At 40.2% G+C, this 114,242-nt stretch overlaps 5 protein-coding genes across 10 annotated transcripts; 3 read left to right on the top strand and 2 right to left on the bottom strand.

The window, feature by feature from the left end:
* Window positions 1–223: 223 nt before the first annotated feature.
* NMT2 (N-myristoyltransferase 2) lies at window positions 224–35,407 on the top strand. Its single transcript, XM_050328100.1, has 12 exons — window positions 224–375; window positions 9,045–9,180; window positions 14,559–14,703; window positions 18,688–18,806; window positions 18,903–18,994; window positions 19,101–19,217; window positions 19,879–20,049; window positions 21,189–21,297; window positions 24,742–24,912; window positions 27,394–27,561; window positions 30,826–30,963; window positions 31,164–35,407. The coding sequence occupies exons 1-12, from the start codon at window positions 266–268 to the stop codon at window positions 31,182–31,184; spliced, it is 1,497 nt and encodes a 498-aa protein (XP_050184057.1). The 5' UTR covers window positions 224–265; the 3' UTR covers window positions 31,185–35,407.
* Window positions 35,408–35,610: 203 nt separating this feature from the next.
* Window positions 35,611–38,272, bottom strand: RPP38 (ribonuclease P/MRP subunit p38). Of its 2 annotated transcripts, none has more exons than XM_050328121.1 (2): window positions 38,170–38,272; window positions 35,611–36,682 (listed from the first exon to the last, which is right to left on the bottom strand). In XM_050328121.1, the coding sequence occupies exon 2, from the start codon at window positions 36,653–36,655 to the stop codon at window positions 35,801–35,803; it is 855 nt and encodes a 284-aa protein (XP_050184078.1). In that variant the 5' UTR covers window positions 36,656–36,682; window positions 38,170–38,272; the 3' UTR covers window positions 35,611–35,800. The 2 variants fall into 2 exon arrangements, with proteins under 2 accessions (XP_050184078.1, XP_050184069.1); XM_050328112.1 differs by lacking the exon at window positions 38,170–38,272 and adding an exon at window positions 37,756–37,868.
* Window positions 38,273–39,679: 1,407 nt separating this feature from the next.
* On the top strand, window positions 39,680–45,829 carry ACBD7 (acyl-CoA binding domain containing 7). The gene is made up of 4 exons (XM_050328123.1): window positions 39,680–39,847; window positions 45,186–45,303; window positions 45,407–45,469; window positions 45,554–45,829. The coding sequence occupies exons 1-4, from the start codon at window positions 39,836–39,838 to the stop codon at window positions 45,625–45,627; spliced, it is 267 nt and encodes an 88-aa protein (XP_050184080.1). The 5' UTR covers window positions 39,680–39,835; the 3' UTR covers window positions 45,628–45,829.
* A 193-nt stretch (window positions 45,830–46,022) lies between these two features.
* OLAH (oleoyl-ACP hydrolase) lies at window positions 46,023–68,762 on the bottom strand. Its single transcript, XM_050334979.1, is given in 11 exon segments — window positions 46,023–46,307; window positions 46,536–46,621; window positions 47,530–47,705; window positions 48,699–48,798; window positions 49,391–49,529; window positions 51,154–51,292; window positions 57,924–58,034; window positions 58,037–58,085; window positions 58,205–58,300; window positions 59,758–59,873; window positions 67,896–68,762. Coding segments are annotated over 11 exon segments (2,013 nt in total). The 3' UTR covers window positions 46,023–46,173.
* On the top strand, window positions 67,987–92,284 carry CROT (carnitine O-octanoyltransferase). Of its 5 annotated transcripts, XR_007631992.1 has the most exons (18): window positions 67,987–68,081; window positions 68,952–69,075; window positions 73,833–73,957; window positions 74,866–75,047; window positions 75,228–75,352; window positions 77,888–77,996; window positions 79,962–80,055; window positions 80,159–80,284; window positions 80,719–80,820; window positions 81,411–81,494; window positions 81,597–81,704; window positions 81,934–82,064; window positions 83,336–83,459; window positions 85,466–85,544; window positions 86,332–86,425; window positions 86,601–86,720; window positions 88,098–88,299; window positions 89,209–89,331. XR_007631992.1 is itself a non-coding variant. In XM_050339032.1 (17 exons), exons 2-17 carry the CDS (start codon window positions 68,961–68,963, stop codon window positions 89,330–89,332), a joined length of 1,842 nt encoding a protein of 613 aa, XP_050194989.1. In that variant the 5' UTR covers window positions 67,987–68,081; window positions 68,952–68,960; the 3' UTR covers window positions 89,333–92,284. The 5 variants fall into 5 exon arrangements, 3 of the variants coding, with proteins under 3 accessions (XP_050194989.1, XP_050195110.1, XP_050195050.1); XM_050339032.1 differs by lacking the exon at window positions 88,098–88,299 and having other exon boundaries at window positions 89,209–92,284; XM_050339153.1 differs by lacking the exon at window positions 89,209–89,331 and having other exon boundaries at window positions 88,098–89,044.
* Window positions 92,285–114,242: the final 21,958 nt, after the last annotated feature.

Raw genomic sequence — 114,242 nt, 5'->3', positions numbered from 1 at the left:
GCAGCGAGGGACAGCCCGGCCCGGGTGTGCGGGGCAGGGCAGGGCAGGGCGGGGCAGGGCGCGGAGCTCCCCCTGCACGGCCCCGCCCCGGGCCCCGCGGGGCGGCGGGAGCGGCCGGGCAGCCCCGGCGGCCGCCGCCTCCTCCTCTGGCAGCGGCAGCGCGGGGAAGGACCGCAGCTAGAGGGAGCTGCTCCGGCCGCGTCTGCCCGTGCGCCCCGGTTCTTTCACAGGCTCCCCCGCCCCTCCCCTCCCTCCTTCCCCCGTGATGGCGGAGGACAGCGAGTCCGCGGCCAGCCAGCAGAGCCTGGAGCTGGATGACCAGGACACCTGCGGCATAGACGGCGACAATGAGGAGGAGACCGAGCACGCCAAGGGGTAGGGGCGCGCTGGGCAGACGGGCACGGCTCGGGGAGGCAGCGCCGTGTCCGCCGCCGCGGCAGCGGCCGGGCTGGCGGGGGCCGGGCCGGGCTCCCCCGGTGCTCGGAGTGGCCCCTCGGCGGGGCGGGGGCCGGGCGGTCCTGTCTGCCTGTGGCGGCCTGCACGGCCCGGCCTGGCCCGGCCCGGCCCGGCTGCTCCGCGGCGCCTGCGCTGGGCCAGCCGGGGCCGAGCGGCCCCTGCCCGGGCCGCCTCCCGCCGCAGCGAGCGGGCGTGGGACGGCCCCGCCGCCCGGCCCCGCGCCCCTCCGGCGGTGGGGGGAGAGGCGGGGCCGGGCCCCGGCCCCCGTGAGGAGGCGGCGGGGCTGGCGCTTTCCCGCCGGACCCGGCCTTGAAATCGTGCCGTGAAAGGGAGGGTGAATCCTGCCTCGTTGTCGGCGCTTTAGGGTTTGGGGGCGTTTCTGGGTATTTTTGGCCGCCAAGGAAACCCCCCTCCCCCGCCCCCCCATAGCGGGGGAGCTGCCCCCGTGCCCCTCGCTCGTTCCGGGTGGTTCCAGCCGAGCGGCTCCGCGCACATCCACAGCCACATCCACCCCCCGCTCCCCCCCGGCCGGGGACCTGTCCGGGCATCGCCTGTGTCAGCCCGCCCCGCAGACACTCCTCCTCGCCATCACCCATTGTCCGCAAGGAGATGGTACCTTCAGATCCACACGCTGTGGAGAGCAGAGCGCCTGTTTTACCGCGGCATTAGCCGGGGCAAACGCTGTTGTCTGGTTGTAGTTCCTTCTCCGCTAATCTTGCGTCTTAAATCTTCCCACGCTGTGGATCAGGCGGTGTCTCCAGTTGCCTGGGGAGCTGACAGGAGAGGCATCCGGCATAGATGCGGCCCCTGGCACCCGACCGCTGTTGGGCTGCCTGCAGTGTAGTCTGTCCGGGCACAGAGTGCCGAGGGTCTGCCTTGCTTTGCGGGCTTTTGGGGCTGGGAAATGGAAGGAATGTGTTTTAAGAGTCGACTTCTTTTAAATTTGCTTCTTTCGCTTTTTTGAGAGGTTAAGTAAACGTGATTGCAGAGAAAGTGCTTTGTTGTCGCAACTAGGAGTGGCTGGAGTAACCCAAAATAGAACTAGGTTAATCTATACACTGCTACACAAATATCTTCCTCGTGAATTTCTGATTGATCTGGTTGAGAGCCTTCCTGTAGGTGCTTGATGTTTGAGGATGTATGCTGTTTGTTGTCTTCTGCCCGTAGGATTTGCTTGGCAAATAAGCAGCACTGCATCTTAAATGTGGCAAGGGAAATTAAGAGACTTAGGGGAACTGACTTGTCAAAAAGGCAGGAAAGTGGAAAAGTCTGATGCTTGCAGTTCTGTCACTGAATTAATGGCATGCACACTGAAATAGTTGTGTCACAAATAATTACAGTCGTATCTGGGATATTAGAAAGGGACAAAATAGTGTTTAATTATGTTAGAGCTTTTGTTACAGTTGTTTGAGTAAATATGTCATCATTGGTGATTTGTGGGTATGTAGAAGTTAAGAGCAGAGAGTTATTATTTATTGCTCTTCATAAAAGCCAACCTGACGTCCTTGGTGGTATTGTTTGATAGCCCGGTGATGCCTGTCTGGAATTCATTCGGACCATATTCCTGCTTCAGTTTGCTGTCCTGTTTGTTTGTGTGCGTGCCCGGGCAGTAGCTGCCCTCTGCAGTGCTGCTGTGTGCTCGGGCTGCTGTGGCAGCCAGCGCAGTGTGTGAGGAGCAGCCGGGGAACAAAGAATTGCACTTCAGTGTGTTCCCAACTGCAGCTTGTGCTCTACTCCAACTTGGGTCTCGCTGAGCTCTGAGGGACGGCAGCTGTGGGCTGTGCGCCCTCCTCCCTGAAACTTGTTTGTGTTGTATATCCTAAATGGATTTTAGTGAGTATTTCAGAGAAAGCTGCGTTATTCATCTTTAAATAAGAAAGTGAATACTTCCAAGTAATATGAAGTTTAGTTAAATTAATGGTAGATCACTCCAGTAGAAAAAGCCTCTTAAATATTAGTATCTGCTGCATGAAGTGTAATATTGACTTCTGAATTACTTTATTTTCCTGTAATCTTTGAAAATCTTGTTTGCTACTCTTTGTCTGCAGGTTGAAATATTCAAATTCCAGCAAATGAGAGTAAAACTCTTCCAGTACAGCAAACCCAAAAATCTCCTCCTGATATGGGAGAATAACCAATGGTAATAGGAGCCTAATTATTCCCTGTTTTCTCCCTGTCATCGTATGGTAATTTTTGAGGTCACTTTAAGTTTGCTTTGAGCTTTTAGATTAGGTTTTCTATACCTCAGCATTTTATGAGCAGTCCTACTACTTGAGACTATGACTGTGTCAACTTGCTAAATTCTGAGTGGTCTCCATTGCAGTATTTAATCTCATGCTATTTTAACCCTCATTTTTTTAGAAGGAGGTAGAATATGTGTTGTGTGTCAGTCTCTAGTAGGATTGCATTGTAAATTAAGTCACTTTCAGGATGTTTCATTGACATTTGAAATGGTCCTTAGAATACTGACCAAAGGAAAACAGTTTGTATATATATATATGACTTTTTTTTTTTTTTAATTTGCAGGCTTCTTATGTGCTTGAACACTGAATGAGTTCAGAAAATACCATTTTATAGCTCTCAACTGTGCAAATGTCTTTGTCCTCTGATTCTGCTCCTGTTTTTTAAATGCAGGATTATGTATGTTGTGTGACTCATTGCTGTTTTCCTATTCTGTGTCTGCAGCTTGCTCCTGCTAGATGCATTATGCTGTATTTGTTCTGGTTTATAATAAAGTGTTGTTTACAAAATATCTTTGTTAGTGTATATGTAGAAAAAATGTATTTGTTGCACCTGAATCCACCCTGCTGAGCTCAGCCTTGTAAGGTCTCTCAGTTCATTCTAAATAGCTCCTTATGCTCAATGCCAGAAAGGCCTTGGGCACAGAACATTTAGTAAAGAGATGAGGAAAAGGTATGACCTTTAAAAAACTCCCCCCCCCAACCCTCACAAATTACTTAGTTTGAATGTTTTAGCAGTATACCCCGATGATTATTGTTAAAAAGATGCCAACTTTATAACCAGCACTACTTTTAGATTTAAAAAAGGAACAAATATTTTTAAGGTACTGGAAGCAGTGCTCAGTTTTAGCAGGAGTACAGCCTTACAGACTTGGAGAAGGAGGCAGAGGAAACATGCAGATCTTTAAGGAATATCTGTTGGGTTAGGTTTTAAGGTATTGCTACTAGATTCTCACGCTCAAAATCCTTTCCTTTTTAAGTATTGAAATGTATGCAAATGAAGTCTTCATCCAGAGAGATTAATAGTAATAGCAGTTTGTTAGTAAGTGGAATTTGAAGGATATAAGTCCTTCTGGTCAGGACCTTTCTATTCTCTTGAAGTGGTAGTAGTTTTATACACCAAGGGGAAAGTCTTTTGCACCTAAACCTCCATTTTCTTTATGAACCAAGGACAGCTCTAGTATAAATAATACTGCTTTGAAATTTTTTGGAGTCTTGCCCATATACATGAGATCTGGTTTTTATGATCAAGAAGATCTGTGTAACATCTTCAGAAATGTAGCTTTGCAACCTCACTTACTCACAGAGAACTACTGTGAAGGCAAGAACCCCACACAGGCCTTTGCAGTTTAAAAATAAACATCTGAAGTACATGTTTGGTTTTAAATCTGAGAAATTGCTAACTTAAAATTACCATTCCATGTAACTTAAAACAGATGTTGATATTACGAAAAGCTGTTTCTGCTAAAGCAGAATTTAGTGTTCAAAAAGGCAATTAAAATAACATTGACAATTATTCAGTGGAAAAGGTAATCTCAAATCAAAACCAAGGGAGCCAAATAAGTTTGACTGCCTAAGCAGGGTAATTGTCACACTCCTTCTGATTCTTCCAGCTCATCTTTTCATGGATTTGCTCTGAGCTTCATGAAGTTTCTCTCTGCCTTAGCCACACTTCTCCTCAAATGCAGCAAGTATCCCAATTTTTCTGTTTAAAAAAAACCAAAAAAACAAAACCAAAACACCACCACATGCAGGGAGAAGCAAAAGTCTTTTTCTCGTCTATGTAAAACACCAGATGTGTGTACATAAGTGGAAAGGTATGTGGGTGGGATCATGGGCTTACATTTGTAACTTGCAGACAAAATCATAAAACTGTAGGCCTTAGTGATGGTCTCAGAGTCCTATCCACAGCCTGTTTCTGGAGCAAGTTAAAGTCTTTTGGGGCAGAATGAGGTCTTTTGACTCTTCTTTTGCCTCAGCTCGGTTATGATTTGCATATCACTTTTGTGCTGGCCTCACTTTTTTCTTGTCCATCAGACTGACAACGTTGTCATTGTGGGTGCAGTTAAAAATATCTTGGATCGTCCCTGTGCTTAGGTACATCAGGACCTCAGCGTGTAGCCTTGCCCTCCTGTCAGTGAAGTTTTCCTGGTATAAGCTTGTCTCTGACACAGTCAAAAATCTTCCCCGAGTCTAATTTTGAGTGATTTCCTCAGTATAATGACCTGTGGTGTATGTGATGGGCTGATCCTGAGCTCCAAGTTGTGTCACTTTAACAGTCCCAGGGTAGTTTGGAAAAAGAGATTTCATGCTTAAAAGTCAGTTTTCTAGGAATGGGAAACTTTTTTCTCCCCCAGCTTCTAAGAGTGAGATACACTTCATGGTGTCATCATACAGGTTTATCTGACCAGACAAAGGAGAACTCAGATCTTAGTCAGCACACAAGAATGTTTAAGTCAGAGAAGAGCTTTCAATAGGAAGTTTTGATTTTAATCTTGTTACCTTTGCATAACCTTTGTGCTGTCATGTCCAGCATAATAAGTACAAGCTGAGCAACAAAAGTTCCTTCCTTGCCAGTCATTCTCACTCCCAGTTTTAGAGCCTCTCAGTTCTTTTCAAAGCAGATGATGAGAAGGACAGAAAATCCTGAGGTGTTTTTGTTTTGCTTCTGCCCTAATTTGGTTGGTATCTCTGCAACTTGTGTTGGACAAACCTGTTTACTGAGTAGAAGTTTCTACCTGCTGCCTGCTGCCAAATCTCTGGGTTGCAGGTGTGCCTAAATAGTAGGATGAGTAGAACTCTAAGTCCTCTTTTTATATTCTGTGCACTGTAACAGTAAATAAGGACTGACCCAAGCAGGAGACTTCATAAGACCATAAGACTACTCCGAATGGTCCCTGGATAACCTGTCAAAGATACTAGCATTTATTTTGCAAGAGACAGTGTGAAAGGATTAAACCTGAAGGTCATAAACCAAAGACCGGGATTTTGGAAGATTTGAAGAAACAAACAAAAAAAAAAGAGTAGTTTTGAATGCCTTGTGTATTTTACACATTGTATTTAGTACTGTCTTCCCTTTTCCCTAGCTATATGAAAAAGACCTTGAATTGGTCAAAGAACAAACTGAAATTATCCTGATAAAAGTACTGTTTGACTGGGGATGATATTAGTGGCAAAACTGATTTTTCCTCATAGCTGCCAACCTCTTTTTTAGTACAATTGTTTGTTATTTCACCAAACTAAATAAAACATTGACCCTCAGGTAATCCTAGTGAGCAAAATTCCCCTGTGGTGTAGGTGGCCCAGCTCCTCCTGAAAGACAAGAAGATAAGTGAGCTGCACTGGTGCAACTTGGGGCGCAGTGCCTGCTGAGAGAGTCTGTTCAACAACAGTGCTTGCTGAAACTCCTGGTAGCCTGATGTTCAACACAAAAGCCCTCGGGAGTCAGCTCAAGGACACAGTAGCGGCATTTGTTTGCTGTACGTGAGATGTTAGAGGGAAAGATAAAAGTTTGTGGATAGTTCCAGAAAGTAGAAAAATACATCATTAAATAATCTTGGCAAGGGTAAAATCACTTTCCCAGTATTTTTATCTCAGTTTTGCCACACAAAGTGGCAAAGTCCTAGGTCTTGTACACGTGTGGGTTTTTTACTGTTTTGTATTTATAAACTCTTGCTAGGCTTCTGGGTCTGGTCTTGTTTAAATTCTGTAGAAAGTGTCATCTTGATATAGAGGCCTTTAGTTAGATTCAGATTTTATTATTTTAAACTGAAAGCCAGTGGCGTGCCCAGGTGGCCAAGAAAACCAGTGGCATCCTGGCTTGTATCAGACATAGTGTGGCCAGCAGTGTAATAGAAGGGTTAACTTTGTTCATAAAATCTTATGTGTATGAGGGAATAAGGAATTTTTGTTATAATTCGACAAGATAAGTTTCATGGACATCCTGTTAATCAAGCAAGCGTCAGTAAAAATAATTGCAGACATCTTGCTAAACAAACAAGTATCAGTATCAGTAAAATTTACAACTGATAAGAAACTGCACCTTTCATCTCTGACAAATGCCAGATGACCACTTAACAATGAGCCACAAACTCAAGCCTCAACGCAGCCGCATTCAAAACTCGGGACTTGGAAATGTATAAAAAGGAACATTTACTACATTTTGTGTGTACCTCGGCAGGGCACTTGCCCTCCAGGCCACCCAGCGCTGTTTTGCTTTATTATCGCTTGTTTAATAAATTTATCAATGTTTAATTGGAATTGAGTTGTCTAAATTCTTATACTAACTTATAACAAGCAGGACTAGGACAGTGATTGTACTTCTGTACTGGGTTCAGTTTTGAGCCCTTCACTGGGCTCAAAACTGGTTCTGAAACGTGTAGAGAAGGGCAGTGAAGCTGTTGAAGGGTTTGGAGCACAAGTCCTGTGAGGATCAGCTGAGGGAGCTGGGGTTTTTTTAACCTGGAGAAGAGGAAGCTCGGGGTGCCTTATCACTCTGCAGTTACCTGAAAGCAGATTGTAGCCGGGTGGGGGTCGGTCTCTTCTCCCAGTAAAAAGTAACAAGAGAAAATGACCAGAGTTGCACCTGGGGAGGTTTAGATTTGATAGTAGAAAAAGTTTTTCACTGAAGGGGTTGTTCAGCATTGGAACAATGCTGCCCAGGAAGTCACTATCCCTGGGAGCATTTAAAAGACATGTAGATGTGGCACTGAGGAACTTGGTGTAGTGATAGGTAATGGTGAGTTAATGTTGGCAATGCTTGGTTAATGTTGGACTTGATCATGAAGGACTTTTCCAACCTAAGCAATTCTGTGTTTCTCTGAAATTGTTAACAGAATCATGTAGGTGATATGGCAGTATCTTCATTCTGCTACAAAAGATTATCCCCCTGTGTCACTTATGCAAGTCCATCTTTTTTTTTTTTTCTGCAGCCTTCTTATAAATACTGCAAACTCTTTTATCCTGTGTGTTTGGTCCGCTATACTGTTTTCCATTGAGTAACTCCTTGGTCCTGTCCCAGAGGCTGCTGCATTTACAACTCTCTCCTCTCTCTGCAGGAGCGTAACTTAACCCAGTGTAACTTTAAATGTTAAGGACTTCATGGGACTGATCTGTCACTACAGTCTCCTCTAATGTACAGTAATGCTCACACAAAAACGAGTGTTTGTGTAGTTGTATTGTTTGATTAATTGCAGGCTTTTGGCCTCTCTACTGGAGAGAGAGTGTTTTCTTGCCAGTTTCAGCTCCGACAAAGTATAGATCCTACAACTGGGCATCATAATCTTGAAAATGAGCGTGTTCCAGGGAATAACATGGCCCTTGCAAATGTGTGGATCTTAATAACTTCAGTTATTCTTTTATTCCTCTTTGATTGTCAGCCAGATATCTGGGGATTTTCCCTTTCCAGGAATTAAATGAACAGTTGTTTTTTTCTTTTCCAGTGAAAAACACCCATCCCCCCCAAATTCCAATACCTATCTTGAGTTCCATTATGTACATATGGTTTTGTTGAGAGATTAACCTCTTGAAGGGTATTTGGTGTTAACTGACTCACTGCCTCCTTATTTTCGTTCTGTCTGATAGTTGCCAACACATCCCACACTTTGCAAATTCTAATCTAATCTTGATTCTATATCTTGATTATTTGTCAAATTAGAATCCTCTTAAAGAAGAACTTGTATTATTAATAGGCGAAGTATGTCAGAATCTAAAAGTGCGATGTTTACTTTATTTTTTTAAATTGAAGTTTACTGCATTGTGCTTATTGTTTTAAATCACAAATGTTTGGTTACTTTTGTGTTGTTTTGTACTGAGATTTCAGCAAGACTTTCATTACTACTTATGTTAGGGACAAAATTTCCTGAAAACAGTGTGTTTTCATCTGGATTCATCTCAAATTTAAATGTGCCTGATGGTTGAGCATGAAAGGGGAAAAGTATTGGGCCACTAATAGTTACTGAATTTCCAAGGAAGTTACTTTCCTCAGTTCCCACACTTTCCTGTGTTCCTCCAAACTGTTGACTTCAGTTGTTTCACGTTTGTGCTGGGTAATAGCCTGGAGAAGAGCACTGGCAGATATATAGTGTCACAGTTTGACATCAGTATCTCAAAATGCCTGGTTGTGCTGGTGTCAAGAGTATAAAAAAAACTAGACAGCACTTGCACAAAGTTTTTCATCACTGCTTTCAGTTCCCCCACCCCCCTTCCTTTCTCCTACCTTTTCTTCACATTGCAACTGCTGTTAGATTTTTCATATTAAAATGCTGGGTTTTCCATATTTAACTATTTTAGAATTTAGGCTCAGTGGTACTGGTTTGTCTCACTGCACATTCTCTGAATTTCTGGCAGAAGTCCTGGAGGGGATTTGGGAGCAAAGAAGAAGAAAAAGAAGCAGAAGAGAAAAAAGGAGAAACCAAACTCTGGAGGCACCAAATCAGATTCTGCATCTGACTCCCAGGAGATTAAAATTCAACAGCCTTCGAAAGTGAGAGCCTGGTTCTGTTTTAATTTGTGCTTGCTTCCTAATTTTAATTTGAGCGTTGCTTGTTGTAAAAGCAGGTTGGTAGTTCTGCCTTAACACATCAGAATGGAGCAAATGGTTCCTGTCCTGAGCAGAGACAGAAGCAGGGAGAGACCTGGTGTTCGCAGACTATGAAGTGAGCTGGAGAGTCCTGTTGTCACCACCATGGTGGTGTGCTGTGAGAAAGGCAGAGGAGGAGATGTTTTGTCTTTCTTTTCCAGCAGTTAGAACTCAAGCTAGTGATACCTGGGAGTTTTGATGTTTTAATTTTTTTGTTTTTGTAGACCTTAGAAGTAGTTATGTAGTAAATGTAAATTTTAGAGTAGCAGCATATTATCCCTTTACCCTTAACACACCAACTCAAACCCCTGTTACCCATTCCCATATCAATTCCCTAAATTCCATAGCCTGTTTAGTCTCTTTTTCAAGGTAGAATTGTAGAAGAACACCCTAACCCTACGGAACAAGATATAACCGTAAACCCAACAACCTTCAGGCCTAGAATTCTGGAAGGCCTCCAAGGACATTACGTGCTCTGAGGAAGATGAAGATGAAGAAGAGGGGGTCCCAAAACGCCCCCAGACCCAATTTCCAAGAGGCGTGGTGGGGGCAGAACCTGGGTGGTGGCTGGACTGGATTGGGTGAAAATCATTATAAAAACTGTGGACATCTGTATTGCGGGAGCGCGCGCTGAGGTATTCCAGAAAGCCTGGGGGCTCATTAAAACTTTTGTATCCTTATCTTATCTCCTACCTAATTTGGCTTGGAGTCTTTTTTTCCCCACAGCCATTTAGGCAACACTAGTGACAGCCTCATTGCCTGCAATCCTAATCTGCAGTGGTAGTGCTTTTAAATTTTGTGTTTGATGAATTGCCTTTACTTTAGCCACCATCTAACCTGGCTTGGTGCAGTTTCTGTAACTTGTACAGCATAATGCTGTTCAGCAGCAGCCACAGCAGGAAGGTGGACCTGCTGTCCCAACCAGAGTCTCGTTTGGGCAATGAGCAGCGTGTCATTGTACATGAAATGCGGTTATCTCAAACATGGAGATACAGGCTGAAGAAATGTTTTGCCATCTGAAAGGCCTCTGCTGTAAATAAGAATGCAAAATTACCTGAGAGGATGCACAGTCCTTGTGGACTTGGTGGTAAAATAGCACTGTCTGTGTGCCTTTGTCTACTGTGTTCTGAATAAGCAGCGAATGACGTGATGTGGTGGCTTTTTAGCATACTGCTTTTATCTTGAGAGAAATCTGAGTCTGAGGGCTGAAGTTTGTAACACTGAGAAAGTTTGTGGACCATTGAGCATGTTGACATAGTTATATTTGCTTTATCAGGTTAATGTGTAGAATGTTACCCCGTTGTACCAATAGCAATCTTCATCCTGTAAGATTTATCAGTTACATTGGGGCTACCAGCTAATTTTAGGGGGAAGAAGTTGTGTTCTGGCTCATTAACATACTGAACATACTGAAAGATTCTTGTGTTTTCTCTTTAGATCTTCTCTGTGTCACCCTGATTACTTTGAATGGACACATTGGGCACATGGGACACTTTAAATATGTATAGATCTTAAGTACTTTCTGATCTCACTGCTTGTTTTGGACAATTATCCTGCTTTAAATTTTTTTGAAAGGATGTTAGACTGCTGATCTGGATCAGTGTGGAAAAGTATGATTTTTTTGCTCTGCTACTCAAGTAATATTTAGATTTTGTATTCCTTCTGCAGTGTGAAATATAGGGAAAAAGGCTTTTAGCATTTGCTTGCTCTTGGTTAAAAAGAGGTTTAGAAAATATTTCAGAGAAAAGTGACATTGTACACCTACCTCTAAGAGAATATATGCAGGATCATCATATAATACTCAGTGGGGCTCCTGAACTCATTGAAAATTAATTTGAAAAAAGATTTTGAGGTCATATGAGTTTGTAAATGGGTGTATCAGTTTGGAGATGAGGAAAACAGAACAGTCCTTGGCTTCTCCCTTTCTTATGTGTGATAGATACTAGACATTTTGAGCACTGGTCTGAGTGTAAGCACAGCAGTAAATGCTTGTTGTTAGCATTATATGTTTACAGTAACTTTGAGGACACTTCACTACCCATGTCATAAGATTTTGATCACTCCCTGTCACAAGTGCCAGTGATGTGGACTCTCCACACTGATATGAAGGAAGCTTGCCATATCTGCACTATTATCAATCATTATTTTAGTGGCCTACACAACATAGTCCCAGAATAACAGATTGGAAGGGACATCTGGAGGTCTTTCAACCAATCTCCTGCTTAGAGCAGATCCAACTAGATGAGGTTGCTCAGGCCTAGATCAGTCAGTTTAGTCTCCAAGGAGACTCCACAACCTTTATGGGAAACCTGTTCCAGTGTTTGACTGCAATTTTTGTTGAAAAAATAGTAATTCCTTATATCTAAATGAATTTTGTTGGTTTGCAACTTGTCTCCATTGTTTCTTGTCCTATCATTATGCTCCTCTGAAAAGATTTGGCTCAGCTTTGTTTACGTCCTTCCATTAGGCAGTAATAAGATTTCTCTTACTTCCTCAACCTTCTCTTCTTAAGGCTAAACGAACCAAGGTCTCTTGTCTTCTTGTGTGTCATGTGCCTCAGCACCCCATTAATCTTGGTGGCCCACCAATGAACTCTCTCCACTCTGTCAATGTTTTCCTTGTAATGGAGAACCCCAGAGTGTAAGGTGAGACCTCAGGGGTACCAATAAAGGGGAAAATTTGCTGGCCAGTCTTACAGGTACAACTCACTCTGCAGCTGTCCTTTGCTGGCTCATGTTCAGCCTTTTGCCCACCAGGACCTCCAAGTTCTTTTCTGCAAAGCTGCTCCCTAGCCAGTCCTCTGCCATTGCATGAGCTTTTTCTATCCCAGGTGGAGGACTTTGCATTTGCCTTTGTCAAAATTAATTAAGTTTCTGTTTCCAGCCTGTCAAAGTAACTTTGAATAGCCCTCTGTGGTCGAGCATATCAACCATTCTTGCCAACTAGGTATCATCTATGCACTTGCAGAGAAAGCACACTTTGTCATGTCATTAAATAGTATTGACCTCTGTGTCCTCAAAATCCTCCCCCTTACCTTCTTGAAAATGGGTGTTTCTCTTTTTCCATTTGTAGGAAACCTCCACCAATTCTATAACCTTTAACTCTTGATAGATCTTAGTGGCACTAACATCAGCCAGCTCCCTCAGCACCCTCAAGTGCATCTGGTCTGGTTTTGGGGACCTGTGCATGATCAGGTTGTGAAACGCTCCCTAACTTTCTCTCCTGCTGTGGTTAAAGCAAGTCTCACAGACTGTGCTACAGGGCTTGGGGACATCTAAGGCCTGACGTCACATCTTGCCACCAAAACTGAGGCAAAAATACCATTGTGTACCTCAGCCCTGTTTGCACAACAGTACTGTTTTGTGCTATGAGGAGATATTTGCCCTAAACTGAGATTACACAAAATAGCTCTTTGTTTTGCTAATTCATGTCAAGTTCCATGTAGGTTTATCTTGCTTTCCATTAAAGGAAAACGAAAAGGGTTGAAAGTAAACTCCTTAGCCAGGCTGATCCCTGAACGTTTTGAATGAAAATGGGATTCCTCCTGATATCCCTAACCATGTTGTATTTAGTACCAGAACATGAAATTCTTACTTTATTGTTATGCTAGTAAGATCTTTTTTAGAACCTAATATTTTAATTTTTTTTCTTTATTTTCTGTTTTCTTATGTAGAAAAAAATATTAGAGACAAACAAATAAATTACAGCGTGTCAGCATTTAGGTATGATTTCATAATGTATTGATAAGATTTCAGAATTTATCTAGTGGCACTAGAAGTATTGGTGTCAGGCCAGTGGATAAGAGACAAATTGATTTTTAATTGGGAAAAGTAACTTACGTCTCTGTAATCTGGATCTAGAAATGTGGTAGGCTTTTTGCACTGCAGCAGTGTTGCTCTAAACTGTGTAAAGATGTTAATTCACAAATACTCAGGTGACAGGTGTTTAAAGCATGCTTACAGGTAAAATTTTGCAATACTTAAACATTATGCATTTTCTTTCATTACTTTAAGTAATTTAAGATTTTATTATAAATAGTAAATGATGGACTGCTTGAGCTCCGGGCACAGAGTTTGACTGCTTTTGTGACAAAGGATACTAGAGGCAGATGTCCACCCAAATGAAGCTTTACTGTCATTATTACATTTAATTTATGGTGGTTTTTCAACACATGAATACTAGAAAGAAAGTGAAATATGGAAATAACGATCCGTTGCTACTCAGTAAAAAAAAAAAATCTGGCTTGAAATCTCTATGCAGAATTGCTTAGCATTTCCCAATGCACTTGAGACTATTCCTTCAAATGCATTATTGCATTGCAGTGTTGGGAAACTGAGCACAAGCATTCTGTTAGAATGCCTCAGAATAGGATTTACCACTTGGCAGATAACAAAACAAGACAAATAAATAGCTTTTAAAAGAGGGGAGAAAATCCCTTTAGATTTAAATGTCTGTTACCATTATTCTTCTGTACTTTCTTATGCAGGTAAAATTCTCATTCCAGTTGCAGTTAGTCAGAGTGATCAAAAATGAGGGTTTAACAGCTTAGTTTACAAACACTTAGTCTGAGGTTTATGCTTTTCAGATAACTTTTTTATTTTTCAACTTCTAAGTGGAAAGTTGGTTTATTTTATGTTTGTCTGCTTCTGTCAGTTAAAATGGGAGTGATTGGGAGTGTCGGCATAGTTGACATTAGTAGCAAGATGGTTAATTCCTACATATATGATGCAGAAAGGTATCTAATAATTGCAAGGTAATAAAGGCAGATGCAATATAACTAAGGTTAAAACGTGGCACTCCAGTGTACCTTCAGGCACAACAGAGCCATAGTGAATTTAAATGTTATTTTATATTGTATGTGTAAACTACAACTTCAAACAGCTCCATGTGTTCCAATGATATCTTTAGATTGTTATATATTTATGCTGACCTGCTTTTTGTTGGTTTATTGTATTTTACCAGAGGGAACAGGGAATATAAGAAGCTCTTACTATTGTGATACTGTATCCTGCCTTGAAGCTGCAGTATTTGTGTAAAAAATGCTGAAGTTTCATGGTTAAATGCAAGTGCTACTTAAAACTATTAACTGTTTTGTGAAGTTGCTTGCCTATTGCCCAGCATTTTTCCACCCTTCTGTCTGCAAAGGTTATACCTAAACTAAACATGATGAGAGGAATACATGAAAGAATACATAACAGTAAAAAAAAAAAGAAAAAGTTTGTACAACTGTTCAAAGTAAACATACTCAATAAGCTTCCTCTTCTTTTTGTCTATGTGTGCAGAATCCAGCCATTCCAATGCAGAAGCTTCAAGACATCCAGAGGGCAATGGAGCTGCTCTCTGCATGCCAAGGCCCAGCAAAGAACATTGATGAGGCTACCAAACGTAAATACCAGTTTTGGGATACGCAACCTGTACCTAAACTTAGTAAGTTTAACTGGATCTGGGCAAAAGATCTGTCTTATGACCTCTAAAGGAATGTGTGCCAGCCCTGTGGCATGTTCTCTAAAATGAGTATAAAGTTGGACTGTGTGTGGTAGAGATCCTTTATCTTTTGTGTAGTTTCTGTGGAATTCTTGATGTTTTCTAGGGAAGTGCTTGCCTTCCCTGCAGATAATATACAATAAGATACAGTGTAAATAAATCTCATTCTCATGTTCTCTATAAAAATGGGAAATGCTATTGAAATAGCATTTCTTTGTTTGTTTTAGGTCTGAAATCCTAAAGTAACAACTCTTTAAATGGTGACAAAGTGTAAACTTTGATATTTTTAAAAAATTTGTTTGTTTGTTTATATTCCCTTAAATTCTTTACAACAGATAGATTTGCTATCACAGAAATAATTAACTCTCCTGCTGTAGGTTACATTGGTTTCATATAGCTTTGAGTGGTACTTTTCTCATGTCAAACTCTTTCACTGCTGTGTGTTCATGCTCTCCTTCACAATGTACACTACCTCGAAGACATGCTTTCTCAGAGTCTGATACCAGGTGAAATGGTGAGGTGACCTCTCCTTGCCTTTAAATTTCTAATGAATTTGGCAAGTTACTTTTTATACTGATCTGATCCTGATAACACAGTTGGTATATCTTAGTCTTTGTTGAAGAAGATAGTTGCTGACTGTCTTGTTTTTTCTGCATTGCTTTCTGACCCTTCTTTTTCTGCTTTCATTATCTTCAAGTTAAGCAGTTGTAGCTTTCCAGTGCCCACAAAACTTGGGGGCCTCAGAAGTAAAACATTCTCAGCACAGTAGCTGTCCTTGTTTGTCCTGCAGGTTTCTCTCCATTGCACTGGAGACTAGAATAGAATATGCAGAAGTAAGGTAGAGTGTAAAGCATGGCAGCATGCTGCTCTCTCTCTCCACAGGGCAGAATTTCACGTTAATCCATGTCTATAGCTTAATCCGCAGTGATCTCATTTCTTCCCGACTTTGTTGCATAGAGAAGTCCAGAGCGAAGTCCCTGCATATTGCATTTTCCCCTGGATTGACCTGACTGGGTTGCCTTTGCTCCAATACAGACTATCCAGATACCTTTGTAAACTGATGGTAGTAATTGTCACCAGTAATCCTGCCTAAGTGGAGAAGACCTTAGCTGAAATAAGTCGATGTGTAAATCAAAAAATGCTCTGGACGTAGTGAAGCTTTTTCAGAGCTAGTTTCAGAGCTGCACAGTAGTTCCAAGAGTTCAGTTCAGGTTAATCAATACATCTTACAACACTTACATAGAGGTGAGAGTCTGCCAATTGCCAGCCTAAAAAGGCTAATACATTGGCTCAGAAAATTATTTGTTAGTGTTGTTCAGGAGAAATATGGTTTGTAAAATTTGGTTAGCAAGGTTTTGTCCAACAATGCCTATGAATTTCTTCTTAATCCCATGGATTATTTTTTTTATAGTTTCCTTTGTCTACTGAATGAACAGATGGGGAAGTCATTGCTATTTGATGTGCTCTATATGTTGGAAAAAATAATCTGTCAATTCAAGAAATAGTTGTTGTCCTGAAGGGCAAAGATGTCCAGGAAAGCTGGATGTACTTTAAGAAGGAAAACAACTTATTCCTGCATCATTGCAGGAATAGACTGTCCCCATGTGCCAAAAGATGAGCTGAAGGGGAGGAAGATGGGCCTGGCTGAATAGAGAACTTAAGCTGGAACTGAAGTTGTGAATCAGTAATTTGGACCACTTAAAAAATCATCATCAAAGATACCAGCAAAAAGCAGGTTTTAATATAAAATTTGTAGAAGTGCAATTTAACAGAGTTTGATGGCAACGTTCACTCTATGACTTACTACATAGATGAAGCATACATAGGAAAATGGAATTAGAAGCAATTTAGAACTATTTACATGGAAGCTGGAGATGCAGAAGGGTCAGGGTGCCAGGGATGTGGGTGCAAAAAGATAAGGGTGCAGAAGAGTTTAGCAGTACTCTAATCACTGACTAATTTAACATTTATGAAGTGATTCAATAGGATTTGGTACAATTATAACAGTGACTTAATTATAGATTCTACATAACAACATTCATACTATACTGAATTCACAGGCACTGCATGCAGGCACAGAGATGTAGACATGTTCATGTGTGCAAAGGTATCTGTTAAAAATTCCCCTGCAGTTCAGTGACATACTCACATCAAGTCCATTTCCATTCCTCAGCAGGAAGGGTTGAGCCTTGAGGAGTGGGGGTATCAGCCTAGTCCTTGACCTCAACAGTCTTTGGAGTATCACAGACTTGGGGGTTTGCAAGCTCCAAGAGACTTCCCACTCAGAGGGAGGTGCTGGTGCAGCCCACGGTGGTCCAGGACAGCTTACAGGGCCTCACTTAGGGACACTCTTCATGGGGTTGCAAGATAATTGGCTTTAGTCATCAGTAAGTTTCCATCCTGGCCATAACTCATGTTGTTAACTGCTTTTTGGGGATGGGGGGGAAAAGTCCAGTAACAGTGGTACCATTTCACTTCGGCCGCAGTTCAGGTAGATAGTGTTCCAAGGCTGTCAGGGGGTAACAGATTATCTGGGGATAAGTGATTATCCTTTGTTCCCCACCTTGTTCAGGCAATGGATGATCCTAATACAGTCAGTGTCGCTCCCACCTTTACTATGCAGGAGCTCCTGTTAAGGTCAAGGGATGCTTCACAGCCCAACTTTGGTAGTTTGGTCAAGGCTTATCAGGAACTCCTGAGATTTTAGAGCAGGTCCAAGGAGGGACAGGGCACACACACCACTAGAGGAATTCAGGAAAGAAAATTATGCTTTATGGCCTTTGGAGGAGAGGCAGACAACTTAGGAGGCCTGTAAGGATGCTCTGAGGGAGAAAATCAGAAGGTCCAAACATAATCTGGGTACTGCTATAAAAGACAGTGCTACAAGAAAGATATTGAGGTGCTGGAGTGTGTCCAGAGAAGGGCAACGAAGCTGTTGAAGGGTCTTGAGCACAAGTCTTATGAGGAGCAATTGAAGTTGTTTAGCCTGGAGAAAAGGAGGCTCAGAGGGAACCTTATTGCTCTCTACAAGTGCCTGAAAGAGGTTATAATGACGTGGGGGTCGGCCTCTTCTCCCAGGTAACAAGTGATAGAACAACAGGAGACAGCCTTGGGTTGTGCCAAGGAAGATTTAGATTGGATGTTAGGAAAAATGTCTTCACTGAAGGGGTTGTAGAGAATTGGAAAATGCTCCCCAGGGAAGTGGTAGAGTGACCATCCTGGAGATTTTGAAAAGATATGTAGATATGATGCTTAGGGACATGATTTAGTGGCAGGCTTGGCAGTGTAAGGTTAGTGGTTAGATTATGATCTTAAAGGTCTTTTCCAGCCTAAATGATTCTATGATGTAGCATGTGCTGCTCCGTAGAAGAGGAACAGAAGCTGTTGATAGCTGTACACTGAGGGACTGGAGCTGTAAAGTAAGGGAGGAGAAGAAAGCGTGCCTTCATGTAGGATTTTAGGAACACTTTTCACATATCACCAGTATCTCTTAAATGCCCTGGCTTTGCTGTGCCACTGCTCCTGAGTAATCCAGTTGAGATCAGGTCTGTTCAAGTCAGTAGTAAACAAGATCTGAGCTTGTTAGATGTGAGTACAACATGTTTCTCTTGATGAGACTGTGGATCTCGTGGCTGTGCGTGTGCTGATAAGTTGTCCTATGTTACAAAATAGTATCAGTGGAGTTAGAGTGGTTCTGTGCATATCTATAAATATTCTGACAAGACAGTCATCAGTCTGAATGTGATCTGTGAGGATGAGTAGTGTAAACTAAAAATACTAATTTTTTCACCGTTTTTTAAAAGCTTCATGTTCCTATCACATAATTATGAGAAAATACATGATGTGAATTAAATGCAGTTTAGAGAACTATCAGGAAAGCTAGCAGTATAACAGTTTTTTGGTTTTTTTCCCCTCCTCCATCAAAAGATGAAGTTATAACTTCACATGGTGCAATTGAACCAGATAAGGACAATGTCCGCCTAGAGCCATATTCTTTGCCACAAGGTTTTATGTGGGACACATTGGATCTTAGCAATGCTGAAGTTGTAAGTAAAACAATTTTTGTGTGTATCTAAAATAATTCAAGTTTATTCGCATTGATGCATGGATAAATCTTCGCATTTTTGTGTGTGTGTTTTCAGCTGAAGGAGTTATACACATTGTTAAATGAGAATTACGTAGAAGATGATGATAATATGTTTAGGTTTGATTATTCGCCCGAATTTCTTCTGTGGTGAGTAGCAAGTTCCACATTCTGTTCTGCCTGAAATGCAAAGAAAGGTGTTTTTATTACATCTTCTTAGGCAGTAATTTGTAATTATTTCTGTCATCAATTCTAGGGCGTTACGTCCTCCAGGCTGGTTACCCCAATGGCACTGTGGGGTTAGAGTGTCTTCAAACAAAAAACTGGTAGGATTCATAAGTGCCATCCCTGCAAGTATTCGTATATATGACAGGTAAAATGCACCATTAGCTTTGTGTTTGTAAAAGAATAACGCTATGAAACAAATCTTAAACTGATGTCCATTGCTATAGAAAAAAAGAGAGAAGGAGCCTCACTGATCATAAAGAGTCAGAAGAATCCTGTGTATATAGCAGAGACTTTTTTTTTTTACTCTTCTCATCACTTCCCCCTCCTCCCCCCTGGAAAAAAAAAAAGCTTGTGAGCTCATTGCATGAAGAGTACAAATAAATATTTAAGGAGTTTTTTTATCGATGAATGATACAGATAATGGCATACAATTTTCTGACCATACTGGAAAGTACTTAAAGGATAATCAGCTAGCTTGGACGGGTCTTCGTACATGACAAACATAAAGCATAATGGTACCACATAACATGTGCTTGGATGCCCTTCTGCACCCTAAAGTAAGGCAATGGGTTGAGTCTTGATAGAGCTTTGAAAAAGGACTGTAGCAAGCACCTTAGACAGAACTTGCATATTGCACAATTTGCCATTACAGTCACAGAGTAGTATTTGTTGCAGATGTACTTTGTCACAGGCCAATTTATTCTTACTTCAAATTCTTCTGTCGAAATGTGGAAAACTAATTATGCAAATGAAAACATGCACTGTGTAATTTTCTTTAATTTTTCCTCTATTTATTGTCCTTTTAGTGTGAAGAAAATGGTAGAAATCAATTTTCTGTGTGTCCATAAGAAACTGAGATCTAAACGGGTAGCACCTGTACTGATTCGGGAAATAACCAGAAGAGTAAACCTGGAAGGAATTTTTCAAGCTGTTTACACTGCTGGAGTGGTACTTCCCAAACCTGTGGCCACTTGCAGGTAACCTAGGTGATGCTCATAGTAACATTGGTTCCTACAGCAGTCATTTTAAAGAAAATTTAATGTAATTGCCTGAAACAATAAAAGCATAACATTCAGAGATGTTAAACGTTGTGACCTTGACTAACCTGAAGGCCTGAATGTTTCTCAGGGTGGGCTTTTTTATTTTTTTTTCCCCCTTCCCTCCCAGTGCCTTGGATAAAATAGCATCTCAGACTGAAATTTAATTTTGATTTTGTTTAGCATACCTTAAATAGACTGATCAATATCTCTGTTGACCTTCTGGTGGAAGCCATGCTAGCACTGACAACGTTGTATACCTGTGTTTTATCAAGTGGCCTGTTTCCCTGGTGGGACACTTCTCTGTTGACCTGGTTGCTTGCCAGAGATGGCAGAGCATTTCTGGGAATTGTATGATTTGCTTTTTTGAGATACTTTCATCTTTCCTGGAGAAAGAAGGACTTGATCAGGAGCATTTGATAAAGATGGGACATCTATCACATGGGAAGACTTACAACCAAGTATAATTTCATTTGCTTGGAGTGGATTATATTTCTGCTAGGAAAGGTTCAGTTCCTGCAGTTTTAGTCCAGCTGTCTAGCATTCTGGAGGACAGAGTAGTTTTTGATTTGAAATTGTTTTGTACCTACCAACAGCAAAGATCCTGTAAGTTTCTGTAGGGAAGGATGGGGAGAAAAAAAGCCATGCTGTGTTAGTAACAGAGTAACAGTAATCTGTTGCACAGTGATCTCCCAGGAGGGGAGATCTTCAACCAAAGGCTTAGACACGAGCAGAGAGTCCTGTCTGCACAAGAGAATAAATGTTACCCATGGAAGTATGGTGAGTTTTTCAGAGCTATGATAAGTACTAAAATGTTTAGCCCTGTGCTCACTCATTCTGTATCAAAAGTATTTGCCTAAATTCAAAATACTGTGATAGCAGGCCTGTTTAAAAGCTATTGCTTGGATATAGCTTTTCCTTAATTTTTTTGTTGCTTAAGCTTCTTACAGACATAGTAAAGGCTTGCTTAGAAACAAATTTGGAGAGGAGAAGGACCAATGCAATAAAGCAGGGAAATGGATGCAAGTAAAGCTGTCACTTAAGATAGTATTTAAACTCATGATTAATTTTATTTCCAGGTATTGGCATCGATCACTAAATCCCAGAAAATTGGTGGAGGTCAAATTTTCACATTTGAGTAGAAACATGACTCTACAAAGAACAATGAAGCTCTACAGACTTCCTGATGTAAGCAGTATGACTTCTAGAGAATCCCCACAGTTATTGTGAAGCCTAAAATAACCTTCCATCTGTCTCTGACAGCACAGGCTTTTCTGTGTAAAGGCAGTGTGTGCAGGACATTAAAAAAATAATCTCTGGTTGATGAAAAAGACATTAAGGGCTATACTAAACAGAAGAGGCTATTGCTGGAAATCTGGATCTCTGTATGGAGAAAACATAAATTTTGACCTAAAATCCTTAAACAAAGTCAAAAAAACCAGAAACCTTGACTTCATAAGCATGTGGGATTGAGCTGAAGATGCATAAGACTATTCTCGGTATGTTTAATCTGTTAAGAGATTACTGGTACAGAAAATCAACAGTTCATGTCTTAAAATTCTCAGAGAAGTCCATCAGCAACTTGGCTGAGTACAATCATATTCTTGATTCCACTCTAATTCACATCTTTTTCTGTTCAATCAGAGAATGTTGTTCTTTGCAATGAGGAGGCTCAGCAAAAGCCACCTCAGTATGTTGTGTACTTTTTGTTTGCCTGGTCTAGTAAATAACAGGTGTTCTAGCATAGTTAGGTTAGTTAAAAATATTTTTTCTCATGTTTGCAGCTAATAGTTAAGCTTGCAAAAAGCCTTAGGGTGAAATTTCCATGACAGGGCAAGTCAGTGTAAGTACTATGTATGATTAAAAAATCTCGTTGCTGTAATTAATAGCCTGTAGAAGCCAGTCTGAGCTTTATGGTGAAAACAATTTCTTTGCTTGTAAAAGCCACCTTTCAATTCCAAGGGATTGCAGAGTATACTTTCCTGTACCTTATCAATAGACCTTTTTTTATTTAAACAAATCTATCCTTTTGGTTAAAAATACGCTTTTTTTCCCCGCTCACAGCACTTTGTAATGATTTATCTGATTTTGGAGAATTGTGTCTGTTAGCTTGATGCTGCAGATTCTCCTACTGCTCAAATATTTGAGTAGTACACTAAGCACTCCTTGAAATAAAGCACGTGCCATGGCTTGATCTGAGCTCCTGCTGCTGTCGGAGAGGCTCGCTTCCTGCGCTGCCTGTGTGCCAACTGTGCTGCACACGCAGCTTCTCCCTTGCGTGCAGGGCAGCAGTTTTCAGAGCTTCAGAATTAATAACCAAATTAATTAGGTTTTAATCTTGGAAAGCTAAATATAGCTTCCATCAAATCTTGAAGACATTTTTACAACAGTCTGAAAGAAGTGCAGTGTACAATTTCAAATATAGGTTTTGGTGGCAACTCTAGTAATGTTTCTCATGGAAACAATTCAGGAAGCGAATAGTTTAAAGAATAAGGATCTTACTTACAGTACCAAAAGTGTAACTACAGAGAGTCATTAGAAACAGCATTTATACCCTGATCATCTTCCTTTAGCATAAAACCCAGCTTCAACAGAAAAGTGAATTATGGAAAACATTGTATCTCATTACTATAGCTAAGGCAAACATATACTGTGCACAGAAGTGCAAATAGAAAATGGGTGCTTTCAAAATCAGCTTTTAAAACTAAATTATGTAGGAGACCATATACCTCAGTTGTTTATTTTTAGAGTGGATTTGGGAACTTCTGCCATAGAAAATGAAGATTTAATCTTTGTGCTAATATTTTCTCTCTAAGTCTTGTGCTCTGGGTTTATTTGGATATTGTTTTTTTCCTTGAGAAAGTGTTTGAGTGCTGTTGGGAATCTTTTTCTGAGTTTTGGGCTGTTATCATAAACAGGACTGTCACACAAATTTGATAATTCAGGCCATGCTATCCTGTCCCTCAGCACCAAACACTGTTTCTTGTATTTTAACCTCTTTTCTTAGCGTCCTTGGAATATCATTGCCACTGGGAGCTCATCTCCCTTTAAGAGAATTAATCATTCCTAATCACTTGAACAGCCTGAATTAAAAAGGTTTTCAGATATAATAAGTACTGTAATTAATAAATACTACCCTCACTAAAGGCTGTGCACATACCTATAGAAATAAAAAGAAAGGAGTTTTCTGAAAGAGGTAAATTTTGTCTGTATTTAGAGCTAGGAGAGGAGCATGTTTGTACATCTTTTCCTGACTGATTGAGATCCTGACACTGAGAGTTGCATGAATGTGTGGCCAGTGCAGCTTGATATGTGAAGCAGAGAAACAAATTTTAGCCCCATTCTGTACACTTTCCTTCATTTCTGGGGTTGCAAATAATCATTTAGTGGTGGACATTCTGAGCATTGCTGGGGAAGAAGATGTTCCAGCCCAGCTGCTTTTCCTCCATCCTTCCTGTTTGTCAGGTGTACACCCTTATGGAATAAAGGCATTTTAAAATATAGGTGATGTGCTGTTGTGGAGTCAAACCATAGTCCCAGGCTGCTCAGAAAAGCAGGAAGACTAAAATGTAATACACAGTCCAGAGCTGTGGCAAAACATGCCTTGATTTCTCATCTTTCTGCTGACTCCCAGAGTGCATCAGTAATACCTCCCCGACAATAATGCCTTTTGGCCAAAGCCTAATCAGCTACACTAATTTCAGGTTTCCAGTAATCAAGTCTCTACCTGGCTGCTCTTGCAATTGAGTTTGCTATGATTAATGTGATACGTGCCCAAGTATGTAGCTTAGACAGATGAAGCAGGATAAATGAGCTCTGAAGAGAACAAGTGTTAGCCTCCCTAAAAGGAAATAGTCAGGAAAGCTAACAAGAAAATTTTAATCACCTTCGCTTGTTTAAATTAATTGCATAGTGCTAGAAGGCAATTTTTTTCTCTTCTGATGTTTAAAGTAAAAAAAAAAAAAAACAAAACCCTGTTTAAATACTGTAGGTTTTTAATTTCAGGCAGCTGTAAGTTATGAGAAGCTTTCTTGTTAACAGAATAGCAGTTGTGCCTGTATAGAAACTTGGGTTAGCAAGGGAGTTTGCAAATGCTGGGAATGGGTACACTAAGCAGTCCTTGGAATCTTTTTTGTTAAATGATTTCTAATTAGACTTTATCAGCTGATTTTGATGTATAGTTTGACTCTAATTTCCATAAATTTGAATTGCTTGTGTTCTTGTCCTCAGATTAACTTCTGATACACAAGTTACATTGTTTTGCTTCTGTGTCTGGGCCTTAGGTAGTTTAGAAGAAAGTAAGAAATAGACTGACCTAAAAAAAAAAATACAAACTGCACAAAGTCTAAGCTGTTGGCAGCAGAATGTCTTTCTCTGGAGAAATGAGGTTTGTTCAATAATGAAATATAAAGATTGAAGTGCCCCAGACTGTTTCAATAATTAGAAGAGAGGGAATTCTGATTGAAAGCCATTTGTAAAATAGCATGATGAATTAAGTGTCTGGGATGAAGTAGACTAATAATGAATGCATTATACCAAGTGTAGTGACTCTGCAAGCTACTTTCAGCCTTTGCTGTGTTTGCAGTTTTTCTTTCAACATCTTAACATGTATTTTTCTTTTGTTACAATAAGGCCACAAAGACTTCAGGTTTAAGACCAATGGAGCAAAAAGATACTAAAGCAGTACAAGAATTAATCAACACTTACTTGAAACAGTTTAATCTTGCTCCTGTGATGGATGAAGAAGAGGTAGCCCACTGGTTCCTGCCTCGGGATCATATTATTGACACTTATGTGGTGGAGGTAAAATATGCCCTAATGTACATGAATGTATATGTGAATGCCACTTTGGTAGTTCATATCAGCATCAAATTTTTGAAATGTGGGCTGTATGAAAAATGTGCATTACAGGTAGAATTTGATATCATGATTACAGGTTTTGTTCTTTGTATTGCATTCTGTTAACAAAAAAAAGTTAGGCTGTCATAAACTGCAGTGCTCTTATAATAGGATATCTTAAAGAATTCTGAAATATCACTGTCTTAGCAAGATTACAGCAAAGAACCTAGATACTTTAAGGTCAACTCTTCCACCTGCATTTCTTGATTCTCTTTCCACAGAGATATGATATGATAATAAGCAGTAATCTTCAAACCTCCTTTTCTAGAAATAAAGGAATAATGATGCAGTGACTGAGATAAGGATTTGGTTTGAATTGACTATCATTCTCTCAGGTGTAAACGTTTCTGTCATACACCAGTACAAAATTCTTTATTTTTAAACCCAATTTTAGATGCACCTATTAGGAAAATGATGGGTTTTGATGATCTGCTACAGTAAAATGTGTTTTTTTCAATAAAAGTATGTGTGTATATATACGTTTGAATTTCTGTGTGCATATATATATAGTATATATAGAGTATATATATAGTATATGTATACTATATATATACTCTATATATACTATATATACACATATTTTATATATATATATATATATACACCTACCACCTTCACCTTCCAAACAGTTGATCATAATGCTGCTCTCAAAATAAGCAGATGCAGGAAAATATTAGCATTTGGAACAGGTGCAATAAAGCTAGTGGAGGAAGATATGCTCTTCCCTTTGAGTCCATACAAAATCAGTTATAGACATCATATTTAGATAGTGTATTACTTTGTTTAAAGTGATAAGGTTATTTAAAAATGATCAGCAGTAACATCGTTAAACCGACCAGCTCCTAACAGAAGCTACAGGTTGTAAAGCTCAGTGTTCCTACACTGCAGCCTGAATTTGTGCAGGAGCCTCAGATGAATTAGGAAATTTAGTGCTGCTGGAGATGAGTGGTCCTGCTCATCCGATGTCATTGTCCAAACTTAGCTTTGTACTCACTTTGTAGCGGGTCTAGTGCTCACTGGACTTTTCCATGTTCTGATTTGTAGTCCCTCCTTCTTTTTCCACACCTTCTTCTCCCTGCCCTCCACCCTGCTTCCTGGGTTGGTTTTTGTCTTTGTTTGTGGCTTGAAACCTTCAGGAGAGTCCAGAAACACCAGGATCAGCATGAATGTGACACTGGCAGTGCCATTCTAACTGAACTTGCTTGTTTTAAACTGTCTCTTGAACTAGTTTTTCACTATAGAAAATGTAAGTTTGTTAGTGCTTAAAATCTTTTTAAGACCTGTGTGACCTGGAGATATTAGTGTCAGACTTTTAAATCATCTTCGTAATGTGCAGAGCTAAAACCTTAAAATACTCTGTATAATTTCTAAGTTAATATTTTCATCATCCTTACTGAATTTAGCGAATGACCTAATAACTTTTCTGTTACTTGCTAGATTATGTCTGCTACAGGATCCATACCTGCTCTAAGACAATAGCTTTTCTGCATGTGATAGGTTCAACTGTTTTACTTTTTACTGTAGCAGTACAGTTAATTTAAGGATCTATGTGAGGTCTTCAGCTGAGCACCAAATAGTGAGCACTAACCGTTCAAAAATAAAGCAAGCAAGCAATAACAAGCATTTGTGTGTCTCCTTTGCCTTATCTTCTTGGAAATACCAGGAGAGAATATCTGGGTAGTTTTTTGTGCTCAGCATGTTAGTCATAACCCATGTAATAATTATTTCCCATTTCCTGCTAATCTACACTCTTGAAGATAGTTAAATTTCCTTAGGTGTGAGAAATATTAAGAAGTTTTTTGTAGTATATTTTAAATTTCTGTATAAGCACCTTTTTTTTGATGACTCTTGGTTTTATTAAAATTTCAGTGTGATTTAGCACTGTTATCCAGATAGTTGGTTGTGCTTGGTGATTAAAAATCATAAGCTGATTTAAATTTGTTTTGTACACCAGTATATTTTTTCTCTATTTTTAGAAAGATGAGAAAATTATTCCTTAACATGAACATCATCAGATTTTTTTAAATATCCTTAATATTTTAAGAATATTTTGTTAAAAATCAGTTGGAAAAAGGCTTATATACTGGTTTTTTTTGGAAATGTGCTTTGTTAGCTTTGTCTGTAGCAGATTAAGCTTGAGTACCAACTAAACTGCTTTGACAACTGCTTGTCAAAATGTTAGTGGTATAATAGGCTACTAATTTAGAAAAATCTAAATGTTTGTTTCCTCAAGTCTTAGCCAAGATTAGCTGTTCTACCATAATACTTACAGTGCACAAACTTTGCTGGATTTATTACTTACCTTGTGTAGAACTGCCATGTTAGCCTGACCAATAGCTGAGCTGTTACTTCTTATTAATTAACCTGTTTGGGTTTTTCTTGTAGGGCTCAAATGGTGTTTTAACAGACTTCCTGAGTTTCTACACATTACCTTCAACAGTGATGCATCATCCTGTTCATAAAAGCCTCAAAGCTGCCTATTCCTTTTACAATATTCATACAGAGACTCCCCTGTTGGACTTAATGAATGATGCACTCATTATAGCCAAATTGGTAAGTTGTGGGTTGTGGGGGTTTTTTATGCTTCATTCACAAAAGTATTCTTAGGAGGTGTGGCAGGGTAAGTACTGGCAGCAATTTATCCATGCCGTTGCATTCAGTTTTACTGCCTGCAGCACAGACTGCAGTTGATGAGACATATACAATATGTATATCGAAGTACAAAGCACTGTGCTTGTTTTTCCTTTTACTTTGAGTGATGCTAGGGAGTGATAAGTGCATAAAGATCAAGCACTTGTAGTAGCTTGAACTGTATAAACACCCAGGAGTGCATTGATGACCATAGTCACCACTAAAACCATTTCCCTGGAGATGAGTTAATAACTTCTATCAAATACATTTTTTTGATATAAATTATTTTTTATTTCTAAAAAATGTAAAAGTTTATGTAATTTATGTAAGTTCATTTAATGTAAAATTTATGTAAGCTTTATCATTTTATTGTGTTACTAATTGCAACCTCTACAGGTTTGTAGGTGATGTCATGTTGTAGCTTTTAAGCATGGAATTACACTGACAGATGGTTTGATTGAATGGAAGGGAAAAGAGTATAAATGAAGTTCTTAAACAGAAGAATTTTAAGGGTTTAGTACTGTCTGATGAAAAACTAATGCTCAGCTCTTAGTCATCAGGGTTTCATGGGAGTGCAGGGTCAATACCAGTGGTCACATATTCTGTGGTACAGAGCTGTGCAGGTGTTGTTAAATAATGGGATTTACACACCTGTGGATTTCAAAAGTACCAGCTGAGCCTGTCTGCATCATTAGATGCCTAATAACATTTGTAGGTCTGGCACTTGAGTTTTACGTGGTGAGAGCTGAGGCAAGGAAAGAAAGCTGATAAATGCAGTCGTGTTCACAGCTTTTTGTTTACAAACATACTGAGTCTGGCTGGGATGGAGTTAACTTTCTTCCTAGCAGCCCATATGGTGCTGCACTTGGTGACTAAAGCAGGGCTGATAACACACCAGTATTTTGGCTGTTACTGAAGAGTGCTTGCTCAGCCTCAAGGCTTTCTCCCTTTCCCCCACCACGAGTAGGCTGGGGGTGGGCAAGAAGCTGGGACACAGCCAGGACAGCTGATGCTAGCTGACCAAAGAGGTACTGCATCTTGTATGATGTTCTGCTCCACAATAAAGGCTGAAGCCAGAGAGGAGGAAGGGGGGGGATACTCCCAGGGATAGCATTTATCTTCCCTAACAATCATGCATGCTGAGATCTTGCTTTCCAGAAAGGAGCTTGACATCTGCCTGCTGAGGGGAAGTAGTGAATGAGTTCTTCTTTTTGCTTTGCTTGTGCCTGCACTTTTGCTTTCTCTATCAAACTGTCATTATTTCGATTCGCAACGTGTCTTGCCTTCCTTCTGTTTTCTCCCCATCCTGTGGGAGAGGAGCAAGCCCCAGGCTGTGAGGGAGTTTGGCTCTTGGCTGGGGAAAACACACCATCGTCCCTTCTGCACTTTCACTCCAAATAATGGGGTTTGGAGGTACAAATCTAACTCAGCAAATTGCTTTCAGGGTTTGTGTGCCAGTTTAATGTTTATTTTTATCTTCATATCATACCATATAAAATTAGCTTAGAGCTAAGTCTAGTAAAATCTTGGCAGTTATAGGATAAAACACCGACCCTCAAAGTAAAACCCAGAATTTAGAGTTACTTGCTTAGGTTCCATGCATTCTGCATGGAGAAAGTGGGATTTTGCATCAGGATAATCCCTCCAAAACCCTATGTATTTTGTTGTGGAAGATGATACTCAGTGTCTAGATCTAGAACAGGAGAGAGCTTAGAAATAAGGAAGAAATTCACTTCTGAGTCTGCTTCAATAGTCTGTCTAGAGCTGTGGAGAAAGTACCTTTGAACAGGAGCCTTTTTGTACCTCTCATAAGATACCAACCTGAACCTAATCTGCAAATGTTTAAGATACTGAATTAAAACATCTGTAGAGTTCATAATTTATTTGAATTTTGAGTGTTTAATTGCAGAGCTTAATGTGTCTGTACCTAGGGTGCTTCTCTATTCTCCTCTGCTTCCCTTCCTGCCTTCTGAGATTTCTGTTACTATCTATTCCTAACTTGGAATATTTCAAAATCTACTTTCAATGCCAAGTGTCAAATCCTCGCCACCTTATTTGTCTTGTTTCTGTGTGGTTTTTCACAGCACATTTAACTTAGCAAAACTTCATCTGCACACAGAGTGATCTTTTTGCAAGGTAGTGGGAAACCTTACTAAACTTACTGTCCGTGCTTTGTGACTTTCTTTGAATAGTCCTGATGTAGAGCTTAAAATGCTCATTTCCTTCAATCCCCTTTTTTTCTGATATGGGATGCTCATTTAAAAGAGAAAAAACCCACCTGATTTTTATACTGAATGTTGCTTACCCCATCTTCTTGTATTTAAATAATTGAGCTGTATTGTTTTGTAACTTAATTTTGTCTTAAGAGTACATCGTGTCCTGCTGGTGCACTACCTTGGTGCTGTTAAGACTCCAAGATCTTAGGTCAGAATCCCATGTAGAATCCCTTAAATCCACACCCCCAAGCAAATTCAGGTGTCCATACATGCTGGTTGTCACTGTAATGGCTTAACTGACCTTGGGTTTATGTGGCTTGTTGAGAGCTCACAGTAAGTTAGGATTTGAGTATGTTTGTGTTGCTGCACAAAACTCTGAGACTGATTTGGCCACGTGGCTCTTCTCAGAGAAGAAATGGCTCTCTGAGTGGTGAATTTGGGAGGTTTATGAAGAGAAGAGTTGGTAAAGGGTACATGAATAGGGGAGGGACTATTGTGAAATATTTGAGTTCTAAAGACAGTGGCATTTCAGAAAAGGACTGAATCACAAAAATATGTTTATCGTTAACAGAATGATAAATTGATGAAAAACACTGTAAGCTGTATTTATGCAGCTTCAGCTGGAATAGGCCATGTGTGTCAAAACACTGTATGTGATTTTAAAAAATGTGTATCTGTAAGGATAAAATTACAGAAAATGCCTTAGGGACTCTTTAGACCTTAGACCCTGAAAGTGGCTATAAAATCTGTACCCTCTTGGAGATAATCTTCAAGAAAAGCTGTGCACTATACTTCGGTTTTTATTGGGAATATGTCTTTGTGTGTGTACCTAATTAAAAGACAAGATTTATTTAATTGTCTTTTTTTCCTTTTAATTAGCCTAGTCTCTTGGATATACTGTATGCCACTGTGTAAAGTGTCATTTGAATCTTAAAAAAATAAAATTTTAAAAATGTTTTGCTGTTACCAGAAAGGATTTGATGTGTTCAATGCACTAGACTTAATGGAAAACAAAACATTCCTGGAAAAACTCAAGTTTGGGATTGGAGATGGAAATTTGCAGTATTATTTGTACAACTGGAGGTGTCCAGGCATGGAATCTGAAAAGGTAAGGGAGAAAAAAAGTTTCTGAATTCTGTTAGGTGTAAATGTACATTAATCTACGCTGGCCAGAAATGGGCAGAAGTTTTAAAATAACTTTTTTAATTGGCCCTATTTATGATCCATAATTGAGGTGCAGAAAACTATTGATGTTTAGATTTATTGCCATACTTGAACTAAAATGCTATATTTTTCTTCTTCCTTTAGGTTGGTCTTGTATTACAATGAGGACACTCATGTTTCTAGAACTCTGAGGTCATCATTTTGAGTTAATTTGATCTTCATAACTCTTGGAATGGTATTGTTCAAGAGGAGTAAAAGCACAACGTCGGTGATACTGAAATAGTCCATTAAATCTGAACAGTGAAAACATCCACATGTGACCAAATTTATGCATTTTCAGATAGATCAGAAGGCCCATGAAACTCTTCTATTGTCCATGAAAAGAATAAAAAGCACATTCATTTAAGTTTCAAAGCTTAGCTTGCACCTTGATGAGAAGAAGGTATTTTTTTCCACTCTGTAGAAAAGACTGTTTTGTACAAACTGAACTTCAGTGGTGGATTAGGGTACAAAAATATTTGCTATTATGTGGATGAACTGCTGCATTTCTATTTATTAAGTGGTGGTGTATGTTTGTCAGTGTAACAGAATGAAGGATACAAATTCGAGTATCTTTGCTTATTTACTTCACGTGGATATCATCATTTGGGGGAAAATCAAGAAGTATGATAAGTTTGTAGCTCTACGAAAGTCCTGGATGTTTTTGTAACTGGAGCAGTATGACAATGTACTGGTTTAACTAGTGCATTTGTTTCTCCATAAGCAACGCTGCCAAATCAATAAAAATACAGATTTGTACTTTGATCTTCAATAGATCAGTGGATTGATTTAACAGTATCGCACTGTTCAGTGCAGGTGTTATCTATGTTGCCGGAATGATACTACATTACTGTACTTAATTTACAGTTGTGGCACAAAACCTTAGTTTTTCCTCAGTAGAATAACATCAGCCTGTGTGTAAAACTAAGAATTTTAGTAGTGCTATCAGGATGTTTATAGTTTGAATGTTTTCAACGCTTCTGCGAAATTGCACATATTCCTTTGTCTACTTTGATTTCCTATGAAGTCTGTAATTCTAATGAAAACTATCTTGTGTAAATATGTATTCATAAATTGTTCCTGGTAGTGTTTTTATCCTGAATTTGGAACAAGAAGTTTTGCTATATATGTGGCTGGTAAGCAGAAAATGCTCTGCCCTCAGTCCTTGGAAGTCTCTGTACTGCACTTCCTGAAATGTAGGAGGGCTGGTCTTTGTTGTTGGGTGGAGCTGTTTTAATTCCCTCATGAATGCTCAGCAACGGGAGTGGCTTCTGAAGCACTTTATATGCATTCCAGTGTAGCGTCATAGCTAGATATGATAGCAGTTCTTTCGGCTCATGGATGCTGCAGTAATGGGAGCACTGAGAAAATCTGCATTAAGAAACTGTTCTAGCTGAAAGTGCCAAATTGTGGTAGTGAAGCCTCTGTGCTGTGAGCATCTTTTGAATGTGACTTGAATATCTCATGAAATGCAAATGTCTCTTTCCTTTTAAACATGCCTGTAATTCTGACAGCAGATTTTGCTGAAAGTTTAATTCTGTACATGAAGATAAATTTGTCTGTTCTTCATAACTGCTAGCCCTACCCACTTCCTTGTAGCAATGGGGTTTTTCTTTCTTCCTGCTCCTTTTCCAATGTGTGAATGGTTTGTGTTTTGGTTTCTTGTTGAATTGTGGTGAGAGGATTCTGCCCTAGAAACAGTGATATTTTCCCTTATTGCATTATAGCTCTGTGATTAAAGCATCCGACCTCCTTCAAACAAAGGAAGGGACTGAATGTGGTTTGTCTGACCCCTGGGTGTGCACCAGCTTGGGACCTCATGAATTTAAAAAGACTTCAAAGGAGATCTAATGGTGCAGTTGGGCTTTACATCTCTGGCCACTCTGATATCTGTCTGCTAGTAGCAGCCATAACAGATGGTGCAGAGGAAGTTTGGACTCTCTGTGTGAGGCCTGAGGAGAATTAAGTGCCTGAAAATGGAACTGATGGTAGTGGTATCTGAGATAACAAGAAGAATTTAATCTCAACTCCATTGAAGACTTAAGTTTTTAACTCCCAAAAGGCATGAAGGTGCCCCCCTGGCAGGGCATTCTCATTGGAGCCCTCTGGGATGAGGAGGAGGTTCACCAAGGGGCTCAGTGTGGGCTGCTTCAGTTCTAAGGGCAGAGCCTTGTCAATCCTCGCTCAGGGCTGCCTAATGTGAGGTGGGACAGCAGGGCACAGCTCTGTCCTCATCTGTAAGGTACCTCCTTGCTAAGAAACAGTCACAGCCCAGCTCTCCCTAATCTGGATGGGTGGTGTTGAATGCCAGGTGGAAGATACACTCATGTTCTCTGCCTTCCTTCCCCTCAAAAAAATGCACGTGGAAGAGATGTTAGGCAGGTGTTTTCTTTTCTCCTCTCTCCTCTGGAATCAGAAAAGGCAAGTCCTCCCCAGTACTGTTGTTTGTAAAATTGAGGCCATGATGGGACCAATTATGTCCTGGCAGAAGATAGATTTGATCCTGGGTTTCCTGCGGGCTGGCTTTCTGCCCAAATCTACAGGTTAGGGCACATGAAGAGAGGAACGTGGCCACTTTTTTGCTCTGTTCTAGTAAAATAGTGCCATTTGCTTCTGAACCCAAGGGGTAAACTTCCATCTTGTTTTCTGGCTCACTTTCCATGTTAACTGAGGGGAAAGAGGGCAGAGTTACGCTCCTGTAGAAGTTGTCAGCACTATAGCTGAGAGAAAATTTGTCGGTCAGAGAGCATGAGGGAAGTGGGCAGCTGAGCCCAAGTGCTGGGGCAGTTCCTGGAGAGTTCTGTTCATGAACCTGTGTGTGTTACCTAACAGCTGTGCAATCCAGCGTGGTCTTTTCTGTCCCTGTTGAGTGCTCTTCACCTCGAGTGCTTTGCTGAAATATCACAGCATCAAGAGGACATGAATCTTGAAGGTGTCTCAGCCTACACCCACACAGTAAGACAGTTACTTGGGAGGTGAAAATTATCTCAACTCACTTTCACTTCCTAAGCAGGTCCTTAACAAAAGATGATTATCTGTGTGGGTGTCACTGTCAGCAGCTCAATGGGAGAGGTTCTTCTGTTGTTTCCAAACTTGAACCTGTGCATTAGGCTTGCTATGAAGATAAGACTCCTCAAAACCCAAGAGGTGTTTGTACAAAAATTGGCAAATGTAAGGCTCGCTGCACCACCTTTCCCACCTGCCTTTTTAAACATCTATAGTTTCTTTCCCAAAGTAACTTCCTATCTTCAGAGGGGACACAAATCCCTGAAGACAGAGAGAGGCCTAGGCAGGCAGTAAAGTGCTTGAAAGATGATTGCTATGCTTATGTTCTTTACCAAAGCTAATCCTTGTGCTCTGTGTAAATGCTAAGACTTTTATTTTATGGTTAGCCAGCCTGGGAATGAAATACACTAGTGCTAGCATGCCTTCAAAGTTTTATGCATCCAGAAAGCCAGAACAAAGGACATGTATGAAGGACTACAAAGCAAGGCAAATAAACCTTGCCTCTTCTTGCCACCCTCAGACAAGGACGAAAATTTTAGCATAATGTTTTGTTTAAACTTCAAGGAGCATCATGACTACAGAATCATTGCTGTTGCCTGCCTTTGTAGTTGGTATCCTGGACTTAAGTAATTTCTAAATAAATCCAAAAGACAGATGAGCTATCGGATGACACTGGAAGTTTGGATCAACAAATCTCTGAAAACTATGCGTAAATTCCACCTTTAAGGAACTACGAAGTAGCTCAGTTAAGGTATTTTATGCTTTCTTCTACAACTAAATTCCTAGGCTGTTGATTGTCTGAATTGCAGCAATATTCCCCTTCCTTACTATAATACAACTGTCTCATTAGGAAACTGTTCATAGTTCCCAGTAAAACTAAAGGAAACTCAAAAGTTACGTGGTATGTTTTCAGTCTTGTAGCAGTTATAGCTCTCATCTACTTTATATACAGCAGTATGTGGCTTATCTCAGTTTCCTGGGAAATAATTTTAGACTTCATTTAGAAGTCTAATTGAGTTTAGATTTGCATTTTCTTACAGGATGTGTGTTAATAATGGAAGGTTTGGGGTTTTTTTTTCATACTGCAGCAGTAGTAATTTGGTTGTGTTTTGTATTTGAAAATAAAGCTTTTCCTCCAGCATACCATACACCAGGTACCAGGTGAAACCCAAGTCTGCATACATTCATGACCAAAACAAGTTTATTGTTCAGCAGAAAAAACTATAATAGAGTTCAAAAGGGAAGTCTGCCTGTGCTGTTACAGCTGTTTACTTGAAACCAGCTTTAAAAGACTTATACTGGCATGGACCTTTGTTTAAATAAACTTTCACTTTTCGTACTGATTTGTTTGAGTAATTACACTTAAATCTGTTTTGCTTAAAGCATGTTCATCTGTGTAAAGATACAAAGTTCATTTAATGCTTGCATTAATTCCAGAGATGTATAAATTATCTCTTAAAATTACTTTGGCATGTTCATTACCAACTTGAACTCTCTGATCTCCAACTACAAATGAAATATCCCCAGGTAAAGACTGACACTTAAGTCTGAGCAATATTCTTTATTAAAGCAGAAAGTACCTCAACCAAATGCACCATAAAATTCTTTGTATTCAATTCAACACAAAATTACTTTGTATTCAAGAGCTTTACACTGTAAAGCCTAAAAATATTATTCAGTTAGAACTGTACTCCATTCTGCATGTAAAAAATCAGTTTAATAGAACCAAACTACAATCAGTTAGGTTGAAAAAGCTTTTTCTTTTTGCGAGGTGGTTTCTTTATCTTATTGGGATTTGGGACAAGTTTCTTGATTTTCAAAGGCTGCAAAATTACATTTGAAAGATCAGGCTGATTGCTTTCTGTACGCTTCCGCTTCTGGCTTGCGAGCTCATCCCCCCGTGCTTCTGCAAGCTCATCGGGTTCCTCATTTTCTGAAGAATCTGTATCTGCATAAGCCACAGATTCTTCAGCTCTGCACTGAAACCACGGCACTTCCAGTGCTGGTATCTTTGGAATTATTGCTTCTATTGTTTCAGTAAATTTATCGGACTGCTTTTTGAAGCCTAGTGCTAAAATGGATGTTAAGCCAAGAAGTGGCGCGACTGTTTCACTGAGCCGGGGCACTTGGCCTGCTGGTGTGGCTCGACTTGCGCTCAGCTCAATGAGATGCGATGTGATCATGGCAGGCTTTGCAGACTTGCACACCAGCAGGAGAAGCAGTTCATTTTTTTCCAGTGCTTTTGTAACTTCATTAACTCCAATAGCGAGCTGTCTTCTGATGCCTATGTCAGTCCACCCTGTTTTTTGTTGATGGCTTTCTGTTTCCTCCTCTTTAGGGATTTCATTAGTGCCAGTATCGCACTTTCTTTCCATTTGTTTTTTTGTAAGGGAACGTTTTTTCTTTCTTGGACTCTCAATCTTTTTAAGTCCAATATGTTTAATCCTTTCTTCTAAGGTCTGTAGTATGAAATGCATATCTTTTCCATCTATGGTTTTCCACTGAAAAACAAAGGGGTTATCTAGACATGTTTTTACGGTGATTTTCTTTGCTTTACGAAGTGTTGCTGTCCCTTGCTGAATTACAGACATCCTGAGGTTCTTCTGTGTTTTGTCACCCTAGGGAAGAAGGAGATAGACATTAGTTTAAATACTGTACTGTTTGCTGTGGACATCATTACCACAAGCCTCTTTTGGGAATGCAGAAATGACAAATATCCTATGTCAAAGTGATGTTGGCACCTGTCACCCTCCTCACAGTAGCTCAGTGCTAATCCTCCACACATCTTCCACAAGACAAGTGCTGTGTCTTTTTTTTGTTTATAAATAATAAAAAAACTAGACTGGACAGCAAGGCAACAGCAGTGACAAGACCCTTCAGAAGATGAAGAAAAGCAGATGGAGGTATTACAGATGTAAAAAACAAATAAAAAAAAACCCAATCAAACAACCCCACCCCCAGAGTCACGGGTTGAAGGACCACTCTGTTTTTGCTGTTGCAAAGCTGCATTGTCCCTCATAGCATGGGAAAAAAAAAAGGCTGAATCACAAAATGAAAAAAGCTCTAAGTTACTAAATTTACTTAAGACTTTTAGAAATTTGTCTTTTCAGTCTTTACTCCATGCCTTTGTGGTTTTCTGCATTTGGAAGGCATGACAGAGATCTGCCTCAGACTCTTATCTATGCTGTGAACCCTATGAAATGCCCTGGGCCACTCCAGCAATGGCCCATCCAGCCCTGCTGTGTCTCCAGCAGCAGGAACTGGAGAAACTGTTAGGAAAGGACAGGCTGCCATTCTCCCCAGCTCCCCAACACACAGAATGGTTGCATCTGGGATGTAATATCCTATTAGTCCTTTATGGACCTACCATTCATGCAGTTATCCGTTTTGCTCATCATCATAGTGGCAACAACGAAAAAGTGGAAACAACTAAAGAATGGAAACGACCACTATAAAGCTAAAATGTGACCGAGTTAGAAATGGAAGCCTATGACAGCTTAAAAAAAAATAGCTCTAGGTTATATCTTTTAAAAGCTTTTAATTGGGGATGCTCTGATGATCTTTTACAGGGGGCATCAAGCAAAGTCAGCAACGGACTCGTGTATGAGAAAGGAGCACAACAAGAAGGATTTCCCAGTTGAAAGGTTAGTTTTCTTTCCAAAATGGGTACTGCTGAGGAAAACAAGCGTACAGGGATAAGGAAAAAACCAGAAACACCGGGCTCCTCCACCTCGCGCCGCTGCCACGACCCCCTCGCTTCCTGCGGAAGGGAGAGCGGGAGCAGCGCCGCCCACGTTCACCGCCCGGAACCCTCTGCATCCCCTTCCGCTGCGCTCCGCGGGCGCCTCCTGCTCCTGACACGGACAAACGCGGGGCAGAGCACGGCTCGTCTGGACGCGCTGCAGCCGCCGGCGGATCCCTGGAGCGGCGGCTCCAGCCGCCCCCTCGGCCCCGCCGCCGGGACCGAGCACCCGCTCCCCGGGCCGCCGCCCGCCGGGCCGGGCCGGGCCGGGCCCCGCGCAAACGCCGCGGCTGCTGCAGCGGGGCGGTCTCCGCTGCCCGCCCGCGGGGCCCGGCCCGCACTGCCCCGCACAGCCCGCCCTACCTCGGCTGCGCCTCCCGGGCCCCGCTCCGCGCACACACCGACACCGCCGCTGCCGCCGCCGCTCGGCCCCGCTCCGCCCGTGTCTCCGCCCCACGCCGGCTCCTCCCGCCCCGCGGCCTCGTCGTGCTGAGAGGAGCAGCGCGGCAGCCGCAGGGACGGACGGGGGCGCTCGGGTGGCCGAGAAATGCCCCGCGGGCGGCGGGTGCAGGGCAGAGGTGCCGGGTCTCGGTCCCGGCTGGGGCGGCTCGGCGGGCAGTGCGGCGGGCAGTGCGAGCGGGCAGGCTCCCCGGGAGGCGGCCCCGTGCCCGGGCTGCGGTCGGTGCCACACGGGGAAACCGCGCTGCGCTGGTGAAGGCAGCGCTCCAACACTGGTGCCGGGAGCCTGCCCCCGGCGGGTCTCAGCCCAGCTTTAGCACTGCCGCTCCCGCGTTTTGAACGATCCCGAAAATGGGCGCGTAGGCGATGGCAAATCTGCTTTGTGTTATGTCAGCAAGCGGCGTCGTGGCCAAGTCACAGGATGCTTCATAGGGACTTCATAGCAACCTCGCTGCTGTGCAGTAATGCGGCATACTGTGCGCGTACATTGCATTCTGTAATTAAGATGACAGGTAAGGACTGGTTACGTTCAGTGTTCCCCACAGCCTGCCCCGAGCCATTAACTAATCTCGACAAACACATTCAGTTTTTACATTCACCTCAGTGCACGGTGTGGTTACACGCAGCCTCTTGGGCCTGAAAGAGCAGCGCTTCCCCAGCAGGAATAAGGGCTTCGGTGCTTCAGAGTGGTTTTCAAATTTATTTAAAGTCTTATATTTACTGAAATCTACGTGTCTTTTTTTTTTTTCTTGTTAAATCCTGGCTTAATTTAACGTGGACTTAATCTGAGGGGAAACACTCTTTTTCACGGTTTTATGGAAGTTAGTGGGTTAAAAAAATGCAGAAGCACATAGTATTGTAATCAAACTATGCTCAGGGAATGAAGAACATAAATGTAGAGAGGCACAAATATAAATAATTTATTAATGGATAGAATAGCTAACCAGGGATGGAATATTTTTTTCCTTCAATGATTACAGTTGTAGGCTAGTTTATCAATTTAATATTCTTTTTTTCTGTATTTAGTAGAATAAATTAAAACCCAACGTTCACGAGGTATTTTGTGTGTGTAGCTGCTTGTGTGAGGTATCTATTCCCGGGATACCCTGCACGTTTTCCAGAGCTGCAGCTGGACAATGCGAGATCCCAGGTTGGGCTGGGCGTGGGCAGGGGCTCGAGCAGAGGGACCAGCAGCAATAATTGGACTGGTTGCCGTTCAAGTCACGCAAACAAGTGCCTTGGGAATCCTGCTGCCTCGCTGCTCTCCGAGCCTGGTGGCCTGATCCCCAGTGGTACGGAAACGAGCTCAGGCTTTCCGAGGAAACAACTGTGGGCTTAATGCTCGCTGCCCCCACCGCCCCTTGCCCGGGGTTCGCCGCCGCTCCGCCGTGCCGGCAGGGCCGGGAGGCTCAGCGGGAGCCAGCCCGTGTCGTGCCTCAGCCCAGAGCTGAGGTCACTGGGACCATCCCAGCGCCAGCGCGCCCGCCCCGCGGGAGCCTCAGGCAGAGGCGCCGCGTCCCCGCCGCGCAAGGAACGAGGCCGCTCCCCGGGCATCCATCCTCGCAGCATCATGACTCTGCAGGTAAGCACTTCTGCGTCTGGTGAGACAGAGAGGAGAGGAGAGGAGAGGGAAGGGATGCGCTGTCCATCCGTGCAATGCCGTGTTGGAGACTGCGGTATTTCTTCAGCATAAGGATTAGTACTGCAAAATAGAGGTTACCCTGCAGCAAGGGAAATATGCCTAAACCCTTGGAGGTTAAATAACGCATTACTTTCCTACAAGTGAAGGGTGAGAAACATGCTGGTTATTTTGTGTTATTCATAGGTCATATAATTTTTTTGAGCATTACCTGTTTAGAGCATGTGTGAATTATTTTTTCTTGGTATGTCCATTTGAGTTTGCCAGGACTGAGATAGGTGTTGAAAGGCAGGTAGATACTTATAATTTTAGGATCTAGCTAGTTACATAGAACTCTAAAGAGGAGGGAAACTTCTAACACTGAAGCAGAGGTATATGTGCATTTGGGAAGAATGAATAACTTTTAAGTGAGTCATGTGTATTTTTTTAGGTTGTGTGCATCTTTGGAGTGGTACATTTTGATGGGCTTGTGTCTTTGTAGGAAAGCTGGTACTTCCTACCTTCTGGCTAGAGAGAGCTTCCTTCCACCTTCTCTCTGACTATGGCTTTAAATAGTTCTTGGGGAAATTATCTTCATTGCTGGCATTTAGCCTCCTACATTTTCAAGAAACTATGAATACTTCCCTTGTCTTGCCCATGCCGTGATGGATTAGGCTGGGGTTTTTTGTTAGGCTTTCCTATTATCCCTTTCACTTCAGGATTTGCAAGCCCTTTTATCCCGGTCTCATTATAATGTCTCTCTCAGCTTGGTTAGTTTGCAGAGGGTGAACAACACAGTGCTCTGACCTAGATGCAGGGAGTGCGTTGCCAATAGCTCAGCAGTTTTCTTCTGAGCTGCAATTATGTTGAATAGCACAGAGGTTTCATTGTGGTGTGTTACAGCTAAGAAGAAGAAAACTATTTCTTCAGTGGGTCAGAATTGCCAAATCCCTAACATAACAACACCTTTGTTTAATTAATAATCACCGGAATTGTAGTTTGTTTTTATTCTGCCTTGAGTTCATTTCAGAAAATTAATTTATTAGCCTTATGATTCAGCAATGAACCATAAATCACGATTAGAAAGAGGTGAGTGCAGTATGGTATGCTGTTCCATTGTGGTATACAGTTACACTTTCACATAAAAATCAGTGGTTGAAATACTGCAGTATCTTTACACGTTCTGTATTAGACATAGAGGTTTTCTATCTACGTAGGTTTGGTTTGGACAGCTATCATCCCTATCGATAAAAATTTATTGAATCAAGCTATACGGGAGTGAGGACAACTGAATAATGTTTTCATTAGGGAGGCTTAAAATATTTATGTTTTGCAAACTGGTCAAATATTCAGCTGTAAATGAAGAATGCTTTTTCCTTTGCAAAAAGGGAGTATGTGATAATAGTCTGATTTGTGCATTTATCCCTAGTACGTGTGTGTATGTTTGTCTGTAGATATTTTTATGCTTTTAATTTGAGGAGTGAAAGGAAATTTTATTGGTGCATGATTAAAAGGAAATTATATTTTTATAGGCTGCTCATAAGCATGTTGTGTAAGCAGGCAAATCCTAAGCAACAGTCTGTGCACAACGATTGGCTAGAGGGGGATGAAAAACAAAACATTTAGTATTTATGTTTCATTTCTGCACGTTTCTTGCTCTGCAAGATAAGCGTTTGCATATTTTTAACAGTATCTTGTGATACGTGCCTATAGATGCATATAGAATAAAACTATATGTAGATAAGGTTATTAACTTGATGGATTCCTTAATTTTTTTTTTCTTTTGTCTTGTACAACCTAACAGTACTTCTGGTTCATTCTTACTCTGAAGTTGTGGTTCAACCCCAGCCAGTAAATAAGTACCATGCAGCCACTTTCTCCCCTTTCCCCCACAGTGGGATGGGGAGGAGAACTGGGGCGGGGGGGTTGGGGAATAGAAACTCATGGATTGACATAAGACTAGTTTAGTAATTAAAGCTAATTTAAATATAATATATAAATTTGTTAATAGTAATAAAAAAAAGAGCATGCACAATAAAACCCAAGAGAAACAAGTAATGCTCAACACAACTGCTCACCACCCGCTGATCAATGCCAAGCCCATCCCTGAGCTGCAATCAGCCCCTCCTGGCCAATCCCCCCAGTTTATATACTGGGCATGATGTTCAGTGGTGTGGAATATCTCTCTGGGCAGTTTGGGTCAGTTGTCCTGACTGTGCTCCCCCCCAGCTTCTTGTGCCCCTCCTCACTGTCAGAGCAGGAGGCACTGAAAGTCCTTGGCTCAGTGTGAGCACTGCTCAGCAACAACTGAAACATCAGTGTGTTATCAGCACTATTCTTATACTGAATCCAAAACACAGCACTGTACCAGCTACTAGGAGGAAAATGAACTCTATCCCAGCCAAAACCAGGACAGAAGTTTGGATCAGAAAACAATTCAAGATACATGGAAGATTTCTGCTGACTTGTGTGTCAATGCTGCCAGAGGCTCACATGCAGTAGTGACTTATTTAAACTTTAAATGATGTGTCGCAACCCAATTATGTTTTATTGCTGATACCACTTCTTAATTTACCGTTAAAGAGCATGAATGCTGCTTTTGTTTGCATGGATAATATTAAGAGACGTCAGGGATAGGTATAGTTAAGAATGTCACATTACTGGTGTTTGGTTTAAGAATGAAATACTCATTATAATTAAATTTTACCAATTAAAAAAAATCTTAAGTGTGGTGAGTCATCACATTTATTTTTATACTGTTGTTAGTGCATAGGAGGACGTATTTTTGTGTAATTAGACTACAGTCTTGCTACATGAGTACAGAACTCCTCTATATCCTAATGCTGCAGTGTCTGAAACACTGTGCAGCAGCGTGGCATGAGTGGAGTGACTCGGGGTAGGCTGGGATGTAAATTGAGAGCATGTGAGTTCCTCTGCAGTATGTGCCTATGTCCTTGCTTCTGCCCTGAGATAAACACAAAGTGGAACAGGCTTATTTCCATGGAGGGATAAGCCACCGGTCTGTCAAGGAACATAGTGAAATAAAAAGTCATGTGAGCAATCTCACAGGTACTGAGTTCAGGCTCCTGTTCTGCTTATAGAGATGTGCCCTCCCTGCTCCCAGGCTGAAGGCACCCACTCTGTACCTAAGGCACAGGGCAGGACACTTTTGCCCTGAACTCCAGATTCTCTCTCTGTGTTGTTGTGACTTGCTGGCCTCAAACATGTGGGTTCACCTTTCTGATTTTTGCTTCTGAAAGGAAGGAGTATAATTTACTTGCTTTCTATGGCCCTTGGCAATTTTTGGGTAAAAATTCAAAGTGAGCTTAACATCTGAACTTGCTGAAGTATTTCAGGTAGTTGTAGGAATTCCAGGTACAGTTACTCAGCAGAAGGAGAACAAGAGACAATACAGCATAAGACGATAAATAAAGATTGCAAGGCTTTCATGAAAGCAAATATTAATATTGCAAAAGAAAAATGCTTAGAAGGGATGCTGCAAGGTCATTTCAACATTATTAATTCAGCTTTTATATGTAGTCTAGGGCACACAATTTTTGTTTATCTAAATTATATATAATATGTACAAAACATATAAACATATCCTGACCCTTTTGGATTTTTATTCCAAAAAAAATCCTGTATTTGTCTTGCAGTGCTGTCCAAGTTCTTACAAGAAATCAGCCACAAAAAGTTGGACTTAAAGCTTCATGTTTTTCAATGATTCTGTGGTATAGTTGCATTCTAGTAATATTGAGAATTATTTTTATTAAAACAGAAACAAACTGCATAACTAGTTACATGGTTTCAGCCTGTAAAGTTTTACATTTAAGAATATAACTTGGAAGTAATTTGATTTAGAATAGCATCCTGTATAAAATGACCAAGTTTCAGAGTCTTAAACAGACAAATTGCATTTGGAATCTTGCTAATTCTCAGAAGGATCATTACATTCAAAATAGAACGAACAGCAGGATTTCTTAAAACAGTGTTTGTCAGTTCTAACACACCAGGTGTTCTCTGTATTCCTGCCTCCACTACTGGTCATTTGGTTCTGGGAGTCCTTGCTGGGAATATCCCAGAAACTCCTGCTTGTCAGTTACGCAAACACTGTGGTTCTCACTGAGTTGGAAGATTATTTGATAAAAAGCATCCTCATTGCCACAGGATTTTTGTCCTTTCCTTCCGTTGCATTTTTAAGGGTGCTACAAACTGACAGAGCTAGAGATGTGTATTATCATCATGACCCTTCCCATGTAATGTTCTGAGAATTTATAGCTGCAGTTTAAAGAAGATTCATTTTTAATTGCTGTTTTGCAGGGAGCATTCCCTTGCTAGAACACCCTTTTAATCGTACGTTATAATTTTTCAAAAACATCCCTTTTAAATGTACCTCTCTGCCCACTGCTCCTTGTTATAACTCTGGTGTTACAGATGTGCAGATCTTGCAGGATATAGTGTGCTTCTGCAAATGCAGATCCAACTTAAAAGCTAAACTAATTATTGAAACCAGCATATACCATATAAAAGTACCAATACCTTTTTGCATTGGAGTAGTGCCGTGACCTCATGGGTCAGTGGTCACTGTAGGAAATCTTTCTCTCTGTGAAATGTCCTGAGCATGGGACAGAACTCCGAAGTCTGGCCCTGAGACCTCCTATATGGCCTCAGGGTGATGTGAATGTGTGATGCATGATGACGAAAGGAGTACTCTTGTGCTCCACTGTGTTTCAGAGTTGGGTGTGGAAGGTGGTCCTGGCAGTAGCGCTGCTCATCCCCGTCAGATGTCTCTGTGCCAGCTGTTCATCACCTACTGTGCTGTCAGGAGAGCAGTGGAAATGAAGGGTGAAGTGAACAGTGCCCCTCAGAGGGTTTTCAAGCTCCACCACTCGAATCAACACTATGCAAGGAGAGATTACTGCTGGGGTGTAAAGTTCAGTGAACACCTTCATACCCACAGTGTGGCTGTGAAAGACATACGCACTACGTAAATTGTGGAGGCTGCCTGCATGAGTGTATCTGTAGCTATTCTGGCACTAGACAGTCTGTAATGGTTCCACGTGTTTAGATGTAAAACTGTTCATTTATCTTAGCAGTACTGACCCTATCAGCTATGTAAGCCTAGTTCCTTTTCTAACGGCGTACAGTTTTATTAAGCTGCTTTCATGGGCAAACACCTAGACTTACCACTAAACCCAAGGGAGTGATTGAGAGTATGTGATGATGCTACTGTATGTCCTGTGCCTCATGTTTTAAGCACACCCCTTGAGAAGAAAACCAACACTTTCTGTTCTTTCATCAGGCTGACTTTGACGGTGCAGCAGAAGATGTAAAAAAATTAAAAACAAGACCAACTGATGAAGAACTGAAGGAACTCTATGGATTGTACAAACAGGCTACCGTTGGAGATATTAATATTGGTATTCCTATATATGCTTCACAGTTACTCCCATATCTTGATGAAATCAAGCTAATGTTATGTAAATCTGCATGATAACCAAACATATGCATTTATTTTGGCAGAATGTCCAGGAATGCTAGATTTGAAAGGCAAAGCCAAATGGGAGGCATGGAACCTGAAAAAAGGTGTTACACCAATTAAATTTACATCATGTAGTCATGTTTATACCACAAATGAGGAAAGATAATGACTCCTGCTTTCCTTTACAGGTTTATCAAAGGAGGATGCCATGAATGCCTATATCTCTAAAGCAAAAGCAATGGTAGAAAAATATGGGATCTAGAATATTCAAAGTAATTCCCACTAATAATTAACTCTTCGGTAGCTAATGAACTAACTCTGTTGAGAACACTGCAATACTAACTCCTTACTGTGTAGTCTGACCAATATCTTTTAAACATAAACTGACTGTAAAGGGTATTTACATACATACTCTATTTTTAGATTGTATCTTATTCTAAATAAATTTGAACCTAATAAATTAAGCTTTCTCTAAGAACTGTGGATTTTTGTGGGTATTATATTTAGCATTTTTACAGGAGCAAGCAAACAAGCTCTAGAAGTAAAATAACAGCTGTCATTTTTTGCAAATGAGGTTATGGAATGAAGAGTTTGTGCACGTGCAAGATGAGAAGAGGGAAAAGATGAAACCTTTTTTTTTTAAGACAAAGCCAATGTATATTTTCAGAAAAACCCCTTTTAAAGAATTACAAAGGACAAATAGAACAACCCTTAGGCATAACTGCATGCAATGTACAGAAATAATGACTTATTATGAAGTGCTGTGGACTAATATTACACCTTGTGCTATTAAAATTGAGGGAAATACTCATAGACCAGCATTTTCTATGCATCTTGTTATGTGTTTTGTCAAGAAAATTTCATTAGAGGGTTCCAGCAGATAAAAGTGACCTCCAGGAAGCTCATAAAAGGATGTATCTCCACTTGTTAATTCTTGCCAACCTGAAAAAGATATGTCAGAAAAATGTCGACTATTGTGATAATTTTACATAACTATTTCAAAATTATTATTTAACAATTATTTTACATCCCATATCAACATTGAGACTGCTGTGTTGATTTGTTTTGTTTAAGAAGGAGATAAAAGACTCAAGAAAACTTCATTAACTAACTGATGAATTCAACAGGAAAATGTGTAAGTATAAGAGGAAAACCATTTAAGAAAAGTACCTTGTAAATCATATGGTTTATCATCACCCCCATTAAAGCAGGTAATATCACAAGAGAAGGGGATATCCATTTCTGGCTTCTCAAAACTGTGAACATAAAAAGTAGTCCTAAGACATTCAATAAGATACCCATAGTTGGAATTTGCTTTCACATACAAAATAGCTTTTTCGTTCTCCTCCAAAATCTAACAAAGTTCAGGAATTAGATTATGCAGAGCATCAGAAAAAATAGCACATCTGGAAGGTTCTTAGCTCCTTGCCCTACTGCAATTAGGTCTAAAATTGTAAAAAAAGAATGACCCGATAGTTAGGGGAGAAAAAGCTTCAGCCTGCAATAGAAATTCTCACCTCCCATAAACAATTATGTTACCTGCTTATATTCAAGTTCTAACGTTTCAGGGCTTTTCAGTGTCAGGTTCCTAAGACCAAAATGGGTCCCACATCCAACAGTATCGTTGTCTTTGCCAAGGTAAGAAACCTTAACCACTCAGCCACGTTGGCTGTCGTGTAGCACCCAGTGGGGACAGCAGTTAGGACAGAAGAAGCCTGGTTGCTCTCAAGGTGCCCAGAACACAGGGACTCTGCTTCTGGTTAGATTAGGGGATCTTGGATCAGGAGGCTGAATGCAGTGATCCTGAAGCATGATCAGCTGAGATTAGTAGCCTCAGAAAACAATAAAAGATGACAGAATATTCCCTTTTAGTGGCTGCTAACTTTGGATCCTCAGTAGAACTGTAATTCTACCATGACACGTTCACTACTGCAGCAACAGTTAGTTCACTATTGCAGTGGTTGATACTGGAAGCAATGTTTTCATCTAGGGCTTAAATACTAGAGAACAAGTAGAAAAACACACAAAGGAGAGAACTGTTTACTGTTTCATAATCTTTTTACAACAGAAATGAGAAAAAAATATGTAGAAAGAAAAACCCTGACATGATCACACACAAGTAAAAATGTAAAATACAAATATAATACAAAATTGTAAAACTTACGAAAATGTCTGAAGCACTTTAAAGTCTCCTTTAAAAGTAAGCAGCAGATGTTTCCTAATGTCCTCATTATGCAGAAGCTCAGAAGGAGTTCCTCCTACCGTTTGTAGATACTCAATAACTTCTTCATCTTTGGCATCAGATACAGAAATGGTTTTGATTGGAAGAATTGCTTCAGACTGTCAGTACCAGACAAAACAAATCAGGTGTTGCATATAATATACTTTAAATGATCTTTTAATTAAAAATCATTTTAGTAAAAAGTACAATAATTCTTCATCTCCAAAATACAATAGCTGATTAACATCCACAGAGAACACTTCTTGGAAAGGGTTAGTAAATTTACAAATTATGACTGAGCCAAATATCTTCCAGGTCTGAAACTTCCAAAGACAAATAACCATCAATTCAATTTTGTTCAAGTTTGACTCTTACTATTGAAATGCACTTAATAAAATAATCTGTTTAAGAGAAAGAAAAGCCTAGCAGTGAACATAAACCTGACTAATGTAGGACCGAAGAGACCAACTGATTATGGAAATTTGCGGGAATAACAATTGCTTCCATGAATCACCAGCTCATACTAAGGATTGCTAAGAAGCCCCCAAAACAGAAGAATGGAAACAGCAAATGCTGACTGAGGACAGGAGGACTGGGAAAAAGTCACTTCACTGCTGTTTTCCTGAGAAAGATTAGCAGAGCCAGCAGAACCTGAGAAGAAACTGATTAAAAATCCAACAACGAGCAAGGAGGGAAAGAAATTAAATGGACAAATGTACAGAGGATTGATGCAAGTGGTTTACGAAAGACTAGGTTAAGACAGTTATTTCACATGTTACAGAGAAGGGAGAGCCACTTAGTATTTTGGTTTGATTACTTTTTAAGCCAAAGGCCATATTAAATAACACAATATTCAAAAAAGGTAGCATTAGCTTAAGGACACTGTTCTCCTAAGGCTAAGGTTAGCTAGCAGCAGTGAATATTGTGTAGTGCAAAGTTCTGCATCCACCTCAGAAACAATTTCCTCTAAAAAAAACTTTTCTCCATAGATTCTGAAGCAATGCTCATCTTGTATTAAAAGTAATTTGCAGGTCACACTGTCAAATGTTATTTTTACTCTTGATAGCTGATGTACTGTTTTGTTTCATATTGTTAATGATTCTGCAACTTACATTTGGGGCATGTGCCCCTGATACAAAAAGATGGACTGGCTCTAGTCCATACTTTTCTTTCAAATGTAGTGCAACTGCAAAACTCAGGTAAGATCCAAAACTGCAGTGGAAAGAGAAATTAAAGCAAAGTAAGCAAAAACATACATAAAACCTGGAAAATGTAAACATAGTTTGAATTTCAGTGCTAACTGCATATCTTGAACAATTACTGAAGCCATATATGACATATAAATTATAATGAAATTCATTAATTGACATGAAGTGTATTCCTACACGGTCTAGTTTTACAAATCAAACTTTTTCTTAGTCTTTCTTTTAGTAGTTTACTTAATTTGCAATAAGAACATTTATTTTGAATACTTTGGACTAAACATTCTTCAAAATCTGTGTTTCACGAATGGTTCACCCCCCTGCATTCATATAGATCAAGAACAGACACAAATATGAAAAATAAATGCCATAATAAATTATAATTTATCAGAAACACATGTTCAGATGTTGTACCTGAAGCAATAAATAAATAACCAGAGTCTTTGAGAGCAACAGCATGTTTTAAGATGACTTGACAAAAGATCTTTGCAGAAGCATATTTTCCTAAAATTTTTGCAAATAAAACCAAGAAACTGTCTACTCAACGAGTTCAGAGACAGAAGCTCCTTCACCAGGGCATCTACAAATGTATATATTTTTACCTGTGACCAAAGAATGCAAATGGTTTCTCTTGCAATTCTTTTACCAAAACACTTGTAACCTCGTTAACCATGCTTGTCATGTCTTTAGCAAAAGGCTCATTAAGGCGAGTTTCTCTTCCAGGATACCTTACGCAGAACACTGCAAGAGGTGGAGGAAGCGAGAGAAAAGGATTCTAGTTATTTCAAATAGATACAGTAAAATAATTTTAATTTTTTTAATTATTATGCAGAATATACAGGTTATTTAAATTAATCCTTCTTACAGTTGATACTATGTTTTTGCTATTGCTGCAAATGTGTTTTAATCCTATGAGAGATTAGGTTTCCATCCCTTCCTTTACTCACAAATTGATCCGATTTACTCTCCAGTTGATCTGATTGATAAGTGCCTTGGCCAGAATCCACAAGGTCTTGATTTCAGCTGAGGTTTGAAAGCAACTTTATTACTTTATTACTATTAAGGTTAATAACAACCACAAAATCATTAATTTCAATAATAGTAAGTTAAGGAGTGTGTAAAATACATCCTTCCAAGGGCAGCATTAGAAAGTTAGACTGTATTAGCATTGTACATAGTAATTATATTGTAATATTGTAATTAATGTACATAGTAACAGAACATTACACATAGTAAAATGTGTAATCATAGTATACACTGATAGACATTTATGTTTATTTATATTTATACGGAAGGACATTTTACATACTTTTATTATATTCCTTTCAAAATTGGGGATTTTCCTCTCACTGTTTAGTGAAAGTTAGGAATGAATAGATCAGAAAAAAATGTTGATTTTCCAAACTCTCCTTGACATAATGCATACTGCTGAACTCATGTGGAAGTAATGGGTCAGACACAAAGTATTTTAGAACAGAATAAACCACTACCTAATACGATACTAGCAGCGCAGAAATGTTTGCATCTTCTGTACTTTCTTTCTGCAGAAACCATCTGTGAGAAACCATGCTACACCCCGATGTTACTCATCTGTGTCTGCAGTTGCTCCTAGGCTATTTTCTTAGTAACTTTGTTGGAAGTAGTTCCAGTGGGAAGAACCCTCTTTTCTTTCTTTCTTTCTTTTTTTTTTCTGTTTCAAGGAAAATTTAATGTGGCTCATGCAACTGCTTACCAGAAAGCATATGAGCATTTAGAGGACTGGTACAACTGCAATGGCAATGCTTGTAAATATGAAATTATTTTTTTCTCTGTGGAAGGTCTGTAAAATGGCCTTGGTCCCTCTTCAAATCGTTTAAGCAATGGATCTTTTTTACTGCTGATATAGCTTGGGAGCAATGAGAAATACTTTATAGCGTAACTTAAAGTCATTTCACTATTACAAATTCATAGTTTGAACTTCAGTTTTGATACAAGAAGTGCAAACAATGGATAACAGATACTCTGTGCAGCCTCTCAACATTAAAAATGGTTCTCATATCTTCACCGTTACCCTGGCATGTGTATTATGTTTGTGAATCATAACAATAGGTTCTGAAGCAGTCAACTATACTATAGTCTTGTGAAACTTAGCTCTGAGGATGTAACCTTTAAACCTAGCCAAATATAACTTGATGCAAAGTGGTACAAAAAATGCACCCTGATGGAAATGCGAGTTCCTAATGAATGCTAGTTCCATCCTTTCTGGAGAAGACCCATTGGACAAAGATTGCAGTGATCTCAAGAATATTATTTTCCATTCAAAAAATTGGTCTACTGTGTATTTCAGACTTTCTTAACTTGTACTTTAACTACAAAAATTACAAACCTTCAATTGAGTTGCTTAATAGTTTGCCCCACTGAGCAAGTGGAGAAGTACCACCTCCAGCCCATGGAAAACAAATCAGTCTACAGAGAGCATTTGGCCTTTTGTGCACACAAACAATCAGCTTCTCCATTCCTAAAAAAACCAAAACCAACAAGGAAATAGCATTTTGTTCTAGAACAGGACTCTTCAGGTATAGGAAAACTAGATTGAATTAAGTGTACATTTAAACAACGGCCTACAATATTTTCCATCATCAGAACTGCTTGTGTTACAACAACAATTTGTTAGATATGAGGTAATCTTCCTGCAACAGTGTAAACCAGTTCTGCTTTTACAAATGATGATGGAATAATATTAGGCAATACCCTCAGTTAATTTTTTCTCAGTCACCAACCACAACAAATATTACAAACAGCAAAATAGAGTGCTACAGGATTTCAGGATGACCATTTAAAAAACTAGGCTTTTAGAATATACACAAAAATATAAGGTCTATCTAAAGAAATAGAAAATATAAGCACCACCTAGTTCAATGTTCTCTCTACCACAGTGGTAAAATAGATCTCTAGGGAACAGCAGGATTTCTTTATATACAGGAATCATCTATGAATGTTTCCTGGGTTCTGGTGTTGGACCAAGGGTTGGACTTGATGGTCTCGGATGTCTTTTCCAACACGGTTGATTTTATGATTCTATTAATTACTCTTTCATGTATTTTTCCTGTTTCCCCTTAAATTCCTGTGACCAGTTGGCATCTACAATGTCCTCTTGCAATGAGTTGCACAGCTCTACTATAAAGAATGATGCATAAAGAATTATGTCCTTTTTTGTTTTTAATCTGACTCCTAAAAATTCATTTGATGGACACAGGGTAGAATAGTAAAGAGAGTGAATAGTGCATCCCTCAGGGTTTGCCACTGAGCATTTTTAAGGTTTTCTGTCATTCTGTCTCTGCCCTCCGTCACCTGAATGAAAAGGCCTGGCTTGCTTAGGTATTCCTCATATGGCACTAATGACCATCATCACTGCCCATCTCTGGACTACTAATTTTGTTATTTTCTTTTAAGATGGTGGAGTGAACAGAGGCACATTCAGCTTTATCACAGCAGCTTTAGTATTTTCATTTAGTGACTCATAGAAGTAACAGCTGAAGCAAGATTTATAAGTACTCCCTCCTTCTTCCCAAGAAGGGAAAATAGCATTGAAGATGCCAAGTTCATTGTCTCTTAACGTCATATACTACCTTTACTGTCTGAAGAAAAAAAGCAATTCTCAACCATTTCTATACTTCTTTCCCAATTTTCATGTTCTTTCGAAAGAACCTGGGAACAGCATGTGCAACAGAAATACTTGGTGAAGATAAATTCATTAGAAATATATTGATAAATAATTTTTATGAAATGCAACCATTAGGATAAACTCCCATTTCTTGTTAAAAAGATTGAAAAGAAATACTAATTAGGGGATAACAAGCAGCAAAATTCCATTTCTGAAATGCTGCAAATCATTAAGGGTGTTATTTCTTGCCTTGAAGGCAGCTTAGTCACCATAAAATACATATGTGCCTACATGCAGTCTTTTTTCTCTGTACAAAAAGTTTGAGAAATGTAACCAGACCAGAATAAGGAGCAATTCAGACCTTAAAACTACATAATACAAGCAAGGCAGAAGAAAACTGATGCAAATGTTGCTGTGGCAGTTGCTTGATTTTCACGTGTTTAAACTGAGAAGTTTGTCAACATTTGTTAAGAATCTCTTCAAAGAAACAATAGGAAGAACAAGCAAAAGAAAACGAAAAGTGTATCAAAAATCATGGGACAGACAATTTGAGCTTAAAAGTAGCTGAAGGATAGTGGAACCAGTGCTGCAGAAGACATAATCCCTCTGAAGGATTAATTTAGCTTCAGTTAGTTCCATTTACACAGTCGCATCTTCCACAGAAAGGCACAAAGCCTCAAACATTTTTGAAGCCAGTGTTTTAACTTAATGGTCAAATAGCAAGAGAAAAATCTCTTAAACTATTCCAAAGGCAATATAAAAATTTCAAGCATGATAAAGAAGCACATTTAGTCAAAGTCCTTAGATTATTAAAAGATACATCACCAGTCACTGAGAACCTTTCCCACTTTATAGTTATACAGATTTATCCCATCACCATCCAGCTTATTTTAGACACAAATACCTGAACAGTTGGGAAGACCACCAGTGCCAGGAAATGACAGCCCGAGGGTGGATCCACTTCTCTGCGCTGCACAGCAAGAAGCTGCGCACCCACCTGCTTTTAAGTCTTTTCTGGACTCAAGGGGAGGAGCCCACACCCAAAAAAGGGCAGGACACAGCATCCCAGAAGGCAGATAGAAGCATCATGTGTTAGATGTGACACACAGAATTTGGCAGAAATATAAGGAAGGCACACCTCATTAATCCCCATGATTTAGAACGCACAGGTTGGCATGCCCATGACAGAACAGAAGCTGTAGCAGTTTCAATACACGGGGGCCCACAACCTCGCTGACAAAAAAGCCCACATAAAAAGAGAAGCCAGCCTTTTTCAAGAACTATATCCAGAAGGACAGCACTCACACCTTGGCTGCAGAGTTTTATAGTGTTCTGAAAATGCTGATGTAGGAGGCCATCACATGATTTGATTAAAACACTGCACTTGTTATTAGGCCAGTTGCAATTTCTGCAAGTTGAAAGACAGCATTTCCTGAACTATGCACTGTGGTTACATATGCTATGGTTACATACTCATTTCATGTGAGCTACCATGTTATGCTCCTGGTGACCAGATGCTGTCAGTATCCTAAAAACATCAGTGTATTTGTAACTGCATTTGTAATACTAGGAAGACTGGCTTTCCCCCACCCCCACCCCATTTTTCTTTTTAGTGTTACTCTACCAAGAGTATCAGTGACAATAATAATAAAAATATTCACAAACAGTGATAAAAACTAAATAACCTGAGTGCCAAAATGAGTTTTGATGCTTAACTTGGACATGTAGGCAGAACTACTTTGTGCTTTTCACACTATTCTTAATTCTTATACATTTCTCTTCATCATATCTAGGAAACTGAAAAATCTACAGTGTTAAGAGAAAAGCCTACCTTTTGACCAGCCAGTCATTGAGCACTGCTCCTTTCCCAAACGAGGTCTTCAGTCTTCTACTCATTTCTAATTTCTGCTTTCCTGGGGAACCTTAAATCAACCCTTGTGGCTGCAGGCTCTGCAGTGAGGGTTGGTCCCATGCCCTGCAGCTGCCACTTCCAGAAGCCAAAAGTACAAACTCACAGTACTTTTATGTTGTAATTCAAAGGTTTTATAGTATATTCTGTGTTGCAAGGGACCCACATGGATCAAGTCCAGCTCTTCAAGTGAATGGCCCATATGGGCATCAAACCCACATCCTTGATGTCAATAGCACCATGCTCTAACCAACTGAGCTGTGGAGTACAATGAGGCGCACCTGTGCTTTGAAGGTAGACGATTTAAAGCATCTTATATTGGCTAGTCCTGACTTGTGCTGCTGTGCCCAATACTGCTTCTCCATATGATATATCTGCTAGTAGAGGTATTTGATTATGAAGTACAATTTGTAATAAAGTACCTAATACGCTTTGTTTATTCCTACCTCAAATTATGCCAACAAAATAATCTGACACCCAACGTTAATGTTACAAAAGCCAGCATCAGGCCCAATAATAATATTCCTAAAAGTAATAAATACTACTGGAAACAATTATTTCCTAACTAAAGCTGAAAATAAAAGAGGTTAAGAATAAGATTTTGGAAGTATAACATTAATCAAATAGCAGTCTATTTCCTTAAAAATAATGAAATGACAATTACTTGGTTTTGTTTGCCTTCTAATTTTTTCTTTGAGTCAAATGACTAGAAAATTTGTTGGTTTTCATATAAAACATGAAAATTTTTAGAAATTAAGTAGTTCCAGGAGATGCCACTTTTATCCAAAATTATACTTGGTCTTTCCAGGGCTAAAGGTAAAAGAGGGTTTCACAGAACTGATTTGTCAACTTAGCACTAGTATACAGAGTAGAGTAGACTAGACTGTTTCAGTTGCAATGGTCACCTCATCCAACTGCCTGACCAATTCAGGGCTGACCAAGTTAAGGCATGTTAATAGGGATTGTCCAAATGCCTCTTAAACACTGACAGGCTGGGGGCATCAACCATCCCTTTAGGAAGCCTGTACAATCTAAATCTCCCCTGGCACAGCTTTGAACCATTCCCAAATGTCCTGTCACTGGATACCAGAGACCAGAGCTCAGCACCTCCCTCTCCTCTTCCGCTCCTCAGAAAGCTGTAGAGAGCAGTGAGGCCCCTCAGCCTCCTTTTCTCCAAACTAGACAAGCCCAAAGTCCTCAGCCGCTCCTCAGAGTACATTCCTTCCAGCACTCTCACCAGCTTTGTTGCCTTCCTCTGGTAACAAAGGCAACATCCTTGGATGCATTCAAGGACTTTCACAACCTGCTTAAACTGTGGGGACCAGAACTGCACGTAGAACTCCAGCTGAGGTCACACCATTGCTGAACATAGTGGGATAACCACTCTTTTGGCCAGATGGTGATGTTGTGTGTGATGCACAAACCCCAGGATGCAGTTTGCCTTCTTGGTTGCCTGGGCACACTGCTGACTCCCTGACTCCCCTACACTGAGCCTGCTGGCAGCCAGCACCCCCAGATTGCTTTCTGCAGGGCTGATCTTCAACCACTACTTTCTTAATTTATGCTTGTGCCCGGCATTACTCCATGCTAGGTGCAGAATCCGTCAAAGTGACTTGTTAAATTTCATCCTGGTAACCATAGCTCAGTGCTCCAATCTCTATCCAGATTCCTCTACAAGGCCTCTTTTACCTCTAGGGAGTCAACAGCAGATTCCAGTTTGGTATCATCAGCAAACTTGCTAGTGGTACATTCCGCTCCTGCATCCTGATTGTTGATAAATATATTGAAGAGAACTGGAACTAGAACTGAACTCCGCGGGACAGGCCTGGTGATCGCCCGCAGCGATCGCCTGCAGCCATTCAGTACAACCCTTTGAGCTCTGCCTTTCAGCTGGTTCCTCAGCCAATGCACCGTGAACTCCCACCAAAAGCCTTACTATAATCCAGAAAAGATACATCCATGGCCTTCCCTTAATCCACTTAGGTGGGCGATCTGCCTGTTGATTGCATTATTCTTTAAATGCCTTTCAGTAGTACGCAGTATAATGTTCTCCATAATTCTTTTAAGAACTGATGTTAGACTAACAGGTCTGTAGTTCCCCAGGCCTTCTCTCAGGCCCTTTTTATGGAAATAACATCAGCTGGGTTCTAGTCAAACTTCCCAGCCTCTCAAGACTTTTGGCAGACCAAGAGGGGTCCTGCTATAACATCCACTAGCTCCTTCAGTACTCCAGGATGAATCTTTTCAGACCCTATGGAATTCATGTTTAGAAAGTCATGGTTAGTAAGCTGATACATCTGGTCCCCTACAATTTTAGTGTTCATAAATGGAAAGTCTCTGATTCCACACTCGTGGAACTCATGCTTCTCTAACTCAGGCAGTCCAAGGTCTATCAGTATTATTAAATACCAAGGGAAAAAGGCATTGAATGCCTCTGCTTTTTCTTCATCCCTATTAATCAGATGACAATCTTCACCAAGAATTGTTTTCTTTAGACCTCCTATTGTAATCAATGTACTTGAAAAAGCCTTTCTTGTTATCTGAACTGGCCATTTTCAATTCTAAATGAGCTTTGGCCTTTTGTGTCTTCTCCTTGCTTACACAAACCACAATCCTATACTGTTCCTGCAAAGCCTGACCCCACTTCCAGAGATCACACAATTTCTTATTCCTTTTGAGGCCCATGAGTAGTTCCCTGTTCAGACAAGGTGGTCTTCTGCCCCACTTGCTTTACATGACTCAGTGCAATGTTGTTCTTAAAGACTGACCAGTACTTGTGGACTCCTAAGCCATGAACACAAGATTTCCAGGGTATTCCCATGGACTGTTTCTGCTAGCATTGCCACCCTCAGATGATGCCATACCAACCTTCAGCTTCCCTGCTTTAATCTCGTTATTTCCTTCCCCCCATCAATTCTTCTTTAAAGCTCTCTTGATCCATCTCCCCAGTTTATGCCCAGAGACACATCTCCACCTCAGGACAGGTGGATCCCACCAGGCCCCAGCATAGCTTGCCTCTTGAATGTTCCTCCATGGTTTAAAAACCCAGTTATGGTGAATGCCGTAGTCCGGGAGTCAGGTATTGATATTCTGGGCTCACCTGTTTCTTCCAAAGTCTCTTTCCATTACTGGGAGGACTGAGGAAAACATTACCTGTGCTCTGGAATTTTTTAGCATTCTTTCCAGGGCTCTTTTTATCGTCATACTGTTTGTACCCATGTGAAAGAACATGAGTGAATAGTAGCATGAAGGTTGTATTAGGCTGTTCAGTCTTGTGGTGATATCCCTAATTTGGGCCCCAGGGAAGCAGCAAACTTCTCTGAAAAGAGGGTCTGGTCTGCAAATGAGTGCTTCCAGTCACCAGTGCCCATAACTCACCATTGTTTCTTCTTGGTGCATGTCTTAATGCAAGTTTTATTGCAAGAGGTTGATCTCTCTGACCTTGACAAGATTTTGTACAAGGGTCTTGTACCTGTTCTGTCAGGGTATCTTAGAGGGTAAGGAGGGGTTTCTTTTACCACTCTGTCCTGTAACATTGTTCCACCCCTCCTTCCTTCTGGTGCAAAGCAGATCCAGGACCTGCCTCCCTAGTGGCCATGCTGAGCTGCTTTCCACATGTCACAGATGGCAGACTATGGTTCCACTGATTAATCTCCCTCTCAAACTACTGAATGCTCCTCAGAAGTTTCTCATCCTTAAAGCTTTCTTAGTTGCTGTTTTATGGCAATTTTCAGTCTCTTTTGGACTACAATAGAAACATAAATGGATGTAATGGTAAGTCAGGAAAGTATGACTTTCAGAAATCATAAAGAAATAGTGCAAGAGTAGATTTTTATCCTGTTGTTATTAATACCAAAAACTCACCAATGTAATTCTTGTTTAAGGACAGAAACGTTGCTTGGTTAGTTGCAATTCACCAATAGTCATTTAATATGACTCATTTTGAGCACATATAGATCCCTGAAGTAAAATAACAAAGAAGCATGTGTTTCTCAGTTGCACACCTAGGATTTAAAGAACCATGTTGTGTATGTTGCTTAATAAAGATTGACATTTATTACTGACAGTTGTGAAATACATTGGATTATATGTACTGTGAGCAGTGTAATTTGTTTTCTCCTCAGTCCTTATTTATTGTCTTTGATTATTTATTATTTTAACAAATCTGCACAGTTTTAGCACCTTTACTGCAACTATACTTCATTTCCTAGTCAATCAACTTCAAAGGATAAAAGTAAGGATGCACTTAGATCTTTCTCTTAAAAATGATCATTAGCTGCGTATATGAAGAGACGTGAAATTAAGCAGATCTCACGCCATCCAAAGGAAAGCAGGAGTAACCCTCATCTCTATAGAAGTCGTGGGACAGAGACAGTCAAATGAATCCCAACTTATTATTACTCTTAAGTATGACCTCAGAGGATTATACACAAGAAATAAAACAGAAGCCATGCAGATTAAACATGGAGGGAACAGTGGATTTTGCAGAAGGGAAGACTTAATTCAGAGATGTATTAGCAGGATCTCCTGGAGAGATTTGAAAAGATGAGTGACACCAGAGTATTGAAGAGATCTCACTTGGAATTCTGCCTATAGTATTGTTAAGATTCTTCAAGAAAGGTGAATTCAAACCAGATCTGATGCAAGGCAAGGCTAGAAAAGAGAACCTATGAAAGAGGATACATTACCTTTTACAAATACACTGGAAGATGATGGTGAGGGAAGTGAGGACATTCCAAGAAATGGTTAAGGTTGTTCATGTTCTAGCCATGGATAGAAATAAGATTTTTAACCACTGTACCCATCAGATTGTCCAACAGCTCCAGAAAAGCTGCCTGCTTTAAGCTGGACATTCAGGTTATTAAAGTGGTTCTAGAACGTGTATTTGTCATGGCTTGGTGAATACTTCCAGCGCCATGCACCTATTAGCTTGATGCAGGAATGAGTCTGTATGTCTGTGAAGATAAGCCAGCCAGTTGCAATGCTGCAAAATAGTCTCGTTAACAGAGAACTTTTTAATTTAACAAATAGAGGCCTTTGTATTATTGTATGTAATGCAAAGAACATGCACTGAGGTCAGTCTGCTAAGGTGTGCTGAGCAAGCAAGAAAATAAAATTCAAAAGTAGTCAGAGAAAACAGGAAGCCTGGAGGGACTAGAATACAGTAGAAAAGCTGACTTCCCAGTCTTACAAAGAGAAATAAAGTGTGAAAGTTAAATAAAAACAGTCAGTTTATATACAGGCCTGGCCACAGGAAATAAAAGAAAACAAAGTGGAAATCTCTGTTGCTGTCTCAGTAGAAGACAAACATGTGCTGACCTATCTGAAGCATCATAGTAATTGATAAAAGTGCTTCAATGGTACAACCAAAGAAATCGCTTCTTAGAAAGAACAAAACTCCACCAAGACCATTTTACCCCTGTTCCTGCCCTGTGGTCGGCTGGAGATGCAGAAATGTACAATGGCAAGATCCCAGCTTCCTGGGATCCTCTTCCAGAGGAGAACTGCCTAGTCTTTCTCCTTGCAGCAAACTCTATAACCACAGAAATGGTGTCTGGGTTCAAAAAACCAGATTTTATAAGAATTAAAATGCTAACAATGAACCTTCAAATAAATCTGTGCAGGAAACATACTCTCAGCTGCCTCAGCCCCCATGGCAGTCTTTAAACTTCTACCTAAGGGTGCTCAGATGCTCCCTGTCTGGGCACTCTACAAAAGTCACCATTAATGTAAAGTGCGACAGTCTTAGCAATGCAAACTGCTGTTCAATCACAACTTCCCACAGTAGCAGGGTCAGGCATACAAAATGATAAACCCAAAAAAACTCCATATACTATTGGCTCAGATACATCACACAGCTTAGAAACTAAATTTTAGTCTCTAATTTTGGAGACTCATTTAGAGCTTTAGGACAAAGCTCACTCTACAGAGATTCTTTCAGTCAGAAAAGACACCTAAAATACTCAAGGCAGGGATGCAAATTTCAGTACCTACTACTGTAGAACAAGAGCACATGACATGGTCAGTTGTACAAACACTCCCCCCTTCTCTCTCTGTCTTTCTGTAAAGCAGAGTCACATAAGCTGCCAACACTCAGTCAGCCAGTGAGACTGAACAGCAGTGCTAATTTGATGAGAATTTGTGTGCCATTCAGCGTTTGACCCACTCTATCTGCCACATAAATTAAGTGAAAAAAGTGGGTTTATCCCATTTACTTCCATCACCATGCACAAAACTATGTCCTGGAAAAAAAAGGGGAAGGATGACCATAAGCAACTGAACAGTGCATCATATCTTCAGATGCTCTAAACCAGACAAGGCTTGTTTTTCTTTCCTTCACAGTTGCTGGTGTTGTCCCTGTCAGCAACTCTTGATGCTAAACTGACAAGAATCTGGAGAACTAATACTTTGCAGAACTGCTACTCTGGAGAAACAGCAGCTTCAACAGGAAATCCCTCCATCTCCCACCATTGCTTCTGGTGGGAGACAAAATCAAAAGGGAGGGAGGGAAAGTGAAAGGACATAGCAGGTTACGAAAGAGAGAGTTCTGCTTTCCCAAAAGTAATAGTAAGCAAAGTAGCATCAGGACTTACAAGAATAAAACACGAAACCTAGTAGGGTACAGAGAGACCCTGCTTAGAGAGAGAGGCATAAATGCCATAGGTAATGGGAATCTGCTCCTTTCATATCCTGTACATAGAAGATACACATAGCACAGAGAACACTGGCACTACACTTTTACCACAGCAATCCAGATCTTGCAGCAGGATGATCACATGCACACTCTACTTCCACTCTAAAAGAAATAAGGACATGATTAAAATAGGCATGGTGTTTATAGATATCAAGGTTTAACCTCATAATGCAGTAGTACAGAATGTTTTCAGTGGACTTGTCCATTTCAAGTTGATTACCCAGTGACAAGCAGTAGCTGCAAAGCTCCACAGGGCTATGCCTGCTCTTTAAACACAAATATTTTCATGAGAGGATAGTGAAATTCTCATGCCTGCTCACTACCAACTCTCTCAATCTGAAAGTTCTGCATTCATTACTGGCTTTCCAGCATCCTACGGGTGATGTTGTCCCATCAGTTGGAACTAAATTCCTGTGTCCAGACCTATTGGGTCCCCATCAGAAGAGGAAATTCAGTAGCAAGGACTCCAGGAAAACCATTCCAAGTGTTTTTTTTCCTCACACAAGCAGAAATGTGCTAATAAGGAATGGAAACAAATAAAAGAATCCCTCAAAAATCAGTAATGGGGCCAGGTTTCTTAGTCATAGCATGACCTACAGTAGTATTTGATGGCAATAGGAATAAAACCATATTCAAAATCGATTATTGCCTTTGCTCCAAAGAAAGCTGTTGTAGGGAAGGCAAGTATGGGGTGCAGAGAAACTGTGCAGTTTAGACAGTAACCTAAAGGAAAAACATAACTTAGATGTAGATTTGTTATCAGTTTTGTCTGATCTTGCTGATAATGAAAGAGACAATCTTTCCCTTCCCAGCATCTCGGAGTGTAGCATTCTACACTCATGTTTTTATCAGCACTAGCTACTACATATCTCTGTAGTAAGAGCACATTGTTTAAAATAATGAAATATGAAAAAAAAATGAAATAAAATAAATGAAATAAAAGATTAAAATAAAAGGTGAAAACTAATACTTATCCTGTAGTTTAGTTTTCACCAACATCAGTCAGCTGACCCTATACAGTACATCCTCCCGCTAAAAAGGAAAGGAGCCTTTTTGCAAGCTTGGACCTGCTTAATCCAGTTGGACAGGTGCATGCTGATATTACATATACAGCCCCAAGGTTTGGATGTAAAAGACACTACTGTGCCAACCTAATGGAGTAATTTGTCCTTAAGAATTATTTTAAAACTCTTCCTGAAACAAAGAACCTGCAGAGTCTGTCTTACTGGCTTAAAGATACATTCATCTGATCTAATTTTCATTCAGGAAAAAAAAAAAAAAAAGCTGTACAGAAGAATTACTAAATGAATAAATAATCTTCTTTGGAGGATATTCATCAGAATCTGGATTTATTTGAAATAACATATCTGGTTAAGAAAATGTCTTTTTTTATTTCTCTTGTTTTTTACAAGGCAGTAGTTTTTTTAAAAAAGGATTATTTCTAAATTGTCTTTATATTTTCCTCTACTTCCACCTATTGGCCTTAAACCTAAGATCTACCTTAGACCCTATTACAATAAAGAGAGGATATATAAGACTTCTTCTACATAAACAAGCTTTTATTTTATTAACTATAAATTTTAAGTTAGAATTGTGATCTGATGAATTAATGGCTGACAAATCTGCTTTAGAGTGTTCACAGTCAAAAAGAATGTTTCTTTCTAGAACTATTGGCAAAGAAGTGGTTCAGTGTGAGAAAAAAAACAAAAAAACCCTGTATTTTAAGAAAGTATTTCCTGGTTTATATTCTCTTTACATTTAGAATTATGAAAATAAAATTCTAGTTCTATAAAGAGCTGTATAAAAGATTAAGAACTATTAGTTAAATCTAGTTCTATAAAGAGCTGTATAAAAGGTTAAGAACTATCAGTTAAATCACAGAGTAATTTAGGTTGAAAGGGACCTCTAAAAACCATATAGTCCAAGTCCTGTCTTGTTAGGTGTTGAGTATCTCCAAGGATGGAGACTCCATAAGCTCCCTAGGTAACCATCTTCCACTGATTCAGTCACACTTACACTGAGGATATGTTTCTTTCTATCTAATTCCTTGATGTGCCTTGTATCTGCAAGTCTTTTTTCTTTTTGCTGAGTATATCCAAGAAGTGTCTGGATCTGTCCATCCTCTGCATATCCTTTCATTAGGTAGGTGAAGACATCCTCATTTAGCACTCCCTTCTTAAGACAAAACCCTTTATCTCAGACTCCTTGAGCACCACAAACCCCAGTCATGATTGCAGGGGACCCTGCCACACTCACTTCAGTATCTCAACATCCTTCTAATACAGCAGAATTAAACACGGACACAGATTGTGGTATACCAAAGAAATTTCTGATTATTTTTCAAACATGGTTTGGAGACATAGGCTTTCAGGGCACGATGAGCTTTTACATGAGCTTTATGCATTGCCATGGCATCACCTTACAGTAGGTGGACAAGTACTAATTGAGAAGTACATTTGAAAACACAAGTGACAACAAAACTACTTTTGGACTGACCAGATACTAAGACAAATGGACCAACAGCCCCATCCTGCAGGGAACATAAAGCCAAAGGTAAAGAAACATGAAGTGCCTGCAGCAGAGAGTTGTTTTGATATTTCCCCAAGGAAAATATATTGTACAGCACACAGTCTAGAAATCTGTAGAATGAGTCTTTGAGAACGGCAGGAGTGTGGTATTTGCCAGTGGGACAGCCCGGGACCAGAGAAGTTTCTTGGGTATCTCAGCACTTGTAAATTCTACATCCTAGACCCATCCCATTTGGGCATACATGAGTTAACTGCTTGTCTGCAGATTCTGGAAGCCAGGCAGAAAGCAGCCCTATCCCCAGAAGGCAAGTAGAACCAAGTCTACTTACAGAATTTAGATTTTAGGTATTCTGTTCACCTCCCACCAATAACTGTAGAAGTGGAATAGTGAGCTGAGAGTCTAATGATCCACTTCACTGGTAGGTACAGAGTCTGCAGTCAAAGCCACTGGATTGCTTACAGCTAGGCAGGCATCTGAGAAGCCTTAACAAGTCAGGGCATCAACGACTTGGTATCTGCAATCCTGCAATAACAGAGCTGGCAGACTGTAGGACAGTTAGGCAATGTAATTCTCTACTGATTTTATCTTCACAAGAGGAATGAAGTTTGTGCAGCTGATGGATACCAGTATGTCTCAGTGTCCTAAACATTGTTGTTGAAATTTCTGTTTCTGTTGAAATTTTTTTCAACAAGTAGAAATGTTTTATTTCTGCAGCTTTATCAGTACCTTACACATTACTATATCATATCTGTTTGGTCACTGTCGTGGTTTGATATAGTAATGTGTAAGGTAACATCTAAAAGCTGCAGCAGAAAATAAAAAAAAAGTCATTACCAAATGAAATTCTGTCCTCCAGAAAGCTGTACTAATCTCTTTACTCAGTCTTGAAAAAAATGTGGAAAATTATTACAGAGAAAATTACTTGTGGGAGACTGCAGCTGATATGCTCACAGCATCAATAATAAAAAACTGTTGAAATAAATGATTAAAATGAAACACAACATGCATTCCCCATTTTGCTAACTGGACCTTCCAGGATGTTGAAACTGCAAACATACAGACTACGTGGATGCTTCAAAAGTGAGTGTGACAATATAATCTCCCCTCCTTTCCTACTGTCTCTGCTGTCAGTCTGGTTCTGCTGCGACACAATTGCATACCCTTTGCTCAGATTTTTTAGGAAATCATTAAATTGAGAGAAAGCTCCATAAAGAAGTCCACAGAGTTGAGCCATTAAATGTAAGAGAGATAAAATTTGAGATAAAGGATGCTGAGATAGGGCCAGGTAAGAAGCTCAAGAGGAAGAACATCCATGTGGAAAGATGGTTAATATCTCAAGGGAAAAAATTAGGTGGAAGACAGGCTGGATGAGGGGATTGAATGTGCCCTCAGTAATTTCACAGTTGGGTGGGACTGTCAGTCTGCTGGAGGGTAGGGTCTGGACAGCCTGGATCAATGGGATGAGACCAATGGTGCAAAGTTCAATAAGGGAAAGTGCTAATTCACACCCTTGGGTCACAACAACCCCATGCACTGCTACAGCCTTTGGGAAGAGTGGCTGGAAAGCTGCCTGGAAAAGGACCTGGATTTGCTCATCAACAGCCAGCTGAATACAAGCCAACAGTGTGCCCAGGTGTCCAAAAGGGCCAACAGCATCCTGGCTTGTATCAGACATACTGGGGTCATCAGGACTAGAGAAGGGATCATCCCTCTGTTCTCAGCATTTGTGAGGCCACACCTCAAATACTCGGTTCAGCTTTGGGCCCCTCACTAGTAGAAAGACATTGAGGTGCTGGAGTGAGTCCAGAGAAAGGCAATGAAGCTGGTGAAGGGTCTGGAACGTAAGTCCTATGAGGAGTGTCTGATGGTACTGAGGCTGTTTAGCTCGGAGAAAAGGAGGCTTAGGGGGGACCTTATCACTCTCTACAACTACCTGAAAGGAGGTTGTAGCAAAGTGAAAGCTTACCCTTTTCCATCTGATTAGTAAAGACTCTATAGGTGGTTAACATACTAAAACTCATTTAGTAGGGCATTAATCTTGACTATCTGTTGGACATGTTAACCACAAAGTAACTTCTTTCCATATAACTGCACATAGCAAGAGGTGACAGAACAAAGTGGCCCGGGAAAGGAGAGTGAGATAGGTGTGTTGGTTTTGGCTGGGGTAGAGTTAATTTTCTTCACAGTGGCTAGTATGGGGCTGTGGTTTGGATTTGTGCTGAACACAGGGCTGATAAAATATAGAGATACTTTTGTTATTGCTGAGCAGGGATTACACAGACCCACGGCCCTTTTGTACTGCCACCACTGGTAAGGAGCTGAGAGTGCATGGGAAGCTGGGAGGAGGCACAGCCAGGACAAGCGACGCCACTTGACCAAAGGGATATTTCATACCGTATGACATCATGCTCAGTATATAAAGTGGGAGGGAAGAAGGTGGAAGCTGGGGGCATTTTGAGTGATGGCATTTGTTTTCCCAAGTAAATGTTATGGGTGACAGAGCCCTGCTTTCCTGGGGACAGCTGAACATCTGCCCATGGGAAGCAGCAAATTAATTTCTTGGTTTGCTTTGCTTGTGTGTGCATCTTTTGTTCTCCTTATTAAACTGTCTTTATCACAGCCCATAAGTTTTCTAACTTTTACTCATCTGATTCTTCCCCTGATCCCACTGGTGGGGAATTGAATGAGCAGATGTATGGCTGGGGTTAAGCCACAACAGTAGGCAATGGGAAGTCATTTTGGCACCAAAAGCATATAGTAGAGAAGCAAACTGAAGGTGCCACTGCTGCAGATGGAAAGAGGAAAGAAGTCAAGCAACAAAGCCTTGTTCACATTAGCTATGAGTGAGAATGATGACTTTTGTTCTGAGCATAGCAGGTTATGTCACAGAAAATATTTAATTTATGGATCTGGGCTGAGCCATAGCTTTTCAGTGCACACCACCCATGTACACATGCAAGTGTCAGAGACCCCTTCAGTGAGCCCAAGAGCAGTACTGGGCAGTTGTCTCTGAAAGTGGACACCTCATTAACCATGGCAAGTAGGACTGTGTGGGCCTCACAAGTCTTTTCCAGCATAAGTGGTGCTTCACCATGTGGTGAAATATTTGCTCTATGATGTGACAACTGCTCCAAATCCCACACGCTCTCACTGCTGGTGGTTTCCGACTTAATCCTACTCCTGTGAAGCTGCAAGTCACACCCCACAAGCCTCTCTCCCACACACCACTTTAAAAGGTGGCACAGAATGAGTCTAGTCCAGACCTGCTCCACAGAAACACCCTTGCAGATTCCTGAGCTACTGCCCACCCACAAAGCACTTGGGCCATCTACCCTGGGCAAGGAGCCCCCCAGGGCCAGCCAGGGCTTGCAGCTGGGCTCAGTCCCGCTAAGGATGCCAGTGGAGTTAAGAACAGAGCCCATGAGGGACAGCAGCTGGGAAGAGCCCATGCCCTCAGCACAGCCCCAGCCATGCTTTCTCCCCATGTCACAGAATCATAGAATACCCTGAGTTGGAAGGGACCCACAAGGATCATTGAAGTCCACTCCTGGCCCTACACAGGACCATCCCAAAAATCATACCATGTGCCTGAGAACATTGTCTAAGTGCTTTTTGAACTCTGTCAGGCTTGGTGCTGTGACCACTTCTATGGGAAATCTGTTCCAGTGCCCAACCACCCTCTGGGTGAAGAACCTCTTTCTAAGATCCAACCTAAACCTCCCCTGATGCAACTTCAGGCCATTCCCTCAAGTCCTGTCACTGGTCACCATAGAGAAGAGATCAGTGCCTGCCCCTCCTCTTCCCCTCATGGAGAAGCTGTAACTGCAATGAGGTCTCCCCTCAGTCTCCTCTTCTCCAGGCTGAACAGACCAAGTGACCTCAGCTCCCCTCAAGGCCCTTCACTATCTTCACTGCCCTCTTTTGGACATTCTCTAGCAGCTTGATATCTTTCTTATATTGCAGTGACCAAACTGCACACAATATTCAAGGTGAGGCCACCCCAGTGCAGAGCAGAGCGGGACAATCCCCTCCCTCACCCGGCTGGCGATGCTTTGCCTGATGCCCCCACGACACGGTCGGCCCTCCAGGGCACTGCTGACTCCTATTCAACTTGCCATTGATCAGGACCCTGAGGTCCCCGGCCTCTCGTTCCCCCGTCTATACACCCAACCAGGGTTACCCTGTCCCAGGCGCAGAATCCTGCATTTGCCCTTGGTAAGCTTCACACGGTTGGTGACTGCCCAACCCTCCGATTTGCCGAGATCTGTCTACAAGACCTTCCTTCCTCCGAGGGAGTCAACAGCTCCTTCCAATTTAAAGCTGCTCTTTTACTCGCCCCCTCCCCAGGGCCCCCGGCGCGCAGGGGGCGGTCAGGCCGCTCTCTGCTCCCACCCCCGCCTCGCCCCGCCCCGCGCGGCTTCCGGACGCGCTGGGAACTGGGGCAGAGGCGACGGCGGCGGCGGGAGCGGCGGGCAGGGCAGGCAGGGCTGGCAGCGAGCCGGGCGTGTGCAGGCCGGGGTGAGTGGTGGCCTCCGCCGACCTCTTTTCTCGGGGGTGCGCGGCGGCGGGGCAGAGGGGTGGGCTCGGCTCGGATCTCTCCTTATCCCCGGCCCCGTCCGTCCGGGGCTCTCCGGGGCAGCTCCCGGGTGCGGGCCCTGCGCTGCTGTACACAGGCAGTGGTGCGGCGGGCCCCGAGCTGCTGTACACAGGCAGGGGTGCGGCGGGCCCCGAGCTGCTGTACACAGGCAGTGGTGCCGCGGGCCCCGAGCTGCTGTACACAGGCAGTGGTGCCGCGGGCCCCGAGCTGCTGTACACAGGCAGTGGTGCCGCGGGCCCCGAGCTGCTGTACACAGGCAGGGGTGCCGCGGGCCCCGAGCTGCTGTACACAGGCAGTGGTGCCGCGGGCCCCGAGCTGCTGTACACAGGCAGTGGTGCCGCGGGACCCGAGCTGCTGTACACAGGCAGTGGTGCCGCGGGCCCCCCGCCCTGCTCGGCCCGGCCCGGGGAGCGCGGGGTCGGGGGGCGCGGCCGGGGCCGTCGGGGAGGGTCTGCGGGGGCGGTGAGCCGGGGCCGCCAGCCGGGCCGGGAGAGTGTTCCACCTTCCCCAGTTATCCTCTGGTCTCGGGCGGGTGTCCCAGGGCCGACTGGCTTCTCCTCGGGAAAGAAAGCGACAGTCCTCGAGCTTGTTAATATCGACATGCCGAGCATGGGCATCGTTTCCCCCTGTTAGGTGTGTGCCTCCCGTGGCTGCAAGCCAACAAGAAGTCCTCGGTCCAGGCTTTGTCGGGGGGTGTTTCCTGATATGTCTTTTAGCGTCTCTATGGCGGGAGCGGGGGAGATTTGTCATCCAACTTGAGTTCGTGAATAATCTGTTTGGTTGTGCTGCAGATCTGCATCATGGAAAAGCAAGTACTTGAATCCGCAGAGGAGAGGACGTTTCAGTACCAAGATTCTCTGCCATCCCTGCCAGTACCTCCTCTTGATGAATCTTTAAGTAAATACCTCGATGCAGGTAATGATAACGTGGCATGTGATGTTTCAGCCGGGCTGAAGATGTTTGCGAAGTGGTTGTAGAGACAGATTTTATCAGCTGGTGTAATTGGGGTGTGGGATACACACAAACTTAGACTGCCAAAGGTCTTTTTCAGATTCAAACCTAAAACTTAATTGTCCGGAACAACCTGAATAAAAATTTTCATTTTATCCCTAATTACCTTTCTTCAGGGGAATTGGGCACGTGGAAAGGTTAACTCTTTGGTTTGAGGGTGGATTTTTTTAGTTGTTTTTTCCAACTGGTCTAATAGAGAAATATCTTTTATCTACCAATTTTGTTTTGCATAACTGCTTGTTTATGACTGTGTTTGGCCAGGATCTTTGTAAAAAAACCAGTTATTTCAAACTTTTCATTGGTGAGAAAGAAGAGCATTGACTAACTATACAGTAGTAGGAAAAGGCAGTGGTGAGCATTTATTGGATAACTTAACTTGAATAATTTCTTCCTTGAAATGTTGACTAGTCTAAAGAAGATCACATAAAAGTTTTGAAAATATATGACTGCACTTGTGTCTAGCTTTGTTTATAAAGCAGAGATGACTGGTTAGTTCTTTATTGTCAGGTCTTAATATATTGGGATTGACAAAGATACATTATCTTGATACAGTATCTTGAGATTACTTTCTTATGTTTCTTCAATTGTTTTCAGAATTCTGAGACATTGAGTTTTTTTTCTGGAACATCTACTTTGTGTCTTTACCATCTTACATGTATTGGAGAAATACTAACAGAGTAAGACCTGGAGTTCTCTCCTTAGCAGGAACATGCTACACGAGAACTTCCCTTTCCCAAAATAGAAATCCTGATGTTCACTCTTAGTTCCCATTTATTCTGAGTGTAGTGGAAATGGCCCACTTCTTTGGTGTTCATTGCCTCATTGCTTTTTGATGCAGAATGCTGAAATCGTGGTTTTAGAGCAAAAACGCTGTGTATGTATTCATGTCCAAAAAAATACATCTTCTTTCTGTTGTAATACAGTTGTGCTGTAACAGTAGTGAACCTGCGATAACCAAATTCCTGTTTAGTTTTGTTAGCTGAGCTGGCTCTCAAAGTTATTATACAACTCTCTCATGGAGTGATAAAATCTTGACAGTGATTTGTTTACTCTTGTTTTCTGGTTATGATCTGTGTTTTCATAAATAACTTACCACATTGTTTTCATGCTGAAGTTAGTTGCTGCTTACTCTTGCTTATACATAAATCATTCTATAACTTGCATCATTGTTGTTGGTCTCCTTTAGGCTCACTGGCAGTAGGAGAAAAGTTAATCCAGTATTTGCTGTCTACCACAGTCTACCCTTGTACAAATCACTTAAAGCCAAAGTGTGCTGTGCAGTTTTAGACACTAACTGTGCGGTTCTCATTGCTTAAGCTTGTTATTTGTTTTAGTCTTTGAACTTGAGTGAAGGAAAGGAGGTGCTTCTGAAGAACAATTCAAAACCTCCAAATGACTTTTGATAGAGGCTCTAAATCATTCCAGGGAAACTGTCTTTCGTTGGAGGAGGGCTCCAGGCACATGACATTAGTCAGGGTCCCTGTTGGTAAAGCATTTGTTTTTTTAAAGCCAGTCAACTGGAAAAACTATCTCTAAATGTGCCTTACTTCAGGCTTTACAGTAGCTACCTCTTCTTTAATAAGTTAACTTTGTTTTGAAGGTAAGCCTTGAGAAGAGAAGGTGGTCACTTGGATGCTCCAGCACCTCAATGTCTTTCCTGAACTGAGGGGGCCAAAACTGAACACAATACTCCAGGTGTGGCCTCACCAACTCTGAGTACAGGGGAAGGATCACTGCCCTACTCCTACTGGCCACGCTGTTCTTGATGCAGGCCAGGATGCCATTGGCCTTCTTGGCCACCTGGGCACACTGCTGGCTCATGTTCAGCTTCCTGTCAATCCAAACTCCCAGATTCCTTTCCACCTGGCTGCTCTCCAGCCACTCTGTCCCGAGCCTGTAGTGCTGCAGGGAGTTGTTGTGGAGGACCCAGCACTTGGCCTTGTTGAACTTCATCCCGTTGGAATCAGCCGAACTCTCCAGCCTATCCAGGTCCCTCTGCAGAGCTCTCCTGCCTTCCAGCAGATCAATACTCCCTCCCAACTTGGTGTCGTCTGCAAATTTGCTAATGATGGACTCAATCCCCTCATCTAAATCATCGATAAAGATGTTAAACAGGACTGGGCCCAGCACTGATCCCTGGGGGACACCACTGGTGACCGGCCGCCAGCTGGATGCAGCCCTGTTCACCAGCACTCTCTGTGCCCAGCCATCCAGTCAGTTCTTAACCCAGCACAGAGTGCCCCTGTCCAAGCCATGGGCTGCCAGCTTTTCCAGGAGTATATTATGGGAGACAGTGTCAAAGGCTTTGCTGAAGTCCAGATAGACACATCCACAGCCTTCCCCTCATCCACCAGGCGGGTCACCTGATCGTAAAAGGAGATCAGGCAGGTCAGACAGGACCTGCCCCTCCTAAACCCACCCTGGCTGGGTCTGATCCCTTGTCCATCCTGTAGGTGCCATGTGATTGCACTCAGGATGATCTGCTCCATAACCTTGCCAGGCACTGAGATCAGGCTGACAGGCCTGTAGTTTCCTGGGTCCTCCTTGCAGCACTTTTTGTAGATGGGCGTGACATTTGCCAACTTCCAGTCATCTGGACCTCCCCAGTGAGCCAGGACTGTTGGTAAATGATGGAGAACGGCTTGGCAAGCTCTTCTGCCAGCTCCCTCATCACCCTAGGATGGATCCCATCTGGTCCCCTGGACTTGTGTGGATCCAGGGGGCTCAGTAAGTCACTGAATATTTCCTCCTGGAATACAGGGGGGCTATTTGGCTTCCTGTCCCTGTCTACCAGCTCCAGAGGACAATTGTCCCAAGGGCCACCTGTCCTCCTGAATACTGAGGCAAAGTAGGTGTTCAGTACCTCAGCCTTCTCCTCATCCCTGTTAACTATGTTTCCCTCCAAGTCCAACAAGGAATGGAGATTTTCCTTGCCCCTCCTTTTGTTATTAATGTATTTATAGAAGCACTTTTTGTTATCCCTAACAGAAGGAGCCAAATTGACTTCAAACTGCACTTTTGTCTCTCTAATTTTCTTTTTGCATGACCTAGTTATATTCCTAAACTCATCCTGAGTAACCAGCCCTGTTTTCCATAGTCTGTAAGCTCTCTTTTTATCCCTGATTTCCTTCAGAATTTCCCTGTTCAACCAAACTGGTCATCTACCCTGCCGGCTTGCCTTTTGGCACACTGATACAGCCTGTTCCTGTGCACTCAAGACTTCCTTCTTGAAGCATGTCCATCCCTCCTGTACCCCCTTGTTTTCAAGGGTTTTTTCCCAGGGTAAGCTCTGGACCAGTCTTCTGAACAGGCCAAAATCTGCCCTCCAGAAGTCCAGTGTGGAGGTTTTATTGGTGGCCTTCCTTGCATCCCTGAATATTGCAAACTCTCTTATTTCATGGTCACTGTGCCCCAGATGGCCTCCGACCATTACATCTCCCACCAGCCCCTCTCTGTTTGTAAACAACAGGTCTGGTGGGACCCCACCCCTGGTAGGTTCATTTACCAGCTGGAGCAGGAAATTATCCTCTATACACTCCAGGAGCCTCCTAGACTGCCTCTTCTTTGCTGTGTTGAGCTCCAAGCAGATATCCAGCAGGTTGAAGTCACTCACAAGAACAAGGGCTGATGGTTTTGAGACATCTGCCAGCTGCTTGTAGAATAATTCATTCCCTTCAAGAAGGTGGAGCCAGAGATCATAGTGAGAGGTGATGGGCACAAACTGAAATACAAAAGATTTCTTTTAAACATAAGAATACTCTTTTTATTGCAAGAGTAGCCAAGGAGTGGAACAGGTTGCTACTAGGGCAGTTGTAGAGTGTCCGTGCTTGGAGATATTTGAACCCAGCACAGTCCTGGGCAGCCTGCTTTGGCTGACCCTGCTAAGACGAAGTGTTTGACTAGATGAACAGAAGAGACATTATACACCAGGCGAGTATAAGAAAAAAATGAGGTGTGCCTGTATGGAAACTGACATCAGCACTTCCTGTTACTGATTTCATGGTAAAAAAAAGGATTTAAGGAGGGTTTAGATTAAAATAATGGCTAGTTTTGCAGATGTTTATGGAGAACTTTGGCCTACGTGGCACATGATCTGAGAGAAATCCAAAAGGATTTAAAAATAAAAAAAACTGACTAGCAGTAACTGCATTTGGTATCATTCAAAGGTGGGCATAACACAAGGACAGTGAATGAGAATTAAGTTGCAAGGACAAGTTGCTTGTAGGCCATGAACTCGAAAATAAAGGCAAGCAGCTTATAGTTGGGGCAGTAGGGTGGTAGACGTGTGGCATAATGTGTTAATTTACAAAGTTCCTGCAAGTTTAATTACTTGGTGAGTTCTGTCACGGATGATGGGGTTGCAGAATTCTGTAGTCTCTCTAGCTACAGTTGTAAATATATTTGATTTAGTTATCTGTTAGGTATTTCAGGTTTTCAGCAATTGCTTTCATGTGCTAGCATCTGTATTTATTTAAAAGTATGTATTTATGTTTTATTAGAACACATTGATTTATTTAAAGATTTTTAAAAGGTGTTTTCCCTTCAAGTACTTGTTTTAGAAAAATAAATTTTCATCCACTCCCTTGCCTGTGGATATCTGAATCTTGGAATAAATCTCAGGATACGGTTGTCTTTAAAATAAAACCATTTTCTTTTTACAGTGAAGCCATTTCTAAATCAAGAAGAATATCAAAGAACTGAGGATATAGTTAAAAAATTTGAAAATGGCATTGGGAAAGAGTTGCATCAGAAGTTACTGGAAAGAGCTAAAATGAGAAGGAATTGGGTATGTGTTTAGATATATAAGAAATCATAATTCAATGTAAGAAATCTTAATTCAACTTATGGAAAGTTGTTTATTCAGGATATAATTCAAAGAGTCATTTCACTTTTTTAAGTCTTAGGATCTTCCTTGTATCTGCCACTTGGCCTATGGATATGAAAGCATTCACTTAGTTATATATGTGTGATTTGGTTTTTTCAAAGCTGAGTAGGTAAGAGAGCTCACCAGCTGAAATTATAGTTACCTACTAGCTTTTGAATGCTTTGTCTATCAGTTTTTCCTTCTATGACATCTGTCCCTTCTCTCTCCACCCTAGCAAAAAAAAACACAAAGCAATAAACAAAAGAAAAACCCAGCAAAACAAAACCTGGAATTTAGAGTTTGGTCTCTCACTTCCCAGTGGGAGGCTACGTGGTAGCATTTTAATGTTGTGTTTCAACAGAAAAAGGAATATGAGGAAGGCCATGACATATTCCAGAGTGAGGATTTTCAGATGGTGACAGAAACAGTACATTATAAACTCTGTCTCATATCCCTGCTCAACACAAATCTACTTTCCTTCCATTCTCCAAGGAGTAATCTGACTGATATTTGCAACAGCCACAGCTGACATCTGCAAGAGTTTAAGATGATGAATATCAGGGAAGAAATGTTCATGATAATTTACAGTTTAATATTCTTAAACAGTATTGAATTTTATTTCAAGCTTGAAAATAGAAGAGCTAAATGTGTCGTTATCTTCAGCAGTTAGTTTTGAACCACTGTCCTGCCTTGTGTTACATAGGAACTACTTTCAAAGTACTAAAAAAAAAAGAAAGAAAAAAGAGCAAGCAATTTAACACTTAGGTGATTATTAAGAAATTAATTACTAAAAATTAATTAGTTCTGATGGTAAACATTTTTCATTTCAGCTGGAGGACTGGTGGCTGAATGTGGCTTACCTTGATCTTCGCATCTCAACACAAATACACTGTAATATGGGAGGCCCTGGTCCCTATATTGAACACTACTGGCCACCAAAAGAGGGCACTCAGATAGAAAGAGCATGTGTAAATATATGGCACACCCTGAAATACTGGGATCTATTACGAGCGTAAGACTTCAAGAAAAAAATAATTGATTCTAAATATTAATGACCTGTGTATCCTTTAGTTGCAAATATATGCTTATGTTTATTGGCATGCATTCTTTGCAGTAAAAGGTTGGTCTAACCTTCATTTAATTCCATCATTATCATTTCTCATATTTAATTTTGGTGTATTTGTTACTACAGAGAGAAGGTGACCATAGAGAGATCTGGGAACACTGTTCTGGACATGAACCAATTTCGAATGCTCTTTTGCACTTGCAAAATTCCTGGAGTTACCAGAGATTCGCTCGGCACTTACTTTAAAACTGGTAAACAAATGAAAATTGGGGGTTAATACAAGCAAATGATTTTTATTAATGGGCCAATGGAGTGCTGACTTAAACCATAAAATACTTGCTTCCTCAAGCACTAAGCCAGATACTAGTTGTTGAGTGCTTATATAAGGAAGCAAAGAAGACATCTCATCTACAAGTGCCCTATTTGGTCCAGTATTTAGTCCTTACTAAATAAGAGTGTAAGAAAACTCTGCTTTAAATTCTATATTACCAATCTGATGCCTATAATAAGTATGCCAGCATTAAGAATTGAAAAAAGACAAATTCTGTGTGTTATAAGTGTGTGTGGATTCCACGTATTATATGGACAGGATTTCAACATCATTACTAATTGCATGTTTTTTCACATTTGAGAAGGCATTTCTCAAGTGTATTCCCATATATTCTGTTGGGATAATTCTTACTTATTTTTTATCATTGTGCTATTTCTTGGCTTGGTCAACTGCTTCTATTATCAGTCTTGAAAGTACTCCATAGAGCTTCATAAAGGCATTCTATTAAACTCCCGACAGTTTTCTAGCGTTCGGGATCAAGAGCTAAAGTATAATGTTCTTATTCATCCTCCATTACCAAATACTGTAGCATTAGTAATCAGCAAACTGAAATCATAACAGCCCTTCCACACACATTCTGATGCATCCAGAGTTGTTCAGCAGTGTTGCTCTCCATAATCATGGACTCAGGAATTCAAGAAGAAGGTATTGCCTTGCTCCATAAAATATATCCAAGTAAATCTCCATACCACGTGAAATGATGGGAAAATGCAAAGTTGAAGGAAGGTTTCAAGGTGGTGTTTGTTTGGTTTGGTGTTTTAGCATTACAGCTGAAGAGTCAATTCAAGTACTAAAACTTAGAAGAAACGTTCAAATGGTGGGAAGTCCATGTTCTGTTATGATCACTCTTAATAAACAAGGGTGTTACCTGGTAGAGAGGCAATTTATGTCATTCCTCTTCCTTTTCTACCTTAAAATATTGCAAGAACATCATTAAACAACAATCTTGCTTATATAATTTTTCATGTCATACACAGCAAGTGATACCCATTTCCATGTAGATTGTCTGCCTCCAGGTGACATATTTGGTCCAGTTAGTTGTCTTGTTTCTCTCTGGTTCATGGAGAAATACGAATACCTCCAGAGGAGGATTTGGGCCATTAAAATATGCAAGTATGTAAGATAGATACTGTCTAAGATAGAAGGAATTGCCATCTGGAGATGGATCTGTTTTTCTCCATTGGCCATAGAGGGAACTGACATGGTCTAAACACTTGAAGTAGTATTTAGATTGCAGAGTAGGGCACCTAAAATTTATCAGGTAATGTCAGCTTGGAGTCAAAAAACATACTAAAAGCCCAGGGAGCTGTTTGGTTCAGCCTGCAGCAGACATCTTCATGAGAACAGGTGAAGAGCTCATTAAATATTATTCAGTGTATTGGGTAGATCTCCACCACTGTACACTACTGTACACCACTGTAGTGACATATCAGACATGTAATTCTAGGTATGGTAACTTCCAGACTTAATTCTGCCCCTCGCTTTAGACAGCTAAGATTAGGAGAATGCTACCTAAAGTAATTGAATTGGATGTCATCTCTTCTGATTTTTGCTATGTTACAAATTAATTTCATGATCTATGAAGATGAGGTGTAAATGAGATGACAGATTCCTCACTCTAGAGTGTCTTTAACCAGGTGTATGTTGAATTGTGTTATTTGATTTAGAAAGTATGACTGTAAAGGTAGATGTAACAGCCATATAGATAAGGTTAGGACTTCTTTGGGTGCTCATTACGTTCCATACTTGTGGATAAAGTATACATTTCTTCTTTTTCCCAGAGTAGAGTACTTGGGTAGTTTGAGAAAAATACAACGTTTCTTGGGATTTTAACACCTAGTTCGTGTCCTTTCCAGCATTAGTCTAATTTCCAGGTAGATGGGTTTGGTGGGGAAATGTTTGGTGGGACAAATATACCTGACCTGGGGCGGGCCAGTACCATCTGTGTTTCTGTATAGTGGCCAAGTTGGTGTGTCAGTGCTCCCTTCTTACAGATGTGCGTGTGCTGGTCAGGTGTGATTGGCATGGCAGTGCATCATGAGGTGCATAACCAAAACTAGCAGTAGACTTGTTCAACAAGCAACACTCATTCAAGCGAGAAATATTGCTAGATCAGCTTTCACAGGGAACAGACATTTCAGCAGAGAAATCTTTCCTACAAGATACACAAATAAATGACACTTGCTACTAGGTAATGACGATGACTTGAAGTAGTTCATAACAGTGAAAGTTATGTATGACTTCTGTTGGTTTTTAAAATGTCAAATTTGCAGTAAGAGCATGCAATTGGACTTAAAAAGTTACTCTTTTTTTAATCTTTCCTGGTTTTAACTATATGAAGTTTGCCACATTTTGAACAAAAAAGGGTCTGTAGGACTTGTTGAGTTTTTCCTGTATCTGTCACTCACTTTATCCCCAAGGTTGGATTTTTATTTATTCTTATTTTTTATTTCAGAGGCTGAAGGTGAATGCCCATCTCACTTAATAGTCCTGTGTCGAGGTCGAGTGTTTGCATTTGATGCTATGCATGAAGGCAGTATGGTGACTCCTCCAGAGATATTCAGGTTTTCAAAATACCTTATCTTAAATGAGCTGTCCTATTTAAGCTACATACCAAGGAGGCTTTCTTTTTTCTTTTTTCTTTGTCCTTCACCCGAAAGAATTAGGTTTGAGAGAGGCTGCAGCTTCTCCTCTAGCTGAAGGTTCAGGTTTGACTAAGTTCTTGTTTACTGAATAACAGCTTCTTTCCATAGAACATGATTATTATTATATACTGCTGTACTACACCCATAGAGCATCATACAAAAGGCTGAAAGAAGATATTTGAGTAGAAAATATCCTTTATATATGAAGCTTCTTTACATGGAAATATTAGGATTATAAGTATCATTCCTTTCAGGAACAATACGCATAGATAATTGTCTCATTGCTACTTAATCATTATCAAAGATGAAACACCACTGTCATGTTGATTTAAATCTAATAAACTTGTGGTCAGTTTTCTCAAGAGTAGAGAGGCTGGACTTTCTGTTAGTGAGTGCAGCAGAGTCCAAACTTGTAGCATACAGTGATTGACTTCCTGCAGCTACGGAGCAGCTACGGAGCAGTACAGCTGCATTTCACTTGCAGTTCTTGTCTTTGCCCCAGGCCTGTGACAGCCAGCCATGTTTGTGGCTCTTCGTGTTCCTGAGCTGCCACAAAGGAATAGAGAGAAAGAATTTGGTTCTTCAAATAGTACGTTTCAGCAGTAGTGTAACAGCCAATGTTTAAAGCTTTTCTGTGCTGTATCTTCTATGTCCCAGTAGCATGTTCAGGTGCTGGCTTTTGAGTTGTCAGTGCAGTTGTGGCCACAAAGTTTCCCACTCTGTTGGTCTAACTCTGATGTCAAATACAGAAGTAGTTTCAGCATAAATCTCTTGTGATCAATTTGGGATCTATATACCTCTACTGACTAAGAAAGGGTTGTTAATCTTGTCTAGGAATAACTTCTTGGATTTGTCAAAGTGCTGCTTATAGAGCACAACAGAAGACTTGCAATTAAAACTGGCAAAAAGTGTATGGCCAAATTCCCCAGGCAAGACAAAAATTAGTTAAAAAAGCTAAAAATCACTTTTTTAAAAAAAGTCTGATACTTTAATATGTAGTATTTTAACATATGTATTTATGGGTTTTGTAGCTGTGCCTGTTAAGTAGCAAATAAATGAACATCTGGAATACAGACAAAAACCCCTAATGCTATTGTCTATAGGAAGAGCAGGTTGTGTTGGATTTGGTTTGGTGGGGTTTTTCTGGGGGATTTTCTTTTATAACCTCATCATGGGTGTCTTACATTTTTGATAACTATGTAACTAATGATCAGTAGTGAAGTTCAGTGGGCAAGAGTGCCAGAATAAAGCACAAACCAGGATTGAGTGCCTGTAATTTGTGGAACTTCTTTAACACTAGAACAGCATGTGAACAACTGAATTTGCAAACTTAAAATTACCTCTTTGGTAATAGTTCTTCTAAAGGAAAAATGCAAGGAAAAGGTAGGAGGGGAATTACTCTCATGTAATTCAGACTCTACATTTATAGATGTACTATAGCTAGTGTTCTGCTTTAAATTTCAGGGTTTATCTTGAGTGGAATGTTTGTCCTGTATCTGATTCGTTACCCTAAAGCTGCAGAGCTGCAGTATTGCAGATATGTGCACTCCAGAAAGTCTGATCTACACTGTTGAAGTTTTAAGTGTAGTTTTAGATGAAGTGCATAATAATGCTGTAGGATCACGATTGTTTATATGTAAGTTTGTATTGGGCTCTTAGCTGCAGTCTGAATTAACCATTAGTGTCTGAAAACAGAGCAGGTCTTCAGTTGTCCTTAGAGTTTGAGGGAGATGATTCATGCTTCCTGAAAATTCACATTGACTTGTGAATGTGGAACCAAGATTCCAACTTTACAAAAAAAAAAAGAGAGAGAGGAAAAAAGGTGACTGTTTTTTAATCTCTATCTGTTCTTTGTTAACTTCAGTTTTTGAAATCTTCTTAAAGGCAACTTACATATATTCAGAAAAGATGCCATAGTGAGCCAGATGGACCAGGACTGGCAGCCCTAACATGCAACGAAAGGACAAAATGGGCAGAGGTAGGAATACTTCCAACAATTGGTTCCTGAGGTATCAGGAAAAAGCCTTGTGATCACTGGAAATACGTTATTTGACTTAGCTTTGTCTTTTTATGCTTTCTAGTTACGGGAATATTTGATTGGTCTTGATCCAAAGAACTTAACTCTTCTGGAAAAAATTCAGAGAAGTTTGTTTGTGGTCTGCCTTGATGATTCTAGTCCCCATGCAACTCCTGAGGACTATACTGAGGTAGCTAAGTATTTTTGATAATTTATGTCTGGTTATGTTTTCATAAAAATTTCTTCTGCATATATACAGAAGTAGCATTTCTTGCTCTTTCATAACAGAAAATGAAGCAGATAAATATGCAAATAATGCTGGTTTTTGATCCATAGCAAAATTTAATACTTTGAATTATTAGGACATCGTAAGGGGGAATGGCTGAAATCTACCTTCATAACCTTTTAGCCCTCTATCCTTCAGCATTTTCAAAAACATAGTCATCAACTTTTTACAACACTTTTAATTAAAGCTTGGGCTTATAAACATGTTTCATCTTGAACTGTATGAAAATGTCTTATCAGGGAGATTTCACCCTCTTAATGTAGACTAGGTTTAGCTGACAGAGGTTGGCAGTGTCGTCAGTGTTTTTTAAAATTCACAGCATGTAACCTTTGCTTTAGCTCACAAGGCTGGGATTAACAGGTGATCCGACTGTACGCTGGGGAGATAAATCCTACAATAGCATATTCTTTTCCAATGGAACTTGCAGCGCATTCTGTGATGTAAGTTGAAATTTTTTTCATCTTATAAACCTTTTGAGTATTTGTTTACTGAATTTCCCCTTTCAGGGTATTATTTTAAGTGCTTAGTGTGTTCCTCTCTAGTATAGCCTTGTTTACCAGGCACCTTGTCTGATGACTTTCCAAAAGCACTCTGCGTTCTCAGTGTTTCATATTATACCATGCATGAATTGTGAACATGAGATCTGAAGTAATTTCTTAGAGTATTTAATGAGAGAGTTCCAAAATAAAAAAAATACAGTGCGCGAGAAGGCATAAAATAAACTCTTCCTATAATGTATCTATTTGAACAGCTGTGTTTTTTAAACTCCTGGTTTTTCAGATTCATTATTGCATTACCAGAAGGGCTTATATCTTGCCTGAAATCTGTGCCTCCCTATCCAGCTGCAGAGCAGTCAAAACAGTGGGTGGACCTAAAGTAGTTCTCTGTTTATTGTAGAACTAGAAAAACAAGTCCAACATTGTGCAGTAAAGCTGTTGATCTGCAGGTAAAGAGTGGGATAGGTAAAAAAGCAATTTGATCATCTTGCAGTTATGCAAATAATGTGGTATCTTGTCTTATCTGATTTTAGCATTCTCCTTTTGATGCCATGGCTTTAATTACCATGTTATCTTATGCCGAAAAGAAGATTATTGAGAATGAGGGAAAATGGAAGGTATCTATCCTTTATAAACTTTCAAGTTTGTAGTTAACGTGTCTTTTCTTATGAATAATATGTTCTCTTTTCCCTTCTTTCTTTCTGTCTGCATCTTTCCAGGGATCAGATAATGTGAGGGATATTCCATGGCCAGAGGAACTTGTATTCACAGTGGATCCAAAAATTATAAATGAAATTGAACGTACTAAAGAACTGTATTACAAGAAGGTGGAATTTCTTGATGCTTCTCGTAGTTGGTTTTTTTCATTCTATTTACGTGTTTTTGGTTGGTCTTTCTCCATACTGGAGAAGAGGAATAAATACATTATTGATGAATTGGGGGACTTAACAAGTGGTTAAATTTGTTGCATTGTTGGTTTATGTTGAGTGTCTTTTGAAGTGGATCAAGTTGTGATATTTCTTGACTCCTGTGGTTTTTCTTCCTTTGCTATGACAGGTGTCTGACTTGCAGCTGGTGTCTTATGCCTTCACATCCTTCGGCAAAGCATTGCTTAGGAAGAAGAAACTTCATCCTGATACATTTGTGCAGCTTGCCCTACAACTTGCTTATTACAAATGCCATGGACGGTAAGAATAGGAATAAAAAAACTGGTTTCTTGAGTAAAGAGGTGCAGTGGCTTTGCAGTGTTAGTGTGTAATTTGCTATGGTGATGTAAGAATGAAGAACTAAGGGGTTTTTAAAGTAACAGTTGCATAAGACCATACTTGCTTCAGAAGAACTCTGCCCTTGTGACCATAGGGATAATGTGTGCACGTATTGTGGAATGGATGGCATAACTCAGTCCACAAAAAGGTGAATTTTGGCTGTACACGGGAAGTATTTGGGCAAACACCAAGTGCTCAGTGGTCAGGATTCTCTACTGTCGAATAGTTGATCAAATGGAGAAGAAAACTTTATCTGTAGAAAGTGACTGCCATCAGTTAAACGTTTAGTCTTCCAAGTCTGTAGAAGGCCTCACAAAACATCAGTGTCTCACTTTCTTTAACATTGGATGTTAAGGTTTGAACAGAATAATAGAGACAGAGACCCTCCAAATACCTGCCTCTACATTTTCAGATGTGGCATTTTGTATTATTTTAGATTAAAGACGTCATTCCTCCTGGTGTTTGGGTTTCCAAATTTCTGTTTGCTAACTAGCACGTATAAGTCATTACTGACCTGGAGAGTACTGCTTGCTTCAGGAGGAAGGTTTTGTCACAGGAGTGTGATGCTTAGTCACTGGTGATGTGATCACGTTGTAACAAAGGCTGGTAGATCTGAGGCTGACTGAAATGACCTGTTTGATCTGTTGTAAACACTCAAGTATGTTTCACGAAAGTTGTATTTTAAATGGCAGACTGTCATAGAGCTGGAGATGCTCCAGATATAAAAACTGGATGGCTGTCAGTATGCAGCAGAGAAGGTTTTGAGCCTTTTCCTCCAAATGCATTGAGACACATGGCTTGCTTTAAATGTGTAGCTTAATTTTTGAGGGTTTGGGTGGTGTAGGTGGTTTCTTCAATGGGGATATATATATGAAACTGAAGCTTGTGTAATTTCAGCCTATTTTTGCTAGAGCCTGGTAGAGCTGTAGTCTGCAGAAAATAGCCATGACAACAAAGTCTTTTCAAGGTATGATTACAGTGCTGGCACTTTTTTCAGTCATCTGTCTCATAAAAGTGCATAGAGTTCCTTTGTGGCTCTTTATCGGACGCATAACTTCAAGAATATTAGTGTGTTTCTGGTACTTGTAACTGAGCTAAATGTGCAAGATCTTCGACAGGACTTTTTGAGTCCTTGAAAGAGCAAATAGTTTTGTTAAGGTAATGAGATACTCTTCCCTAATTTTTGTTCTTAGTCCGGGCTGCTGTTACGAAACTGCCATGACCAGGCGTTTCTATCATGGCCGCACAGAGACCATAAGACCATGTACTGTGGAAGCAGTGGAATGGTGCAAGTCCATGCTGGATCCTTCTGACAGTGTAAATACTGAAATCCTACTGTAATCATCATGTATTTAGAAGGCCTGTCATTTGAACTGCTTAAAACTCACTCTTGTGTTGTCTCATTGGTGGGAGTTGACATCTTTCCAGTGAGACAGATTTCAAATGTTGAGTTGCTTAAACTCTGATTCTGGTCACTGTGACTGAGGTGTGCTGTCATGTATGGGCTTGTTTGTTTTTCTGTCCTATTTGCCTTTTGGTTTCAAGAATGTAACTGTCTTGAGTTACATTCACACTGATGTTTTTTCATACCTCAGAAAGTTATTGGGTTGGATCCAAAGTACTCTGCTGCGGTTCTGTTGTTTTAATTTCCAAGTAAAATCAGGAAATGTTTATCTAATATTTGCATCAGAGAGCAAGATTGAAATCTGTTTGTGTCCTAGTGGCAACAGGGATGTATTCCAGAGTGTCTCTGAATAGCTGAACCAGAGACTTTTTCTTTTCCCAGCAACTGCCCTCTGGTGCTTGGCTGGCAAAGCATGTCATGCCTTTCTTGCCAAGTGAGAGCTGTACTAAAGCTCTTTCTGTTGTCCTCCCTGCACATTTCTCAGAGCCTGAGAAATTAGGTAAAGAGATTTTTGAGACAAAGGGCTACATGTCTTTAGTAAAAATTCAAAGGCTCTATAATATTAACGCATCTGAAAAACATACAGGAAATATGGCTGTCAGAAAGCATGTGTGATTGATAATTCTAGCCTTCAAGAGCACTTTTTCTTGGTCTTCGCTGGCTTCTTTTGGCATGTGCTGCAGCTTTAAATCTCCGTTTTCTGGTCACATTTCAAATGTGCTTCCTATTCCAAGTATGGATTCCTGTTATTTCCCTGCTCTTCATTTACCTTCTAACCATTTATCAGGCTTCCAGCACTAACTGTAGCCTTCTTCTCTTTGCAATATTAAATAGCATCTCCAAATATCTCCCTGTTGTTTTTTTTAATGCTGAACTCCTGGGGCTTAAAAACTGTGTTCGGTAGTATTGAAATTAACATGCTTAAAAGTCTGTCTTTATGTACTTTTTAGTACCTTAAAGTTATATACTTGGGAAAAACACTTTTATCTCAGATTTTCTTTTGCTTCTTGTAAGGTTAGTAGCTTGATTTTTATTCAGATTGAGTGGCTGCTGCTCTTGATTCACATTCTCTGTTGCAACCTCTCTTGTGATGAATAAAGGGATAGAGGGTGCTTCTTAAGTAGTTAAAGAACTAGCAAGATCTAAGATCTTGGAAGTCAAGATCTTGAGCATCCAGAACTGTTTCTCAAGGCCTACTTTGTAAAAAACATTCTGTTTGTATTCTCTCTGATTTTAATATGTAAGTTTCAATATAAAACTGGAAAAAAAAGTAACATTGGGCAGAACTGGCAATTAGCAGAGAAAATTTGGGAATGCAGTTGGCATCTGTATATATTAGTTAGGGTCTTGTTTTCTGCTTTCGTGATTTTCATTTTTTTCTTTCCTTTTTTTTTGTCATGAAAAGTGATAGAACACAATATTTTTGTTGGAAGGGGCCTACAGTGATTATGTAGTCCAACTGCCTTGTCTAATTCAGGGCATGACGATCATGGAAGTGCAACCACACCTGGTAAAAGCTACTGTCCTTCTGACTACAGGGTATTATAGAAAATTTGGGGGTTTGATTATTCTGGTTCACAGTGGTTACTTTTTATTGTTTCAGCTTTCTGGGGAAGGAACATGAAGTTTAGAATATTGTTCAGTGCACAAGTGATCTTAGTAACAGAACAGAGATAACGAGCACATTCTTCTGAAAGCAAATGAGCACATTCTTCTGAAGGAATTTGGATGTGGGAGGAGGAGTTTGAGAGAGCTTCTAATGTACTTTTAAAGTTCCTCCATTTTCCTCTATCTAAAATTGTTAGAAACTGTGAAAGGGAAAAATTGCTGATCTGTGATTCCTAATGTGTTACTCATTTGGATTGTTTTTTCTTTTTTTTTTTTTTTGTTTTTATCCTGTCTCCCCTTCTTTACACAGACTTATCAACAACTGCAGCTGATGCATAAGGCATTTGCAAAGCACAATAAAATGAGGAAAGAATGTGAGAATGGAAAAGGTACTCTGACATCAAAACTTGTTTTGTTTTGTTTTTTTCTTGTGATGAAAAGGGAATATTGTTGTATGCTAATACATTTTCTCTGTCTCGTTATTTCCCACCTGAATAAAAACTATTTCTTAACATTTTATGCTTTAATTTTGAGGAGAACTAAAACCTAGTGCTTGGGCCTTTCCTTGTACCCCAAAGATATGTTCGCTTTCATAGTTTCTCTGCCTAGCTAAACATTATTTTGGAATACCTTCCAGTCAAATATATGCCTATCTGGAAAATGAAAAATGTGGTTTTCTAAGGCATAGGAGAGATTTGGGTGAGGTTCTAACCCATCTATGTTAGCATTGTACATTATTTTATGAATAAGAAAAAGTATCTGGGAAATAATCACCTGATGAACTTCATACTCTCTCCATTCTACTTGGTGTGTTATCTGGGCAGTTCTGACCCTGAAAGTCTTTTTGCCTTGTTCACATAATTGCCAGTGAGCCACTTTCACTCCTTGGCTGAAGTGGGAGTTCTCTTGTGTTTTGTTTTCCACAGGAACTATGCTGGATTTCTGTTACTTAGGTAATTTGCTTTTGTGCTCGGTGATGCAAGTTGAAAGAGATGAAGGTCTCTTAGATCAAATATGTGGGAAATGTTTTTGGATGCTACAATACTTCTTCTTTAGCAGATGCTGTTGTTTACCTGTCCTCAGCTGTTACTTGAACTCCTAGCTATCCAGACCAGAAGAAGCAGAAAAACAGGAAACACTGCTGTTAATGATTTTGTATTTGCATTTATTTGACAGGCTTTGATCGTCATCTTCTGGGTCTCCTGCTCATAGCACAGGAGCAAGGACTGCCAGTGCCAGAACTGTATGGGGATAAGGCCTTCACAGCTAGGTAATTCATATTCTTGTCCTGTGGGGAGTTGTATCCCTCAATAGCAAGGCCTTTGTCGCATTGGCCTTATATGTGCTGATTTCTTGACCTCTAGGACAAAATAACTGTTTTATTAAACTCGCTTTGTTTCAAATTACCTTTAAAAGTACTGCTTTTGTTTTGTGTTGTTTTACAGTGGAGGAGGTGGGAATTTTGTCCTTTCAACTAGTCTGACTGGCTACACTAGGTTTAGTGGATGTGCACTCCCTATGGTACAACATGGCTATGGCTTTTTTTATGCAATCAGAGATGACAGGTAAGGTTATAATTTCATTTTAGGTATGGCTCTGCCCTTACCACAGAGGGAGAGGCAGCTAACAATTAGAATGAGGAAAGGAAAAGACAGAAGAAATATTGCTGAACGTGTCAGGAGAGGTTGAGAAGTGAGGTACATGAAATAGAGGCATTGATGTTCTGGGAAAGCATGTGTGTGAGGCAGGATGAATGGTGGAGGTGAAGTGAGCACCAAGATACTGACAATGTGCAGAAAGTAAAGGGTGGGGAAGGTGAAAGAAGGGAGTAACAAAAAAAAGTTAACTGATTTAAAATAGGCCATCATTCTAGATGTCATTTGTAAGAGGTGTTTTTTGAAGTTTTTTGACTGAACTAGAGCAGATAAGAATACAGGTGAGCACACTGCCCATCGTTCTTGGAGTAACACACGTATCTTGACTCAAACCAGACCTTTTTTGAGTAACAATAAGAGGCTAAAATATTTGGCTTCACTTCTAAAATTGTAAGATTTGAAAAGATTCATCTTTGGCTTGTTGGTCTTATGGACAAAAATTACTGCTTTTTTATGAAATCTAAAACTACTTCAACTAGAATGTGTAGAGATAAGTTGCTGGTTTATGACTTAGGTGTAATTCAAATGACTTCTTCCTAAAGCTAAACGTGGATTGCATGCACATTTGAATCAGTTTGAGTATACAAACCATTTATACTTTGATCTATGGCTCTCTTAAAATAATTGGAACCAGATAAAGATTTACCTTTCATTACGTAAATAGAAAAAAAAAGTACTTAAAACCTTGGAGCCCCTGGTGGTCTAGGGGTAAAGGCGCCGCGCTATCACCGCGGAGACCCGGGTTCGATTCCCGGTCAGGGCCACTCCCGGGCGGGTGGAGCTCATTAGCCCTTAAAGGCAACCCACCTACGTCCTAAGGACCTCGCTGCCACCGTCCAAGCTCGCTTGGCCCCGGCAGATGAACCTTAGGATTAAAGGGTGGGCTCAGTTCCGCGCACACTGTGTCTCACCTAAAAAAATCCAATGCGCAGGCTGGAAGGTGGAAAGACCTTCCCCGGATCTTCGCTCGCGAAGACTGGCCATTATTACTTAAAACCTTAAACTAGTTGCAGAAGAAGAACTATAGTTCACAGCATTTTCAAATATAAGCAGAGAAGTTACATCACTGTGTATGTGGTAATGGGTATTTAAATCAAAGTATCTGGTTTCAAGATCTGTCAACATTATTGCTTACCGAAGGTACACATGATCTGAGTCCTTTTTTAATGTCGAGACAGTATGTTTATGTGACAGATTTTATTTCAGAATTTGTGTTAATTTTTGTGACTTCATCCTAGACCACGACAATTAAGTGCGGTAATCTCATTGTTTCCTGTATTTCTATAGGATCGTTGCAAATTGTTCTTCTTGGAAATCATGTCCAGAGACTGATGCAGAAGTGCTGTGTAGAACTATGTTCCAGTGTTTTCATGACATGCTACAGTTAACAGTTAGAGCTCAACTGTAAGCTTGAGAATGATGTAAAAGGCTTTACAAGCTCACAAGTTATAGATAGTAATTAAAAATGAAATGCTGCTCAAGAGTACAGGTACATTCAATTTAAGACATTTAATGATCTGTGTGAAGTCTACCTATTTTTATGTGATTTACTGTGGTAACAGTACCCATTAAAGAGTAATGTAGCCATTTGCAGCAGCAATGCAAGCAGTAGTACCTTATCTGTGTAGAACTATGCAATATTAAAATATGCCTCAACAATGCAAATGTACTTCGAGACGAGATGTTGGAGTGGAGAACTGATGGGAGACTTGTGTTTATGATCTCAGTAGTAGCCTGTAGAAATGTAGAGTAGTTTGTAGTCTACTGATATTGTTTATGCCAGTGGAGCACTTAACTGTGTACTTAAGAGTAACCACACTACCCTCTTAGGTGATTATGCTTCCTATTCACAGTGGTTTGTGAAACAGAAGGGCTGCCTCCATCAGGTTATGTGGTATATTATAAGTTATCTTTTATTTTTGCTGTCAAGATTATGCCAAATAAATGTTGTATCCATGAATGGGGATGTTCCCACTACATTTGTAGTATGAGAGCACTACAATCTGAAGTATTTTGAAAAATGATTACTCAATAAAGACAGAAAGCAGCATGAGTTTCGCATTTTTCAGTTTTCATCTTCTAGTGAACTGTGAATATCTGCTGCTTTACACTAATAGTACACAATAAAAGTAAGCACTGAATTGTTTGATATGGTTCTCAGGATTTTAATACTTGATTCCTCTGAGCAGCTTTGTATTTTCCTGTCCTAGAAATAAAATTCTTCTAAAAATCAACTTCGTATTAATTGATTTTGTGGCTGGACTGTTTAATGTGTAGCAACATTGTGTGAGAGAGATGATCTTGGGGGCAGGTCAACTTGAAACTAGGATTCTAAAGTACTCATTGCTTTTTCTCTACCCTGTAGAGTTTGATAGAGATCTTATTATTTGTTTTACAGAAACAGCTTCATTCTCAGCTACCTTGGAGCCAATTTCTGTGCCCTTTGGAAGATCTGTTGCATGTTTATTGTCCACAGTAGCAAGAACAGAGTTTCCCTTTTTATTTCCTCCCTCAAAGCCTGATGCACCTCTACAAGCCAAGGTGTTACACTGTATCTTGTTACCTCAAAAAATGTTCTCCTCACTTCAGCCTTTGTCTTCCCTGCCTTTCTGGGCTACTTGTATGTTCTCTCTCAATTAAATCTGACAACCATTCATTGTTTAATGTTTTATTTGAGATCTTCCAAAACTCATACAGAAGAGGAATCCATTTCTGTTCACTGCTCGTGATAACCCATCCTCTTTCTCGGACATAAATGACTTTCTGAAATCTCTCAGTTAATGAAGCCTGTGTCTTTATGATGCTGTGATTTCTGTGTGATAGATTAGGATTTTGGATCAAGCTAGGCCTGGTGATTTTTATTCTTTATTTTATTAAAGTTCTGTCTGACAGATACAACCTTTTACCCCTCGGCTGGGTTAGTAAACCTGGTTGCGACTGCGATAAGGACAGTTTGCTTTGAACAGTCATTTGAAACAGCATGAAATTTGATGAAGGGTGTAATTTTGCATTTATTTTCCATACACTTGCTCCTGGGGGAGCATTTCTGGGGGTTTCTGGGAACACAAAAATCCTGACAGAAGTACAGAAAAAGGAAAACTCTTTCAGAAAGTGTGTATCATTGAGAAAATGGCATTCAATCACCAGCATAAGCAGAATTTCCTGTTCAGTTGAGACAGTCTGAGCCTTGCCTAGAGAAACTGGAGACAGAAGTGTATCCAGAGAGAGAAAAAACTTAAATTCTGTGAGTTGTTAGAGCTACTTGTTACGTGCTGTGGATACGTGAATTCCTGACTGTGATATTAATTTCCTTGTTGAGTAAAGCATTTTATCTCCAGTGCCTCTGCCCTGAAAGCCTCTCCCGGTTTTTGTGCCCTTCTCTGTGAGCACCCATGCTATGTGCTGCAGAGCTGGTCTCAGTGCCTGGAACCCTCCACCCAGCACCCTTTGCTTTTCAGGTTGGTGAGTCAGTGGGGCTTTTTCGTGACTGCTGTGTAATCTTAATATGAGCAACTATGAATTTCTGTGCTGGTAAAACAAGAGGGTTGGGTTCTTAAAGCAAGTGTACCTTGGTTATCTATTAGATATGGCTTTTAAGGAAACTATTTATAGAATTGTACAAAAACTATATGTAGTGAAACATCCTTAAGAGTCTCATACAAAAGACTGAGCCCAAGTGCACTTGAGCAGCAGGTACTGCCCCCTCCCATGCATTTCTCATTAAATAATTACAGCTTAATCCTCCGAAGGGTTCCATTATAAGATCATGTTATAATCAAATAGCATGCTGGATAATTTTGTATTCTAGTTTCTAAGCACTAAGTATGTTGTGTTTAGTATACACACTTTAAAACAACATCCCCACAGTACATCAGCCTTCTCCATATCTCAGGTAACCAATTATTCTATTTCCTTCCAGAGAGAGTCCACGTTTTCCTTCATCTTCCTTTGATCACTGATGGACCTACAGACGCTTTTCTTGTTGTCCTTGATGTCCCTGGCCATCTATCAGGGCTTTTGCTTTCCTAATCTGATCCCTGGCTGCTCAGACAATTTGTCTACTGTTCCCAGGCTACCTGTTCTTGCTTCCATCCCCTGTAGGCTCCCTTTTTGTGTTTGGCTTTGTCCAGGAGCATCTCGTTCATCCATAAAGACCTCTTGACATTTTTGTCTGACTTCCTTTTTGTTGGAATGCACTGCTCCTGAGCCTGGAGGAGATCCCTGAGCATTAACCATCTTTCTTGGGCCCCTCTTCCCTTCAGGGCTTTACTCCATGGTACTCCACCAAGCAGATCCCTGAAGAGGCTGAAGACTGCTCTATTGAACTCTTGGACTGGGAGCTTGCTGTGCACCCTTCTCGCTGCCCTGAGGATCTTGAACTCCACCGTTTCATGGTCACTGCAGCCAAGGCTACTCTTGAGTTTCCAAGTCTCCACCAGCCCCTCCTGTTGGAGAGAGCAAGGCCCAGCATAGCACCTCTCCTTGTTGATTCCTCTGTCACTTGGAGAAGAATGGTTTCGTCAACACATTCCAGGAACCTCCTGTGTGCCTTCTTTACAGAATTTCTGTAACAGAAAAAACATATCTTCATATTGTACATTCACTTGTAGTAATCAAGAATGTGAGGATTATCCTATAATTTCAGGGATTCCACAATTCCTTAGTCTTTGAAAGTAAAATATTCTCCAGCTCTCTCTTAAGATCCTAACCTAAGACATCATTGTTCCTGTATGCTTGGGTGCCCTCTCTGCCTGCAAGAACCAATGAGATTATTGGGAACAGAAGTTGCTCTAACTTTAAATATTTATGGCATGTACAATTTGTATTGACTTCACCTCATACACTCATTAAAATTATTTTCAAAATTAGAATACAGTTGCAATTCAAATTTTCACCTACCTAACACATGAGGAAAATCTTCAAGAACTTTTGAATTTCTACAAATCAGAAATTATTTCTACGGAACAAATCTTAATGCTTTATCTATATTGAACCAAATCGAAAGACAATTCATGAGGTTTCATGTGATCTGCAATGGTACTTGATAAAATAGCAGAGTGAACAAATACCTAAGCTGCTCTGCAGGTCCACACTTCTGGATCTTACCTCAGGAAAGTCCCACTGATTTTTGTAGGGATGTTACCTAAACATACAGGTAAAAAACTGCCTTTGGTTTGTAAAATAATGGATTCCTTCAGAAGAAAAGGCTGTGATTATAATGATTATAAGAATTATTAAAACCTCCATTTCAAGAATTACAGCAGCCAATTGCAACATCATGGAGACTTTTGGGGGAAAAAAAGTAATTGAGAACATTACCTTTAGAACATTATTTAAAATATCAAGAACTTTAGCTTGAAGGGAAAGATAATCTATATTTTTGGTGTCAAAGCTGAGTTTAGAATGAAAGATTTTACTGTGCTCTGACAGATAAATTGTCACTCAGTTTATTGATGTTTATGTTAATTTTTTAAAAAAGTTTCAATATACATATTTTTAGGAAGCATTCTTTAACTTGTATGATGCTTGCAAACTTTGTCCATACCTAAGCTCTTTTTTTTTTTTCCCCTGAGTCAAGGTAACAACAATTCAAATATTTTCTATTTGAAAATAGAACAATTTTCCAAATTTTCCAAATTTGCTTCCAAAGCAATCTGTGTCTGGAAGCAGATATTAATCAGCAGAAAAATTATATGGCTATTTCTAGACATAATATGATTAATAACTGCAATAGAAGTGTGTCTACATACTGTTGAAACCATAGCTGCAACATTTTTAGATACGCTGCCTTTAGATATATCCAATTAGAATGAATTATAGCAGTGAAGTGGAGTCAGCAAACATTCCAGCACAGGCCAGCAATGACAGTTTATTTTCCATTGGTCTTGTGTAACCTGTCACGAGGATTATGTCAGCAGCTGTCATCACTGCAGGAGCGCAGTCAGGATAAACTGAAGAAGCCCACATCACCTGCAAATGCGTTCGGAACTGCGGGGTAAACATATGTCCACATTTTCAAAAGCAGCTAGTGATTTAGAGCTCACCCATAAAGAATGTTCTCAGCATTTTTTGAAAATCAGGAGTTTTTCAAAACTCCTAAAGGAGAAATTCCAACCCCCTGGCCATTTAAAACTCCTAAAGGAGAAACTTGGAACCACTGGCCATTCCTAAAAATGTAAAGGCACGTTTTCCTGGCTCATACGGCAGTTTGACTTCTAATCCCTATCCATTTTATATCCTTGAAAGTACTAATGTTTTTGACAGAAGAAACATAGGTAGTTTTCAAAAATGATTAATGAAGCTAGGTACCCAGTCTTGACTGAAAACTAGTGGAAGGTCATGCCTTAATTTTCTTAATGCTCCCAAATATTAAGAGGATTTACTTCTAGTTAATTAATATCAACAGCAAGTCTTTTAATAACAACAGGTGATTTAGCCTTGGTCAAGAACCCAACAAATCAAACTTCAGTATGTAAAGCAGCTTGGAAAGCAATTTCATAAAGTATATTCATTGAGCACTATACTCACTGCAGCTCATAATTTAGTTTTGAAGTACTCGTTTTATGGGAAAAGAAATTAAAAATTATCCACTAGATATGTCTAGAAAATAACACAGGACATGGGACTGAAGCTTAATTCTTTCTCATTGTCACCAATGTAAGATTTGTGCACTGTGCAATCCCACTACCTTCACAAAAGCTTCCCACAGTGTCTGTACCACTCCGAATTGTGTGCTCATGGGTTGTACCAGGAGCTACTTGACTCATTAGATAAGTGTATGACAAATTTTACTCACAAGGAAGGCATGAATTACATTTACTCTCTTTTAGCTGTGTCATTTTTGCACTACCTTTTAATGGGAGTAGTTTATTTTTACTTCTGGTGTATGAAGATGGCATTTCTCCTTAGGCAGTTCTCCAGGAAGAACCTCTCTTTCAAAAAAGTAGATTTCTACCTAGAGTTAAAATAGATGCTTGAGGCTTGTTTTCCTTCAGGTTTGTTTGATATGTTGAGAGTGAAACATTTTGCTGAATTGCTGTGGAAGGACATATGTTTTAAATTTTGCCAGAAACTGGGGATCTGCAAAAAATTGTTTTGGTTAATATAGTCTGCCAAAACCAGATATTCAGGTCACCATCTAACAGTCATATGACTCATCTTACAAATAGTTTCCAAGGAAGTTGGCATGAGATGGTAATCAGCAATGTGACTATGAGATAACTTTGAAATATTTCAGTGCATTAGAATGCACTCAAAAAGGTTACTTGTTTGACAAAACTTTACAAATAATTAGTGACAGTATTACAATTTTTTTCTTGGTTACCCTATCATGTAAAGAAGAATATGTTTCTTTTTTTTCAACACAGGTATTCTTTTAATAAATAATAAATCTCTTCTAACTTCTTATTTTTAATGTGTAATAGAACACATTTAGGCTTGTGAATCATCAGCTTTTATTGTAAATGTAGAAAACAGCTTGGAAGTAAACATGACTTGCCCTCCAACTCAGTAAGAAAAAGGAGAAGCCTAGAAGGCCCCAAACCCAAGAGCTAACCTCCAAAACTTAACTATACCCATGCGTTTAGCAGATCCTTCTTTCTACATAAGAAGTAGAATAAATGCTTAGACAATCTACAAATACAAAACACAATAGATTAAGTAACATATAATCATAGAGAAAGAGAAAATATGTGACAGGTAGAAGAGAGGGGCTCTGAAAGGGAACAAACTGGAAGAAAATGGACCAAAAAAAAAAGGTAGAGTGCTGGAAGGGAATAACAAACCTGAATGCAGGCTTCATACAGGCATGAGGGACCCAGGACTCCTAAAATGGTTAGTGTGCTCTGAATGCTACAAACTATTTGAGAACACAAACATACTACATTTTGATTTCTTGGGGTTTTATTGAGGATGACTATTTTTTAAATGCAGTAAAGTATTCTTAATGTGTGTTGGTGCTATTACCCAAAACCCTCACATCCCACTGCTGCAGGTGGGTCTTTTCAAGCCCTTCCTCCAGGGATCTGTTGAGATTCAACATGGTATGAGAGATCCCACTTTCCTCCTGGAAGTCTCATGGGACTTAATTTCCAAGGAGGCGACCTACAATGCCTTCCTATATAAACCATAAAGAAGGAGCTTTCTGTTAACACCTTTGACTGGTCCCCAGGAGTGAACAGAAGTGAAGCTCATGTGGCCCAGGTTGGCTCTAGGAACTTCTCAAGGAGGAAAGGACCCTCTGTGGACACCAAGAAAATTTCACTCAGCTGCATGGGCTCAACAGGTGGTGGGGCTGTGCATGTTTGGAAACTCTTTGATCCCAGATTTACGGATATATCAGATTATCATTTTAGTGGCTGGGATAAACCACTGTCTGTAGGGGGTGAATGACAAGGGAGTGATGTGTCTAGTCTCACACTGCTCTGCATTCTACTACTTCAGAGAACGCATGCATGTCTATGGCTGGGTCAGATGAGAGTAAAATTTAATAGAAACTCAGGGAAGGATTGAATTTACAGTGATAATAAGACACTGAACACCAACATTTCCCTGAAAATACCTGACGAATTAAAAAAGATACTTGGTAGGATATCAACTGATAAGGGTAGGAGTGGCAACAAAAGAGGGAAAAAAATATCTGAATTAGTTCTAGCTGTGCTAAAATACAAACTGCAAATGCTGTCAAGCCTTCAGTGCAGATATCAGTGCAGGCTGTTTTTCCCAGGTAAGGCTTACCAGTTATATCTTTCACACACTGTAGCAGGGTAGAGATGCTGAGCAGCTCACCACTGCACCAGCTCCAGGAAGCAGCTAATGGCAACTCTCAAATGATGTTGATAAGGCTGGTTACACACACAGTTAGAAGTCTTGCTGTCCTACTCACTGCTTAGCAACTGGAGACTGCTGTGCTTGGATTTCAGGCTGATTATTTTAAAAAAGATTTAACTTTGTTGCTGAATCTACTTCAGAGCCCTGCTCCTGGACCTGATCCCTACCACGGCTGTCTTTGGCTCTGTGTCTGCTACAGAGGAGAAGCCACGAGTTTAGTGAGTGCAGTTAGTCAGATATCCAGGTCCTAGTAACTATGTGTGGATCCTAGTTCATACATGGAGTTAGCTGTCCATGAAGACTGATATGAATTTCAGATTTAGTCTCTTAGAGCACAGTCTGCTTTCTCTGGTCCTCAGTCCAAAGGTGCTTTGGTTATATTAAAAAAGCTAAACAAATACTGCCATTACCTTTGAGCTTTCCTCCACTCGACCACCAATAGTTACATCAATAATAAGGTTTTAAAGCCATTTAAAATATCTACCTGGACCTCTTATGAAGGTTTGGTACAGTCAGTTTCAACCAAGCTAAAGAAATCCACCTTATGGATATGATTGTAGCATGACTGCTTAAATAAACACAAAGGCAATTTATGGGATGTAACAAAACAAGCATTTTTAAAGCACCAGGAAGCTAAATAATAATGCTTTTACGTGTCTCATAATTGCTTTAAATACTATGGATGGAAGCCTCACTGGAAGGATTTTGTCAGCTTTGTCTAATGTGACATCTTGTTTGAGGAAAAAGAAAAAGCTTTTTTATTACCTAATCACATTTTTTGTCTTTTTCAGATAAATAAAGCGTCTATCTACATACAATATCAAAAATATTATTATCAAGTAAAAAATATTCTAGCTCTATTTGAGGTAATCCAAGCTTTTAAAACCTTAATTTAACACCTATAAGGTAGAGGAAAGAATAAGGCATTGCTACAGGATAAACACTTGTTTCTTAAAAAATAGTCTTCAGGACCCACCAGTGTTTCAATTGCAGAATTTTTTTATCCAACCTGATCTCAAACAGAAACTAGTTAGTTCAGAGTAACAGGCTTGGTGCTATCACAAATCAGACTCATAGAATATGCTGAGTTGGAAGGGACCCCCAGAGATCATCCAGTCCAACCCTTAGCCCTGCACAGGACCATTCTCAAGAGTCACACCATGTGTCTGAGATTATTATCCAAATACTTCTTGAACTCTGGTAGTCTTGGTGCTGTGACCACTTCCCTGGGGAGCCTGTTCCAGTGCCCAACCATCCTCTGGGTGAAGAACCTCTTTCTAAGATCCAACCTAAACCTCCCCAGACACAACTTCAGGCCATTCCCTTGGGTTCTGTCACTGGTCACCACAAAGATCAGTGCCTACCTCTCCTCTTGCCCTCGTAAGGAATGAGGTCTCCCCTCAGTCTCCTCCAGGCTGAACAGACCAAGTGACCTCAGCCACTCCTCATACGGTTTCCCCTCGAGGCCCTTCACCATCTTCGTTGCCCTCCTTTGAGCACACTTTAACAGCTTGATATCTTTCTTATATTGCAGTGCCCAAGACTGCCACAATACTCAAGGTGAGGCCGCCCCAGAGCAGGTGTGGGACAATCCCCTCCCTCACCCTGCTGGAGATGCTTTGCTTGATGCCCCCAGGACACAGTTGGCCCTCCTGGCTGCCAGGGCGCTGCTGACTCATATTCAACGGGCCACTGACCAGGACCCCCAGATCCCCTTTGGCAGCACTGCTTTCCAGCATCTCATTCCCCAGGTTATACAAACAGCCAGGGTTGCCTCATCCCAGGGGCGTAATCCAGCACTTTCCCTTGTTGAACTTCCTAAGGTTGATTATTACCCAGTCCTCTAATTTGTCGAGGTCTCTCTGCAGGGCCTCCCTGCCTTCAAGGGAGTCAACAGGTCCTCCCAGTTTTGTGTCGTCTGCAAACTTGCTTAGTATCCCTTCCAGTCCTGCATCCAAATCATTTATGAAGATGTTGTAAGACGCTATACTTGTTTCAGGAACTGTAAAAATACAGGGATTTCCCACTCTCTAAGAAGCTTACAGTCAAAAAACTGTAGTGCTGCTGGTTATTTTCTAGAGGAAGCCTCTGAACCTGCACAGATATTCACTGACTATAGCACAACTCAGTGTGCACAAAGACATACTGTTGAATCTCTCACTCCTGTGCTAGGGCCATGCAGGGTCAGACTATACAGGAATGAGATGAAGGAGACTGACACAGACAAAATTTTAAACCTCTTATGGTATTTTGAACCTATCTGGTAGTGAAAGTTCTTCATAGTTTTTCTTGTGTACTGCTTAACTGAGCTGCTGAGAACTGCACAGTTGAGATATAGTGCCTCAAATATCGTGAAAAATTGCAATGACAAAAACTTACCTGTAGAAAAAGCACAGGATTCAAGGAAGGGCTGCCCAAGTGCAGAGCAGAGCAGGACAATCCACTACTTCGACCAGCGGGTGATGCTTTGCCTGATGCCTCCCAGGACACGATTGGCCCTCCTGGCTGCCAGCGCACTGCTGACTCATATTCAGCTTGCCATCAACCAGGACCCCCAGGTCCCTTTTGGCAGCACTGCCTTCCAGCATCTCATTCCCCAGTCTATACACACAACCAGGTTTGCTCTGTCCCTGGTGCAGAACCCAGTACTTCTTTGGAAGGTAACACCTTATGCATAAGTATAAAAAATTTAAGAAAGGCTATTTCAATGTCTTTCATGTCATATACTACAACTTGACTGGTTGTAAAAAATACCCCAGTAAATGCAGATGTTGCTCTGTTTTCATTTTTTCCTTTTCCTTATTTTGTGGTGTAAGTGTGAAAAAAATGAGTAAACAAGACTGAGAACCTCATCCTAAAACAGTGAAAACACAAATCTGAGGTTCAGCTTCCACGGCTGTATGTGTTACTAAACTGATTCAGATTCCTGTAGCAGGTAGATAAGATGATTAACTTCTATCATTCATGCAAGTAACATGGCCCTGTGTTTTTCTTTGGTATGGCATGTGAGGGACATATGGCATATGGATACATAAGGCCACAAAGTTGTCACTGTCACACTGTCACACTCGGTTTGTCTCTCTTCTGCACTGTCAGAACCTTAATAATATCCCACACTGTATAAATATTATTACATTTTCAACAAAGTAGTGTATTCTGATCGAAAATGTTATAAAATTCTCACCAGTATATATAAAATATCACTCTCTTGAGAAGGTAAATTCATTTTCTATCACCATAAATTCAGCTTTACAGAAATTCTCTCTATTCACCTTTCAGGTTCACGTGCCTTTTGGGGGAACAAGAGAAGGTTCTTGGGTGGTCACTGCTCCTGCTGACACACTGCCTGCTCCAAAGGGGTAAGGCTGAGTCAGGGAGTTCAAGGGGGAACCTCTCCTCAATCAGCATTTGTGAGCTGATCTGGTTGAGGGTGTGCAGTTTGTGGCACTGCTCTGTAGACTGAGCAGACATTTTGCATTCTCCACAGCAAGGAGCTTTGCCCGATCCTCACTTTTGCAGCACATATCGAAAAATAAGTATAATTTTATTAGTTCATCATAAAGGTCATTGGGAAACAACGATAAAAAGTAAAGCATACAATTGCTTCTTTGTTTTATACTCACCCCTATAATGTCTGCAATGATGACTGAAAATACAGATTGCAAGGCCCTATCGATAATCATGTAAAAATATTCCATAACAAAGTACAGCCATTAAGTTTTATCCAATTTCATAATTTTGAAAAATTAAACTGGAAATACAATTTTATTCTAAAATAAAAGGATTGTATCAGGATACATTCAATACATCAATAAGGGAAATGAAGGACATGTATATTCTCTGTAATGTGCTCCTAACCTCAATGTACCTGACCTTTAAAAACTATACTATTTAACTGCAGAAATTCTATTACTCAGTTATCCAGTATTAATACCATAAAAGAAGAAGGAAAAGATCAATGAATGCTATATAAACATCCCATTACTTCCAGTGATAACAGTTTCTGCCTTTCCCTGAAAGGATTAGTTAAAAATCCCATTTACCCTTCATGGGACTATGCAGAAAAAGAAGTTGAGAATTTAAACCACCTTTTGCATTGGATGGTATTGAGTGTTAAAAGAACAGTTCTTTAATTGTTACTGAATATGATCTCTTCCAAGTTTAAGTCCTTAGAGAGCTTGATAATTATCTTTATTTTCATCTATTTGCTAACACAGACATTTTAGACAATAGATATCAAAACATTAGACAAAAATAGTTATTATTCTCCTCTGATGGTGTGCTGTTTGAGTTGTATGACTAATTACATGGTTTTGGTTTTGTTCTATAATTAAATGAATTAACTTGCTACTTAGGCTATTCCCACATGCAAATAATTTTGTTTCATAATATTACTCAAACTACTTTAAATATTGCAACAAGCAATTAAGTTTGGCTTCAGAGGAAAAGACATTTCCACAGAACTCCCGTGGGATGTTATGAGTGTATGAGTCCTTAACCAGACATATAGGATGCCTTTGCACATTTTGTTCAAAAGTTACTCCCTCTCAAGCGGGACTGTGTTCCTTTCTTATCCCATTAGGTATGGAAAGCATCCATAGGTGAGAATATAGAGACACTCACAAGCTGAACAGATTTTATATTATGTTCATGATGATGTATTCTGAACCTTTTTTTACATTTCTGAATAGACTGTGGGTTTTGTCCAGCCAGTGTTGATTCCTTCTGTGCTTCCCTGAGACAGATGGTGTATTACCCTCTTCCTATAACTGATCCCCGGAGCCCCTGGTGGTCTAGGGGGTAAAGGCGCCGCGCTATCACCGCGGAGACCCGGGTTCGATTCCCGGTCAGGGCCACTCCCGGGCAGGTGGGGCTCGTTAGCCCTTAAAGGCAACCCATCTACGTCCTAAGGACCTCGCTGCCACCGTCCAAGCTCGCTTGGCCCCGGCAGATGAACCTTAGGATTAAAGGGTGGGCTCAGTTCTGCGCACACTGTGTCTCACCTAAAAAATCCAATGCGCAGGCTGGAAGGTGGAAAGACCTTCCCCGGATCTTCGCTCGCGAAGACTGGCCATTATTTTATTTATTATTATAACTGATCCCCAATTCCTGATGCCTGAAGGGAAGCACAGTACGATGCTAAAAGTTGTTTACAGCCATCCAGAGGGACCTTGACTGGCTTGGGAAGTGAGTCCATGCAAACCTTATGAAATTCAGCAAGGCCAAATTCAAGGTCCTGCACCTGCACTGAGGTAATCCAGCACAAATAAGGGCTGAGTCCCTCGGAGAAGGACTTGGGAGTGTTGGCTGATGAGAAACTTAGAATGATCCAGTAATGTGTGATTGCAGCCCAGAAAGCCAACCATGTGCTGGGCTGCATCACAAGAAGTGTGTCCAGCAGGTTGATTTTCTGCCTCTACTCCATTCTTGTGAGACCCCACCTGGAGTACTGCATCCAGCTCTGGGACCCCAGAGAAGGATGCAGACCTGTTGGAGAGAATCCAGAGGAGATCTATGAAGATGGTCAGAGGGCTGGACCACCTCTCCTATGAAGACAGACTGAGACAGTTGGGTCTGTTAAGCCTGGAGAAGAGAAGGCTCCAGGAAGACCTTACTGCAGCCTCCAGTACCTAAAGGGGGTACAGGAAAGATGGGGAGGGACTTTTTATTAGGGAATGTAGTGATGGGATGAAAGGTCACAGTCTTAAATTGAGAGAAGGGACACTTAGGTACTAGGAAGAAAATCCGTGTGGACGGTGAGGCGCTGGAACAGGCTGTCCAGGGAAATTGTGGATGACCCATGCCTGGAAACATTAAAGGCCAGGTTGGATGGGGCTTTGAGTAACCTGGTCTAGTGAAAGGTTTCTCTGCCCATGGCAGGGGGATTGGAAATAGATGATCTTTGAGGTCCCTTCAAACCCAAACTGTTCTTTGATTATACGATTCTATCTTATTCTGCACTTTCAAATGATAATCAATTCTGAATAAAAGCTACAATTTCTGTCAGGTAGAAGGAAGATTGATAAAAACCGAGTAATTTTACAAAGCCCAGTAAATTACTGAGTTTCATTAAGTCTTCTCTACACTTGCCATTACACTAACGCTCATAAGGGGCATGTGTGTGTGTATATATGAGTATGTGTGTGTTTTAGCCAGAGATATTTTAATTTATTTATTTATTTATTTATGTTAAATTGTTCTGAAAAGATACAGGAGAATTAACTAAGTTAACTGAAGAAATCCACCAGGAAGTGTCTTTAAAATGCAAAAATTAAATAAAAGAACCTTAAGTTAGAAGAGAATCAGAAAGCCAGTGAGAGGGACTTTCAATGTGTGGAGGGAGCCAGAAGAATAGGTGTAAAACTTCCAGCTGTTTCAAAGCTAAGGCCTGAGAGAAACTGCTTGAGAAATGCAGGAGAGCATGGGAGATAATAAAAATATTCAAGGTAAACCATGTCTGAATGAAAGAACTTCAGGAGTCACTAAGAGGCTGTTGATTTGCAAAAGTACTTGCATAAAAGAGTTTGAGTTTTCACAATGAGGCTGGGAAGCACTGGAGCAGATGACTTGAGGGTGTGGAGTCTCCACCTTTGGAGGTATTCCGAATGCAACAGGACACAGCCCCAAGCACCCTGCACTGACCTCAGAGTCCATCCTGCATTCAGCTGGGCTTGGACTAGATGGTCACCTGCAATCTGAATGATTTTTATAATCCTATGATTTGGAAAAGTGGTCTGAGAAGCAATGAGCTCCAGAACACTTCTACCACAGCATTTATACCTTGTCATAGATTTTATTTTTAATGTTATACTTTTAAAGATTTTTTTTTTTTTGCTCAGATCTCCTGTAATTCACAACTTTGAATTAAACTTGAACATTTTACTTGGTATGAATTTTTGTTAGTCTGAAACTTAGTGCTCTTTGGGCAAGCTTTTTTCTACTAGAATTTTTTCACAGAGAAAACACTGCAAAGCTGGAAGTACCTTTTGGAGCAATTCATTCCAGTTAGATCAAGAGTACACAGTATGGTAGACTGAAAACTTCACTATGTTTGAAATTACATTAAAAATTTTAAATCACATCAAAATGTAGAAGAAAATCAAGTTAAGGTCCTTCATTACAAAAAGCAGTTCACATAAACAGTATACAGAGCTTCATCAGAGGTTGGTAAACCCTGGAGGGAAAAGTGGTCTAATCGACACTGGATGTAAATCTACTGTGGAGAACATGCTCAGCACAGCTGGGAAAAGAAAAATTAGGCAAGAGGAGGACAAATAAATGCTTGGCACACAACAGCTTAGCTTTGTCTTGCTTAACATCAGCAATCAGAGATAGTCTAGTCTGAGCAAGTCTTTCTGGTATGCTCTGCCAAAAATGTCAACAGGAAGATTCATCTCACCATATGACATATTTAAAAGCCATGTGGGGGAGGTGAGAGGATAAGTAACTTGTTTAAACTAGATGTATATGTTTTATATTGCAGCACTTAGTTGGGAATCCCACCAAAGATGTCTCAATCAGCAGCTCTGTGTCCTCCTGTCTCTGGGATCCACTTGACAGGTCATGGGTTGGGAGAGAGGTCCCTGTGTGTGACAGCTAGCACACTGTCACAGAGTACTGTGAATTATCAGGAGTTAGAACTAGTGGACAAGGAATCTAGCTCTTCCTGAAATTAGTGGCAAGTAGGTGTCCAAGTAAGTATTAGGGACTAAAAGATCTTTGATGATGAAGGTACTTCTGGGACAGAATAGCACGTCAGAAAAATGTTTTCTGTAGATATTGTTCATAGAAAAACCGTGATCATTGCTGCAAATGTTTTTTGCGATGGTGGGAATTTGTCTTCACCCAGAGCATAAGTATAGAGGCATAATAAGAGAAAGAAACAGGGGTGGGGAAAAAAAACAACAAATATGATTTGACAGGGGTTGTCCGAGGCACCGGCTTGAGGAATAGATGAAACTGTTTTGTAAATGGTTTGTAGACTTGCTTAGAGCGGACAACAAGGAACACAGGATTAGTTACTATTTTCAGTTGTCTTTGTGGCTTATAAATTATGTCTAGACAGCAGTCAACATGCAACAGCTGCTCTTGAAGACACCCTCGAGTTGTTTTTTCATTACTTTGCTGAGTGATAATAAGAGCATAGCCCACATGCTGGGGAATATTTAGCTCTTAGCACAAGCCAGGCTTTCCAGCGCTCTGAAGACTAAATTCTGTCTGGGGACATCAGCTATTGTTCAGTCCTAACCCATAAGATCCTTAACTGAATTCCATGGCACTTACAAAAGCATTTCAAAGTTGATCAATACTGACCTTGTCCAGTGCTGCCTTCACAACTCATTCACTCTCACTGTCCAAAGCTGATATTACCTCTTCAGTCAGAAGAATTTTAGAATTGTGAAATAAAAGTTGGAAACTATCAATGAAATTCAAGGCACATGATACATATCTCAAAAAAGAAAGCAAAACCCATAGAAATGTTGGCTGAAATAGCCTGTTTGATAGCAATGTGTTTGACATCTGGTTTTTTAGTATTTAAAAGGAAAAAAAAAACAAACACAAAAAACCCCCAGAACATACCGGAAATTACCTTTTCTTTCATTTTGTATATGCATAAACTTTCCCATGAAAAATATTGAAGATGTATAAAAGATTTTTGTACACAGTAATCCAAGCCTGAGAAAGATCTTGCTAAGAGTAGAAGAAAATGCAATGACTGCATTTCATCTTGTGATATACTGAGCAATTTTATGTTAATGTAATTACAGATGAACATACACAGAAAAGGTCTGCAACAATGGTTTTTCATTTCATGGGTCTTAGAAATTAAAAAGCATTGAGATGATAATTGCACCTGGGATGGCTTTGAAACTCTAGTTCAGCCTCAACTTTCAGTACAAAAAACCCCACAAAAGTGCATGGCGACAAAAGCAGGGTGGCCAAAATAAATTAGGGTATTTTTATTACCACATTGGACCTAAAATGGAAAATGGTAAGGAAGGAATGTGCTCTTCATGGTGAACATGAACTCTTTTTTCCAGAGTATTGAATAAGCTGGCAAATATAACAGTGGTTCACTAACAAAGAGTTTTAGTGATTATTTCAAACTGTGGATAGAGCCACAGGACTGAAGAGTTATAACAGAAACAGTAACCTGAGAAATTGCAAACTTTTATCTGGACAAAAACAGTACAGGAAGCTTACAAACAAATCCTGAAGAAAATAATAAAATCTTAAATAAATGGGGGTAAACTTAATCATAAAAAAATACATTATATCATGAGCTATGAAAGTGAAAAAATTAACCCAATGACTTTTGTTTAGTACTGTTTTTTCTAGAGAGGCTAGACCCAGTAAAGCTAATCCACTGGGATTCATTAATGTCAACTAATGCCAATTTATCCTAAAGCCATGAGATAAATTATTAAACACTAGTTGTGAAGTAATAAAATAATAGTAAGGTAAAAAATAGTTTGAAGGAAGACAGCAGTGTTTGGCAGGGAGATGCACCCAAGGGAGTTGACAACATTAATTCTTCAGTCAGTCTGGGGATTTATTGTTTTTACTTAAATTACTGACTGTGGGCATGCAAACAATACTGATGATAATGAAATTTTCTAGATACAAAACTGAGATGATGAGTACAGAGAGGACCAGGACAAAGGAATACCAGAATATCTCGCAGAATTAGATACATAATACTGGGTGGTAGTAGTAAGAGAAGCAGATGAACTATAATTTTATGAAATATAATATGACAAAATTAAAGAAAAATATGACTAGTGAAATGGCAAACTTTTACTGTATGAAAAAACTAAAATAACTTAATTTGTTTGGCCTAGCAAAACATCATCTGAGTGAGTCTATGATTTATTTCTATAAAAAGCACAGGAAAGTAAACCTACAGGAGGGAATTACTAAATCAAAGGCCCAGTGATGGAACAGAAAGAAATTAATATATGGGAACTGTGTATCTATTTTGTTGGAAAGAGATGTTCAGTCTTCAAACAAGCGGAATATCCTTCCTGGAGCAGTGGAGTTAAAAAGCCTTCCTGGGTTTAGGATGAAGGAGGGGGGATTAGATAATACATTTGTTTTCTACAGTATCTGGTCTCAATAACAGGGAAGGCCCATGAGGAAATATCTACATAACATTTACTGCACTCAAGGCAGGAAGTGGTTGGCAAACAGTGCCTTGAAGATGAGTAGGAAAAGGATGATGAGAGCTATGATGGTAGTGAATAGCACTGGGTGACCAGGGAAAGATGCTGTGGTGAACTGGAAAGCCAGGTGGAGACACTCAAAGGTCTTCTTTAGCTGCCTGAGCCAGGTAACAATGACAGCTGGAGCATAAAGGGACATGCAGGTCAGGGGATGGGATGTGTTTCTGTGGGTGACACAATTGTTATTGAATTTTGAGTTGAAAAACTCCTGCTAGTTTTTGTTGTCAGGCTGGTTATATTTATATATAATTTATGTATTATTTATTTAATATATTTAGGTAGAAGATCAAAAAGGTGGTAAGGATGATGTTCCATAGTATAATACATGTACATGACCTTGGTTTGTGACCTTAGTGCTATAGTGGGGTTTTTTTGCCATTGCCTGTCCTTTTGGCTTAAAACTTTCACTGGGTTTATGAAGCCTGTAAGACCATATTCTCGTTGAGAAAGGGACTGCATGTTTTGTGATGCTGTTTTAAACTAGTAAAAGTAAGTGAAAAGAAAAAAATCAGCAGTAAAAATATGTATAAAAAGCAAAAACTCTTTAGCCACTGTCATAAAAACAGCCAACATATGAAAACTTTATTCTCACCTTTCCTTTTCTCTGTCCTCCAAATGCTACCACATTTGTGCTACTGCCAGAACTTCCTCTTTAACATCTGCTTTTGCAGTTAGGTCTTCATTAGTGAATACAGAAATTTTCTCTGTAGAAGCAAAATATTTTAACTCTTCCATTTAAACAAAACTAGAAACAGCTCAGGCATTTTTCTGATGTCTACAAATTTTTAATGTGTAGCACTGAATTTCCTTTTTGCTTTGTTCATTTGTAAAGACTTAACAAAAGAGCCCACATTTAACTTACAAGGCAGAAATTTAATAAAGGGCATCATGACAATGCTTGGCTTGCATAAAATACATGAGCTAGAAAAACGTGTGTTACCTTCAGACAAAAAATGAGGTTGGATTTGTAATTCTTCTATACTTTCTTCACTATGGATGGTCAGGGGAGCTGACTAAGATCCCTCTGACAACTGCGGCTGTGCTGTTTTACTTCATTTGGGTATTTATTTATTTTTACTGACAGTACTTGAGAAAAAGACATAGGTACTGCTTATTTCCCTGTTCATATGAGGGTGTGTTATAATTACATAAACTTTGCAGTAGTGTAGCTGAGTCCATGGTGGAGGCACATACCACTGTCATCATGCAGCTATTCACACCTTTCCATATGTGGGCAAGGCCTAAATTTGCTAAGAGACAGACTGATTTTTAAGTCTTACAGACACCAAATAGGATTAAAGAAGATACAGCTTACTGGTTTATTGAAAACTCATATTTTTTGCCTACCTTTGCACAGGGAGATGATGAGAATTCCAGAGTAGGATTGAGTGCCAGGATCACAAATGTCAATTTCCAGCCTTTTGTGAAAACAGCTATAAATGTAGTGAAAAAGGTAGCCACTGCCTGAATGAACATTGCAATTTTTATACTGTTCCTTTTTAATTTTGGAAACGTCACTAAAAAAAAAAATAAAAAAATTGAGAGAGATCCCTCTCCCTGGACCTTCCTCAGAACCAGACATGTGGCAGCCATTTCTGCATTGGTCTGTGCCTTACCCTCTTGTGGTGGTTACCTGCTCACAGAGGAGAGAGGAAAGAAAGCATCAGAGAAAAGGACGAACAGGAAAGTTGTGGCGGGAAGAAGAGAACCCAGGTTTCAAGTTTTCAAGTTTGGCAGGTGGCAAAATGAGAGCTGGAGAGTGCAGGGGGACACTGAGAAGTGAAAGATGTGGACAAGGATGAAGAGTAAGAGCAGGAACACACACTGAGCAAAAGGCATGAGTACTGTTATGGGAGGAGAATAAGGTGTTTTGACACATAGGAAAGGGAGGAATAACCCTCCCACTGAGCTTCAGGCATAAAGGTTGTAGGTTTGCAGGAGCCATCTGCAGACTGGGATTAGAGTGGGAAAATGCAAGGTGCCCCCAGCTCAAACAGTGGTGTTAGCTCAAAGGCATAACAAAAATTGAATTCTTTCAGTTCCATGAAATTATTTATAATAAGATTAACCTTGGGCTAAATATTAGAATAATCTCTAGAGGACATTAACTTGAGATCTCTATTACAATAAAGAATAGCCATGAAGCAAATGAAAGCTTTCCTAGTATCTGGTCATTTTGTCCTCTAATTTTTCCAGCAGAGCATAAGAAAAATTTCTGTAGGAAAATTCACTGATGCACGGTGCAATAAAGAAAAATTTTGCCAGAGACAAAATTATAGAAAACCTTGCTAACTGCTTTTTATTTAATCACATGATAGCAATTTCATTCTGTTAGCTCCTCTCCCAATCATATTGAAGATTAAGAGCAGACAGCTAACTAGCACCTTACCTAGCCCCTGACCATGTTTAAGGCAACTGAAGCTATGCAATGCATGAAGCATTTTCTGCAGCCAGAAGCAAACATTCTACCTGTAATAAAATAAAGAGTTAAAAAAATTGCTAAATTCAGCTACTTTACAGTCACTAGCCTGAATTCCACATTTCAAAGACAATGTTTTCTCAGGAAAGTGGCCTGATTTTATAGAATCATAGAATCAACGGGGTTGGAAAGGACCTCTGAGACCATCAAGTCCAACCCTGGATCCAGCACTGACATGCTTACTAAACCATGGCACTAAGGGTCACATCCAGTCTCATCTTAAAAACCTCCAGGGACAGTGAGTTGTTTATCATCTCTAAAACCAAAGTCAGTAGGCAAAACCACTTGAAAATATTGAAATGATTCTCCCTGAATCAGGTGTAATATTTCTTACTGGTGTGTGAAGCTTAACATTTGCAATATGCTTTGAGTATCTACAAAATCACAGAACATGCTGAATTGGAAGGGACCCACAAGGATCATCAGGTCCAACCTCAGTCCTGCACAGGACCATCCCCAAGAGTCACACCATGTGCCTGAGAGCATCATCCAAACACTTCTTGAACTCTGACGGGCTTGGTGATGCGACCACTTCCCCCTGGGGAGCCTGTTCCAGTGCCCAACCACCCTCTGGGTGAAGAACCTTTTTCTAAGATCCAACCTAAACCTCCCCAAGACACAACTTCAGGCCAGTCCCTCAGATCCTGTCACCGGTCACCACAGAGAAGAGATCAGTGCCTGCCCCTCCTCTTCCCCTCACAAAGAAGTTTTAACTGTAATGAGGTCTCTCCTCAGTCTCCTCTTCTCCAGACTGAACAGAGCAGGTGCCCTCAGCTGCTCCTCACACGTCCCCCTCAAGGTCCTTCACCGTCTTAGTTGCCCTCCTTTGAACACACTCTAACAGCTTGATATCTTTCTTATATTGTCATGCCCAAAACTGCCACAATATTCAAGATGAGGCCGCACCAGTATTTAGAAACAAAAGGTGTGATAAAAACAATAGTTGAAAATTTTTGTTGACTTAGTATGATATAAAAGTTCCTTTTAGTGGCATGAATATTGTGATGCTTTGCTTTTGGACACGACGTGGGAATCCCGAGGTAAAAATCCAAAAATGGTTTGTTCAATCCACAGGAAGGAGACAGGTAAGGGGTTATGGGCAGGTGGACTGCAGTTGCTCTTCTGCTATTTGAGAGCGATAGTACAAGAATCCTACCATGACCAGTGCTCAGCTGCACAATCAGCAACCCAACAAAAACTCCTAAACCTGCTGCGTTAGTGTTCCATGAGGCTTCCCTGAAATGTCAGCTCTGATTTTGTGTCTCAAACACAAAACTCTTTACTAACTGAACTGATGTACATTTCCACTCAGCTGGGACCTAAAGTTTTAAATTGTGTAGTTACATTAATTTTTTTTCTTGGATAGGAGCACATCCTCAGAAGAATTTTGCTTTGTGATACCTGTGATTATATTCACCAGATATTTCTTCTTGCGAAGTAATCTCATCCTAGAAACAGACTTATCCTCAGTGTAAAGTGATAAACCATCTCTGTGTCCTCACTGCAGACAGTTTAACCAATTACAGAATTAAATTATTTTAAAAGTATTATTTTAATTTAGGTAATATGAAAGTGTGTTGTACATCTGTTTTAAAGTCTGTGATATATTACATTGAATGAAATATTGAATTTCCTGTCCATAATGGCAAAATCAAGAACTTATGTAATACTCTTATCTTCCATTAACAGGAAATGCTAAATTCACCTACTATAAAACACTAATATTGGTGTTAAGATCCTGTTGTCTCACAGGTAAACAGTTTCACTTTAACATAACTGTAGCATTTAATACCCTATTTTGTAAATTTCCTTTATCTGGTTAAAATTTATGGGGCAATGTAGAATGATAGTGCTGTTGAATGTAACATCTCTTAAAGAAAAACTCACTTAGAAAAATAGCACTCAAACTCTATATCTGGAATCAAATTACTCAGAATAAGTGAAAACCTCTTTGCTCTTGTAATACTGCAAAGTACTTTAATACATGGGGAGATTCTTTTAAATCCTACTTTAACAGACTTTGTGACAAATATGATTAAATCAGGAAGAAATAAATGAAAGACCTTTGATTTAAATGCAAAGATAAACATTATCTACCATCACTTGTTGCCCCTAGTAGGACTACTTGACATAGCACAAGCTGGGATGAGCAGTTATTATCTGCTGCCTTAGTCTAGGTCTTAAAACTCCAGCTTTAGAAGACACGGTAGCAATACTGGCAGGTATGACTGTATCATGCTGTTCCCTTAGGCAGGAAAGAGAGTGGGTATCTTGGACAGTAACCAGCAGCTCATAAGAGTATTGCTCTTTGGATTAGACAGGATACTCCATCTCCTGAAATGAACAAGATATGCGCTAAGGAGCAGATCAATGTAGCCATTTTCTGAACAAATGAGGCCATCATGTGGCAAATTAAAGACACAGCCTCAGAAAGAAAATTATTTTATTTATAGTGCTGGGTGATAAAGAAGAAAGTACACAAATTTCATCATGAACTGGAAGGAAACTGGTGTTAAAGCTCAGACACAGAAATTACTCCTAGCATTACATTTTTTTCATGAGCAATTCTAGAGAAATTTTGATGGATGTTTTGAAATTTTATCAATGCAAGATTCTTAGATGAAAATCACATTTATTTTTTCTGTCATTGAAGTCTCATAGGCAATAATGGGAAAACAAGAGTTAAAAGAATAATCATGTCTTCAGGAAAATGATCTCAAATGTCTCAAAGGGACAGGCAACTGAGAAATGAAGTTTCTGATTAGTTATCAAGCTCCTCAGGAAATTACAGGAAAGAAAACTATAAACATCTGGAGAACTAGATTGTTGTATGTTTTCTTGAATGTACCCTTAAGAAGCTGAACAGGGAAGTATTAACATCCTGAACTGTAATTCTCAACTCTAGTAGGCATGAAGAATAATGTCTCAGCTGTTTCTGATTTAGCAGACATGTAAATAACTCTCATCTTTAATAACTCACCTTTTTTTACATTGAGGAATAGGCAGATATGTGGAGATAAATCTTCTGTAGATCTATCGAAAAGAAAATCTCCAGAAAACTTAATTTAGATTAGTAATACGCTTTATAAATGGAGAAGCATGTCATAATGCCATAGTGCAGCCTTCTACCCATCCCTTCGAATGTGTGCATATATTTTATTTGGGTTTTTTGTGTCACACAATCTATGAAATATGGACATACCAAACTGAAGAGTTTGTACAACAATCAGGTTCACTGATTAATCCAAAATGAAACAGTACAAAATGTGATATATGTAAAAGCAAGAAGAAATTAATCTTGGGGGAAGACAGGAGTGCCTAGAAAGATGAAACTGTGATGCCAGCATTTACAGCTCATCGGAGCCTCAAAAAGAGAGTAGACAATGCTGGTCACTTCACACCTATAGTAGCTTTGTTCTTTCTAAGTTCTGCCCTGACTTCTTTTATATGTTGCTGTAAATAAAGTTGACTTCATTAAGGACACTCTAAATGCAAGTGGAAACTAAGAGCTACTGTGTTAGATAAACCTACATTCCTTCTTCCTCAATATGGCTTCATTTTAATATCTTAAATACCACAAACTTAATTTTTTTCTTAGATTAATCAACTTGTTCTCTTAACTAGTTTTCATCTGTGATTTGAGAACCAAATCAGAATTAACATAGCAAAAAAACTATTCCTGATTGTTAGATGACATAAGAACCATGCTATTCTCTCTTAGAACAATTGCTTGCAGTATCAAAAAAATTTCTTAACATATTTGTCTCCTTTACTTCGCAAATGAATGATACCATTTCTACCCATAGACACTTCAATAAAATCCAGTAAGACAGATAATATACACACATATATATATATATGCAGTATTTATCCTTTAAGTTATCTGAAATACCAATGACTTTAAATTTTGGGGCATTTTAAATTAGTTCCATACAATTTCTAGTATGTCTGTAAAATATATCTCTGTCTTGGTGAATACAAGGCTGCAACCAGTGTTTATGGATCTACTTTTATGAAACATTATGTAGTGTGGGATCTACGATGCTTATTTCAGTAAAGCAGTCATTTAGAAGGGTGACTCATTTTCTCTACACCAACGCATTAACGATATAAGTATTTATGATAATCATGCTTATATCCTCTTATGAAGAGACACAATACAAGGTTGTTGCTAATCTGACCTGCTAGTGACAGCAGTTCTAGAATGGGATGAACTGTGCCCTGGCCAGACCTTTGTTAACCCTGCAGAATATGAACTTGCTTGGAGAAATGACTAAGGTGTGAATGCTCACTTTGACTTACATGCAGTCCTGTCCTAGGACTACAACAACAGCGTTATGATAATACTGATGACCCTAGTTAACAGAGTACAGCTAGAATGAAATGTATGCAGCAATAAGCATGCAAAACCAAAAGGAAATGTACTCACCTTACAAAAACAGAGAGTGCTAAAGATAGCTGTCCTTGTGTGTTCTGCACCTTTCCTTCCTGTTCTCTGCTTCAGATATCTCTACAGTCCATGAAATTCACAGCAAAGGATTTGAAGTTGCTGCTGGTCCTGTGTCTTACCTTCTGCTTTCATTTTATTGCATTAAGGTAACTAGAATAAAAGATACCATGCTTTCTTAGAAATACAGAATGAATGAATGAATGACTAAACTACATTGTTCTAGATGATTTGTCTAGAAGACTGGGTACTCGACAATAACAGTTATTTAGATGGTCTATAGATACATTTACAATGTGGCTTTTTCTGCACAAGAATTGCTAATTGAGTGTTTTCACCCTGTATTCATAGGCACTCTGCCATGTTTTAAGGGAGAGGAGTAAGAGGAAGTGTTATAAATGTACAAATAGACCATACACCCTGACAAAGAGATTAACTTTATTCTATTTGTATTGTGAACAATTACAAGGATTACTCTTTAACAAATGCTTCAGTGAGATCTTTAGTGCCTTACAGAAATTAATGCTACCAGGAAGATTGTTTTCATAGACCAATAGAGCAGCAAGAAAGAGACAACAGGTTCAAAAGATTTACTTGAAAGAGAGGAGAACTGGTTCCATTAAAGCTAGATTGATGGGAAGTCAGTGTCAGGGGGAAGATTGTTTAACTTCTCCCAACATGTGGGATAATTCAGGAAGAACTTTGAGGGAAGAATAGACTAGTAGAGATCCAGAACTGATGTACAGTCTTCCTTTGCAGACGGTACATGGCACTTGTGAGAACTACTCCTTCAGACGCTCTTGAGGTGACGGAGTTTATTTATGTTCTCACACTGTCAGAAATTATAGAAGGGTTTAGTAATAAGGCACTTGTTTCATAAGGAACACCATATTGTCCTTGTAGGGGTAAGTATGCTGGAGAATGCTGGGCAACAGCAACACCCTGATAAGAATCTGCGAAAAGAAAGACTTTCTAGACCTAAACCTTCTTTTTCTTCTGAGAACTCTGTTTTGATCAGTTGTTTCAGCAGGAGAGCTATCAGACTGTTGGACTTAAGTCATTCGTGCTTCCTGTCTCTCCATGGTCAGTGGCATATGCTTACGAAGTGGTTAGGATTACCAGGGTGGTGTCAGGGCTGACATCTCTCTAAAGACTTGTTGCAAAGGTCAATAGGCACAAGAAATGTGTGGAAAAACTGCTAGACTACCTTCCCTCAAAACAATAAGTTCTGCTTGAAACTGCTGCAGACTCTCAAAAGAAGAACATGACAGTGGAAAAAAAGGCCTATTACTTCAGAATAGCAACACATACCTATCATCAAGGGTTTAGGGTACTTATGGTTAAAGACAAGAGTTGACTACGCCAACAAGGAAGAGCTCAGACGAGTATTTTATGACATTAAGGGGAACCAAAATATCTCAGAGCCTAACTGAAAAGGCAGAGCTATGGAGTAA

This window comes from Myiozetetes cayanensis, unplaced genomic scaffold, assembly GCF_022539395.1.
Source record: "Myiozetetes cayanensis isolate MyiCay16 unplaced genomic scaffold, myiCay2020 scf1, whole genome shotgun sequence".
Classification (NCBI taxonomy): Eukaryota; Metazoa; Chordata; class Aves; order Passeriformes; family Tyrannidae; genus Myiozetetes; species Myiozetetes cayanensis.
Note: the sequence above shows the minus strand (reverse complement) of the source record. Positions and strands in the feature narration are given on the sequence as shown.

Coding starts and splice junctions, on each gene's coding strand:
- NMT2 (XM_050328100.1), top strand. CDS start 266: ATGGCGGAGGACAGCGAGTCCGCGGCCAGCCAGCAGAGCCTGGAGCTG. Junction 14,704..18,687: donor GCAACCTGTACCTAAACTTA/GTAAGTTTAACT, acceptor CTCCATCAAAAG/ATGAAGTTATAACTTCACAT. Junction 19,218..19,878: donor AGTATTCGTATATATGACAG/GTAAAATGCACC, acceptor TTGTCCTTTTAG/TGTGAAGAAAATGGTAGAAA.
- RPP38 (XM_050328121.1), bottom strand. CDS start 36,655: ATGTCTGTAATTCAGCAAGGGACAGCAACACTTCGTAAAGCAAAGAAA.
- ACBD7 (XM_050328123.1), top strand. Junction 45,304..45,406: donor CGTTGGAGATATTAATATTG/GTATTCCTATAT, acceptor TTATTTTGGCAG/AATGTCCAGGAATGCTAGAT. Junction 45,470..45,553: donor GGCATGGAACCTGAAAAAAG/GTGTTACACCAA, acceptor TTTCCTTTACAG/GTTTATCAAAGGAGGATGCC.
- CROT (XM_050339032.1), top strand. CDS start 68,961: ATGGAAAAGCAAGTACTTGAATCCGCAGAGGAGAGGACGTTTCAGTAC. Junction 85,545..86,331: donor AGAATGTGAGAATGGAAAAG/GTACTCTGACAT, acceptor TTTATTTGACAG/GCTTTGATCGTCATCTTCTG. Junction 86,426..86,600: donor GATAAGGCCTTCACAGCTAG/GTAATTCATATT, acceptor GTTGTTTTACAG/TGGAGGAGGTGGGAATTTTG.